The following is a 144,179-nucleotide window of genomic DNA, read 5'->3' on the forward strand; positions in this document are numbered from 1 at the left end:
CTCTCTCCCCTTCCCCCCCACCCCCCGCTCATGCCCCGTGTGTCTCTCTCCCTCCTCCCACTCCCCGCTCATGCCCCGTGTCTCCCTTGTGTTAACCCCCCACCCATGCCCTGTCTCCCCTTTTACCCCCCACCACCCGCTCATGCCCCGTGTCTCCCTTGTGTTATCCCCCCACCCACCGCTCATGCCCCGTGTCTCTCTCCCCTTCCCCCCACCCCCCGCTCATGCCTTGTGTGTCTCTCCCCTTCCCCCCACCCCCGCTCATGCCCCGTGTCTCCCTCCTTTCCCCCCACCCCGCTCATGCCCTGTGTGTCTCTCCCCTTCCCCCCCAACCCCACTCATGCACCGTGTCTCTCTCCCCTTCCCCCACCCCCCGCTCATGCCTCGTGTGTCTCTCCCCCTCCCGCCCATCCCCCGCTCATGGCCCATGTGTCTATCCCTCCCGCCGCAGGCGTCCCGGTGTAGGAAGGAAATCGTTTTGTTTCTTTTACCACCCGGCGTTCCCACTTTGAGGACATAAGATGTTAGTGGTCTTCATCTATTGAAAAGGATGTTATGGTTAAGTTGCACTAATAAAAACCTATGAAATTCAATGAAAAAACTTTGTTAAAGGGACGTTATGGTTAAGTTGCGCTACTAAAAACCTATGAAATTCAGTGAAAAAACTTTGTTAAAGGGACGTTATGGTTAAGTTGCACTAATAAAAACCTATGAAATTCAATGAAAAAACTTTGTTAAACGGACGTTATGGTTCCAAGTAAAACCGAAAAACGCCTGAAATTCGCCAGTTATGGTAAGCTAAGCAACCATAACTCGCGCCACCACTGTGCACTGCTAAGACTAACACCCAGGACATCAAAGATGACATCACAAATGTCATTGATGACATCACTAATGACAACACATATCTGGGCCACTTGTTTTTGTTTATTGACATATATAGGCCAGGTGGTTTTGTTCACTATCAGTCAGAGTAATAAAATTGAAAAGGTGCTATATATCTAAACGTTAACCTTGTTATATGTTCTTTGACTACTTTCCTTAAGGTTTGGTCTCAGCTCATGGTGCACATACATGGGGAAATGAGCAGGCCTCAAACACACAATTCATTTGTATACATAAAGATAAACTTTAAAGTCATTAACATTTTCTGATGATGCAGTTTCTTTCTTCTTTACTTTAGTTTCCCTGTATGTGCCTCTGACTAGTATGCATTGTGGTTCTTCATATGGATTGTTTGTACCAGCACAAGTGCTGTAAGTCTTGAATTGTTTGCTAGTTATTACATGTTTAACATTACTCAAAACTCTGATACGGTAGCATTCATTATCGCACTATCCAAAGTTCCAAGATTATGAATAGTGTATTTCTATGGTGCATGCTGCAGTCATTGCATATGTTTATATATGATTAGGTTTCTGTGTTAACGACAACACTCCAATACAATGATATTAGATCAGTACATTCTTTAATAGATTAAGTAGTTTGTGATAGGTATCCTGATCACTCCTGACATCTTGTTAGCAACAATATAAACACAACTCCTTGTAGAGACTTTTCATAAAAATGTATTTCACGTGTGATGTCATCAGTGCTGTCATAAATTACATTTGTAATGTCATCTTTGATGTCCTGGGTGTTAGTCTTAGCAGTGCACGGTGGTGGCGTGAGTTATAGTTGCTTAGCTTACCATAACTGGTGAATTTCAGGGGTTTTTCGGTTTTACTTGGAACCATAACATCCGTTTCACAAAGTTTTTTCTTTGAATTTCATAGGTTTTATTAGTGCAACTTTTCAGTGAATATAAGTGTCTGATGAGGGTGGGCTCATATTTCCCATCATTTCAACTACCTAACTCCAAAGGCTTATCCACAGAGAGTGGTTGGGCCTTGGGGGTGGAGAGGGCCGTAGGGCTCCAATGAAAATTCAGGGCTAATAAGGTAACACCTCCTGATTTATTTCAATTTTCAGAGGCTTGGAGGTTAAAAAGTGGCTGCACAAGCCAGAGAGGGGAAAGCTGCCTAAAAATCATCCCGGTGAATACTGAAAGAGGGTGGCAAATTGTAAACCTTGCCAGGACAGCTGCCGAAACATCATCTGGTTGCAACTAATGGACATTAAATGCAAGCCTAACATTGCCTGGGATGAAGAAATTGGGAAAGACTAAAGAGGATGGAATTTTTTGCAAGGAGAGCAAAATAGAGGGATGAATGCTGGTGGCTATCCATGACTTTAGTGCCTGACCAGATCCTTGTGCTTCCCCATGACAGGGTCCTGAAACGCTGATGTCTTTTCTTGAGCGTGGAACCCAGAAATCCAATGTAAGTAGTTTGTCCAACAGAACAAAAACTGGGGATTTATTTGATTTAATATCTTCCCCATAGTTAATGGGTGGAGGGTATGGAAGTATATCCTTAGTATATTTTGATAAATAATTCAAACGCAGGGTAATATTGTTAACATTCGAAATTACCAAACTCATTCCAAGTGCAAATTATAAATGTAATTGTCATTTCATAACATGCTTAATACCATCGAGTGGTTTCTAAGCATGGGTTTGGGAATCAAACATGTATTGCGCTGCATTGTCTTGCTTCCAAGATGAGCGTGTTGCCCCTGAGCTATCCTTCCGCCCCTAAAGGCTATAATCTTTTAATGTTATTAGCTATACCTATTTTTCTTGTCAACCCCACACTTTATTAAAGGAAAGGGGTGTCCTTGTCTACAAACAAAATTCCTAACAGTCACTTATTTCAATCGCTATAGCCCACCAAGTTTATTTCCTTCAGTGCTGTGCCCCTCTCTTTTAGCTTTTAAAAAAAACGTTGTTCTAAATTCAGATCAACTCTTTCATGTACTCTGCACCCATTCCACTTTTCCTGGTCTTTTGCAATGTTTCTGTAAAGGGCCTTCTCATCAACTTTGTACCTTAGTGCGTAGGTCTGCAAAAGTGGCCCCTATGGAACCCAATATGTTTTGGAAACCAACTCATATCAGCTTTCGCCAGTATAGTCAATTAAGAGCCACGGGGTGAAGACCACTGTCTTAGCACTTACATATGTGTTTTTTACGGTCATCCACCTTTTCTCTCAAACTGCTATCCCACTCATATTTTTGGAAAGTTACCATTAGTGAGCACTCCACTGATTTGGTTGTGATGGTCTATGTATTGTTAACCTTTCCCTGTATTTCTACAGCACATACAGGGGGTCATTATGAGTTGGGCGGTAAGGGATACCGGGCACTGGTAAGGAGACCGGTGCCGGTAATCCATTACTGCCCAATTCTGAGGTCCCTTAGCGGGAACCGTAAAGGACGTGTGGTCTGACCACACGTCCTTTACAGGTCCCGCTAAGGGACCAGGGCGCTAATAACGGGCCTGCTATTCGCAGGCCCGTTATTAGCGCCTTCCCCATTCCCATTGAGCCCTCTGGGGGCTCAAATGGGAATGGGGAATGGTTGGTTAAATGGGGACTTACTGGGTCCGCACAGGCCGGAATGTCCCGGTAAATCCCCATTCAACCAGACCGGTGCCGGACCTGGTATTGGAGGCAGCCATGGAGCAAATAGCGCCATGGCCACCTCCAATCTCGGAATGAGGGCCACAGTTACTTACTATTTGAATCGACTGTTCCTTTTTAAAACACGATCAAATGTCAGTAGATTTGTGAGATTGTGCGACATTGAATACATTTCATGTTATTCGATTTGACTCGCTTGATTGTTGTTATGTTAAGTACAATCATCTATATTACTTGCATTCAGTTTCAAATGTCCTCAACAGAAATGTTAGATGCAAAAGAAGTGGAAATGTTCCAAGACTGCACATAAATACCCATTCTGAGTTGACATGTCAGAGCAGTGATGTTTGTGCAAGTGTAGAAAAGAAAACTCAGATACTTAATGCAGACTATCGTTTCTTCTAGAATGTTCCTTTTTTGAATAGATAGCAATAATCTGCTCCTTTAAACATTCTTATAAATGTTGAACATTCATTTCAGTCACATGAGGCTGATGTTGAATTTCAAAGATAAATATTGAGACGGCAAAGTAAATCTAGCTATTTCATGGAGGTGAGTAAACAAAATACGTTCTATCTGTCGCTGAGAAAAACTCATTACATAGTATTCAATCGGGTAATGAAACAAATCATGCATATAGGACTGACAGAGTTCTTTGCTGAAGCAATAACAGCTTCTGTCGGATACAGGTAACTTTGTTTGACAGCCCCCGTTTCAATATTTTGTCTTCATTTGGAACACTATTGCTGCAGTGAGTAGACAGCATGACAATCGATTATAATAAATAGCACGTGCATCAATCGTAAGTTGAGAGCATCTATGGGAATGCTCTCAACTTCTACCTTCAAATAGACCTTTTGGTGTGACATGAGCATGTTTTCAGATTTACATTCGCCAAATTTCATTTAATAGAATGGGATACAATAAACATCTTGTGGATGCCTATATTGCTTTTGTAAGACATGACCAGTGATGTGGTTGATTGTTTGTGATGACTACATTTCTAACTGTGTTGTGGAATAAGCAGAACATGATATACTGTTTAATTAAACTGTTATTTGCAAACAATGCGTATCAGACGTGATAAGCTCTAGATACAGATTTAAATGTACTGCACTCTTTTTTTAGATGACAGATTAGTGTGTGTGTGTGCGCGTGTGTGTGTGTGTGTGCGTGCGTGTGTGTGTGTGTGTGTGTGAGGTCAGTGCCGCATTAAACATTTTGGGGCCCCCCTCGCAAATTATCTCCTAATACATTTTTAATTTTCTACACTGCTTTGGTGCCTCTTCTTTTCGGGCGCCGACATTATGGGTCTAAAAAAGAGCGACGACAAACAATATTTATGGTTTGATCAAGAAAATGAAAGTATTCTTAAGTCTCAGCCTGTTATGGTAGAATTAGACGGTGAAGTTAATCAAACTTCCTCTAAGCTTAGAAAAGCTAACTTAGTAATGCAGGCGTTTGGTCCCCTATATATACTTGCTGGTGTTATAGAAGCTTCAACTCGCAAATATTCTACTAGGGTCTGAAGTCGGTGGGAACTTGTGACACACTAACACAGAGAAAGCTTTCTTTCTGGAGGTTTCTCGTGCACATGCTCCAGTGGGATAACATTGAACTAAGAAGTGTGCACTTTGGCCACTAGATGGAGATGACCATCACTACTGTATATTACATGTACGTAGTTTGCACCCGATTTCTTTTACAAACTGACACCTGCCAGAAAATAAGCTTTTAAGAGGCAAACTCTTTATGTGAATCTGATGTCTCTGGTTTATGTACTTTTAGTTGTTAAGGGGTACATTACGGTAATACAGTATGTCCTCTATAGTTCATAGAGTCGTTAATGTAAAGTGTTCGGTTCTCTGAGTTGATTCTTTTATTTTTATCTTTTGGAAACAATTTAAGAAAGCCTGATTGTAATTTTCTTTCAAGATCAAATCAGTATTATTTTGATCCATTGCCACGGGGCCACTAAAAGGAGTGGGCCCATAGGCCGGTGTCTCCTTTGCCTATTTGGTAATCTGGCACTGTGTATGCGTGTGTGATGTCCCATCCCCTGTGCTATCCTCTGACATCACTTACTGCGTCTCTTTTATCCAGCACTGGATATTGCAGAAATGGCTGAAGTGCAACTGCTTCAAAAATGAAGTGATGTTTCTCTGTTCTGCTAACACTACCAAAACACTGATTTACAAGCTTGTCCTCAGCAACATGGATTAGTCTTCCAGAGCACTCCCCCTCTGCTTTATTGTTCCTTTAAACAAAATACAAAGCGCTTCTATGGGAACGTTATACATTCATTTGTGCTTTATTTTGGCAAATTGCCACGAAAGACAACACATACAATAGACAGTAAAAAATGGTCAATAATACAGATAAAATTAATTGCTGATCATAACAAAGCAAGTCATCAATGCGCACCACAATAAATATTCTAAAACACTACTAAAAGAATCATACATTAATCACAGTAAATCTTTACAGAGTACAAAGAGTTTGAGCCCCCAAACATCTTTTGGGCCACACCCTTGATTGGACTCAACTAATGACATTGAGAGGAAGGTCATCAAGATACTATCATGCCCATGCTCTGATCACTCATTTATCCACTTTACTATAAGAGCGGAGTTTCCATCTAAGAATAAATTTACACGCATGTTGGGTCCTCAGGTTAGAGATACCAAACGTATGACTAAGGAGAACATTTTGCCACTGTTAGCTCCAGGGTCACAGTTTTCTAAGGAGGATTCGGCTGCATCCATGTCACATGTTACGCTGCTAACCTAAGTTATATTACTAGCACATTGGCACCCCTAAAACAACGTAAAACCTTAGTTGAAAGAGCCAGTAATGCTTGGTTCACACAGAACTACAAAAGAGTAAATCGCTGATGATGAAGTCATATTATATTTGGAAAAAAAAAACTCTTGCTGAGCATCTGGCCACATACAAAGCAATGGCTAAAGCCTATAAACCAGTGATTGTTATGGCAAAAAATAATTTCATAACACTAGAATAACAAATGCCAAGTCTAATATTAAAGAACTCTTTAAAATGTTAAGAGAAAACGAAACTGGCATTAAACCCATGGTTCACTCTATAAAGACAGGCGCCTCTTGGTGCCAAGATATACAGGAATCTATGCAAAACAAATTTTCTACCATCAGGGAAATTATAGCCCAAAAAAAGGCCATATTACAGACCATCATAGAGAAGGCTTTATCTGGAAGATGTCCATCGATACCTCAATTTCACTTTAATTGTATATCAGTGCTTGATTTGGCCTGTATTATTGAACAACTTAAAACTACATGTTGTAGGGAACACCCATGTGCCACTTCAATCAGAAAAACCTGCCCTATGCCTCTCTTGGAGGCCATTTGTAACTTAATTAATGCCTCATTCTCAGAAGGCCAAGTACCTTCTAACATCAAGCAAGCTTGGGTTTCGTCAATCCTGAAAAAAACAGGCATGGCTACTGACAATCCCTTGAATTATATTCCACTAAAGAATATTCCTTTTTTACTCAAAATCATAGCTTGTGCGGCTTATAATCAAATCTCCCAACACCTTGATTCTTATCCTATTTTAAATTCTCGTCAATCTGGATTTCAAAAGGGTTTTGGTACAGAGACTGCTTTACTAGAATTAAAATCAAGACTCTTGGAAAGAATGGATAAGGGCGCAGCCTCCATGTTCATGCTCCTAGACCTGTCAGCCGCATCGACTTGGTTGATCATGCGATCTTGGCTGACAGGCTAGGGGAAGTAGCTAACTTTTCTCCTGAAGCAATTCAATGGACCATCTCATTTCAAGGTGGCCTGTCTTTCCCCTTGTATCTATAACATCTTTACTGCCCTGTATTTTAACACTTTAGAACAAGAGGGAGTGCTGTTTACCAATTACGCCGACGACACAGAGTGCGTCGTCCCTTTGGCAGGCTCTCATTCTTGCGATGAGGAGGAACTCAACAGAGTTTAGTCCCTAGTGGAAGAGTGGATGATAGAAAACAACCCCAGCCCTCTACAGGGATAACACTGAATTAATGTTGATTGGTACACAATCTATGATCAAGAAACTGGGATCCTGTTACTCTGAATTTCATCTTGGCAATGTTATTATCAAACCAGCGAAGAAAGCGACAACTCTAGGTGTAGTATTCGACCAACATCTAGAAATGCAAGCTCACGTGAGAAGTCTGGTTTCCTAGGCAATCTACTTTATTAAACTGTTCGCTCATTTGCGCCCTTTTATCACTCAAGCAAATGCCGAGACCCTAGCTAGAGCTATTATGGGATCAAAGATGGATTATTGTGGCAGCCTTCTCATTGGATCTAACAAAAATACTATTAATAGACTTCAAGTGATGCAAAACAGGGCTGTTAGAATTGTAGTCGGATTGACCCGTCACAATCACGTTTCTCAAGCAAGAAGGTCCTTGCATTCGCTCCCCGTAGCATCCCAAATCCATTTTCGGTAATTAACAATAACCATGAAATGCAAGCTTGGCTTAATGCCGAATTACCTTCAAGGCTTGATCTTGAAGAAATCGAACAGCCGTCCCCTTAGATCCAGCTTCCAGAACTTAATGAACATTCCTAGAAGCAAATCTAAAACCATGAAAAGGGAGCTTTTTCTACTGCAGCCCCTGCAGCCTGGAATGCTCTTCCTCCAGCTCTGCGGGATCATACACTGCTTACTAGTTTAAAAAAAAATTGAAGACCTGGCTCTTTGGATAGATCCCGCTCTGGCTCATATTTTCTGGCTCTACATTAGGATTCCTCTCTCTGTGTTTTATGTTGCTGTTTCTGTTATGTTTGTGCCCTAACGCCCAAGGGTCCAAGTATGCGCGGTATAAATGATGTAACGTAAAGCAAATCATTGATTACCCCATTAATGAACAGACAAAACAGCAGAGGGGCCAGCACACAGCCCTGCCTGACCCCCATTTCTATTTAACTGTGTCAGACATGGCGCCATCGACCCCCCAGCGCATCTTGGAACCGTTACCCATATGGAGCAACTTGATGGCATATAACAGCTCTTTGGGAATACCCAACTCAATAAAAAATGGCATAATTAGGCATTTTCCATAGAGAAATGTATTTGTCACATAGCAGGTGTAACCTTCAATACTAGTTCAGCGTGCTAATTCTCTTTTGAAAGCCCACCTGCAGATGGCTGAAGACTCAACCATCCCTCACCCATGCCTCAAAATGCACTTGGCAAAGACTTTTCCCCGCGGGGTCAAGAAGGGAGATTGGCCTATAACTGGTTGGTGATTTTTGATACCCCTACTTGAAGATGGGCACTATAACTGCCTGTGTCCAGGTTTCCGGCACCCTATTCAGGGACAGGGCTGCATTACAACGTATTTTTAAGTACGGTACCCAAACCAAGGGTTCATCAGCAAAAAAGTCCACCAGGATCATATCAGGAACCGGGGCCTTGCCTTTTTTCCGGCTCTCTTGGGAAAGCCTTAGTTCCCCCTCCCCTAAAATCAGAGGGGAATCGATTTGCCCTATGTTGGGCCCACTAAATTTCCTTGTATCAAATAGGTTCTCAAAGTGTTTTACTCATATAGCTTCTGGTATGGACACCTGTAAACCATTATGCTCCATTGGGCAATCCCTACCCATAATTTCCCAAAACCTTGTCATATTTCCATTATTTATTGCCTAGAACAATGAGTCCCATAGGTATGCCAGATACCCTCGTTTTTTGGCTTTGGTAATCAGATCATAGTTTTTCCTTGCATCTTGTAATGCAGCTCTCCCGTCAATAGTCACCATTTTGGCCTGCCTTATAAGAATCCCTTTTGCCCGACGGCAATTACCGTCATACCATTGGTTTCTAGACTCCCATATTTTTCACCAAATATTCATGAGCCTCCATAATGGCATATTTTTGGTCTTCATGCATTCCAAAGGAGCGCACAAGGGTTGGTAGAATAAGATTATAGATCTCTGGGAGCACAATTTTCACCCACTTCAGTGCACGTCTGGAGTGCCCACTAATAAATAGACCAAACGTGCAGCTGTTATCCTGCTCCTCCATGACCCCCAATAGAATGACCTAAACTGTTAAAGTTAGTGGGTGATGATTGCTTTCGGCTCGGGGTTGGACTTAAAAGTCAATAATAGTCAACCAGACCTCTAGATTCAGCAAAACATAGTCTATTTGCTTAGAATGGTTGACACAGTGAAAGGTTTAATGGGCTGGTGAGTCGCCCGGGAACTTGCCATATCTGGCACTCAGGCTAACAGACATCCTTAGGCTTGCCACTCCTTCAGAGTTCTTATATTGCCTCCTTGATTTGATAGTCACTAACTCCCCTATGCCCCAGAATCTATTCTCTTCTTCCAAAATGTCAGCCATAATCTCTACAGGTTCATACTGGAGATCAAAGTCGCCCATAACTAGGATCTTTGAGGAATTTCCACATTGGAGCATCCAGTCGTCGATACAATCTGCAGGTGTACAAAGAGATGTATCCCTCTGTGTGCTGCTTCACAGTTTTATATATTCATTAATGATATATTTGTGCCATCAAGGCTATTCACATGAAGTTCCAAAAAATCCCACAGATCAGTTTTGACAACCTGAATATCCCTGTAATTAGATGTAATAATCCAATAAAGCAGTCCCCCACTTGGTATATTAACTTTGGCCTGTACTGCCAGTATAGAAAAAAATGCATATTCCTACATACTAGGGGCTACCAATTTTCATGTTTCCTGGAAACCTATAATAGCAATCTTGCACACCAAGTGCCTATTGATATGATCTGATATGGCATTTATAACGTGCCTATACACACGTGTTTCAAGGCCTGCTACGTTTCACGATAATACCTGCACCTCCAATCTCGGTGTTGTCACCTCTGCAGGCATTCTCAGATCATCTGGGGTAAAAACTGTGTGTACCTCATCAGATGGTATTTTTCCAACTGAGGTGGGGTGCACACCCCATCAATCAATCTCACCTAGTTTTGAGTCATCCCCTCCCATCATGATAATACTCATTGCAACCTGCAGTGAGTACACCAAGGTAGTTACAGGGAAGGTTCTTTGCAAAACAATTGGGACAGGAAAGGACAGCAATGAGGCCAAAGTCAGACTTTGACTTTCAAAATTGAGGGTACCCTGGTCTAGGCTCAGTTGTCAGACTACATGGTCCACCCATCACAGGCCGAGCCACAAGGAACCACACAGGTTCTTTTGTATTCGCCCCTGTGTACAGATTCACATTCACTTAACTTCTCCTTGTCAGCCTCTTGGCTTTATATGCAGGTTCACACTCTTTTGGCTCCTCCTTGTTAGCCTCTTGGCTTTGCCGTAATGTGTCACACATCCTAGGGCAGTCTTTGGCCTCGGTGCACTGTATTCATTCATAAAGTTCTTTTTGTGGTGGTCTTATTTATTCCCCACCTTTCTGTTTTGCTATTTCACACTTGCGCTCTTATTTCATATGTTGCTTTTAAATGGGAACTTTCACTTTTAACTTTCATCTGCTCATAGCTTTGCCCAGAAAGTTTTCATTCAGTTCAGTATTCAGGCCTGACTGTAGTTAGAGGGGCATGTCTGACCTTCACAGTACTCTGCAGGCATTGTGCCCAGCCCAGTATTAGAGTGGTGAAATGAGATACTGGTGTTCACTACTCTTAGTTGCCTCCACCTCGTCCCAGTACTGTCATAGGTGAACGGTGGGAAAATGAGGGGAGATGTTTTAGAGTAGCCTATAAAGGCCAGGGAAGGGTTAGGTTGGTTTTCACTAAGGAAAGGGTGATACCATGTCTCTTCTGTGATACCCACTCCCAATGCCCAAGGGCCCTCCACCAAGGTGATCCTCCCTCGCTTCTCCACCCCAGGGTCAGCATCCAAAAGCTATGGCCTTTCCCTGGTAACCTGAGAAGAGGATCAAGGGTGATTATGAGTGAGGATACCCTCAGGTTTCTCACAGGGGATACTTAGCAAATTTGACCATGGCACTTGAGAATTTAATAGATTTCATAGGCTGCATCAGGGGTGACTAATCGCTTGATCTTTAATTACCTTCACAATACTTTCCAGAGAATTGCCTAAGGGCCTTGGGTTTGATGGTAAGGTTGATTGTTATTTAGTGAAAGTAAGGTTAGAATTAGTAATGCTTGGCCCAGTCATAGACCTCTGTGCCTCCTTCAATTCCCCTTCAACAAACTTTATCTTATTTAGTTCAAGATATTGGGCTTTATAGTCAGCTTGATGTTCTTTTACTAGAGAGCCTAGGAGGCTGCATCTCGGCAATCAACATCATTCAACTGTCCACATCCAGCCAACTCATGATACCCAATGGAATGATCACTATTACCCTTATTGTCAATTGCCTATGTTACCCCCTTTACTTCTCTAAGGCGATTTAAAGAGGAACTGGCCACGTCTGTTGGCGGGCTGAACCAATTTGCTGGTTGGAATATATGAGGCAGGACCCATAGAGAAAGTCAGCAAATCCGGGGGATCAAAAGCTTCAACAGAATTGCTGGCATTTATGATCTTCTTAATTATCTTCCCTCCTCCACCCTTGACAGGGGCATTTAATTCTACAGGGATATTGCATCTCTTCCCTTTACATTGTGCAGGAGGATTAGGAACTTCGTATCCCGGTAGGATCTCGGCAACCTCTGCAGGGGCAGTAAGGGAGGCCTTGGGCCTATTCATGCGTTCATGTGCCAACTTCTTCATATCCATAAGAGAGACTCGGGCCTTAACTACAAGCCCACGTAAAGCGCTAGAAATCCTTATTGCAGGAAGGTCAGGTTGAAAGCCCAAATGTGTGAGTTCACAATCATCCACTATAACACAGTTATTATTTGGCCTGGCTTCACTCTCCTTGACAGCTTTCTTCCTACTAGGTGGGGACTTGACATTAGATGGCAAGCTGGCTGGACAGGCAAGTGTAGGCTCAATATCGTATAACAAGGTGGCTATTTCATTAGTCATAACATTCACTTCCTCAATATGTGAGGAGGAAAAGCCGACCTTTTCCCAACCTGTGCCTTGGGAGGGGATTTGGTTGCCTTACACTTAGTCATACTACAGTGTGCCACAGCACAAAACAAAGGCCTTCTCCTCCAATAGATCGCTAGAATTATAATACAAAACCTAACATCCAAATCACCCTACATGTCAAATAAGACACTTGGCCCTATGCCCAGTTAACCTAAAATATAGCACTGCTGAACCAAACAGTAGACAATAAATTAAAATATTAGAACAATATCACACCAACAAGACTCCAGACCCACAATCCCAACAATCCAGGCGAGGCAGTAAGAATATGCCCCCCCCTCGCAACAGTGGACATTTAGTCTGGGAAGTCACAACTTGAGTTCAATTCTCCAGCTGGATATTGCTCTTCTCAAATGAGATAAAAGTACATGGAGAAGCCATTATAACAGTACAAGTTTCAAGAGTCTTGGAGGTCCGGTAGAAGTGAGCTGATGCACAACCCGACCAAAACACACAGCACACAAGGCTGTGCACTCTTAGTTATTAGATCTAAAAGCTACCACTTGCCGTTATGTCTCACAACCCTCGTATAGGACAGGACAGCAAAAAGCAGGGCACTCTGCCATTGCAGCCACTACAATGGAACAAAACCACACCCTAGAAATGTCGGGAAGACTTTCATAAATCCCAGGCAAATGCTACAAGATGGAGGTCGTGGAGATCTTGGAGATGTAGGAAGGTAAAACACGGCAGGTGGGATCCATATTGCGCGATATCAAATTGTCACAGACTATACCAGCAAAGGAACCGCTGTTTGAAAAATTATAAAGAAAACAGCTCACAGAAAATGTAATATATGGACCAGGCACCTTGTGGCTCCAAACAGCCTGTGGCTCTTAACAGCCATTCACCCTTTGTCATGAGGGCTGCGCGGGCAAGGGCTGACCAATTCTGGTTTAAAGTGCTGGGGACATGATCAAACACTGGCTGCTTCCTTCCTCTGCTATGCTGCTCTGTGTGTCTCAACAGTAATTTGCCTTTTGTGGTCATACAAGTTTCCCTGCTCATCCCTCCAACTCCATGCACTGCCTCCATCCACATGCCACATGGGGGAGATATATTAAATGAATGTAGCTTGTTTTACAAGTCTCCTTGTCTTGTTGAGCATATTTTCTTCATTCCGCTTGGGGCAACATCATTCCTTGAGATGTACCTGTCCAGATCACCTCAGGCGATGCGTCTCGTCATGGGCTGAATCTGCGCCATACAGCACGGAACCCAATGGAGCCTCAAAACTCGACATGATACGTACCGAATATTTGGAAATACACAAACATTCTTGCTTTTTTAAATCAGAGTGGAATGTGGAGATTAGGCAGCCATTTGCAATGACGCTAAGCCACATCCCAAGTATTAATTTCGAGCAGATTACATATGCCAATATCAACTCAGAGATATAGAAAATCATAATTCTGAAGAGCTACACGAGTAGGAAACATGAGTCGATGGAATTACATAAGTGCATAAGTGAACAGTAAAGGTTTGTGGGTTATACTAAAGACAGAAAATCATTCAAAATGGTCATACAATAATCGTGTTTGTTGACCAATTTAAGGATGTAAAGGGGCAACAAAGTGGTTACACAAACAGAGAGATCACCAATGTCACAAACTGGGTATAAAAGTGGAAACTGATGAGAATATTTTAATTAAGTACAGATAACAATTGAAATACGTCTCTTTAATTTTGTATTTTATTAAATAAAATCAAACATGTTTCTACTCAACTGAATTTTGAATTTGATTTTCTTATGGAAGTTAAGCACAACAAGCAACCAAAAACACAAAACAAATTGTGTATCAAAGAGATTTAGGCTATCAATTCTCAGTGGTGTGCATGCAGCTAATCACCTCTAAATACTGTTTTTAGTGCACAGGAGTAACTTGTATTTCTGCTTAGTGTCAAAGTGATTCATCCAGGACCTGCAATGTCATTATCTGGAACTTCAGAATATATTAAGCATTTCACTGTCACATGCCCCTTAGAAACCATGAGCTAAGGGTTAGAATATACAGATAGAAAACCGCTGACAACAAGGGTGCCTGCTGGGCTACACCCATCAAGACATAGAACATACAAGCCAGCCACATACATGGTGGTACATTCCCTTACCGCTCAGAACAGAACTTGCAAGGTCTTGTGCCCATTTTCTTGCTTTTGTAGACCTGTGCAAAGATAGAAGCAGGACTTAAACTTGAGGAGAACCATCTCCGGTTCCAGAAGAACCTCAAGACCATCCTATTTGCTTCTGTTTTCTCTCCTCCTCTCTTCTGTTGATCTGTTCTGTTCTCGGCACTGTGCACCTGGTCTCCCTCTGTCTTTAGGGCCCAGGTTCCTGTTCACACTGCCACCCATCTACACTGCCTCCAGGCAATCCCTTGCACTGAGGTCTGTATTTGTAACCCTACAGTCCCCCCTTTTTTTTCTTCTTTTCTGCACTTATTCAGACACACCCTGTCTGTTGTCTTGTTCCTAGTACTTGCCACTTGCTGGTTGCACTACCATGGTTTGTTGCATTTTGTTATTTATTTATTTGTTTTATTTTTACTTATTTTTATTTTTATTTGTTCAGCACTTTCCACCTCTCCCTGTTAAACAGGAAATCATATCGCACCTCCTTCTGATATATATTGGCCTAAGCCTAGTCGCTCTGCGAAGAAAATCGCGTTGCAAAGTTCCGATTTTGGATCGAGTTTGCCGCCATTTTAGAATCGTCCGCCATTTTGATTTCTGTTCATATGTGATTCTTTGTTCTAAAATGGTGGACTCTGTTTCTAACTTGCAACCAAGCCTTCTCGACCTTTACACCTTGTTAATGGTTAGACTGTTCGAGGGCCGCATGTTTAGACTAGGTAATAAGACCTTGGCCCGAGCATGACATGTGGTCTAAGGATTGTCTGCACTAACAAGCCTCATCCACGAGCCCACATCGACAATGTAATGCAAATGTTGAGCGTGGCCACTGGCAGAAATACATTGTGAAAGGATATGTGCTAAGGATCACTGTTAAATCCAGGAATACACTTTGCCATTGTAACTTGTTGGAAACGCAAACCTATGTAATCCATGTGCACATTATTGTATGAGCTATATGTCAACTCGGCACGAACTCTAGACCACAGATTATTAACCTGTAGAAGGGCTGGACAATATTGCAAGATATGTATGAATAATGTGACTGTTTAGATGTCCAGTACCTCTCCCTCCTCACTCTGACAGGCTGGTACTCATTGCAGGGTGTCGAGAGCCAGATAGCTATCTGTATCAGATCTGTGTTTTCTTTGTACCTGCGCAGTATTAAAGATCTTTGAATCTTTATAGCCCGTGTTTGGTGTATTTCCTTTTGTGGTACTCAGCCTCGATATTTCCTTGCTTTTACAGATGGCGCCCGAATAGGGACCCTCAAGATTGATGCCATCTTGCCATCTCGTTGAAGTGTTGACGCGGCTATCAGACCGGGACCGGACGGTGAGAAGGGGGGCCCCTTCTTGGATGAGATGCGATACCTCAACAGTACTGCACGACCCGATCCCTGAATGGTGAGCCTGCGGTCCGAGACTACATCTTGATGAGGATCCATAAATTGAGGTGGGCAGATTTACCGAAATCACCAACGACAAGGGTCCTTAGTTGTCCTTAGTAATCCGATCGGACCTCCTTTATTTCTTTGATCAGGTGAGTCATGACCCGATTCTTAAGTATCCTGATAACTTGATTTGGCGTATTATACTCGCGAGCTCAATTATTGACCAGGTAACACCAGGAATCTGATATGCCTGAGAAATTGGATGCCTGCTTTAGAGCATTATTCCGCAGAGACAGACAATCGTTGGAATTTAGCCATCCGGCGCCACAGGAGGGGTCGCTGGCTTGTACATTGTACTGTAAGCATGGCATTGGTAGTGTAGTGTTTAATGATATTTGGCACAGACAAACTAGACATGCTACCAAACTTCAGTGGCCAATCAATGGTAGCTTTGAGATTCCTCGTATAGAATATTTAGAGTCTATATTGTTGAAGAAATAAGGGAGACCTGCAGCATTTGATGCATTACAAAATTGGAAGAAAGAAGCTATGCAGCAACTCATAAGTAGAGAGAAACATGCGCGCTGACATATGTCCAACGCCGAGAAAGCGTTGTTGTATGATCAAAGTAAACAATCAGAGTCAGTTAGAAATATGGATAGGGCTTTTCAACTTGGCATTCAGAAAATATATCCGTCTAAAGATTTTCATGTGTCTGATGAATTAATTTACAAACTTCTAAATGAATGTGCCACCTCTGTATGTACCTATTCCTGTTGCTTTACCTCTTCCTGATGTCGTTCCTCCCTCCGTAGTAATTCCCGCTCCTCCTATTGCTCCTCTTCCTCCGGTTATTGTTCCTCCTCCTATTGTTGCTCCTCCATCTGCACCTTCGCCCTTGCCTAGTGTCACGGGTCTGGTAGATTTGTATTCTGCACCAGTAATAGCACCTTTGTTACAGATTTTACAAGATTTGTCTACTCTTCCTCTTCCGAGTGATTCTGTTCCACTTGTAGTTGATAAGGGAGTGGAATCAAAGATTGTAACTTGCAATACTGTGTCTAAAGAGAGAAAGCGCGATTTGACTGCATGGGCTAGACAGTGCATAGAGAAAGGTGAACAATCTGATGTTTTTGACACACTCTCTAATCTAGAAAGTTTTCCTGAGAAAAATGTTTTTATTGAAGGACTGGGAATACATTTATCTGTAATGTGGAACAGACTGGATGATGTAGATCTCCCACAAGGGTTGAGGAATTTGAATGTTTTAGCATATTCAAGAGATACTGCGGAGAAAGTATATGAGCACGTCGAGAGGGTTTTTGAGTATAGAAGGGAGTTAGAAAGGTTACGGATTGAAGAAACTGATGTTGATAGATTGAGCGCTATTTTTGTACAGAAACGGTTCCTTCCTCTTTGTAAGTCGATGACTGAGGAAACACGAATTTGCACGAAAGATGCAATTACATGGATTTCAGACATGTTGATATCTCCCGTAGAAGTATATGACACGTATAGTCAGTATACGCCAGAAATGCAGAGGAAAGTGATACAGGTTATGGTAGAATACCTGCAGGATGAATGTATAAAAAGAAAGATTTGTTGTCCCACAGAATTATTGAATATCTACAAGAGAGCTTTTTCACCTGATACTCCTTCAGCTGCTTTAGTGCTTGATTTAGCTCTGTTGCTCAGTAAGCGTTCAGAGTTTCCTATCTCTCAGTTGCCTATGAAAGAGGTTCCTCCGACATTTGTCCCAAAAGTTGAGGTTCCAGCTAACGTCACAGCAGGTACTGCTGGTTATGACATTCCTGCACATTATGTATCACAGTTTGTTCACGTCCCGTTCTCAAGACAGGAAGTGATGACCATCAGACAATCCATCCTAGATATTAGAAAGAATCCAACAGGGTTCTATAAAGAGATAGAATCTGTCTTGCAGTCGTCAGTATTCACTCTGAGCAGTATAGATTGTTATGTCCCGTGCTCCTACCCATTGATTTGTGGAAACAAATTAGGACTGTAGATGATGCAGCAGGGTTAGGGGAAACATGGGATAATATGGTTAGACAAGATAGAGATAGACCAGCTGGCGAGAGACCGCCACAGGTAATACTGACTTTGCCTGATAGAATAGTGACGAAACTAAAAGCCATAATCCCTGAGAGAAGGATTGTCTGGGACAAACTTACTGCTTGTGTCCAAGGAAAGTCTGAGGGTGCTACCAAATTCTTTAATCGGTTTGAACAAGTGTTTTCAGATTTTAGTGGACAAGATTTGAACACAGAGCCTGGAAAACGACTATTTGTAGACAAATTTGTGTCTGGATTGCAACCTAACATCCAGTCGCAAAGTATGCCCTCTGAGAGTGCTTGGCAAGCTAAGTCTCAGTCCGAAGTATTGCATATGGCTCAGTATTATGAAAACCGAGTCAATAATGAAAAAGAGAGGATCGAAAAGAGAAAGGGAGACCTCAAAACTAAAGTTCTATTGCAACAGATTGTTGGAGGTCCTAGAGGGGGTAGTACACAGTTTAGGGGACAGTATGCTCACAGGGTAATGTACCGTTGGGTCCTGTACAAGCGAACCAATGTGCTTATTGCAGACAAGAGGGTCATTGACGAGCACAATGCCCGATCCTCCAGCAGAGGTCGAATAACACATTTGGTACCATGGGTAGACGATCCAGAGGCCGCCCTGGGGCAGGGGGTCCTGGTAGAAGCCAGTTTTCCCAGAAATTACAACCCTTTCCACAAGACAATCAGTCACCGAGTGTGGATAATAGAAACATTTTTGATCATCCTTCTACTGCATATCTCTCTGAAGACCTTCCCTTTGATGATATATTGTTTCCCTAGGATTGCCCGAAGCAGGGTTTGGAACCGACGCCTGTTCCCGTTAATCAGAAAGGTCCCTACATTGAAATGATAGTGGGAAATAGGAAACATCTATTCTTGATAGATACAGGAGCGCAGAATTGGTCCATTGACCATTCACAGGTTCCAAACATTCCACTGTCAGGGCAAACCAATGTTTCCGTAGGGTTTTCTGGTGCACCAGTGGTTAGTCTGGTTTCTTCGCCGGTACCGATTACACTGGGTTCATTCACGGATCACTGTCCATTTCTATTGACAACGAACTGTGGAGAGAATTTGTTGGGGTTGAATCTGTTGAAAGAATTAAATGTGGTAATTCATTGTTCTTCGGATGGAGTACGTTTGACAATTTCACCACAGCAACTTTCTGCCTCACAGTTCCTGACTAAATCTATGCCACCGGAATTTAGTGATGTTCCCGAGTGTTTATGGGCGATTGATGACAATGATGTTGGTGATCTACAAATTGAGCCTGTTAAAATCACCTTGAAACATGGAGTAAAGTTCCCACGTATACATCAGTATAAGATTTTGGTTGATGGTGAACAAGCTTTGAAGTGTATAGTCTCCGATTTTGTACACCGTGGGGTAATTGAAGAAATTGCAGGTAGTTTGTGCAATAGTCCGATTTTGCCTGTGTATAAGAAAGGCGATAATGCAATTCCTTTTTGTTTTATCATTGATTTACACGCTATTAATAAGATTGTTACTCCACAATTTCCTATTGTGCCTGATGTAACAACGATATTAACTATGATCCCAGCTTCTGCTACTCATTTTAGTGTCATCGATCTTAAGAATGCTTTCTTTAGCATTCCTATACACAAGGATAGCAGATACCTGTTTGTGTTCACCTTAGAGGGAGACTCGTTTACATTCACCCGTGCGCCGCAAGGTTACACGGAAAGTCTGAGCATCTATAGTAGGGCTTTGAAAAAGCAGCTTGATACACTTGAGTTGCCTACCACTTGTACATTGCTTCAATATGTGGATGATCTTCTTTTAGCTGCTGACTCAGAGAGTGCCTGTAAGGAGGGCACCGTGTTGTTGCTTATTCACCTAGCAAAACATGGACATAAAGCTTCACTGAAAAAGTTTCAATATTGTCGACAGGAAGTGGCCTATTAAGGCTATCTCCTGTCAAAGGAGGGATGAAGGTTGACGCTTGAACGGATTAAAATCATTTCTAGCATCTCTGTCCCAAATACACAGAAGGAAGTCAGAGCCTTTGTAGGAATGGCTTCTTACTGTAGCAGTGGATCCCCGATTTCAATTTTTCGCTAGTGATTAAACCAATGTTGGCTTTGACAAAGAAGGGCATTTCTTCTCCATTGCCGTGGAACTTGGAACACCAGAAAGCATTTGATCTGCTCAAGAATGCACTGTGTTCCACACAAGTTTTGGGCACACCAAATTATGAAAAGGGCTTCGAGTTGTATGTGTATGAATGTGATGGATGTGCTTTGGCTGTATTAACGCAGGAACATTGAGGGAAGAATAGGCCATGCGGTTAATTTTCGTCCACCCTTGATCCGGTTGCATGCGCTTTACCAAGATGTTTGAGAGCTGTCGCTGCTGCTGCTGCGTCTGTAAAACAGAGCTAGGGTATGGTCCTAGGCCATGCTTTAACCTTGTTGGTACCTAACTCTGTAGATGTTTTATTAAATAGAACACAAACACAACACCTCACCTCCGCACGATTACCGAGATAAAATTTGATCTTGTTTGCACTGCACATTAAAATTCAGAAGTGTTGTTTATTGAATGCGGCTGACTATTACCTTTCCCGCAAGATATTGATTGCAGTGAAAAAGTGCCACATGACTGCCTTTACACCACAGAGCAAGAGACTAAAGGCAGGATTGACCTGAAAGATACACCTTTGAACAACCCTCAAGGGGAGCTGTTTTGCAATGGCTCTTGCTTCAAACTTCTGGATGGTACATCCATGGCTGCTTATGCCATCACCACACTAAGCACGATTGTGGAAACCAAAAGAATTTTGCATAACTCTGCACAGGCCACAGAGATTATTGCTTTGACTCGAGCTTGTGAACTCTCCGAAGGGCTTAGAGTAAACATATATACTGATAGTCAGTATGCTTTTGGGGTAGTTCACAACTTCAGCAGGCTTTGGGCAGAATGAGGTTTTTTGACCTCACATGGAACGAGGATTCAATATGGCTGCTTGATAGTGCGGTTACTTTCAGCGCTTGCACTTCCCACTCAGTTAGCGATCATGAAATGTGCTGGGCATCAGAAAATCATAAATGATGTAGGAAAAGGGAACGCTTTCGCTGACCAGATAGCCAAACAAACTGCCACTGATCTCTACTCAGAAATGTACACTGCAAGGGAGGCCACAAATGTTTGTACCATAGATGAAGGTATTGAATCTGTAAAGAATATCCAAGCCAATGCCACTCTTGAAGAAATTAAGCAATGGGCTGAGGGTTTGGCAAGGTTGTATGATGACAGGTGTTGGGTGGATAAGTTAGAGGGAAAATGGACGCTGCCAGACGCGTACATTACTATGATGGTTGCAATGGCTCATGGGCCCACCCACATCTGTGCAAGGAAAGTTTGCAAAATTTTTGAAAATGTCTGGCTGAACGATAAAATCTCGAAAACAGCTGAGCGTTTTGTCCAAAGTTGCATGATCTGTCTACAGCATAATATGGGAAAGGGCACATCGACACCAAGGGGTAGTTTTGGTCCACCTTCTGTCCCCTTTGAAGTGATCCACTTTGACTTTATTGAAATGGAGCGTTGTAATAATTTTAAATTCGTTTTGGTTGTTATTTGCGCCTTTAGTAAATGGGTTGAAGCCTTAGATGTGAAAGATGCCGCAGCAATGACAACGGCGAAAACCATGCTTAAGGAATATTTTCCTAGGTTTGGTTTGCCCAGGGTCATCTGGTTGGACAATGGTCTACATTTTATCGCTGCTGTAATTCTGCAGATATGCGCGGGATTGCAGATCGATAAACGGTTCCATTCAGCTAGACATGCTCATAGGGCTGGATTGGTAGAGCGACATAATGGAATTTTGAAAAACAAGCTCGCTAATACGTGTGCCGGCACCAAATTGAAATAGCCGGATGCCTTACCGATAGTGTTACTGTCTATGCTCACCACCCCACAGACTAAGACTGACTCTCCCCATACGAGGTGGTCATGGGTAGGCCAGCTAACATTTGGAACGTCCCAAAGCCTCAGGCCATGAGGGATATTGAACATGTACTTCTTTCTGATTACTGTGACTGGTTAACTAAAAATCTGTATTTGATTTACCAACAGGTGCAAGAATCCCTTCCAGTAAAATATGAGGGGCAGGTCACAGTACCCGACCTGGGCAGTGGGTGCTTGTGAAAGTGTTTGAATGAGCATCCTGTCTCGCACCCTGGTGGAGAGGCCCACACCAGGTCCTCCTGGCCACACAAATGGCGATCCGAGTGGAAGGAAAGAGGCACTGAATTCATGCGTTGCATGTCAAGAGGATTCCCTTCCCTTTGCCACACGATACAGAAGATACAGAGAAACCTACCTGCTCTGCTTGCAACGATCACATCAGCATTGAGCAATACTGAGAGTGCTTCAGAGACACTCCGTGAGCCCGTGGGGCCTGGGGAAACAGCTGCTTCATATCCACACTCTCCTACAGATCCTTTTTCATCACTGTTAGGGTCTTTTGCGAATTCACCACTTCCATCAGGAAGCAGCAACACATTATTCACAGATCAAACCATACCAGGAGTCACAAGGTGCAATCTGCGTCCACGGAGCTAGACTTACTGCACGGTTCGGCTGTTCCACCAGGAAAATCATCATAGGGCTTGTCTTTTGCCCTGTCTTTTGCATACAAAGGAAGATTGATGGCTAGGGATTGGGAAGGACTAAGAAAACGCGCGATCAGAAGATCGCAGCAAATTAACTCCGGCGTTTTTCGTTTTGAAGAAACAATGCCTGTTACCGCCTCCACTCGTAGCGAACAAATAAGTAATTGTGTGGCCACTATAGACAATGGACAATCGAATACATGGTCTTTTAAAACCTATTGCTTTCTTGTAATCATATTAACCGGTTTTACAATAATAATTGCTTTTGGATTTTGGTACATGCAAGAAGTACGTCCTCTTGAAACTCTTTTGCCCACCTAAAGTGTACCTACTGTATCTACACCTTTTGTGCATCTGCACACTCTATCTCCTAGAGACTCTCAACACAGACAGAGTTACCATAATAACACACTACTGCTTATAATGAATGCAACACATGCCATTTTGAACAGGTCTAATTGCTGGGTCTGCTCTCATTTACCGCAACATGGAGACAAGGGGTTGGGCTGGTTATTCATCCTTTGCTTCTGACCACTGCATGTTATGCTTCTGTAAGGGCACTGTTCTTTGGCCAATAGAATGATAGCATCTCAGGGAACAAATTTGAATGAGTTTGATAGATGAGTTTTAACGCCCCTGGGATGCTCGCTTTTTGAAAATAGGAGCAAGCTTAATGTTGCTTCCATAAGGCCTTCTGATAGACTGTGCCAACCTTTTAAATCTCTGATCTCTTTCAAGATGGCTCCTATAGTCAATAGGGATGCCACGCCACCTTCATATACTGTTAACCACAGCCCGACTCAGTTTCTTTCTGCATACAGAGGAATGGTACTCAGTCAATGGGTGATTTCATGGGTTGCACCAATGTTGCGAACTTGACCAGTGAGGACATACCTTTGTATGTAGGTGAACCTGTCTACTTCGTTTGCAGTAATGAAGCTTTCCCATGGTTACCTAGGGATTGGCAGGGAACCTGTTATTTAGGAATTCTGTTACCTGGGTGGGGTATTTATAGCTAGTACCACAGAAATCTCTAAAGCTCGTCCAAGGTGGGATGAGAATGGCGATACTTCGTCACAAGTTCTGGGTGACGTAGCAAAATCCTTCGTACCTTTCTGGAGGCAAATGCTAAATTCCGAGGATATTAGGAGACTAGCAAAAGTACTGGAGAGAACCATCAACCGGACCACTGACATACTCTATAACATGACTCGAACAGTAAGCGAAAAGGTTAGTGGCACTACAGAACCGGATGGCATTAGATGTCATCCTGGCTGTGCATGGTGGAGTATGCAAATTAGCGGGGTCCGCTTGTTGCGTTTTCATACCAGATTCCTCCCCAACCATCTTTAAGGCTATACAGAATTTGCACGTCCTTAGTTCAGAAGTGCACGTTCCCGAGGAAAATTGGGATCTTAGCGCTTGGTTCTGGGACTTCTTCCAATCTTGGGGATGGAAGCTACTTTCAGTCTTACTAATTATTCTGGGTATTCTGTTGTTCTGCTGTTGCTGTATACAATGTCTTCCTGCCATATGTTCAATGTTAGGGGGATGTTGTGCACAGACTATGGCAACATTAGGACAAAAGGTACGCGCACCAGAAGGAATGACCAATGCATTTGTGTTGTAGGACATTTCTGTTACAAAGCTTATGGCGATTGATATCTGTGATAATTATGATTCAGGTTGTATTGACATTGAGATGTGGAGTTACTCGTAAAGTGATTAATAGTAGTTTAGTGCTTGGCTTAGGCCAAAAGGAAGGTTTGTTAAATGGGAAATCATATTGTGCCTCCTTCTGATATGTATTGGCCTAAGCCTAGTCGCTCTGCGAAGAAAACCGCGTTGAAAAGTTCCGATTTTGATCAACTTCGCCGCCATTTTAGAATCGTCCGTCATTATGATTTCTGTTCGTATGCGATTCTTTGTTCTAAAATGGTGGACTCTGTTTCTAACTTGCAATCAAGCCTTCCCGACCTTTACACCTTGTTAATGGTTAGACTATCCGAGCGCCGAATGTTTAGACTAGGTAATGAGACCTTGGCCCGAGCATGACTTGTGGTCTAAGGATTGTCTGCACTAACAAGCCTCATCCACAAACACACATCGAGGACAATGTAATGCAAATGTTGAGCGTGGACACTGGAAGAACTACATTGTGAAAGGATATGTGCTAAGGCTCACTGTTAAATCCAGGAATACACTTTGCCATTTTATCTTGTTGGAAACGCAAACCTATGTAATCCATGTGCATATTATTGTATGAGCTATCTGTGAACTCGGCACGAACTCTAGACCACAGATTATTAACCTGTAGAAGGGCTGGACAATATTGCAAGAATGCGACTGTTTTGATATCCAGTACCTCTCCCTCCTCACTCTGACGGGCACGTACTCATTGCGGGTTGTCGAGAGCCAGATAGCTATCTGTATCAGATCTGTGTTTTCTTTGTAACTGCGCAGTATTAAAGATCTGTGAATCTTTATAGCCTGTGTTTGATGTATTTCCTTTTGTGGTACTCAGCCTTGATATTTCCATTCTTTTACATCCCCTCCTTCCTTTCACGTTCCCCTCTGCCTCTCTCATGCACTTGCATGTTCTCAATGTCACTGGGCTAGTAAGATCGTAGTTTGTTCTCCCTTGTTGCCTTCCCTTTCCTCGTCATGCTCTGAAACACCTGTGTTCGAGCGATACAAATAAAATATCAATACAATACAATACTTGACTTGCAGTCTATTCAAATACCAATGTAGAAAGCATAGTGGCATATGGGCAGTAGCGAGATGATTGCTGACTCTTGGAAGAGATGCACAGAGGCAGGTGCATTTGCTAAATGCCCATTGCAAAGACTACAACCCCTCATCTTTAAATGGCCTTCTAGAGAGGAGAGATTTGGGGTTCTGTTTTAAGACTGTAATCAATATGATAGGTTTCATTCCCAGTTCTCTGGGACTGAATGGAAAGGCTGTAACTAAGTTTCATAACTAGCATCCAGTACTGACAGCAGATTCTGGAGAAAGTGGTAATTACTCTTCCCTGCCCGGATCAGAAAGGTCTTTAAGAATGTATCGAAAGAGGAGGAGACCTAAGTAGAAACTCCTTCAAAAGCACAATTCCTTGCAGAGCTGGACATTCTCAGAAACTATTTGTACTCACTGTATTGTATTATCATTTCTGTTTCTATAGTTTTTATCAATATATATTAAAATAGAAATAAACATCCATATAAATCCATTGTTCTTGAAATTATGGAATGAAGATTACATTTGATGTAGTGCACCTAAGCCGGGCAATGAACCTAGCTAAATTATATAACATTTGATTGTAGTAAATACGAGAAAATGAGTACGGTGCCAGGGCCTCTATTCATGTTTTTGTACATGTATCATTGTTTGAATGTATTAGATGTCAAGGTCAACAGCATGCAAATGCAGATGCCATGATTTATTGTGTTCTTGTGCTCCCTTGTTTTAACATTGTACACTGAAATATGGGAAATTAATATGAATTCAGAAGGTTAAGGACTGAATATTTCTCAGAACAGGCTGACCAGTATCTAGGATCAATAGTTTCTAGTGTGTGTTGTGACTCATGTTAGATTCAAAACATAAACATATGGATATTTCTCCATTTGAATGTCCTTCTGAGAAAGTGTTGATTTTCATCTGTAGTGTAGGTGATCAGCCATTGATGCAGGGGGTAATACCTAGCCTGCATTAGGACACAATTAGAAATGTTCTAGATTTAGTGTAACGTCATATCAGTCTCATGAGCATGTAGCAAAGGAACCATTTACTTACCCTCATCATGGGATTACATATACATGACCGTATTTATGAATATTTATGACGAGTAATTGTATATATGATTTCTAAAGCCTCTAAAAGTCTGGTCCAGATGAAAGCAAAAACAATATGCCTGTACTGAAACATGCGTGGAGTATATTTATAGTATTTGTGTTGTAGCCTATAATGTAGTAAAAATACATAGCAATTGCGACCCCCGTGAAGCCTGTTTGCTGTACTGTCTTTCATGAATTATGTGAAGACATGCTGTATTCAATGCAACAGATTTGACAGAATATGTTGCCAATTGTAGAGACGTAATCTCGCGAGATCTTGGCCCATGCAAGATCTCATGAGACCACTGAATGGAGTGCGGCTTGGCGCACGACGAGATCGGAGCAACTGAGGGGCAGATCCAATGGTGGAACTGTACCAAAATAAGTAGTGGAACTGTGGTTTCGGCAGGGGAGGGGGTAGGTGGAAGCATAGTGCAACATGTGACAAGGTGTTGCAGGCAGGGCATTGCAACAGTCTAAGTAAATAGTAACTAAGGCTCCTATTAGAAATGTACACTTGCACAGGAACATGAATGGACAAATCCTCTATATAGACTGGTGAATAAGGCTGTAAAAAGTAGAGGAATGATAAACAGAAAAAATCAAAGTAATGGAACACCGCTCCAGACTGCTCCCGCTCACTTCTATCACTGGGCAGATCAGACTTTCCACGACGCTCCTCCTAAACCTGTCAAGAGCCCATAATAACATAAGAAGCCTGGCTCCCCATAGATCCCAATTTAAACACAGGGCCCATTGGCAATGAAGCTACTGCTGGACATTGTACAGGACTTACTGGGCCACAGACTGTCATTTTTCACTGTGATTTATGTCTGTAAGAATAAACTCCCAGCTTTAATCATCCATCAGCTCTGAGTCTTGTGTGAAGCCACTACATATTTGGTGATGAGGATCCAGAGCAAACCCCATCAGCTCTATCATAAAAGGTGCAATACCTCCACCAGTGTTTCTTCAAGTCCCTGGTAGGCCTGCAAATCTATGGCCAATGGGAGCTCTTTTTTAACACCTACCTGGAAGCTGTGGGCGCTGTGGGTTACACTGCAGAAAGCAAAAAGGCGATGCTGCTCAATGCTATGGGGGTCAAAGGGCAAATGATTTTCACTGGTTTGAAGGCTGAAACAACAGCAGACGATGAAGCAGCATGCAGGATAGTGAAAATGTTTTCCATTAAAGAGAACACTGTACTGAATTGTTTAAAGATGCACACGAGGAAGCAAGAAAGTGCATGTCACTTGCATATGGGAGCTGACTGTGTTTTGCAGTTTTGGCGAACATGCTTAGAATATGGTTTGTGACATGCTGGTGGTGCACTCCTGTGGGATGTATCGACCCACTCTGCTGTGCTATGCGGCATCACTCTGATAGTTATGGCGCAAGAAACTGCAACAATGGCGGCAAAACCCTTGTGCATGGAAAAAACCTACAAAAACCGCGTTCTGCAACACAACAAAAAGATGGATGCACGTCCTGCCACCCATGGTGCATGTGTGGTGAGATAGAGCACACACTACAGAAAATGTGCCAGTGGGCTCCATGTCCAGCAAACAGAGTGCAGAAAGAGGAGCAGCGCTTTGCAAATGAAACTCCAAAATGTGCCTATAAAGGACATTTGCTTTGTTGCTAAAAACTCCAAAATGCCTATACACAACACTTCTCAACATTTAAAATCTTGCTTGGTGCTAAAATTCATGTAATCTAATGAAGCATGGCGAATATATAAAATCCTAAAGCATAAAGAGTAAAACATTTCTTCAGAAAAACTGTATTGTCTGTAAACTGACAGCCCCTGTCAAAATCTGGGTGCAGTACCCTGGGCTACCTGTGAATGACAGCTGTCAGGTGAGCTCCTGATGAAACTTCAAAGTATTTAAACTAAAAATCGCCTGGATTAGCAAACATAAAAGAATTGTTGCTAAAAGGAATACAGATCTTAGTTGTGTTTTTGATCCCACATATTTAAAGCTAAGAAAGTAATGTATTTATGTGATTTGGTTTCTCCTGGTTTTATTATTAAGACTAAATTAGCCTGGCTGAGCTGCAACCCTTTGGAAGTAGAAAAACAGGTTTCTTCCAAGGGGAGGGGAAATCCTCTCAGCAGAAACTCACCGGTTGATGATAATTGTGGGTTAGCCCAGACTTTTGTCTACAGAACAAGAATGAACAATAGGAGAGCCTTCAGCCCAGGAAACTGAGGCGTGAAAGGGGTCGTAAACTGCTCCTGGAAGGAACTCCCCAAGGGAGGGGGTTGCTCCTGGACTGCAGGGAGAGACAAAGGGGCAGGACCATTTGCTGTTAAGCATGAAAAATGAACAATGTTTAAAGACTCATAACTTGTGATGATTCAAAGTGGTGAAAAATATAAAAAGAACAGATCTGTTAGTCAAATTTTTGGCTGCACGTTTTAAGAGGTGGTAGAACTGTGTAACATATTCTGGGCAGGAATTGAAATATATGTGGTTTCATGTGAAATGTGTTAATGCTAAAATTGTGAAACTTTACACACACATCCCTATGGTAAACACACACATTTGTGGAAAGTTGCAGAAGTTTGGAAATTGTGTTCATGGTGAAAAGGACAACATTCTGTAGAAATATGAAACAAGATCCCACAGCTGCATGATTTTGAGGAACAGCTACTACTTAAAATATGGAATCTTTGTGTGTGATTTGTGTAAAGGTGACCAATGTAGAAATATGTATTTAGGATAAAATCCGATTTTGAGACCAGTGGCTAAAGGGAGGTGTCTAAGGACTGTAGAGCGAACCATAAAATGTGACATCAACCGCCTTGATCCAATCGCTCAGATGCAAGGCGGAGATGAGGTTTTGATCCAATCCCAGCTCACAGGGACAAGCTTAGTTAAGCCAGCACATACACCCATTTTGTGATGTCATGTGAAAGGATAAATAGAGACAGCTGACAACACATAGGGACTCACTGATCCACTCACTTTACTGATTCCAGCGAAGCACTCGGATCCAGCATTCTACATCCAGCTTCAACATCCTTCCAGATCCAGATGCCAAGACTCTTGCCAGCAGTAGAGAACTATTGACTTTCTTCAAGGCCTACATTCTCTAAATGATTCCTGCAACCCAGTGAAGCGCTGTGGTGTCAGAAGGCTTTCTGAACTAGTATCCTGAAAATCTCTGGCTTGCCACCACAAGGCTTGCCTGAGGAACTCGCTATCCAGCTGATTTGAGATACTCACAAACAAGAAGGGCAGATTCTGTGCAAATCCTGTGACTGGCCTGGCTGATCCAGTCCTGCGCCTGATGTGCTATCCTTCCTTGATAGTCCAGACCCAATCCATGACCAGAACTGACAGTCCAATTTATTAACTTATTCTGTGAGTATTAATAGGAAGAACAGTGACCCATAATATATCTGCATTGTATGACCCCAATATCAAACCCATCCCATCTTTAATTCAGAACCATAGTACTGCTAGAACTATCTTTGCGCTGACTCTTTTCTCATTGGTGTTATTAAACCCTAACTTATTATTGATCTGATTAAAACAAGTAATTCCCAAAACAAATGGAAAATAGAGTATCACACATGAATTGTTATGAGCGGCCGTGAATGACTGATTCCTGTGTGGCATTCTCTTTTCTGTAGTCCGTGATATAGTATAAGAAAACCTATCTGTCATTTCTAAATCTGAATTTCTATTTTCCATTCTCGCACCTAGCTTGCAAAAATGCCTCTTACTAAAACCTCTATAACTCCCTCACTTTTTATGATAGAAGCAAAAGGAAAAGTTTGCCGCGAATTGAAATTCTGAAAGGTTATTACATATGTGAATTAGCTTTAAACTGCTTCCCACTTGGACTTTGAGATTTAAAATGTTTTCGTTTTACTAAATCATTGTTTGTGATTGTTTGCAACTGTTCAAAGCGGCTCTCATAGAAATTTATAATAATTTCAGTATTTTGACCACATTTGGTGTTTTTCTCAGTCAATTCCAAAGACAATTTCAAAGCCATTCTGACAGCTGAAAAGTCAATTCTGTTTTTCTCTTGTGTTTGAAGGGGGACGGTGGGAGTGATATTCTGTTTGATCTGTGCTATTCCTGAATACCTGCTCTCTCTTCACATCTCTTTCATTGCCTATTGGAGGGTTGAGGGGGGTTGTAGGGAGAACCCCTAACCATAGGGCCATCTGTTTCAAACCAAACCAAAGGTATTCTTTTCTGTGCTGCATTTGCTTTTGTGCTCATTATTTGATTCCTAGTGTATTAAAGATATTATTTGATGTTCTGTCACCCCATTGGTGATTGTTGTTTACCTATTAAAATATATTGTGATTAAGTTCTAAATATATGAATATGCATTTACCTTTGCAAACTAGCCTGATTCCTGGCTCAGTGGGACCAGGGGGGGGTCTCAGGAGAAGGGTGTGATATGAGTGGTATATCGTTCAGAATACTGAACTTATAGATAAATAAGGGTTTCATTTGCGCACTACACGCTGGGCATGACTTGGGTGTGTGCCAGATTGAAATCACTTACACTCCAACTGTAGAAAGGTGCAGGACAAGTTCATCCTTGAAAAATAACTAACCCTGGATAAAGCTGTCCAGACTGCAAGAGCAGAAGAAGAGACCTCGAGCAGGTGCAAAGAAATTGGGGGATTGTAGCTGGTCGCGGATGTGAATGTGGTGCAATGGCGAGGGTAAAGTGACAGGCCCATGAGGGATTTTGCCAAGGAAAAAGGAAGAAAGAGGAGAAAGCCCCTGAAGTGTCACAGAGGCACTAGCAGACATCACTTAGCAAATGATAAGGAATGCTCTGCGAGAAGCAAGTAAAGAGTGCTCAAATTGCTGAAAATTCAGTCACATCACCAATATTTTGCAAATGGAAGGGGAAGAAAATCACATTGAAGGTGATGGGTGCGTGAGTGACAGTGACGATGACAGACCAACAGTAAGGATGGTGAACAGCCCTAAGGTGAGACGAGAGAAACTGCACTGTGTCATAAATGTAGATGGCAAAGAGACTCGTGTGATGGCAGACCCAGACTCAGATCTCACCATACTGCCCATCCAGATGCACAAAGATATGGTGGGATCTCTGGAAGTGAATGTCAGAAGAACCAAGCATAGACCTACCGTATTTGGGTGAGCATTAGTGTACTTGTTGGGGTACATCAATGAAAGCATTGAATTCAAGGCAGACTGATGATGACCTGGATGTACTTCTCTGAGGAAGGCCCAGCAGTTTTGGGGTGGGATGACCAGCACAAACTGAACATAAGACTGGATCCCAGCACCTATGATCAAGTACTATCAATCAAGACAGGAGGAGTGTCAGAGTTGAGAGATGAATTCTGATACTGGTCTCTGAAGTGCGAGGATTTAAAAAAAAAAAAGATGTCCACAAAATCAAGCTGAAGCCCACAGCTGTCCCACTCAAGCATAAGGTGAGGCCCGTGCCTGCCACTGCAAGAGGAGCTTTGCAAACCCAACTGATGAAAATGGTCAAAGAAGATACCATTGCGACTGTAGAATCCTCTGAATGCCTGAGCTCAGTGGTACTTATAAAAAAAACAACACTCCAACAACATCAGAGTGTGCTTTGATCTGCGCAGTCTAAACAAGTAAGTGATTAAAAACAGTTTCCAACTGCCCAGTATCAACGAGTTGATCCTGATGATGAAGGAAGCCAAATATTTTTCTAAATTGGACATGTGTGATGCGTACCACCAAATAAGTCTCCATACAGATTCCCGACCAATAGCACCATTCATCATGCTGTTTGGCACCTATCAGTACATCTGCATGCTATTTGGATTGTCATCAGATGCATCGGCATTCCAGGGGATGATGGATTCCCTGTTAAAAAACATAGGCAACATGTCCTACTTCCAGGGTGACATTCATATATATACCAGTGATGCAGATACTCATGATAGAACCCTGAGGAAGGTATTAGAGAGACTTCAAGGAGCTGGAGTACGACTCAGATATGAAAAATGCCTGATCGAGGCAAAAGAGGTGGAATACCTTGGGTATAAAATCTCAAGAGACGGCGTGAGCCCCAAGAAGAACCTTCTACAAGCCATAGTTAAGGCCCCCGAACCGAGTCAAAAGATGAACTCCGTTCTTTGCTCGGGCTTGCAGAGTACTATGCAAAGTTCGTACCACAGTGTTTGGAAACTACAGCTCTGCTGAGAGATTAACTGAGAAAAGGTGATGGTTACGATTGCGGTTTAGAGAAAAAGTCAGCAGTATTAAAGCCACTGCACCAATGTTTTGTATTTTTAAAGCTGAAGAGTTAAATGCTTGCCTCAAACGTGAGCCCAGCCTTCAAATTTCTAGTTCAAAACCCGGACTTGCCAACTCCTCACTTCATTCGTCCTAACTGGATAATATAAGCACAATTGAATTGGTCTACATCACACCGCATGCAGGAGGAATCCAGCATCATGTGCTTTATCAAGCATTACACTTTATGTTTGTGTTGGTAAGATCAGTGTAACTTTCATGTTGTTTCTAAAAAGAAATAATTCAATAAAATACGGTTCGTGTAGACATTTTGGTTTTGTGCACAAATATGACAACAACAATGAAAATAAAACATACTGAGAGACAAATCGTTTTTCTTTTTTAAATCATGAAAGTCCAAGATAAATGTTCACTTAGTCCCTCACCTACGTTTCATCCCAAAGTAATATGCACTAAGAAGACATTGATAGACTAAGATAATTTATCAGGAATGTTGTCCCTTTGTTTTTTTGTTTACTCTTTTTGTTGATTAATCCACAATCCTTCCGGATTGGGTTATTGTCTGTAGTTCAATGTGTCTGTAAAGATAGTTTCAATGGCATTTTATAGGTAGAGAATCTGTTATGAGTAATGCCACATTAGAAAACATGGTGCTTGATTAGAAACATGTGACACGGTGTATTATTCTATTCCTGTGTTCACACTTCCTTTCACAGGTTCCTGACAGTCGAGTTGTCTTCGCACTTCATGCAAATGGTTGCACGTGTGTAAGTAGGACATCAGCCGAGGGCAACTAGTTTGATTCTGCTGTCATGGATTTTACACCGAATGACAAGTGTCAGCATTACTTGGACTGAAATAAACATTCATGGACACGCTTATCTGGATCATCATTTCCCTTTAAACAGTAATCATATATGTACATGTCATCAGTGCATTTTAATTGGCTTGTCATTGACCCCCCCTTGTGTGTCTGACATGATTGGGCGGCTGGATGAGAGCCACAACTGTTGAATTTGCATGGATGCACATTCACAGGTTAGCAGCAAATACTTTGTCAAGGACTAGATCTCTCAGTGCCGAGCAAGGGGTTACCACTTATTATCGTGCAGTGAGTTAAAAGAGGCTTAGCTCAAAACATTAAAAGATCATATTAATGTTAATGGTACCATGCCACCATCTATGCTATTACCACACACCACTCTGTAACCTTCAACTGCTAACATTGTAACCATCAGCGTTGTGATACCCCTGGGTCCGGGCGCTACCAATGAATACAATAAATAAATAAATGCCTTAACCACTGCTTCACAATGGAACGATCCACCAAGCTAGGAATACACCCCAATATCCCTCAGCCGAAAACCAAAGAGATTCAAGCATGCCCTTATGCTAATGTAAGTCTCTCTTTCACAAAGATAACACTATTACAATTATATGAAAGAAAACATATATTATACAATTTGGTGAGTGTGAGTACAGTGGTGGATCAACGCAACCCGCAGAGCAGAGTCACTGACCGCAAGTATTCAGTGGCCTAATAATCATTAGGCATGTGGGCTTGGGGGCACGGTTGGTGGTGGGGGTACATGTAACAGTACTATTATATAAATTCAATGTGCTGTGTACAGTGCGACTTTGCCATCATTTTCTTTGTGCGCATGCATGATTGGGAGGCGTTACAGGTGACCTTGGTGACCGTGTCTATGGAGACAGAACCGATGAACATTGCGATCACGAACAATATGTACAACATCTACAAGCAATTAATCAAATAGATAACGTAATGAGAAAGCTTCAGTGATGCCATTAAAAACCCTCAATTATTTAACCGAGTAGGTATCGAATACCACAATGCTCCTCCCTAACCCAACAATAAACCGCAAAAAACGCTCCTTTAGTGGTAGAAAATAAATGTCTCAGGCTGTGAAATGTAAACAAATTATCGGAAAGAGGTGGGTTCAACAATAATACAAAGTCCACTTGTTGGGTGGTTTTAGGGTAGGCTATGAGCTAAAGAATTTGTGCAGTATATTCTGTGTGTGTACACTGATACTAGCATTTAATTGTGTGGGATAGATTGGGCTAGATTTGTTAGGCCACAAAATGGCCAGCTCAGTGGCAGGCGCATGAACACGCAGCTTTAAAAAATTAAGCAGAATTAAAAAGCTGAACGTGGAGGAAAGATGCAGAGCGTGCGAAGTAACATCGCGATGGTCCTTGAAAAGAGTGCGCTTATTGTTCATACAAAGGCAAATGCAGGAAGGATAGAAGGAAGTAAAACATGTTGCATATTCCTCCGGGGCACAGGTTGGGATGGTGAACACAAATGGTGTCCAGAGGTCGCCAGAGTAAAGGCTGGAAAATTACAAGGGGTGGTGACAGGTGACATCACCGAGTAGGAGGGAACATGTTAAAGAATACATACAGAGGCATAAGAAGGGGGCAGTGTTGGTTGAAAAGGGTTTCAAATGTGCAGGGAGAGAACAGGAAAAACAGAAAAAAAGGATTTTGACTTTGATTGGGGCCAAGTTGGCAGGGAGTTTTGCTGGAGTGAGAGTTGAACATCTTGAAGTTTTTGAGCAGACTTGCTCTGCGGCCTCTGATCAAATCAAGTGAGAAACCTGCAGACTGGCTTGTTAATTTTTGTATATAAAGTCTTTGGTTTTCTTGCTGTTCCTGGTTGAAACTGGGAGGTTAAGAAAGGCTGGGCCCTTGGACTGCTGGTGGGTGTACTACTCAATGTGCCTCATTCTAACTATGCCAGTCCACTAACAACGGTCCTGGAAAGCCTACCGGCACTGTTGTTACCAGACCGGCACAGTACAACTCTGCGGGCGGGTGCCGTCCCGCCTGCCAGGGTCAGACCTGGCTGGCGGAACTTAACCCGCCCGCAGAGTTTCATGGAAGCACCGGGACCATTTTTAATGGTGCCGGTGCTTCCGTGTTCCCCATTCCCATTGAGTCCTATGGACTATGGACTCAATGGGAATGGGGATTAACAATTACCAGCGCCTGACTTCCTGGAACACCGGGGTTGTAATCCCCCAGTGTTTCCGACAAGCCAGGGGCTGGTAAAATTCGCAAATCTGGCGGCAACCTGTCGGGTTTACCTGCATGGTTACCGCCACACTTGTGATGAGGCCCATTATCTTTTGGAAGCTGGCAGAAAGAGCAGCAAAGGGAATTATTTGAAGGCAGTGGGAACCAGGGGACGGTGACCTAACAAGAACGAGACCGGAAGACTGCAAGTGTGACCCTGGGCACAGTTCGGGCAATCGAGGGATGTGTCATGCATAGCAGAGAATAAGGCAGGTTGTGCCCTGGGGGCGATAGCAGAGGCAGGCCGAAATAAAAGACAGCATTTGCATTGGTGAGTATAGTTTTGCAGCTGAAAGAAATAAGTAATTAAGGGCCTGATTTATAGAATGTTTTGTGCGCTGAAAAGTGACTTTGCGCACTGTCCGCACGCAAAACAGCTTTTGTTGATTCATGGAACTGACTTTGCGTGATTTTCCGGGACCTTATTTGTCTATCACGGCTTTGCATGCAGTCGAGGCCTTGGTGACACACCACACAAAGTGTGGGATGGGCCTACGCAGAGAAATAAATAGGGGGCGGGACATGCATATTCCTCATTTACCTGGCAAAATGAGGAAGAACGTGGGCGTATGGAGGGATGGGCCAGCTCAAGTGCAAACATTACAGAATTCATATATTTCACTGCAAACATCACGCCATAGAAAGCCCTGGATTTCACCACCACCTGATACTACATGCAAAGTACAACACGCATACAACGTACAAAGGAAACAAATATAAAGCACACAATGCACACCATTCCTATGTCGGTCAGCCACTATGAATGCCGAACACTGGGAGCATCGTACATGGGCACAGAAGGATGAGGAGGAGGAGTATGATGTGGAGACCCTGGATTGACGGCCAGGTCTATTTAAGGTACCGGTTCCCACCTCATATCATACTAGACTTGGTTAGGGAGTGGGAGGAAGACATTCCCCACCATCTGCTCCCATGAACTCAACCCCTTGGAAAAGGTACTGACAGCACTCCATTTCATGGCCACAGGGTCCTTTCAGCTCACCACTGCCCTAGTTGGTGGGATATCTCAGGTCACACAATACCATTGTCTCCACCAGGTGTTGGCCTGCATAACATCACGTGCGTGTGTGCGTAGGCACAGACACATGCTTCGCACACTGCAGGAAAGGCATAGATTGTGCCAGGAGTTCTATGTAGTTGCACACTTACCACATGTACTTGGAGCAATTGATTGTACCCATGTTACATTGTGCCCCCTGGATTGACAGAGCACATTTACTGCAGCTGGAAGCACTGGCATTCCATCAATGTCCAAGTCATCTGTGATGGCTATGGAGTCCTCATGGAAGTCAATGCCAATTTTCCTTGCAGCGCACATGACAGCTACATTTACCGCCAGTCACCACTTTACCGGGCCCAAATGTTCTCAGATTGGTACACCATTGCATAACCTCATCTTTACAACAGTTTACACAGCTATTGTAAATCGTTTGCAAACATAATGTCTACTTGGAGTTTACAAAACATTTGAATGAGTCACACATTGTTTGCAAACATTTTACAACAATGTAAACTATGTGCAAAACCTTGTGTTTACAATTGTTTTCTTGTTTGTACACCATACCAAACCTATGGTTTGAAAGATTTACAAATGTTTTGCAAACCAATAACAAAACATGTACAACGATTTACAACGATGTTGCAAACCTTTTGTTTTAATGGTACACAAAAATGTGTAAACCCTTCGAACCATAATTTTGGTTAAGTTTACAAAAAAGCAAACATTGTAAATGCAAGGTATTGCATGTGGTTTACATTTTTGTAAAACATTGACAAACAAGGTGTGCACTCATTTAAATATCGTATAAACCTGAGTAAACATTACGTTTGTGAAATGTTTAAAGGAGCTTTGTAGACAGGAAGGGTGATGAACCAAGTAATCACCTGTGCTGGGCCTTTGTTGAGAGAATAATATTTCACTGGCGATGCCTGCTGCATGTGACTAGATGGGGGGCCATACCCCAAAGACCCCAAAATATTAAACTGGGTTAAGGAAAAGACCTTTGAGGGAACTTCGCGCATGAGGTAATCTTGATTGGTAGTAACAGTGATGCCAGTTCATGCTGGAGTAATCAACATATTCAAACGTTCTGCACAAGTACTAGGGTAGCCTGTATGTTCAACGCCGGTTCAACCATGCCCCTGGACTCGCGCGTTGGTTGAGGGGTCTCAGTTAAGAGGCATTTCACACCCAGTGCACGTTATAATTTCTGAATGTAAAAGAGGGGAAATTATGACAAGTTTATTTCGATTTCTTTTGAGGCAAAGGCTTCTTGTTTGGACTGTTAGGAACTGTGGATCATACGAGGAGTGTGGAAACTACAGTGCTGGTAGGTTGGGTGCTTGTAGGATGAATTCAGCAATAGAGGGGAATGTGGGGTGCAAGTGTTTTGGAAATGAGTAGAACATTTATGGAACAGGAGTAAAAAAAGGTAGTCATGTGTACTCTGGTTGGGAGTTCTATGTGAATTTGGCTTAAGCAAGAGCATGTTGGCCAAGGTCAAATGAATCACTGTATACTGCAAGGACATGCATAGGGTGGCTAAGTGTAAGGACGTCTGGAAAAAAGTGAGGCAACAGGGCAAAAGTGTGAGACAGGTTTTCAGTGTAATTTCCTGTTTGTGTTCTATGTATTTACCCTACTCTCCGCCTGCCTATCTATAATTATTATTATTATTATCATTATAATTATTATTATTATTATTATTATTATTATTATTATTATTATTATTATTATTATTATTATTATTATTATTTACCGCTCCTAACACTCTTTCTGGTAACACTAACTTCCCCTTACATATCCACAACCTCAACCTAACCCTCTTCCCCCAATTGGTTGCATGGAGGTGGCCAGTATATTCAAAATAGACATCTCTTGTCAACCAAGTTGGGAGGGTTGTGTGCATGCGGCTTCTGTTGTTGGGTTGAGAGTGCCGATACGCAGGTCTGACACAACCATTCTGACCTCCAAGCCAAACGGTCTCTCCTTGGCATAAAAGATACTACCTTGCCCCTGGGCACTTTCAAGTGTCCTGGAATAACCTTTCCTCCACACCCACCCCTTTCACTGTTGGGGTTACCCAAGGGTCACTCCTAGGTCCTATTCTCTTCACTCTCTAAACCTCTGTTCTCTGTGCCCTCAACTCCTTCTACGGCTTCAAATATCAGCTTTTTGCTGATGACACCCAGATATTCTTAGCTTTTCTCTCCCTATCTGATAAACTAAGAGACCGCATCTCTCACCGCCATACAATATTGGAAGCATCTCACTCACTCATACTCAACTCCACGAAAACCAAAGTGATCTACTTAACTACCCAACACAAAATCCCCTCTCTCGCCCTCCCTTATTTTTCTCTCCTGACTACCATCCTTACTCTCCTTCTGCTCGCAACCTTGGTGTTGTATTTGACCAACTTCACAACATTTTTCTCTTTATCTTGAAATCTGCTACGGCTGCCAGACTAGACCTTGTATCAGCAAAATACACCATCTCCATTCTTTCCACACTGCCAAACACATAATAACCACCCTAATCCTCTCTAAAACTGATTACTGTGCTAGTCTTCTTTATGGCATTCCCAACTATGCTTTCTCACTATGAAACAAATCCTTAACTTTGCTGTCCACACACTTTTCAAACTTCCTTGATTTGCCTCTACCTCCTTGTCCCGCCACCAAATTAATTGGTGGAACTTAGAGCTAAATACAGACTTCTTCTCATCATTTTCAAAATTACAAATGCCAGTGCCCCTCCTTACCTAACTGCCCTCCTCACCCCTTTAAATCCCCCACGCACTTTAAGATCATCCTCGGCACACCACCTGGCCACCACTCTTTCTCCCCCCTGTGCTCTTTCTCATTTCTGATCTCCATCTCTTCTCCCTCCCCTACTCAGGAATGGACTTCCTCTGCAACTCTGCTCAATTCATTCTCTACCACTATTTAAATCCAACTTAAATGCCCTGTCAGGGGTGGAGTCGACCTAGTCTGCCTCTCTCCTGACCTATCTACGCAATGCCCACTGTACTTTTCCCTGTCCCCTACACCTCATAAAGTTGCACTTTGTCCACTCTCCCTTACTTACATTTTATGTATTGTATGGGTGCAGAAGGAAGGGACTGACGCACAAGTGGCATGGTATTGGCTAGAGTATTTTATTAATTCCAAAAATAAATAGAAAACCCTAACCGCCCCTAACTTCTAAGACAGGTTTCCCTGCCTCAACTAAACACTAAGGATGCTGTCAGGATGTCCATGAAATCCATTAGTAGCCTTCTCTGCTTGTCTTCGCTCCCTGCCTGAGCCCTTTTCCAGGTTCCCTCCTCCTCGCCCTCCTCCCATCCTGCCCTGACCTGTGATTGGTTCGCCCAGGCTCCATTGAACCTTGTGTTAATTACTTGATATGAGGAGCGGCCTGCCTTCTATGCTGCCACCATACTCGTGGTAAGGTCTGGAGGTCCTGCTCTTGCTCTTTGTGCCAGAATTTTTTATTTAAATCATTCCATTAGTAGCCTTCTAGATGTGTCTTGGCTCGGCTCCCTGACTGGGCCCTTTTCAGGTTACCTTACTCCCCGCCCTCATCCCAGCCAGCCCTGAGCCCTGATTGGTTGAGTTTCCCCTTAAAACAAGATCCTAGGGCAACCCATTGCCCTTGAAGTCCCCCTGCAGCTAAGGGCCCCGGGGAATAGGGCATCTCCCACTGTTGCCGGTGTTTGCCATGAAAGTATGCAGCGCAGTCGTCCACCAGCAGCGATTGACAAGGTAAGAAAGGGTTGGGCAGGGGAACAGTAATTAAAGCTCCCTATTTAACTGTCCTCCTCTTTTATAACTGCTATTATCTAATACTGCATTCTGCTGCACTTGGCAGTTGTATGATATCCTTCTCTGGCATCAGTGATTTGTCGTAATTAGCCTGGGGACTTTTCGCCCCTTCCAGGAAAGTCGAATCTCTGAGTTCTTGCATGCCTTGTTTGAAAATGAGGCTGTTGCCCTCTTTCCTAGGAAAGACAAATCTGTATGTTCTTGCATTTGCTGCTGTGTTTATAATTAGGCTTTTCCCTCACTTCTAGGTGTCATGCTTTCTGCTATATGTTGTAACCTAAGCCTTTTTCCCCTCTCGGACACTTGACTCTAGATTGTGTCAGTGCTGTTGGTTGCAGCTGGTGTCGTGCTCTGCAGTACCTCCCTCTCTCCCCCTTCCTTCACTCTGCACTCTCCCTCCATGGTGCTCTCAATCGAACCTATCTTCTCTAATTGCTTTTCTATTTCCTATCCTACCCCTCTGACGAAGTCTGAAAATAAAAAGTTCAAGAAGGATCTCCTGGTCTCCAATCCAGGCCTGCCCATCGCTGACACCTATGTCGATGCTTCTTCCAGGCAGACTATCGCTGACATCCTCTTTGTCGTCCCTTCGCGGGACCTTTGGATTCCTCTTATGGTCTCTGTGCTCTGCCCTTTCCATTCCTCTCCCATTATTGGTGTAGGTACTCTTGGTATCCTTCCCGTCCTCTAGGGATCTCATTAATGTTGATTTAAATGGCACTGTCATGGCCCAGTGCTCTCAGCCCAACCGCTGCCTTCTTTAAAGGTGTCTTCCCTCTCTCATCAACTCCCTCAGCTCTCCTGCAACTCCTCCATCTGCCACCCCTCGGGCCCCTCTACCACCTCCGACGGCTTGACCAAACTCCGGTACCCCTCCTCTGAAGACTTTCAAAAGTGGCAACATACTCCACTTAGATACCCTCAACTCTTGCTCTGCTGTCAAACATGCCTCTGACATCTGCCACCTCCTTGAAGACCTTGACCTAGACGTCCTCGCGCTCACTGAGACATGGTTCACTGCTAGCTCTGTCACATGTTTTGACACTCTCCTCACTGAGGGGTACAAGATCCTGTCTAAGCCCAGGCATAACTGTCCCGGGGAGGAGTTGCCCTGATCTTCCCTGAGTGGGTCTCTGCTACTATCATATCCCTGCAGGCCTACTCCTCTTTCCAATGCCTTATCTGCATGCTTGATGTCTCTCCTGGCCTCTCTCTGAATCTGGCCACCCTACAGGCCCCCTAGCCAGGTCTCCCACTTCCTCTCTGAAAGGGCTGACCTCACCTCTTCTCTCCTTGCCTCCTCCTCTAAGATGTCAATATTCACCTCAACTCCCCTGATGCTGCCTCTGGGCTCTTCTGCAACCTCTATGACTCTATTTACCTCTCCATTCTTCCCTCTGGACTGACACAATCGGCCGATCAACCTTGGATGATCTCATCTTTTCAGACATCACCAGCTCCAACCCTCTCATTACTCCTCTCTTCTGGTCTGATCATGCTCGTCTGTCCTCTCATCTGGACCTTCTGGGTCCCCTGGCTAAGCTCCCAGCTGCATTGCCAACCTCCTTCTCTGTCATTCGACCTATGAAGCGAGTGTCAGTTGCCACTTTTGCTGCCACCTTCACTCCCCATCTTACTCCTGCCACTGACTCTCACTCAGACACAGCCCTTATTAACCTTCAACTCTCCCGCTCCAACTCTCTGGACATACTTGCCCCTGTCATGAAGATCCGCATCAAACCTGCCTCCAAGTGCAAATCCTGGTATGACTTTCGACCTGGCCGCTCTTAAACGCAAGTCCAGAGTGGCTGAGTGGAAGTGGCAGGCATCGAACACATTCTCTCACAAACTGGCCTGCCTCCTGCTCCAAAGGCAATACAGACTCTCCATCTGCTCTAAGAAGAGGGCCTATATCCAAGCCTGCATCTATGTGGCCACAAACAACACGACTTAACTTTTCAAAATCTGGAAGGATCTTGCCAACCGTACTGCTGTCTCCACTTCTCCTCTGCCTTCCCTTGAACTCTACACTTCTCTGGCCTCTCACTTCATTTCTAAACCTCAGGACATCTTGTCCTCGCCCTTCTCCCTCACCTGTTCTCAGGCCTCCTTGGCCCTCCTCACCCCTCCCCTTCTACTCTCCTCTTTTTCTCCCATAACACCTGATGAGATTTCTAGACAAGTCTGCTCTATTAAAGTCTCCTCCAAGCAGGTGCTCCCCTTCTCTTCCAGAACCATCAAGGACAACATTGTCTCCCTGGCTCTGGCTTTGGCTGATTTCTGCAATCACTCCTTTGCCACTGGATCCTTCCCCTCACTCCTCAAGCACACCCTTGTGCATCCTCTCATCAAAAAGCCTTCTGCCGACCCTTCCTGTCTGGCAAACTACTGCCGTATCTCCATTACCCCCTTCCTGGGCAAACTCTTGGAGAAGCTGGCCATCTCCCAGCTTATCCTCCACACTGAATCTGTTGGTTGTCTCCACGACCACCAGTCTGGCTTCAGAGCTGCTAGAGGCAGGGTAACTGCTCTCCTGAACACCCGTGAAGACCTGTTCTCTAATTTTGATTCCAGATCTTCTGCTCTCATACTTCTTGACCTTTCCTCTGCCTTTGATAGGGTCAAGCATATCAACCTGATAAATCGGCTCCATGATACCTTTGGCATCATGCACCTCACTCTGGACTGGTAGACCTCCTTCCTCTCGGACCGACCTTCCCAGGTTCAACTGGGCCCTTTTCTCTCCACCATCTCACTCTCGACCTGCAGAGTCCTCCAAGGCTCTATCCTCTTGCCATGGCCTTTCAACAAATAACTGGCCGCTCTAGCCCATCTGATCCCCACCTTCTGTCCTAACTTCCAGTGTGATGCGGATGACACACAGCTCTCCTTCAAGCTTCCCTCCTCTGCCTCCTCCTCTTCCTCTCTCATTCCTGACTACCTTTCTGCTATTCAGGCATGGCACACTGCTGACGATCACTGTCTTAATGCCAGTAAAACAGAGATCCTTCTCATTGGAACCTCGCTCCCTCTTTCCATCCTCCCCTCACCGTCCTGTGAGGCAAAAAACCCTGGTGTCATCTTCAACTCCTCTCTTTCCTTCTCTCCTCACATCACAGAGATTGCCAAGAAGGCCCACTTTCAGCTGCACAGCCTCAGAGGCATTCTCCCTTTCCTCACCTTCCCCCGAAAGTCAATGTCTCCAGGCCTCTGGTCCTCTCCAGGCTGGATTACTGCAACAGCCTCTTGCTTTATCTGCCTAACTCCTCCCTTCACCCCCTAATCCAGAATTGGAATGTAAGACTTATCCTTGGCCTCAAGACCACAGACCGTATCGCCCAAAACCCTAGAATCGTTCCACTGGCTCCCAGTTGCTGTGAGGATCAAGTTCAAGACCATCATCCACAAGGCATTCTGGGGCTTGGGACCCCTCTACATTCAACTCTCTCTCCCTAAATAGCTCCCTGTTAGAACCCTTCAGTTGTCTAGCTCTAACTCTCCGCAGATCAGACATTTTTCCAAGCAGAGGGCAGGGTGCAGGGGGTGGCGGAGGGGAAGATCACTCTCCTCCACAGGTGTCACCCTCTGGAATGGCCTACCTGCCTCTCTCAGACTTGAGCCGGATCTCCTAAAGTCCAAACGTTCCGGAAGCTTCTCAAAACCTTCCTTTTCTCTTCTCCCTTCCCTCTCCCCCTCCCTTGCTAATGTCCATGTCTGCTTCTTGACTGGCTCCCTGGTTCCTTCAGAGTCTTACAGGACACCAGGCCCCCCCAATCCATATACCCCTGCACTTGGTTCCCCTGCCCCCCAACATGCACTTGCCCATCTGGGCACTAGCCTGGCTGGGCCTCCACAGGTGTAGCCCTTCCAGCCCCTTAGCTCGCCCTTAGCTTGTGTACCTTCTTTCATTGGCACTCTCTGCTTTCCCCTGGCTCTGTCCACCTGGCCTCCCCTGACACTCACCTTTCTCACGGGCCCTGACGCCCTGATTGGCACTCCCCCTTCGTCCCCTGCACTTCTCTTTACTGAACTTGCATGATCCGAAAATCACAAGGCCTAATTGGATCATTTTTGTTTTTGTCCCCCTGTTTCCCCCACCCTCTTATCTTGTTGCGTCTTTGTGTATAGGCGCATTATAAATACCCAATAAGTGAAATAAAATCAAGAGTCCACCATCCTGTCTCAAAAACCTATTTCCTCCCTTACGCTTATAACTAAACTAAAGAAGTGGTATCTCTCCTTGGTCCAGAAGAATAATTCCCTTCATCTAGACAGTGGGATATAGTTCCAATGGTTAGGCGGGACTGTTTCTGAGGGAATGACTCCATTACCCAGCTTGCAATCCCTTTTCAAAAGCATAAAACAAAGTTCCAGGTTGGAAGCTCCAAAATAGTAATATTCTCAACAGGTACAGTTCCAGTTCAGAACATCACCATTGTTTATAGCTCATAGGTTCTTCACTATTGGGTTATTGGAAAAACCCTCCTCTCTCCAAGTATCTCGCCTCTTGATTTATTACCACCAGGGTGAATGGTTCCCTTCGCCCTGGACTAGGTGCTCCAGGAGAATGACTCCCTTCTCCTGGTATTCAAGTAGCACCCTCTGTCCACACTAAGGGGAATGACTCCCTTCCCCTGGTCTTTTTTGGGCTCAATTTCACAATTCTCAATACCTGGTGGAATCTCTCCCTTCCCTTGACCCTTTGCAGGCTTCTCATGGCAGTTCAAAGTTGCAGGAGGAATGACTCCCTCCCCCTGGCCTTTACAAAATGTCTTAAGGCAGTTCAGAATGCCAGGGGGAATTACTCCCTTCCCCTTTCAGTATACTTAAAAATTCACAGGTCCAGAAGGAATTTCTCTCTTCCTCTGGCCATTCTTTAAATCTCAGGGCCTTTGGGTATTCTTCTTCTCCCAAATTCCACTAACTTGGTTTACTCTCCAGCCAAGTATGGTTTGTTTCTCGTGATAGCTTTTCATGAGGATGACCTCTCACCAGGTATCTTTTGTTCTCTAAGATTTGGTTTGCCCCAGAGGGGCAAGGAAGATCTCTCCACTCTTCCTCCCTCGATTGGCAAGAGTCCTCAGGATTCCCCAGCACCTTCCTGGGCACCCTCTGCATACCTTTTGGTTTGGTTTGCGGGACCTCCAGTATCTTCTTGTGTCTGTGGTTCGCCTTGGCTTCCCCTTTGCTCTTGCAATCCATTCTCGTGCTGTGGGGGCTTTGCCACACTGGTCTCTCCCCAAACGCCGGGTCTCTTGCAGACCGCTTGGTTCCCTGCTCCTCTGGTTCTCCAACCTTCTAGTAAGCTTTTCTTTCTTCCATCTATCTTGGACGCCAAGTTTCTGCTGCATGTGTCCTGGTCTGCAGCGTCTCTCGTCAGAGCTGCTCCGCTCCCCTGTTTTGAAGATCCTTCAGGGCCAGAATGACACCGGAGGTTGTCCATTCATACGTTTTAAGTTGTGGTTTGCGCTGTTTTTTTTAGCATCTGGACCGCTGCTCTAGTTGTTTCCTGTGTTGATCTTCAGGGCTCTGCACTTCTCCCTCGTCCCAACATTACCATTGTGGTTCTTCACTGGGTCATATGGATTCTTCTTCATTCCAGTCATTGAGTTTGTGTCAAATGTGTAGTCTGCATGCTCTTCCTCGTCTCAGTACTTTTCAGGAAGGAAATTCAGTTTACTATCTTATACATGCACATGGAAGTGTGAGGTACTGAAGTAACAAGAGTGTCTGAGGAGGGTGAGAGAGAGTGTGGTGCTCAGTGTCCATATCACGTTCTCCCTGGATAGGCATCCCTAGTCCCATAGGGTGGGATCCTTCCCCATGAGATCCTCCTGCTGAGTACACCACCCAGGGCGTCATGGGAAGGGGCTCCCCTCAGGGGAGAAAGGATGACATCCAAATCCTTTTCCACGCCAGGCATCAGGTGAGCATCGCTTCTCCTGCCCTCTGAGGCAACTTTGTCAATTATTTGCACCCCTGCGGCCCAGCGTTTGCTTTCCCCTACTCCCTCTTTCCCCACCGTACCTTTGTCCCGCCTCCAGGCCTGCCCCCAGACACTGATTGGTGCATTGGTCCCATTGGTTTGCAACAAGGGTCTAGCCCACTGCAAGCGAGCTCCCTGTACTTTTTCCACCCCAGGCATCAGGTGAGAGTCAGTTCACCTGCCCTCTGCGGCATCTTTGTCCATTGTCTGCGGCCCAGCGTTTGCTTTCCCTGACTCCCTCTCTCCCACAGTACCTTTGTCCTGCCTCCAGGCCTGGCCCTTGACTCTGATTGGTGTGTTTATCCCATTGGATTGCAACAAGGGTCTAGCCCTCTGCAATCAAGCTCTTTGCCTTTTCCACCCTCAACCTCCTCAACAAAGCAGGGGCTGCTTCACACTCTGGGCTGGCCTGGACCACAACCCATGTGCAATGCCCATGATGACCATGCGGAGGCAGGGGCACACTGTGCACTGCACTAGGTAAAATATGTAATTATGTTTTTTTTGTCAAACCTTAAGTCTTTCACAATGCACAGAAACAAGGGGGTGGTGCCAAATGTAGCATCCAAAAGTGGGGACTGGTGAACTTTTCAACTGGAGAGACAAAGATATTTGCCACTAATATGCAAGACCAGGTGAGCGTAGCGATGGAGCCCAAACTTACCAAAGGAGATTCAGGGTGTTCTCCCAGAGAACATTTTTGGAATAGTCGTTTAAATTGGGGGAATTATACAGCATACAACATGTAAAAAATTGGGTTAAAAAACAAGACTGTTTGCAATTGGATTGAAAAAATCAAAAGATGCAAGTCACCAAGAGCACATATACGCGTTTCCTAGCCCATTTTCATGCCTTTGCCCTCACAATATGCCATTATAACTAATATTTTAAGCTGGCTGTGCCCATACACTTCCATTCTGGCTGAACCAATAAATGTCAGTATTCCCATGAAAGAACATGCTCACGTTTGCTTCGTGCATAATACCAGTAAAGATACTATAGGAAAACATGTCCAAACAGGCTCTGTCAATATATGCCAGTACCCCCACTTAAGAATATACTCCTGTTAGTTTGGACATTAAAAATGCCATGCCACAGTAAGAATACATGTCAAAACTGGCTCCAATGTACACCAGTCTCGACATGTAATAATACTTATAATGCTTGCTTATGCAATGTAATGTAATACGGCATTTGTATAGCACCTATTACCATTGGTATGTCTCAAAGCGCTGTAGGTGAACGCCCTCAGAGGACCGAAGCCTGTGGAGTGGGAGATTAGTCAGAGGAGAATAAAATGCCTGTGTGCCTTTTAGCCAATACAAAGGTAGGTAGGGGTGACCAAGTCCCTGCTAGCGACCCACATCGAGCTGGCTTGTGGATGGGTGCTGTGAGGTTTTAGGGAGTGTGTGCTGGAAGAGGTTTGGTGCTTGGCATGTTGCAGTGAGAATGGATTGTGGTAATGTTGTGGGAAGATTGGGTGTTAGGGAGCTGGGGTGAGGGGTGGGCGATTTGGGTGGTGGGTATGCAGTAATACCTCTCAATCTACTGACTGCACAAGATGTCTGAATGTGGGATGGGTGATCCCATTAAAGGCAATGGAAGCTAATGCATTTTTACTGTTGGTAAAGAATCTCCTAGGCGGGTGGGTCTATTGAAGTTTATGGAGGGCATGTGAAGTGTTGGGAGAGTGAAAAGGTGTCCAAGGTCGATGTCACAATAAAAAACAGGGGGAGTCGTATGGGCTGGGTTTAGGTTGGGTGGTGGGGTGATTTTGAGGTGGTAGAGTAGGTGGTGGGTGTGCTATGATTCCCTCCTGGGAGGAAGGAGGCCGGAGTTATCTCCCAAACAGTTTTTCATTTTCATAATTACACTTACATGCCAACATGCTCCATTCCATTTGGAAGATTCATTTCCAGGCCTGGTTTAAATCTTGCATTCTGGGATTTGTGGTCCCAGATTGCCCAATAATAAATTTGGGACTACAAGTCACAGAATGCAATGTTAAAATCAGGACTGGACAAACATCTCCCGAATGGTATGGGGCATGTTGGAAGCTACAAGGCTTTCAGAAGAAATTACACAAAAGCCATAGTGCGTCCAATCGCACCAACAGTCACTCAACCTGCTGAGTTTATTTTCCAGATGTGGGTCGTGATCATGAGCTCATTATATATCAATATTCTTTAGTGACCTGAAAGAAAAAAAAGTCAAAACCTTTGTTTTCAAATGTTCACTTGTAATGCCATAATTGCTGAGAAAATACATGGTATAATTGCATATAATGTGCTCTAAAATACAATTCCATTTCCATAATGCATTACTGCCTAGTTACACTTTACATTTTCTCTGCATGTAGAAAGGTGATCATGAAGGTGACCCAATACATTGTTTGTTTAAACAGTTTAAACAGTTTTTCAAACGACATGCAGCTTTGAATGCATTGGAGATAGATAAAATGCTTGCAAAGTGAACATGTCCAAGTGTGCCTAATGCTTCTGAACTTTTAAGCTGACAGCACCATTTGCGCATGTCCCATCTCCTTCCTGCAGCTCCCGGCATACTCCTTGTTTTCCAGCAGTTCCGGGCGCGCTTTGTTTGTAATCTCCAAATCAGAAGATGTGTCTTTGTCGCGCTTCATGAAGCATGTCTGTTCGTTTAAAAATAGAATCAGGTGCCGGCTGGAACTGCAGAGTGCTTTTCAGAGCCTTTGCAGCAGGAAGGCTTTGAAGAAAGAGATCGGAGTTTGTGGCACTCATATGGGTAAGGCTAAGTCTTTGAATTAATTGTGAAAGCCAATGTGCCCGGGGAGCTGTTGGGATTGAGAACCCTTTTGCAAGATTGTTTGGCTGAGAGAATGGAGTGCATGGATACATCAGTGCTGGAGGTGGGGGTATTTTACTAAGTAGATAGTCTGGTGCAGGGAGAGTTGGGTGAATGCTGGTGGAGGGGTCCTTGTGTGAGTGGCAGTTGAAAAGGAAGGGTGTGGGGTAGTTGGGGAAGAATGGGGCTGTTGGGAGAGAAGGAGGGCTTTTGGGGGAGCAGGAGGCCAGCAGGGCAGTTGGAAGGAGGAGGAGGGCAGTTGGTGGGGCAGAAGGGCAGTTGAAGGAGAGGGGCAGTTGGGGGTGAAAGAGGGGTGAGGGTTGTTGGGGCAGCTGGGGCGGCTGGCAAATAAGGAAGCAGTTAGGGAAGAAGGGGCAGTTTGGAGAAGAATGAATGGGCAATTGGGTGAGAAGGGGCACTTGGCAGAGAAGGGGTCAGGGCAGCTGGGGAAGAAAGACAGCTGTTAGAGAGATTGGGCAGTTGGGGAGATCAGGCAGTTGAGAGAAGGGGTAAAGTTTTGAGATAAGGGGATGGGGCAGTTGAGGGAGTGTGGGGCGAAGGATAGATGGTGATTGTTGGGGGAGAAGTGGGGGTGGTGGCAAATGAGGAAGAGGGTAGTTAAGGGAGAATGTGCTGGATGGCATTTGGGTGAGAAGGTGGTGGGGCAATTGAAGGAGAAGGGGCAATTGGGGAGAAGGTGTGGGGCAATTGAGGGAGAAGGGGTAGTGACTGTTGTGGAGAAGGTGGTGGTGGTGGCATCTGGGGAGAAGGTGTGGGGCAGTTGGGGAGCAGGGGGTGGGGGCAGTTGGGGAGAAGGGGGGCAGTTGGGGGAGAAGGGGCAGTTTGGAGAAGAAGGGATCGGCACTTGTGTGAGAAGGGGCATTTGGAGGAAAAGCAGTAGGGGCAGCTGGGGAAGACAAGACAACTGTTGTGGAGATGGGGCATTTGGTAGTGGATGGGGCAGTTGGGGGTGGATGGGGCATTAGGGGGGAAGGGGGCAGTTAAGGGAGTGGGGTCAGTTGGGGGGTGAAGGAGGAGTTGGGGAGAAGTGGGTGGGGGCAGTTGAGGGTGTGGTGGAAATTGGGGTAGAAGGGGTTGGGGCGGTTGAGGGGGAAGGAGATGAGGAGCTGTTGTGGGAGACGGGGTAGTGTGGGGAAGAAGGGATGGGGACTGGGGTGAGAAGGGGCAGCAGGGGAGAAGGGAGGGGTTGGGGCAACTGAGGGAGAAGGGGCAGGGTACTATTTGGGGGACGAGGCAGTTGTGGCGAAGGGGTGGGGCTGCTGCAGTAGAAATGTTAGTTTGGGGAAGACAAAATTAGCAATTGGAGGAGAAGGGATGGGGCAGCTGGGGAAGAAAGGCAGCTGCTGGGGGAGATGGGGCAGTTGGGGGGGTGACAGTTGAGGGAGAAGGGGTGGAGATGCATTTGAGTGAGGAGGGTTGGGGTGGAGAGCGCTGGGGCTAGTTGGGGTTGAAGAGGGGGTTGGGGAGGCAGTTGAACGAGAAGGCAACAGTTGGAGAATAATGATAATGTGTTATTTATGTAGCGCTTTCTCTAAAGCAATTTACATACATGTTTACATACAAAATCATCTAACCGAAGTTGGTACTCATTTATCGACCTCGGAAGGATGAAAGGCTGAGTTTGCCTTGCCAGGATTCGAAACCTAAACCTGCAGATCACACATAAATTGCAGCAACGAGTGCTCAACCCACTGAGCTGTCTTACCAGTGAAGTTGGAGAAGGGGAACAGTTGTGAGATAAGGGGGTGGGGGCAGTTGGGGGAGAATGGGAGGTATTTGGGGGAGGATGGGGGCCTGTTGGTGGAGAAGTGGTTTGGGCGAGATGGGGCTGGAGACTCTTGGGGGAGAAGTGGAGTAGGTGGGCCTTTGGTGGAGAACCTGGGTGGGGAGGATGTGGAGGGAGGGGGCAGTTGGAGAGAAGGAGTTGAGGGCCTTGTCAGGGAACAGTTGGGGAGGAGTGGCAGGGTACTTGGTGTGCGTGGGGCAGCCTGGGTGCTGAGTGTGGGGTGTTGGGTAAAGTTTTTGTGCGTATTTGCGTGTGCGCTCTGCTTCGTGGGGTGGATGCAGAAGGGGGAAGTCCTTCTCTGGGCTGTTAAGGCTGTGTTTTGGGGCATCCTTTCCTGAATGTGAAGTAGCAGGCTCTGGAGGTGGTTCTCGGCTGTCTGTAGGAGGCCTTTTTGGCAGGCAGAGAGGCTTCATTTGGTTGAGCACTGAGGTCCTCATTGAGAGGAAGAACACTGGTTAGGGGGAGGCTCCAAGAGAAGGAATTAGCAGAACAGAGAGGGGTGCTTCACTTTAAAGAATGATGTTAGAAATGTTTTTACAAAACATCCCTTAAAAAACGTTTGCAGGCGATCCATCTTTGATGAACAAAATATCCCTCTCTAGCTCCACCCAGTCAAATGAATTTGCATCGGGCCAGCCTTCATTTCAAAATCAAATTATTCAAAATCTGCAGGACTCTAAAGTTTCCCATGGCCAAGCTTAAGAAGGCCATCCAGTTTTGTTTCAATCACGTTGTGTTCTGACTTTTGTTTTTTTTTAATTTCCAATTTGAAATGTAGGGAAGCTGCAAGTCCCAGAATTCAAAGTAAAAACACGACTGCATGGCCTTCTCGGAGATGGCCACAGGAAACCTGAGAGCTCTAAATACGCCATTTCGTCACCCAGGGTAAAATAATAAAAGTATGTATGTATGGGCATTGCTGCCAAGTTATAGTTCTATGTATATCTCAAGCAAGTTCTGCTTTCCCCCACTGCATCCAGCGACTTGTAGATTCATTTCACAAATTGTAAGCATGGGTCTACACATTGCAGTATGCAATGGGGAAACCCGGACGGGTTCGAGGTGTCACTCTGCATGGTACTGGGGAGCTTGGCAGCTATGTATGTGTGATATACTACAGAGTGCTTTAAAAGGGTGGGAAAAGTGCATGTAGTGATCAGTCTGAGATTTAAGTGGGCCAGGACCCAGCCATGGTGGGCTCAAAAATTGATTGGTTGCTCGATCCTTTTCTATTAATCTAACCTTGTGCATATCCCGCTCTCCATTTTTGTAGTTCTCTTCTTGTCCCACTTTTTATGTGCATGTCTGTGTTCCCTCAATTTGCCATCCTCTCCATACATCACGACTCCAGTCATGTTTTCAGCCCCTCTTTAAGTGTGTGTGTGTGTGTGTGAGAGAGACTAAAGAAAATCAAATCTATTAGCGCGCATGACAAATTGATGGTGTGCGAGGCACCAGGCATGCAGGGATTGTAGTTGGCAGCTGGCTATATGATAGGTTTGCATGTGAAAATATGGAGTAGGCAACACATGTATTGTATTCTACTTGTCATTTATATAGTGCCTTTTACCCTTATTATGGGACCAATGTGCTGTTAGCGGGTATGCCTGCAGAGTACTGAAGTCCAGAGTTTTGGAGGTCACAGAGTAAGATTAGGATATATGTGTGTATTTGTCCAAATAAGGCTTAGCAGGGCTGGCCATGCTCCGGTAGAGAGCAACCCAGGTGGTCAGGCATGTGGATGGGTGCTGAGTGAAGACAGGAGGTGGTGTGAGTGATAGAGACTCGCTATGTGTTCAGCGTGCCCAAATTTGTCATAGGTCTGTGCTGCATTCTGGTGTCAGAGGTGTTGAGGCATAGTCGGCGGAGAATTGTGTTAACAGCACGACCACATTTTATCATAGTACTTGCTGTCTTCTGATGTGCGTGGGTAGCTCTGCCTGTGGCCAGTGTCCACTGGAATGGTGTGTTATACGTAGCTAGCTGAGTTCAGTGGTGATTTGTTGTTTGTGCAGCTGCACAGATAATTGGCTTCTTCTTTTCGATTCTTGCATGGCTGTAAAGGTATCTTTAAAGTAGTTATGGAGGCTAAGGTAGGCCCAGGCATATGGCACGGGTGGTATTTATTATATTATTTGCTGGATTGCAATAAGCCCTTGTGCATCTAGGCGGTAGTTGTAGGCAGTAAGCGATTTTTCATAAATAACAGACAAGTTAGCGAGTGGTGAAGGACATTAATTGAATAAGTAGGTCTTTAAATGTTTCCGGAACAGAGTTGTAGGATGGTTCTGCCCTCTGGGTGGGAGGGAGCAAGTTCCAAAGTGCAATAGCAGAGACGGGAAATCTGGAGCCACCGGCTTTGGATCGCTTGAACCTGGGATTAGACAGGTGGTTGCAGTAGGTGGCTCGAGTTAGTCTAGTGGAAGAGGATCTGGATACCCTTTGGTCCCGGAAGGGAGGGGGCATTGTTGGAGAGGCAGCAGTGTGTAATGGTGATGATTTTGAAATTTATTGTTTCTCTGACGAGGAGCCAGTGTGCCTCTTTCCTTACCGTGGAGACCTGGTCATGTTTGTTGAGGGCGAGGGCAGCTTGGAGGGCATTGTTCTGTATGGTTTGCTGCTTGTTGAGCAGTGTTCTCAGAGGTGCCCCCTCAAGGAGCGCATTACAATAATCCAGCTTGGACCGGATAGCGCAAGCAATATTGAGGCAATTGTTGGTGGATAGGAAGGGCCTACTTGCATTGATACGTTTTGTGGCATACGCTGCTGAAGAGGCGATGGCGTTGACGTGGCTTGACCTACTCAAGGTGGAGTCTAGGTGGAAGCTGAGCATTTTGATGTTTGACAGGAGAGAAGTGGAGGGTGTGTTTGTCACTGTTAAAAGATTGGTAGGCTGGGCTTAGTTTGAGGAGGTGGGCTGGGTTGCCTACGAGGAGGAGTTCTGTTTTTTCATCATTAAGGCACAGTTGGTGGCTGTACATCCAGGTTTGAATGATTTCATAGAGAGTTCACTTTCTGAAAGTCCAGGTGGTAGTCTCCAGATAGAGAGATGAGCATCTGAGTGTCATCAGCATAGTTTGTGTACTTGATGCTGACTGAGTTCAGATGATTGAAAAGAGGCTTGGTATATACATTGTAGAGGGAGGGTGAGACACATGTAGATGTTGTCGGGTAGATAAGTGGTTGTCAGAGAAGACTCTGGAATTGCGGTTGGTAAAGAAGGAGGCAATCTAGTCAGTAGCAGCTGTCTAAGGATGCAGAGCTAGTGAGGTGGTGGCAGAGGGTGGAATGGTCAGCCAGGTTGAATGCAGCAGACAGTTCAAGGAGTATGAGGAGGACAAGGTTGCCAGAGTCTCTGGAATCATCGAGCTGGTTCTTGAGATCTAGTAGTGCTTTTTTCCGTGCCATGTCTGGGCGGAAGCCAGATTGGAGAGGGATAAGAATGTGGTTGCTCGAGGTGTTTCTGAATTTGGATGTAGACAGCCAGGTTGATGATTTTTAGCAGGAGGGGGACGCTGGTGTTGGGCTGGTAGTTGCTTGCAATAGCTGGGTCAAGTGAAGGCGGATTAAGGAGGGGTAAGATCCAGGATTCTTTTAATGACATGGGGACTGAGCCAGAGGCAAGGGAGGTGTTGATGATGGCAGTGATTAGCACAAGTAGAAGGGCAGCGCATTCTTTGAGTGGTGGAGAACAGGTATCTCCTGCAGCGGGAGGGTTTGAGGCCTTTTAGGATGTTAGTGATGTTGCTTCAGTGACTGAGTGGAAATTGAAGAGGGGAATATAGAGCTGGATTTTGTTTTGCAGTAGAGTGATTTTTGCCTAGAAGAGCATTCTGTTGGATGTTGCAACACCAGGCGTCTTCTTTGATGGCCATGGTTGGGGAGACACAGGCGATTCCAGTTTGCGTAGTATACTGAAAAGTTTGCAGGAGTTTGATCAGCATTCTTGATATGAGTGCTGTTGGCAGATTCCTTAGCATCTTGGATAGCTTTTGTGTGATTCCTAGAGTCGGCTGTAAAGCAGGATTTGTTTTTTGCTGAGGGAGTTTACACCAAATGGCCTCAATGGCACATTTCTTGGAATGCAAGTTGTGTAGATTGGGGGGAACCATGGGCTAGTGCCCTTGGAACATTTGGGCATGTGTCCTTTGAGGGGGCCAGGTGTGTTGATGGCAGAATCCTGTGCAGTACCCTTTGGGAACACTACACACAATTAAGACTACAGGTGTCGGTACAATTTCACTTTTGGTACAAGCCGGTACTACACAGTAATATGGTACCAGTGGCTGAGCAGCCAGACTTATCTCAAGAGCATAGTGAGCAGTAGCAAGAGTTACACAAATGACCAATACTTAGTGATTCAAGTAGACATTAACTCAAGGTTTCTTGGTAAAAAGAATATACATTTATTTACACATTGGTTCAGAAAATATGACACTAGCAAAAGCAGCTCTATAGCAAGTATACTACACAACACCACCAATAAATTACTGAACAAGGTCAGCTCCCCTGAAGTGGGAGAAAATTGGCACTTCAGTGATTTCCAAAAGGGGTGAAAAGACAAGGTTAGAAGAAGTCAAGGCACAAATACTCTCTCTTAGGCATGGCAAAGGTTTTCAGTTCATTACAACCAGCAATTCAATTCAATTCAATAGGCCTGGGCCAAAGTTAGAGGATAGCAGAGTTCTGGTAGTAATCGGTTAAGTCTTTGCCACGGTTTTTAGAAGAATTTGGTCAGGCGAAAAGTTAGACAAATGTTTAGGGAAGGACAAGCCTTCAAAGAGGAGGAAAGTTTCACAAACTTTCTCCGTAGCCGAAAAGATTTCCAGACCGCATTTGCACAGCACCTTTTGAATGAAGAATAAGCTGTAGCTGAGGCAGTTGTTCCTGCAGCTCTCGCAGTTCCTGTGCTTCAGTCATGGGGAGGTTCCTGCACTGCCCAGGGAAGAGGCCACAAGCTTGGCTAGGACGTCGGTTTAAGGTGCGAGTGCCTTAAAGACCACAAACTGGTATCCTTCCCGCTGGCTATCCGGTTTTTCACAGCACTCTGTACAAAATTCGACCAGGAGGGGGCGGTTTCCAGGCGGATTGCGAGTTGGTTGTTCCCACCAAACTCAAGGGAAGAAGTTAACCTTGAAGGGCTACTCTGTCGATGGAGTTTCAGGCAATTCGGACCTGCAGCAGGGCTTCACCAGTTGTACAGGAGTTGCAGCAGTCCTCTTCCTTCAGCTCATCTTCGGTTCTTTCGTTCCAGTGGTCGACTCTGCTTTCCAAGTCCCAGAGACTTGCTTTTAAACAGTTTTCCCCCATTCATTCCAGCCTTGCTGTCACTCACCCAGCAGGGTGACTGTCCTTGCCGGACAGCCAGCCGGCCAATCACGCCAGAGTGTATTTGGTCCTCCTAGCAGACTAAGCACGGGGAGTTTTCGGGCACCTCCCTCACATCCTGTCCACCCAGTAACAAAGGGGCGCCAGAGGAGGGCTTCAGCGCTGAAGCCCACCAAAGGCCAATGAACAAAGGGCCCAAACCTGGTTTGGCGCGCAGAGTTAAACACAAGAAGGACCTTTTCTAAAAGAAATGGCGAAAAATGTCAACCAGAGTCTATTTTTACAGATAGGTCTTGGGTGCCATATTGAAAAACATGGTTGACCCGATTTTTAGCTACCGTTGTTCGCGGTATGGAAACATCATGGTAGTTTGATCTAAACCACTGGCACCAGCCATTTAAAGTAGGGTAACATTTGACTGTTACATGAATGTTTTGACTAAGGGGATGGTAAGCAACACCTCCAGCACTCTATAGGAAGATGGTGTGTGCTGGGTCAGTAATTTTAAAGAGACTAGCAAAGTCAATTCAACTTTACATACTCTGGGACACAGTAGTCAGCCCCAGAGAAGGGATTTAAACCATAGGGAGTCTGGATGACACCCCTGTGCCACTGCACTAAAGGTGCTGTGTGACACACAAGAAAAAGATGATGCCTATGGAGTTGTTTAAATCTCCATAACCAAAGAACACAAAAGTAAAAGACACCAGAAAATACATGAAAGAGTGGGGAAAAAAGGCTCCCACTCTTTCCAGGTAAAAAATCAAATCCTAGAAATCTAGCAAAGCTGCTGGGGGTCTCAAAAGGTAAGGGAAATTAGAACATTCTTGAGAATGCTCACTAGCAATGGCTAATGCAAGGGAGGTGTTGTAGTGGTTAACTGGGACAACTACATCAGAGGTATTGAATGGGGAATAGTTATGCATGCATCTTGAGATGATCTTGGGGGGTCAGGTGGGAAGGGAGATAGGTTCACTTTGGGGGGGATGGTGAATGCAATTATATGGTGGTCTGACCATGCACAAGGGATGTTGGAGAGGACCACAGTGTCACAATTGTGGTCAAGTAGTCCATCAAGTGTGCGCCCATGAGTGTGTGTGGGGCTGAGTTTTGGGAGTAGCCCGAGGTGGAGCTGGTATGGGATGCAGCATCCTTGTCAAGGGGGTCAGCATAGCCGAGGTCACCCAGGGCAATGCTTTTGGAATTAGGATTGATATTGCCCAAGAGAAACTGAGTCAAATCGTCCTCAAAGGTGGTGGTGGATCCAGGTGGGCGGTATATAATATGCAGCATGTTAGTGGAAATGGGAATCGGTGATAGCTGAGCTGTGAGTGAGAGGCAGTTTGGGAGGGGGTAGAAGGTAGTCTGCAGATGGAGAGTGTGTATTTATAGATGATGATAACTCCACCCTCTTTCTGCGTGAGTCAGGTCAGAGGATTGCATGGAGCCAAGTTTCATTGATATCTAAGATGCCTAGGTTGGTGACCTCAATGAGATCGGGAATGTCTGCATGAGCAGTAAGTGAGCATGCATTGATTAAGGCACATTGGATACTAGATGAAGGAGTGGGGGTATAGTGGAGGGTGGTTAGGGGTGTTGATGAGTTGAGGGCGCATGATGGGAATGCACAGTGATTTGAGAGCTCATGCGGTTGTTACGAGTGAGGAGGGAGGTGGGGGGGAAGCATGGGTGTGAGGTGCAAGTTGAGAGCTGTCAGAGGTGATCGGCTCCATTATGGGGCTGAGCGAGTGCAGTGGGAATCATGGTGTTGGTGGCTAGGAGAGCTATTGTGGGTAGTATTTCTGATGGAGGCTGCTTGGGGTTAGGGCAGTCTGCTCGGTCTGGGGCTGCAGTGGGTGTGGGTGGTTCTGTGATGCTGGCAGGGTTTGGGCAGAAGGGAGGAGTTAAGCACGGGGCTGGAGGAGCAGATGGAGTGAAGGAAGTATGTAGGGTGAGGGGAATATAAGGGGCGCAGCTGAGGCGGAGCACTCCTCTCATACTTAAGTACACACTATCAACAATCTGCTTACCTGCTGTCTGGGACCAACCATGCTTTGACCGGCTAAAATGGGTGTAGGCCATGGGGGAAATCCTGTGGGGAGGGTCGGGTGCACCATCCAGTTTGTGGCACTATTCAGGTGATTGCTGGTAGGCAGCTTGTTGTGTAGCTGGGTAGGCATCGTACTATGCAGGCTATGTTGGGCGGCTGGGGTGGGTGGTAGGGAGGCTAATGGCCAACATCAACAGGAACGGGTGGTGTTCTATGGCATCAAAGGGTGTGGGCAAATCGGATCCATTCATCCTGGAGGCTGCTATATGCAGGCAGTAAATCCGCTTGGTTTTGGGGTGGTTTATCGGCAGGCAGCTTGGATCCATGCAGTTGGTGAAGTATTTGGAGATTTCTGGTTACTGATTACTGGTGGGGGACATTATGGCTAATGGTGTTGTGTGGCAGCAGTGACATTTAATTTATAGTAGCAGTGATAGTGTGTGACAATGGTGGTGCAGACACAGGGCCGGGGTGAGGGAAAAACTGAAGCACAGCCATATCGGAAGTGAGCACTAGTATTTTCTATTCCCTGTTGCAGTAGTGTGGCATAATAAAGATTTTGAATGATTTCCCTTTCCCAAGCCTTAGTAGTGAAGCTGAGAACAGTGGCATTCGTTCCGAATAGATAAGTTAAATGGTATCCAGCTGCAGGCCCTTTGAGGACCAAGATTGGAATGCGAACGGCAGAGCGAGGATAGGACTGCAGCTTTCCCAAAGGACAAATCAGTGGGAGTCCGGTTATAGGTCTTGAGCTGCCAACATGTTGGGTTTAGATTTAGGATGCTAGTGCCTCCCCGCACCCTGCCGAGAAAATGCCCATATAATTTGAACTACCAGGCAGCTAGGGAATAGTGTACAGAAATGCATAAGTATTAGATTGATTAATGTGGTCATTGAGAAATCGGGGGGTTTATCGCAGGTGACCAACAGATTAGGGGGGTGTGGATCAGAACATCCCACGATTTGTGATACGAAAAGCAAGTAGTGATGCCTACAAATTAGTTAATTGATGGGTGGGGCATTGCTGGGGCACCTGCTTGACTGGCATCAAGAGAAGCGTATTGCTATTACAAAGGGCCAATTTGACCTTTGAGTTGCCCACTGAGCTCATGCTAATAAGCAGGTGCACACCATGTGACTTGGCCGATGGGGTGGGTAACATCCAGGTAACTCGCCAGCCTAAACCGGGGACGGTAACTCTTAGGGTAGAAATTGAGCAAAGGTTCAGAGTCGGTATATAGGGGTAAAATGTCACCTGCCGGAGGCCTGGGCCTTTCCCGTAGAAGGCAAGGTGGACCACGCACAAAGCCTTAAATTTAATACGCTTTGCAACCGGGAGCCAATGTAGTTTTCCCCGAATCGCTGTGATGGAACAGAACCGGGAAGCACCCACTGCCGGTCGGGCTGCTGAGTTTTGCAACACTTGCAGCCGCTGAAGAAGGTTCCTGGCTGATCTAGGTAAAGAGCATTGCAGTAATTTGGAAAACCTGCAGTGAGAGAGGATACAACCAAAGAGCGAAGATGAGAAGGAAGATAGGGAAACACTTTTTCCGAAGGATACAGAGTTTAAAGTGAACTGACAGACAGACCGCGCTGACCTGTCTGCATAGATAGGGACTCAGAGAGCTTAACCCCCCAGGTTCTTCACCACCACAGAGGACCAAGTTCAGATGGCCAAAATGCCATAGACTATCGTGCAGGAGCCGAAAATGGACCTACAATTAGCGCCTCCGTCTTCTCGCCGTTAAGGCGAAGACAGTTTTTACCCATCCAAAGATGGATAGCCAACAGGCAAGAGCCGCAGCGTTCTGCCAAGGCAGGATGGCACAGGTCTAGTCTCACCAGGATCTGGGTGTCATCAGCATAAGAAAAACACCGAAACCCAAAAGAGTGAATCAGCTTGACTAGTGGCTGAATATATAAATTGAAAAGAAGAGGGGAAAGAGTAGAACCCTGAGGCACCCCACAGGTGAGGGGCTTCTCAATCTAAACAAACGGAAGAAGTGAAAGGGACTTGGAATGACCAGTTACAAACTACACACACCAATCCAGGCCTGAGACCCCCGCCGCGGACAGCCGTTCCAGCAAGTTGTCATGGATCTTCTGATACTTGTTCCTTTTTGTCCACAAAATAAACCCTGTTGTCCTTGCAAAGCGGTGCACCAAGCCTTTTTCCTTAGAGGAGTGTTTTTATTATCTGGTTGTGTGTAGGTCTCGCCTTACAGTGGTTTTTATTTAAATGTGATTTAGCCTAACATAGCTATCTATCAAAAGCACTAATCAAACACAGACTGATTTTGCCCTGTTTTGGCACCAGTAGTGTAAAGTATAATAGTTGGCAGGCTTTTGAAACTCCCCAATTTTTGAAGAAAAGGCACAGTGAAATAAAATGATGTTCATAGAATCACACACTTTGGTTAAGCATTGAAGATGGGATTGTAACCCACATTGCAATTCATGCACTTGCCCACATATCTTCTGAGCTCTTGTTGGTCGACATATTTAAGTTTTGGGTTTCAGGAATACATTCTGTTTAGTTTATTGTAGAGTACACAAATAATTTGTAAAGGAACCAGGCAAAGTATGCATCCATAAAGAAACCTGTTCAGCCAAGTATCATTCCAACTTAATTTTACACATTCTGAATGGAATCCTAAATGTTTCAGAATGCAAGGCTGAAATATCTCTTTTAAACAACTTTACTTTCAAATACAAAATGGAATAGATTTTGTGATAGTCGCTTGCCCAAAAGTAATTGTTTGACACAACGTAAAGCTTCTTATAAGCATGGTGTTAAAGACATTTGAATATCCAGATAAATTCAAACCCTTTCTGTCAAACGAAAAGCCATCATGTGTATAAACTAGGCTTTAAAGTGAAGTTTGTTTTGTTGCTGTCTGTCATTGCCCAGCAAGAAGTGCCATTTTTTCTGGTAGATAAATGGATTGGTTTGTGGTCTTTCAGGCTGTCTTCTATCACTCTTGGAAATGTTATACAACGAGGCAGGGAAGTGATGTGTGTTTTGATGTATTTCTTGCTCTACATCTGGTGGTCACTGTACATCTTTGCTGCTCTGTGCCTTCCTTTGTGATTCTGTGTGTTGCGATTCTGTGTGTTGCTATCTGGCTGCTTGTGGCTCTTTTGAGTGTTTTACTCAACATCTGATTATTTCTATTTTTTTCAGTCTCTGGTGCTGCCTCTGTTCTGCATTTGTTCATCTGTGTGGTAGCAGTTGTCATTCCTTTTTAGTTGTAGCTGTTAGTTGGTGCTGTTAAATGTTGCATATAATCCAATACAATTGTCATCGGAAAGGAAGATTAGGGAGAGAGAGAGAGAGAGATGAGATGTTAGGCGCGACACATAGTAGATGACAGAGGGACTTCAATGAAGGGAAAAGCATGAGTGTACACTGGAATACTGCAAACAGAGCTCAGGAGACGGTAGAAGGAAGGATGCAGTATAAATGAACCTGTGGGATGGCATGTCATAGAAACACATGCCAATTCTACAGGATATTGGGGAGAGGCACAGAGAAAGTGGGGAAACTGCAAGGTGGATGAGTGATGCAGAGATATGAGCAGCAAAATGGTAATTGCACAGCTGAGCCAAGTACGAATGAAACCGAATGGTGTACTTTTCCGCCAGCACAGTGCCGATTACAATATGTATGTCTGCTTTGCTGTTATCCCAGCTTGAGAGTGAGCCTCAACGTTTGGTGACATAAGCGACTTGGCAGCAGATGTTTTGGAGGTTGTCTAGAGCAGCGTGGCTGCAGAGACCACTGAATACAGTATGGGAAGTTACTGTACTGTACGCATGACTACTGGCAATGCAGGACTGTGTCCACCGTAGTTGTTCTGGTAGTCACCTCCTGCATCCTATTAGCTCCTCTTCCGTAATCCCTATGGCCTCCAAACAGTAAATGTGGACACTAACCTCTGTCCTTTGAAATGAGCCTGTATAGCCAAGCCAGTACTGGATGAAGTGCCATTGTCCTTTGAGCTTTGTTCGAAGATCGAAGTATGTTAAGTATCATGGAATACAAACTAATGTATTCATTTTTGCCTCCACAGGTTCCAAATCCCATATGTTTATTGACCATCAAAGAGATGGCATTGTTGCAAATTCAAGCTGTACCCAATCAAAGTACAATTTCTTTAACACTTTTCCTCACTTAAATTACTTAAATGTCCCATACAGCTGCAGAGCGAAAAACATGTCTTTTATTTGTGTTTCCTGTAGGTTAAATAGAAGAGCAGCCAGCAAAGGACACTCTTGTTGACCCTCACATCTTTGGTATGTTTAAAATAATGTATCTTTACCCCTATACCATTGACATTATAATTAAACTTGGATTTAGGTACTAAACTTAGCATCTCTTGTCTTCCATCCATTCAACCCCATGTAATTGTACCACTGTTCTGTGCACTGATGGACAGTCACTCATCCACACATTCACCCATGCCGGGGCAGGGGAAGTAGATTAGTGCCATGGTACTGTTTTTGTGTCTGCCTGCGCACTGTGTGGTGTGTGTACATTTATTTGTTCATGTCTGTGTCGTATGTTGGTCATGTATGTATTATCTGGTTTTTTTAGATGTCAGTCTGTGTGTGTGTACATCTCTGGTACCATTCAAATGATTATTTTCTGGCATCATTGATATGATATGGCATTTATAACATGCTTGTACACAAGTGTTTCTAGGGACCAGAAGACAACTGGGAAGAGATTGGGAGGACAATACAAACAATCGTACTAAGCTTTGTGTCGTTCGGATCGGGTAAGTGCGACGATAGAAGTGCAAGGGGAGGGAAATTGGGGAAGTGCAAGATAGTGGAAAATGGGGAAGTGTGATCAGGGCAGCATGGCTCTAGGTAAGTGCAAGGAGGGAGGGGGGCTGTAGGGGTAACAGTTACAGCCCCTAAGTGTGTGGTAGGCCAGGAGGCAGTGCACAGAAGACTGGTCGTGGAGGAGCCTGGTACCCTTTGAGGCTCTGAGGGAACCAAGCAATCAGTCGGCGCAGCAGACAGGTAAGTTAGCAAGGGAGCAGGAAAGGGAAGGCAGAAAAGATGGCCTTGAGCTGCTTCCGGAACTTCAGGTGGTCCGGCTCAAGTTTAGAGGGGCAGGGAGGCCTTTCCAGAGGGAGGCACCTGCAGAGGAGAGAGATCTAACCACCAATCTCTTCCTGGAGAAGTGTCTGACCCTCAGAGTTAGTTAACGGAGCCAAGGGTTCTAGAAGGAAGGTATTTCGGAAGATCGAGTTGGATATAGTGTGGGACCCGGCCCAGAAAGACTTGATGACAATGTAGAGGGTCTTGACCCTGATCCTTGCAGCAACTTGTAGCCAGTGGAGAGATTTCAGGGCTGGAGAGATACGGTCCCTGGGTTTAAGGCCTAGGATAAGTCTTGCAGTCCTGTTCTGGATTAGTTACAGGGGGCAAAAAGTAAAGGTAGGCAGATTGAGAAAGAGGCTATTGCAGTAGTCCAGCCTGGTGAGAACCAGGACTCTGGAGACAGTGAGCTTCTAGGGGAAGCTGGAAGTGGGCCTTTTTGGCAAGGTCCATGATGTGAGTAGAGAAGGAGAGAGTGGAGTCAAAGATGACGCCAAGTTTATTTGGCTCACAGAATGGCGATGGTAGAGAAGGCGTAAGTAAGTGAGGGAAAGTGGGAGCAGGGGTCCCAATAAGAAGGATCTACGTCTTACTGGCATTAAGGCAAAGATTGTTGAAGGCGCACCGATCCTGAATCATGGATAGACAGTCAAGAATGAGTGAGGGAGGAGAGGAGGCTGAGGGAAGCCTGAAGGAGAGCCGAGTGACATTTGCATAACACAAAGTTAGAAGAGAAGGTAGAGATCAGGTAGGCCTAGGTTCACACAGTCTGTTGATCAGGGTAGCGGGATTGATCAGGTTGAAAGGAAAGGTCAGGAGAACGAGGACAGAAGGAGAGCTTGAAATCGAGGTTAGAAAGCAGATCTTCACAGGTGTTCTGTACCCCTGGATGCTCTGAAGCCAGACTGATGGTCATGGAGGCAGCCAATAGATTCAGTGTGGAGGGTAAGCTGGGAGATAGCCAGCTTTTCCAGGAGTTTGCCCAAGAAAGGAGTGATTGAATGGGTGATAATTTGCCGTAGAGGTAGAATAGGCGGAAAGCTTGTTTAGGAGGGGGTGCACAAGGGAGTGCTTGAGGAGAGAGGGGAAAGATCAAGTGGCGAAAGAGTGATTACAGAAATCGGCCAAGGCTGGAGCGAGGGTGGCAATGTGGTCCTTGATGGTTCTGGAGGAGCTGGGGCGCACCTATTTCGATGACACTTTCATAGATCGGACTTGTCTAGAGACATTGTTGGATGTTGTCAGATCGAAGGAGGAAAAAGGAAGAGGAGAGGGAGAGACGGCCGCCCAACGGGTGCCTGAGGGCGGTGGAGGAAAGTGAGGACTGGAGTTTTAGTGGTGAGATGAGAATCCAGAGCCATACAGAAGGCATGGGAGGGAACAGGAGAGGTGGAGACTGCAGTAGGACTGGCCAGCTCCTTGCAGATTTTAATGACTTCAGCTGTGTTGTTAGATGCCGTAGAGATGCAGGCTTGGATATGGACCCTCTTCTTAGAAAGGACAGAGTTTGTATCGCCTTTGGAGCAGTCGGCTGGTCACTTTGTCAGAGGATGCACCCGAATCCCTCAACTTCCTCTCAGCCACCCTGCACTTGTGTTTCAGGGCGGCGAGGTTGGAGTCGTACCGAGAGTTGCATGTGGAGGTAGGCTTCAGACGGATTCTCATGACGGGGCAAGGATGTCCACAGTGTTGGCAATAGAAAGATTCAGGTTACAGAGGGCTGCGTCTGAGTGCGAGTCATCTGCAGGAGTGGGAGGAGCAGAGAAAGTAGAGGCAAAGGCGTCCACTGACACTTGATTGATGGGCCGAATGACAGAGAAGGAAGGTGACTGTGCTGAGGTAGGCTTTACTTCAGGGGGAAAAAGTTTCAGGTGAGAGGAGAGCAGAAAGCGGTCGGTCTAAGAGAATGGAGTAGTGAGAGGGTTAGATAGGGGGATGTCTGAGGAGATGAGAACATCCAATGTGTGTCCAGCAGAGTGTCGGACCAGAGGGTAGAACGGAAAGCGTGAGAGGATTAGATGCATTAATGTAGATGTTGAGGTCTCTGAGGAGGAGAAGTTGAGAGGTCGAGGCAAGGAGGGATGAAGAGAGGTCAGTCTATTCTGAGAGGACCTGGCTAAGTGGCCTGTAGATGGTGGCCACAGTCGGCGAGAGGCCAGGAGGGATAGAGAGCCTGCAGACTAGGCATTCAATGGAGGTGTAGGCTTCTGTAGGAATGACAGAAGCAGGGGCCTATTCCAGAAAGATCAGGGCCACTACACCTCTGTGCCATTGGTTCTGGGCTTGGAGAGGGTCTTGTAGCCCCCAGGGAGGAGAGTGTCAAAACTTGTAACAGAACTGGCTAAGAACCATGTCGCAGTGAAAGTGAGGACATCCAGGTCAAGGTTTAAAGGAGGTGGCAGTTGTCAGAGGAATGTTTACCACAAGAGCAAGAGTTGAGAGCAGCTATGTAGAGCAGGTTGACACATTTCAAAGACTTACGGCGTGGGGTACAGGGGTGAGGTACACCCAGCAGAGGTGGTAGAAGAGCCAGAGAGTGTGTAGAGGCAGTAGACGGAGGTGGCATAGGGGCCAGAGACGTGTTAGGAGAGGCAGGAGAAGGGAGGAAGTTGATAAGACGTGGGGGACGCCTATCAAGAAGGAGATTGTGGCTGAGAATCCTAGACCGTGACAGTACAATTTTAGATAGACATTGATGATGGTCTTGGAGGATTGGAAGAGGACCTCCCACTGGGCGCCACTATTAATTGGAGAGAAGGCAAGAGAACCTGAGACCATATGAGGTTTCCATAAGTCTGAAGAGGGAACGACAAAGAGGATGTCGGTTAGTCTGTCTGGAGGAAGCGCTGATGTGGGTATCAGCGATCGGGAGGACTGGGTTGGAGACCAGGATATCCCTCTTGAACTTTTTCCTTCAAGACTTAGTGAGAGGGATGGGAGAGGATAGGAGATGATGGGAGAGAGATTGAGAGCGCCATATAGCATGCAAGGAGGAAAGAAGGGAGAATAAGGGAGGAAAGGAAGCTCAGCCCACAGCCGCGCACCACAGGAAGCCCCAGGTTTCACACAGAAGGAAGGAGGCACACAGGAGGCAACACACAGGCAACACACCACAAGGGATGGAGTACAGGGGTGGGGCAACGCACTGCAAAAACATTCAGATTTGACTTTCCTAGAAAGAGGGGAAAAGACCTAGTTTCAACATAAACAGCAATGGTAATAATGGTAATTGGTAATAACGTTGCTTACTTGGTATTTGTGTCAGGCTGTGCCAATAAAGCTACAGTTTGGCGTGGCACCAGGAACAAACAGTGTGAGGACAACTGCAAAATGTGTGGCCCGAGCCTTGCACAGAGTTTACCATGGCAACTGGTGAAGATGTGTATATGCGCACGAGTCACATGTAATGTAACAAAGAGTGGGGGAGGGAATGTGCACCAGATAGTCAAGTGTTAGCAGCAGAATATGTATTTTGCATTGTGGAAAGTGCAAAGCTTTGAACCATATGAAAACTGTTGGCACCATGGACAAGATTGACTGTTTCGTTCTCTTTGGTCCTTCTCAAATATAATGCAGGAAGTGAAATTGCTGGGAACTATTTATTTCATGCTTGTAGATCCAAAAAGCCCAGTTAGCTTGCCACCAAGCAATACTAGGAGCTACATTTGCCATACAAATATACCCATGTGAAAATATCCCATTTTTGGAATGTGTATAAAGGAGCATTATGACACACATAAGACATTTAAAAGTATAATGCAGCATATTAATAATAAAACATTATGTATAGCTTAAAATAAACTTTCCACAAATCAATCACATCATAATGAAAAGAAAAAACATTATCAAGCACAAGTCCAATCACATTAACCTTACAATGAAGCATATATAATGGACAATAGTTTGGATCTCAAATGAATATTACATTTGTGGCATGCCATGTACTAGCTGCTAGGTCTCCAGATATGTTTCCTGTATACTAGGTGATGCAGATACCTTGGAGCTGCTCCTGCCCATCAGATATTTATTTTGATTGGTAGGCACATGTCCCCACTCACAATCTCACTGCAGGTAAAAGATAGTCAGATGACTTGAGTTACAAGCCAGATTGCCTTTAACCCAGTCTGTGTTCCGAGAGTTACTTCTATGCCACTCGTGCTTCACAGTAAGATAGCTCGACAACTGCTAGTGTAAGGATGGGTACTTAGAAATAGATGAAATATAGTTACCTGCCAGGGTTTTCACCTGCTGCGTTTTACAAGCATGAGTTGGGTTTCTGGAAATCTGATTATGTCAGAGAGAACAGCAGCACCACACTGACCTATGTTGGTGATGGATTTTAATGCTAACCAGGATTGGTAATAAATCCTCTTTATTTTGGGATTGCGGTTCGAATTTGGGTATGCGTTTATTTGTAGTTGATTAAAAGTACAATATACACATCTTTCACTGAAGAATGTTTAATTTCTTGAAATGAAGGGGCTAAGGCATGTTTTTAAGGGTTAGATGTTTTTAGACGTCACAGGCAAGCAAAGCAGTAATAAAGGACTATTATAATACAAGGCTGCTCGTTGTCTGACGATGCATAGGCATTTAGGCTTAGCGATGTAAAAACCACCACTCTTCCAAATTGTGAACATTTTTAGACTAGCATTTAAAGCTTGTTTTTGTTTGTGCCCTCTGTGTGCAATTCTCTCTCACCTCCAGCTTGGCATTCTCTGTCCTCCCTTCACTCCCTTGGATCCCAAGTAAATATCTGTCTCTAAGCAATCTCACACTATTCTAATGACCATGTTCCTCCTTTCTTTGAATCAGAGGCACTGTGGAGGCGCTTGCTCCAAGCGGTCTGCCACTCACTGCTTATGGTTAACCTAATTTCTTACAATCTGCCATGGAGGAGGTGCTTGCTATAAGCAGTCTGCCACTCTGTGCTAATGGTTGTCTTTCTCTCTCTCTGCCTTTTTTCTATGTCTCAATTTTTCTCTTTCTTCCTTCCTTTTCATTATAAGCAGCAAGTCACAATTAGCTAATTGTCCTCATTTTGCTTTTTTAGAATTTGAGTTATGCATGTATATGTGGTCATTCACTCCATGTTAATTTCATACCAACGTTCTCAAGGGGGATACAGGGCTTCACAAAGTGGCTAAGGGAACCATAGATCCATGATGAGGGCACAGAGAAGTAAGACCTTCACAATGGGGAGTCAAACTTTACAAAGTGGGTATAGGGAACACATTGTTGTGGACACCTGGTTCTGAAGAAGTAAGTCATATGCCTCAATAAACTGGAGAATTAGCAGACTATGTTTAAGTCCCCCACTTGACAAAACTCTAATCTTGGCCAAATCACTATCTCTAATGCCTTTTATGCCACAAATGATGCTTCTTTCCAACAGGAAATATTCTTCTGAAAAACTATTGAATACTCTCTACACTTTAAAACTCAAGATGAAATGTTTTGTTATTTTTGCTTTGTAAGTGGTTAATATTACTATTTTATTAACTCTGTCAAGTAATCAGTGACTGATGTAGAAGCTAAGATGATGATATTGTTGCTGCAGCAAGGAATTGGCAGAGCAGATGCGTCTAACTGCCCATAGGTTTGTTTCTAAATTTCTAATGACCTCATTCAACATGCCCCAATACCTGGAAGGCTTAATTTGTACAACTACTTGACCACAGTCACATACATTGTAATTGCCATTATTCTGTTTTAAATGCATGTGCTTGCGTTTTAGTCAGATTTCCCTACTCCAATCAAAGGATGTGAAATCATGTTGGATACTGTCTGGGATTAGAATTGTGATTTCGATGAAACCTCTGGTGAGAGCTGGAGCTCTGCAGGGTTGAGGTACACATCAGTATTTTAGCAGGCTAGGTGAAGCATAGGCAGGACTTGTCTAAATATAGGACCTTGTTTTTCAAAATGCTTTTGTTGTGGGTTTCCAATAAAGCATACATTAGCTTCACCTATAGTTCTCTTTGTTGTGCTGTAGGACCTCATCTGGCTTCATCAGTGTTTTCTTTATTAAATTTGCCATTGGCCACTATATGCCTAATGGTCAACATACAGCAGTTTCTTTAACTTTTAAACACACTAACCTATTGGTTCACATGGCTGTAAACATGATTTGTAGCTGTCCCTTAGATTATTTTGCCCTGTGAAAGTTTTTTTTGGTGCTCTTTCACACGGAGGGCATTTATGACATGTGAGCGACTGGTGAATTAAAGAAAGACAAGTAAAGAGCCATAACTGAAGGATTAATCAACAATTCATAAAACATATAGGTAATTTAGGTGTAATGTAAGAAGAATCTAGCGTTGTAGATAAAACATTACTGGTTACAATTGCAGGGGTCGAAATTAGGATTTCTTGACCAGGAGCAAAATTCAGATCCTGTGTATCGGGCATCACCAATTAGGCATGAGCTACACTATGGGAACCAGGAGCTAGTGCATAGAGTACAGCAAAGGTAACCTTTGCGTCAGACGCAAACTCTACTTTTTGTCCATTTATATATATTATCCAATATGCTTTAAATGTCTCTTAAGTGTGTCCATGATTCTCTTTTATCCACATACCCGAACCTACCCAGTTAGTATTACATAACCGTGTTTGTATAGCGCCACCCCTGGTAGCCCTTGGTTTCAGGTAACCAGGCTCTCCTTGGCTATAACCAGGAGCTAAATAGCTCCTAGCAATTTCAAACTCTGCTATTGTTTGGCATGTTTTTGTATCGCTCTACATCTTATGTGATGTCTGCAGTGTAATGTTGGCATGCAATCACATGGTGGAGAGGCTTTAAATATTTGTATAATCTTTCTTTCGGTGTGCTGCCAGTGATACACAATTAAACTGTTTTCTTCAAATCATATGTACCTTTTCTAAGTCACTGCAGAGAACTACTACTGCATTAGATTCCAGGTCTGTATTTATGAGGTTTCATTAGTAAACCCCTAAAACACAACCTTTAAAACATTGTGTTTTAAGGCAATACAACATTACTATTTAATGAAGAGATAGTGCACTCAAAAGACTTAACTGAACACTATTTTCAAAGGTTTACAAACCTTGTAAATTCTGTAAACCAAATGTTTACTAATAATGACGGCTTTGAAGTGTACACTAGGTTTACAAATAATAGTAAATGTTGTAAACCAAATGTTTACTAATATTGACAAATATGAGGTGTACACTAGGTTTGCAAAGGTTTACAAATAGGTTTTCTTTGTAAATGAAATGTTCAATAGTGCATCAAACATTAAGTATACGTTAGGTTTACAAAGTATTCATGATTGGTAAACCATTGCAAACTTAGGGTTTACAAATCTCTGGAACAATAAGTCCAAATGGACTTGCATAATTACAGGGTTTACTTATGTGTAAACGCAATGGAAACCAAAGGTTTACAAAAAGGTTTAAAACACTTGTAAACCTTTGTGAATGTATAGTTTGCATAGGTTTGCATGCAGTCTACCAAATTCGTAAACCATGATTTTCATGCAGTGCTGGCATCAGGAGAATATGGGAACATCTGGCTCATAGGTGAGTATAAACTTTTGCACATATGTCTGCATTCATGTGACACACTGCACAACAGACCACTCCCTTAACCATTCTGGTCGGGTATTGCTATTTTCCACACCAGTAGTATGCAAAATCATTGTGGCAGCATGTGTCCTTTGTTACGTCCACGGTACGGAGCATGTAAAATCTGAGGTTCGGACCCTCTGCAGCAAAGCCATCACAGGACAAGGCCGTGGTGTTGAACGATGCAGGTTCGCAGGAGACTCTGCCTGATTTCCATGTAACATGTTTATTACATCCACGCTACCGAGCCTATAAAATCTGAGGTTCGGACCCTCTACGGAAAAGCCCCCACAGTACAAGGCAGTAGTGTTGCATGTCGCAGGTTCGCAGGAGACGCTGCCTGATTTCCTTGTAACAGCTTTGTGAGGTCCATGCTACTGAGCCTATAAAATCTGAGCTTCAGACCCTCTGCGGCAAAGCCCTCACCGGACAATGCCGCCATGTTCAATGATGCATTTGTTTGGTGACAAAGGGGTCTGCGGTGCAAATGAATGAATCACCCTTCTGTCTGCAGCTGCAAGGTAAGAAGTTGGGGAGTTTTCTTACCTATCCTGCACTTCTTAGCCTTTCCGACTGCACCTCGTCCCTAATTGTGTCCCTTCCTTCCACTGAGCCTACGCCTCTGCCCCCCTGCTTGGTGCAAGGCTTCCCCTGTGAATCTTATCTTGCTGTCCCCTCCCACGGCTCCTGAGCTCCCCTCTCACCCTTCCTTCCTGTCCCCGCAAAGCCCCTCCCTGCGCTGCCCCTCGCATTCCTTGTTCATGTACCCATTTGTGCCCCTCTATCCCTTTTTGTTATGCTTGCGCCCTTGCCACCTCCATCCTTGCATCACTCGTGCTTTGCCGTCCTTCCCTTCGTGGACCCTCGCAATCTTCCATTGCGCTGCCTCCATGCATGCTGCATGCCCCCTGACTGCGTGATCCCTCGCAATCCTCGATCCTGCGCACCTCCGTGCCCTATCCTTCCCTGCCTGTCCATGCACCACCTGACTTGTAGGTCCCTCGCAATCCTGCGATCGCGTGTGCTCTAGCTCCCCCCTCCATCCTTGACCATGCTCGGTCAGTGCATACCTCTAAACTTCTGTGATCATCGTGCATCTCTGTGCCGTTCCATCCTTATGTGGTTCCTCACAATCCCTGATTGCATGGTTCCTCGCACATCCACCCTGGTTTCGCCTGCAGCAGCGCATCCCAGATCACATGCTTCCTTGCCACTCCCTGATCGCGTGTTCTTCGCAAACTTCCTATCGTATGCTCCGCGCACTTCCATCCTTGGTTCATCGCATCGCGGGTCCCAGACTGCTGGTCCTTCGTAATTCCTGGCAGCGTTTACCTCATGCCCCCTTTCTTCCTCCTGCACCCCTTTCTGCTCTTCTTCACTGACTGCCTTATTCATTGTATTGTTCCATTGTTCTGTGTTCTGCAGTTTTCATCCCTCCTCTAGGTTATCATGTGTCGACTGCTCTGCTGTCAAGATCAGGATCCCACAGCGACTCCCCAGTGTCGGGCAACACAAGGTGTCTCCTATCATGGAGAGACTTTCCTCCACAGAGCATGACCTGCAGAGTGATAATACAACTGTCAGGCCAGGGGCTCAGGTGAAAAAGCCTGGCACAGCAGAGCTAGAGGGAGCAAAACATATCAGCAGATCAGACTCCTTCAGATGCACAACAGCCCCCCCCATGCAATTCCCAACTCCTACCTGTAGATGGTGAAGTGCAAGCCTTGGACCTACTTGCAGTGTGCCAGCCAAAGAAGATTATTGCAGAACAGTAGTATTCCAGTACTGAGGTCCACCAAGGATGCCTTGAATGATGGAAGGAAGCAACAGCCAGGAGACAATAACCCGGGCGGAACAGGGGTGCAACTAATTCACCCCCAAGTGGAGGCTGCTGAAAGTTCTTCAATGTCCACAATCCAGAAAGAAAACCCAAAATGTCAAAATCCAATGAGCGCTGTGAAGAGAGTCCAGAAGGTTCCAGGTAAGTGTACCAGGTGAGTTGATGAAGTCCCAAAAGTTCTTGTGTTGAAAGAGGTCTTTGCAAAAACAGTCAGTTGAAAGGTGAGTACCAAAAGTAGTGCTACAGTTCCAAATCTGAGTACCAAAAGTGGTCTTGGCAAGAGTCCACAGGCTGAGCTGAACCGCAAACAGCAGCAGTCACAGCGTGAGAGACAGAGATGCAGCGGCTGCCCTCCGAAACTGCCGGGGCACTGCAGAAAGAAAACAGGATGCAGCAACTTGCCGAGGTGGATGGAAGCGCTGGGGAAGGGGAAAAAGGGACCCTACAGCAGACGTAGGAAAACAGTTGGAGGAGGCGAGGTTGCAGTAACAGAGCTCCAGAGTCGAGGGAACGGGTTGGCAGTCCGAGGGGAGCAAGCGTCAGGAAACAGACAGGGGATGGGAAACAGCAAATCTGGGGGACGAAATACAAAGGGTCATGCAAAACAAAATGTTCAGATTTACGAGACACAAGGACCGGAGCAACCTTGCTGTGCGAATGCAATGGTTAAGGAGCGTCGCCCAGCAGTTGGACCATTGCTATATGCCGTTGCTAACGGGCCTTCCTAGCTGCGCGATGATGTAGCGAGCACCTGTGAATCTGGCGCAGTGGGAGCCGGGTGATGTAGTCTTTCGCAACCGGAGCGGCCTCTGTGCCAGGCACCAGGGTAGCAGCCAGCGGTCCTTGACATGGAGACATCCAGGCATTCTGTGCCACATGGGTGGAGGGTTCTTGACATCTGCTCTGTGTTCATTGCTTTGTGTTTTTCCTCACTGACTGCCCTGTTTTGCATTGTACAGCCTTTTGTTCTGTTGTATTCTTCCATCCTTCAGGTCATCATTTGTCGACTGCTCTGCTCTTTGTATTGTTTTTTGTGTTTTTCCTCACTGACTGCCCTGTTTCACATTGTATTGCTGTATGTTCCGCTGCATTCTTCCTTCCTCCAGGTTTACATTTGTCGACTACTTTGTCCTTTTGTATATTGTTTTGGGTTCTGTTGTGCTCCACCCTTCTCTAGGTTACTCTTTTTAGCTGCAACTCTGTTCTTGATGCCCTGGTAACCTGATTTGTTGCCGGACTGCCTTGTTTCTGCCGCTCTTCCATTTGAGTTCTTGTTTTTTATACGTTGTCTACTATTGTCTGGTCCCTCTCTCTCTTCTGCTTGCACCCTGCCATGTGTCCTCCCCTATTATATCCCCCTTCCTTCCCCTCCACCACCTCTCTTCACCTCTCCTCCCACCTACTCTATGGTGCTCCCCGTTTCTCCTATCTTTTCTAACTGCTTCTCTATTGACTATCCTGCTCTCCTTACTAATAGGAAGACGTTCAACGGGGACATCCTGGTCTCCAACCCAGGCCTCCTTATCACTGAAACCTATACCAGTGCTTCTTCCAGACATACCTTCACTGACATCCTCTTTGTTGTTCCCTCGCCAGACCTATGGACTCTTCATATGGTCTCTGTGCTCTCTCCTTTCTCTTCTTCTCCCATTAATGGTGGAATCCGGTGGGAGGCTCTCCTGGTCCCTTTCCACGCCTCTAAGGCCATCATTAATGTTTATCTGAATGGCACAGTCTTGGTCCAAGGCCCTCATGCCAACCTTCTCCTCTTTGGTAGACGCTTCCCACGCCTCATCAATTTCTATCTTCTCCTGCTGTCCCTTCCCTCCCTTCCTCGGCTTGCCTGCCTCCCCCCTCTGCCTCCTTCTTGGCTACCTTGCCCTCTCCTCCTTCCTCTTCTGCTGCCTCTCGGGCTTCTTATACACCTCCACAGGCATACCTCTGATTTGTACACCTCCCCGGAAGTCTTTCAAGGATGGCAACCAACACTCGCTCAGCTGTCAAACACTCCTCTGACATCTGCCGCTTCGTGGACGAACTTGACCTCAATGTCCTCAGTCTCACCGAGACATGTTTCACAGCCAGCTCTGTCATGAGCTTTGACACTCTCCTCCCTGATGGCTACAAGATCCTCTCTGTGCCTAGATCCAACCATTCCGGTGGGGGTGTAGCCTTGATCTTCCCGGAGTGGATTACTGCCTCTGTCATTCCTATGCAGGCCTACTCATCTTTGGAATGCCTTGTCTGCAGGCTTTCTCTCTCTGATAGACCCTCTCTTACCGTGGCTACTATCTATCGGCCACCTGGACAGATCACCTCCTTCCTCACTGAGTGGGCGGACCTCTCCTCCTCCCTCCTGGCCTCCACCACTCAACTCCTCTTCTTGGAGACTATCACCATCTACCTTAATGCTTCCTGTCCATCATATGGACTCTTTAGCAACCTCTGCGACTCTCTCTTTCTATTCTCCCCTCTGGCCGGACTCACTCTGCAGGGCACACTCTGGGTGTTCTGAACTCCTCAGACCTCCCCCTCTCTATCCCTCTCATCACTCCTCTCTCCTGGAGTGATCACTTTCTCCTTTCCTCCCATCTCTCCCTCTCTTCCCCTCTGGCCAAGCCAAATCCAGCATTGTCGCCTACCTTCTTGGTCATCCGACGCATGAAGCGTGTGTCAGTTGAGGCTTTTGCTGCCACTTTCTCTCGCCCTCCTCCTTCTCTGGTTGACTCACATCCTGACACAGCTCTTCCATGCTCCACTCTTCTATCTGTGATACTCTTGATGTTCTTGTCCCTGTCATGAGGATCCGCTTGAAGCCCAAAGCCAAGTGCAACTCCTGGTATGATTCTGACCTCTCCACCCTTAAATGCAAGTGCAGGGTAGCTGAGAGGAAATGGCTTCCTTCTTGTGCATTCTCTGACAAACTGGCCTGCCTCCTGCTCCAAAGGCAATACTGGCTCTCTCTCCGGACGAAGAAGAGAGCCCCCAGCCAAGCCTGCATCTCTGCGGCATCTAACAACTTGGCCGAACTCTCTAAAATCTGCAAAGACCTGGCCAATCGAGCTGCAGTCTCTATCTCTCCTGTCCCCTCCTAGGCCCTCTGCACAGCACTGGCTTTACATTTTATCTCTAAAACTCAGGACACCGTGTCCACTCTCTCATCATCTCCTCCTCCTGCCTCCAATCTCTTCTCTATCTTGGGCCACCCTGTGGCCAACTCTCCTCCCTCCTTATCTGCCTTTCCTCTGTTTTCCCCTGACAAGGTTTCTAGACAAGTCTGATCTATGAAAGTCTTGTCAAAACAGGATCTTCCTTGTTCTTCCAAAACCATCAAGAAGCACGTTTACACCCTAGCTCCTGCCCTGGCTGACTTCTGCAACCACATCTTCACCACTGGAGCCTTCCCTTCCCCTCCGAAACACTCTCTTGTGCAATCTCTTCTTAAGAAACCCAAAGCTGACCCCTCCTGCCCGGCTAATTATCGCCGATCTCCATCACTCTCTTCCTGGGCAAACTCCTGGAAATGCTGGCCATCTCCCAGCTTTATCTTCACATTGAATCTGTTGGTTGTCTCCACGACCATCAGTCTGGCTTTCAAGCAGCTAGAAGCATGGGAACTGCTCTCCTGAACATTCGTGAAGACCTGCTCTCTAACCTTGATTTTATTCTCCCCTCTATTCTCATTGTACTCAATCTCTCTTCTGCCTTTGACACGGTCAACCATGCCATCTTGCTCAATAGTCTCTGTGGCTGACCTCTTCCCTCTCTGAGCGACTCTCCCAGGTCCAACTTGTGTCCTTCCTTTCCTCTATCTCACTCTCTATCTCACTCTCTACCTGTGGTGTTCCCCAGGGGTCTAATCTTTCTCCCTGACTCTTCAACTAATACCTGGGACCCCTTGCCCACCGCATTTTCGCTTCCTGCTCCAACTTTCTGTGCTATGCGGATGACAATCCGCTTGTTTTCAGGCTCCCCTGTGCCCACCTCTTCTCCTTCTCTCATCTCGGACTGTCTGTCTGCTATCCATGAGTGGAGTCCCACCAATGATCTCTGCCTTAAGGCCAGTAAGACAGAGATTCTCCTCATCGGTACACCTGCACACTCCTTTCCTGTCACTCTCTGGCTGGCCTCCTTGGCCCTCTTCCTACTCCCATCTGTGAGGCTAAGAACCTCAGGGGTCATCTTTGACTACACACTCTCCTTTTCTCCTCACATCTCTGACATCTCTAAGAAGCTAAACGACCAACTGCCCCTCCTCAGAGGTATTCTTCCTTTCCTCTTCTTCCCCCAGAAGCTCACTGTCTCCAGAGCTCTGGTTCTCTCTAGGCTGCACTACTGCAAAAGCATCTTTCTAAATCTGCCTGCTTCTACTCTCCGTCCTCTGCAACTAATCCAGAACAGGACTGCGAGACTTGTCCTTGGCCTCAAGCCCAGGAGTCGTATCTCTCCAGCACTGAAATCTCTGCATTGGCTCCCAGTGGCTGCAAGGATTAAGTTTAAGACCATCTGCATTGGCCACAAGGCCTTCTGGGGCCTGGGGCCTGTAGGGTATTTTCTATAAACTTGGGGCTTGGAGGTATTTTCTTACCGCCAAAAACAATGGTAATTTGATAGTGAATATTCCTTGCATTCAGATTGGGTTTGGCTTAATAGCGGAATACATTTTGTTGGTGGTATTTTGGTGAGCATAATTTCTTAGTTTTATTTGTGGCCCCAACATACAAAACCCCTTTCTTTTGTTTAGACTATTATTGTGATCTCTAGAGGCCTCAGACTTCTACATTATTCAGAAACACCACATGTTCATGTGGAGTGCCACCTATGGCTGTGATTTATCTACACCAGTTAGCTATGCTTCCATAAATTATTCACAATAACATGTGGTATTATCATTAATTTATTTACATTAGTGAGCCTATGTTTCCATAGAGAATTCACAATAACATGTGGTATTATCACCAATTTATTTACATTAGTGAGACTATGTTTCCATAGGCCTCTCTGCTGATTCATATACGCTCAGCAGACTATTGTATTATATTCCACTCAGACGCCACACACACATACCCTGAGTGGAATCACACGCACAACTATTTATAATGGCTCATGGCATTGCTTCATCTGTATAAGAAACTTGGCACATTAAACATCATTCCCTCCCCTACAGAGTATTTTTCTTTTTTTTTACATAGGTACCAAATGAAGAGAAACAAGAATACTCTTAGGCAGACCGTGTGTTATCACAATTTAATTTCAAAATGATACATTACCATTCTGGTGAGACAATCCTTTCTGAAATAAACATAAGAGAAACAAATGCAATAATCCCACAAATTTCATTTTACATTTTCAACAAGCAAAAGGGAGATTATATCATGTGTCTTGCAACATTATAACGTGGCAGTTAAACACAGGAGAATTCCCTATCGTTACACTGCCTGTCTAATAGTAGATCATTCGTCCGGCAGTCACAGCAATCTCACTCCATTTGTATATTTATCAGCTATTTATAGCTTTTCAACACGCAAAATCTCCTGGCTTGTTGTCTTTGAGCAGTGACACAGGGCTCTCTTTTTTTTTTCTTTCTTTAAAGCACCCAGCAAGAACATGCAGTTCAATCTGCAGTTCTCAAGCCGGTGCCAAGTGACTAGGAAACCTCAGTCTCTGAAGGTCAGTGGTCCAGCTCCTCACAGCAGCAGAATGAAGGCGACCTCACCCGCAAAATGTCTTCTCTTGTAATTCTGTCAGAGACACTCCAAAAAACCTCTGTTACCTCCTCTAAGTCTACGTAGATTATTGCCTCCTCCTTCCTCAACAATAGCTCACTTATACAGAAAGCAACTGTATCTAACTGATTTCCTGGCATTCGAATTTTGCTTTCTGCAAAGACAGTGAACAGGGCAAAGAAAAATTGCCCGTTTAAAAATGAATCTCAGCCTGCCTCATTTTGCACATGGAGAACACATTATAATGTTAAGTAGTTAGAATCGTGTTAGTATTTGTTAGTTAAGTTAATTAATCAAGTATCTAATGTGTCTCCTGTAAGTGAGGCATTTCAAGTGAAGAAAAATAAAATGGTGTGCTTTTAAAAATAGATAGCCTGTCTTCATATAGTGCTTTTAAAATAGATAGCCTGTCTTCATATTCATGTCCATATGTTACCCTGGCAACACAGGGCTTGCTGTACCACAGCACAGAAATAATGTGTTCTCATGCAGTGGCGCTGCACTCCAAAACACTCTAAATTATACTACAAATCCCCCCCTTTTTCTGAGAATGTGGCCATGGTCCAAGCCACAATTGGAAGAAACCCAACTTGCTCTCTTTCTTCTTTTAAAATGTATGCGTATCCAACAACATTAATATTCATATGTGAAAAATGAAAATTGAAAAATCACTGTTCAATCATCATAATATCAAAATTCATCTGAGTCCATCAGTTCTTATAAAATATTTTGCATATATCTTCCCAATGGAAGTGTCCATAGTCCGGTGTCTTACTTTTATACTTGAAGTCAATCACAAAACAATAAAATAAAACAAATAGTTAAAATAAAGAATTAATATAACAGATTAAAATAATAAATATGTGGAACTCTATACTCCAGGACACTTGTCTGCCTCTGATATGTCCCAACCAGCGAAGTCACATCATTTGGTTCATTCGGGTTCTCTTTCATCCTGGCACTCTTGGATCCTTTTTCCATGGGAGTCATCTCTTTTTGGCATTCCGGTTACTTTGTCTTCACCTCCACCCGGATGCAGGCATCATTTGATCTTCATCCAGTGGACTCCAGGACTCCATCGTCTCCCGCATCCCACGGTCCCGTGACCGCCGACCCAAAATACGTTAGTATTCTGAATCAAAATAGAAAAGGAACAAATTAAGTACATAGCACAACACTAACTTCACCCTTTTACCAAAAATAAAATTATATATATCCAAGCACTCCATAAATCACTTTGTTCTCTTCCTCTCGCTTTCTGAAATTAAACACATGTTAAAGAGAAAACAAACATACATAAAATAGCATTCAACATTTAATACATTTTCATTTTGCAAACCAACTCCACTAATTTCAGCTTCCATTTTTTTTCTTTTTTTTTTTTTACCTATATACATATGTTATAATCAATCACCTCTATTTTATTCCTGTGCTGTTGCCCTCTGACTAAACCCATTTACCTTACCTTCTTTCATGTATTCAAGGGACTTTATCTATTTCGACACGCTCAAGCCTTTTAATTTCGTGTCTGGGGTGCCAGGGTTTAATTTCGTTTACATGAACAAACAGTTCTGTTGCTGTTTCACCTTCAGTTTTCAAAATTTTATAAACCACAGGAGAGACCTTATCTATAATTCGAAATGGCCCCTGCCAGGCTGCTAGAAATGTGGAATTTTTCTGTTTACCTTTTCCAAAATGAAATTTATACACCTGATCGCCCACAAAATACTCTTTCACTGATGTCTTTTTATCATAATATGACTTTGCACTGTCAGCAGCTCTTTCTAGATTTCGCTGTACAAAAGCAAATGCACGTTGTAAATGCTTAATCAGTTCATCAATGTATTCAGTAACTGTTGATGCGCTCACAAGTGTCTGCTCATGTGTTCTGTATAGCAGGTGTTGTGGTAATACCATTTTCCTACCTGTCAAAACCTCATGTGGGCTAACACCTGTTGCTTTGGAAGGAGTTGATCTGATTGCCATTAGAACCAAAGGTAAACGTAAATCCCAGCTGGAACCTGCTTCTGCTACAAATTTCTTTAATATGTCCACAACAGACCTATTACAGCGTTTGACTCCCCCAGAAGAAGCAGCTCGATATGCAATATGTAATTTTCTTTTCACACCCAGTATTTGCCATACCTTACTCGTTAGAGCACTTGTGAAATGACTCACTCTGCCTGATTCTATTCTTTGTGGTAATCCAAACCTTGAAAACACATGATTCACCAGTAATGTAGCTCTGTTTGCACACTACAATCTGGTGCAGGATTACACTCAATCCATTTCGACATCAAACACACCACACTCAAAATATAACGGTTCTCCCTGCTCGATCTCTTTACAGACCCTACATAGTCTATTTGCAAATCTGACCATGGAAGAGTTAAGCCTCTTTTCATTAATGGTTCTCTATGCATTGGTGAAGCAGGTTTAAATTGGGCACATACTAGACATCCTCTAGTATATAATTCCACATCTTGGGACATATGTGGCCAGTAAGCATAATCTTTTAGTTTTTCCAATGTTTTTTGTGAATCTCTGTGGCCTGCAGTTATTGCATCATGTGCATGGTGTAGCATTAACCCTCTGAATGAAAGGGGTACCACCCACTGTATCTGTCCTGTTATAGACTCTCTAATCATGAGTCCATCCTGTAGTCTAATTCGTTTTTTATTCTTTAATAGCACCCTCAACTCTTCTTTTCCCATACAATCATTTTCTGTTAAAGGGTTTTGTTCAGGATCTATCAAATGATTATAATAGATTCCTAGAATTCAATCATCCTTTTGTGCCTCAATTAGATCTTGATCTGCTGTATCATAACTCCATTGTACCACTGGCTGATCTATCTCCTTTGGTGCTTTAGAACGTGTTACTGAATCAATTTGTATTTCATCAAGTAGATGTTCAATAGGTAGCAATTCTCCCATCACAGCCCCAATTTTAGCCAGCTGATCTGCCTTCTCATTTCCCTCCTTATCCTCTTCTGGAGTTTTTAAATGCCCACAAATTTTCCTCCAGTATATTGTTAAATCATTCTCTGACACCAATTTGGCTAAGGGTTGTATCATTTATTCCATGTTTAAGAGGCTTTTTGATGTATGTAATCATGCCTCTCGTTTTCCACCCAGGTAAATATTCCACAAAGCTATTTCGTGCATATTCAGAATCAGTCACCAGGACAATTTCACCAAATTTATTATCAACTGCAGTAGCGATTGCTTTATAAATGGCTGCCAATTATGCTACTTGACTGCTCTTAGCTCCAATTCTCATCCCTATATTGGGGACTTCATAACATTTCAACCAGACATTTCCTATTCCTGACACTAATTGTTTATTACTGTCATTTTCAATATGAAAAGCACAACCATCAACATAGACAGTTGGCAAATCCTTGCATGTCGTTTGATCAAAAGCCTTGTGTGGTGATTGTCCTAAATCCTGTAAACTAGATTCCACTTCTACTTCGTTTGATACATGTTCAGCTGCACAGTCATGTAGATCTGCTAAACCTTGAGCAACTGGGCTTTTTTTTTTTTGGCCATACCTCACTTCTACAGGAAAACCTTGTAATGCTAGCGTCCATGAAGTGATTCTGGACTTTGCTAAGCTACTTGACCTGATTCTTTTACTCTCTAAAAACTGCAATGGTTCATGATTGGTCTCAATAATTACCTTTTCTCCCTGAACAATGGGGCGGAAATGCTGTAGCACCCACACAGTGGTCAAAAGGGCCTTTTCACATTCACTGAATTTAATTTCAACTTGGGAAAACGCCTTACTTGCATAGGCAATGGTTTTGTGATTCAAATCATGTTTTTGAGATAGCACTGCTGACATACACTGTTCAGAGAAACCTATTTCTATAAAGAAAGCCCTATCCTTCATGGGGTATGCCAAACATGGTGCCTTTACAAGACATTCCTTTAATTTAGCCACTGCCTCAGACTGCTCTTTTTCCCATTTCCATGGTGTATTCAGCTTTAACAGCTTAGTTAATGGTTGAGTAATTTCAGCATCATTTTCAATGAACTTCCTGTTATAGCCCGTCATTCCTAATAAACATTTTACCCGTTTCACATTTTTAGAGTCTTTTCATTTTTGTATAGCCTCAACTTTCTTCTTTTGCGGGTTTAATCCATGTTCAATCACTTCATTGCCTAGAAAATTCACCTTTTTCTTGCACCATTGTGCCTTTTGTAAAGATACTTTGGCGCCTGCTTTCTGCAATTGGCCAAGAACATGTCTTATTTCATCAAAATGGTTTTTTAAGCTTTCATTTTTTATCATTACATCATCCACATAAACTATGGTACCTCTTTCCGCTGCATCAGGCATGGCCTTTCTCAAAAATATTCCAAATTCACTCCCATTATTGACATACCCAAATATAACTCTAACCCACGCGTATTGCGTCTTATCAAATGAAAATGAAAATACATTCTGAATCTCCTCTGCCAATGGCACGCACCAATATCCAGAGGTGAGATCTAACGTGGTAAACACTTTTGAACCATGTACCTGAGCTAGGCCCTGATCCATGAATGGCAGTGGCCATCTGGATACTGGCACTCTTTTATTTAATTCCCTCAAATCTGCACATAGCCGTCATTGACCATTTGGCTTTAACAACCTAAAATAGGTGTGTTGGATGTGCTATGAATGGGCCTGATGATTCCCCGCGACTCCACATTTTTAATAATCTCTGCCAATGACTCTAAACATGCCAATGGTAATCTATACTGGTGCAGAAATACTGGGCTTCTGCTACATCCTTCCGGTAGCGTGGCCACATGTAAATCAGTTAGCCCGCAATCATAAGCATCTTTTGCAAATACATCTTTAAACTCCATAAATATCTTCCTCAGTTCATTTCTATCCTCTTTGCTGTCACATGCATCCGCTGATAAAATCTGCTCCTCTACCATTTTGGAGAATTCTTGAAAATGTTCTGGAAGGTGAATCCCGGCGCTTTCCTCTAACTGTGTGGCTGTGTCTCTCTGTAAAGCTGCCACTTTTAAATGTTTTGACATATCAGCTTCCACTACAATGGGCTGATTTTCTATTTCATTTTCATTTAATTTAAATGTTATGCAATCCTCTTGATGACAGCACACTGTCTCATCTGAAACATAAGGGTACACAGAATGAATTTTAAATATTCCTTTGGGCTGAGAATTCAGGTGTTCTGGCAACTCACCCTTGGCATCTACATACTTTACAGGTATATTTCCAATCACCATGTTATTCAGATCTGCTGTATAATGTGATTTTTGTATGGCCATCCCTAATGCAGAGTTTTCCTCTAAATGAATATCTTGACAACCTTTATTATTCACCATGATTTTTACAGACCCTTCACCAATATCTACCAATGGAATGAATTCATAATCCAGGCCTTGCTGTTTTATGGATTCATTCAGGCACACAAATGCATCAGAATCTTTCATCTGCTGTCCATTCTTGCATTTCAGTGTTATTGCAACCTGGTTGGTGAATGCAGGGATAATAGTATCCTTCCTCAGCTGTAATTCAATTGCATATGGGACCAGTTGTGCGCAATGATAAGCCCTTCTTTTGTCTTCAAATTCAGGTGCAGGCCCACCTAGGCGTGACCATATTTTTTGATTAAGGAAATCTAACACCATACACATTCTGTGCATGATATCATTGCCCATGTAAAAGTCATTTTGTGTTCCACTCACTATCCAAACATTACGGTAAATTGTTTTCTGCCCAATACTAATTTTTAGCATGCATCTTCCTGCAATTCGGTTTTCAAAGTCTGTACTGTCCAAACCAGAGACATATTGGTTTTTAAGTTTAAATTTCGGGATCTCCTCCCTCTCCATTATTTTTTTTAAGTCTCTCATTAATAAAACTCCTTTCCTGTTCAAGCGCTAAAGTGGCTTTTATTGTTTTAGAATAGTTATTTATACCAATGTGAACCCATGGTTGCTCATCTTCTATGTGTATTTCAGCAAGAGTGGTAATGTGTTTTTCTGCATCTGTTTTAGGAACAGTATTCTGTTTGCACGTTTTCTCTTTTAAATAACAGCGTAATGTGTGTTTATCTATGGCAGTTTGCCATCTTTTCCTTGGGTCCAAGTATATCTGTACAGATTGTTTCTCATCTTCACTCTGCATTTTATCCTGACACAATAATATAACAGTGACGCTAGGGATGCAGCTATTCTGGAGATATACCTCCACTGCATCATTTGTTTTAGCAATGGTGTGACATTCAATTATGTTGCTGTTTTGTGATTTTAATTTCTTAGGTCTCAATGGTTTTTTGGTTAAGGACCACAGTACTCCATTCACCCCATCTATGAGAGGAGACAATATTTTCAGGCAATCTGTTCCCTTCAGAAATGGAATTTCACAAATGGATGTGACCAATACCTCCTGTTTCATTCTGTGTTTACCTATCTTTATGTCGACCTCAGTGATGCCTATAATAGGCACCTCCTCCCCGTTAAAGTTATGCACTGGACCTTGATTTTCCCTCACTGTGATCTGATTCTGTGGGGATCTCCCTTCATTGATACTCTTTACCAATTCTTTAGACTTAATTGTTGCCTGTGCGCCAGTGTCAATCATTGCAAATGTATTGCATTTTTCTTCTCTTCAACTTCCTCTAACACACATAAAAAGTGCAAATTCTTACTGATTTCAGGGCTCACCTTTCTCAGGCCTTTTTCACTTTTGGATAAGCACATTGGTAAATGGAAAGACATTTTTCCCTCCTTTTTGCCCATTTGTGTGTGAGAGACTTTATTAATTTCCCCACGTTCAGAGGTTTTTTGGAGTGTGGCCACCGTTCGCCCATCCATCCAGGTATCATCAGAGACCACATTACAACCCTCCAACTGAACATGTGTAACAACATCACTTGCCAATTTGTCATTGTCTAATTCTGTGCATTTGTGATCATTTAGTGTGGTACCAGCCCTTTTGACCTCTGTGGCTCAAAGAATTCTTCAGGTGATTGACATAACCCTCCTTTGAGCATTTCTTTTTACTGCCTGTGTTTGGTTATTGTTCTGATTGCCAGGTGTCATATCATCGCCACTTGCTCCCTGTTTACTAGTATTCCCCATGCATGAGTCATTTTTCTTAAATCTGTCTCTTTGTTCTTTTGGAATTTCAGGTGTTTCTTTTTCATTTGTATAAATCTCCAATGTTTGATTTAGCTCTAGGTTAAACGGTACCTCTCATTTAGAAATATTTACACTTTCTGTTACATGTTCATTTAATGGTACTTTCACTTTTAAATAATTAGGCATCTCAGAGTCATTATGCAAAATAACATCAGAGCAATCTGTCTTTTTGGCACTTCCGGTATCATAATCACTTAGTCACTTTTCAGAAACCCCCTGGTCATTGCTAGGGCCTTCTGCCCCCTCCTTTGTGCTATACAGAGCTTTCCTATTTGCTCAGCTAACATTTTCACCTGGGCCTCGAGGCACTGGAACCTTTCCATCTCTCTAGAATCCTCTCTCTGTGGCCTAGATCGAAATTGGTTGTTTTCCCCCTGATTGGATCTATTCTGATACCTCTCAGGTGAGTGATTTCTATTGGGATGGTTCCTGAACTCAATTCATTTGTTGAGGGGAGCGGGGTGCACCCATCCTTTGGTTGTAGTCCCCTGGTGGGAAATCATTGTACTGACGTGGAGTGTTGTTCATGTTCTGTCTCATGTCCTGTCTCTCAGGTTGTGGGTACTGGCCCCTATGTTGATTCCCATTATCAGCAAATCGATCCACATATCGGAGTCTATCCTGATTACCATATATCATGGTATTGGGATCAAATCTACTCTGTATCCTCAATTTCTGATAGGGACCATCATTTCTTTGATCCTGATTTTGTCTCTGGTTATTGTTCATACCTGACTAGCCTGCCCGGGGCCTATCTCCTAAGTACCTGGGGCTGATGTAGCTCTCCCTATCACTAGGATCATGTGATTGGAACATTGGTGCAGGGTGTGATGACCTTTGTTGATTACCCCTTTGTTCAGTTGCCAAGTTATTTTTACTTGGACTTTGAGCAGACTCAAGGGACATTTTGGCTGACCTGATTTCCATCACTGTTGTTGAGGGTTCTTTAGATTTTGGTCTAGTGTCTTTCATTTTATCACTTTCTCTACCCTGACAATAGAGTACCTCATACAGTTTTGTGCTTTGGTGCACAATCCATTCAAGGGACTTGGCACAATCAAATTCACGGACCAATTGTGATATAATGTCTTTCTGTAACCCATAGAAGCATGCAGTTTTAAACTCATTAGAATTGGGGTCAAAAGATACATCAAAGTGAGAAAATGTGCTTTTTAAGTCTTGTAAAAACTGGCGAGGGGATGTATTAGGCCCAGCAGTTATTGTGTAAGCGACTTTCTTTGCCTCCTGCAATGACTGGAAAGGAGAAAAATGACGCCTAATCTCTTTTTCAAACTCTGCCCATGTCATATTCTGCTGTTCATTCAATCCTCTTATGATACTGGCCGTCGGAGCATCTAAAGTTAAATGAAAATACTGCCTGTACTGTTTCTTAGGTATCTGGAGGGCTTTAAAAATTTCATGAACCGCTTCTGTGATCCTCTATGCAGCATTCCCCTCCCTTTTTAAATGGGTTGATCAGGGCTTTGATAGATTTCATGATCTTTATGGGGCTACTTGTTGCAATGCATGGAATTGCACTACTTGGTGACTCAACCCTGGTTCCAGGTGTATGGGATTGGTGGCAGCCCCCAATGGGAGTATCAAATCCCCCAAGGGCGCTGCAACCAAGTTCAGTCACCGGCCCAGTCACTGGGGCACTAGCTCTTTGGGTAGAAATAGAATTCACCTCAACTCCATTGAATGTGGTGCCCTGCCGCCTCTCCCGGGACCTGGGAATGCACATTTGCTGTTCCAAGTCCTTACACTTTTTAAGGAGCCTGTCTGCTTCGTTTTGTAAATAGTTGTTTTCATCACTCATTTTATTAATTACCTCCTGCATGTCACACATTTGCATTTGGCATTCATTAAATTCTTTGTTTCTCTTGTCTCTTTCTTGACACATTTTAACCATTTCCTGTTCTGCATTTTGGAGATCACTTTCTTTTTCATAATGTTCTTTTTGTAAATCTGCATTTCTGAAACCATCTCATCTTTATCTTCTCCAATGTGGTCCACCAATGTACCAATTCTTGTTCACTGTCCTCAAACTGTTTCTTGCCTTTGGACAATTGAATATCAAAATCTCTGCATTTTAACTGCATGTCTTTCTGACATCCTTCTAATTCTGCTCTTAACATTTCCTCCTTTTTACTTGCCCCATCTAAGTCAGCCTTTAACCTGTTAATCAATTTGGTATCATTTTCTTGCATTTGCAGGGACCTATTCAAAATAAAAAAGATCTTGGCACATTGCCGTATCAGACAATCTTTCTCTGCATGTTTATCGGCTGCATTTAATAACATTAGAAGGCAGACCTGAATTATGCTGCCTTCTGCAACAATATTGTCTAGTTTTTCTTTCTGCACCTCACCATGAATGCGGTCATGCCATTCTGAGGCACTGTTTGATGACCACGTCCCATGTGCATATATCTTTGCCTCTAAATATTACACTAGCTCTGGTAATGTGGCTTCCATTTGAGACATTCTGAAATTCGTTTTTAGTGACACAATGTTATTATGAAATGGGTTCCCTTTAATGTACAGATGGCAGTGTGAGACACACTTGCAACGCCCAGTAGGTGCTCTATGATCACTTTCCCGTCCTGCAACGCACCATAAATATGTAGGGTATTTTGTATAAACCTGGGGCTTGGCGGTATTTTCTTGCCACCAAAAACAATGGTAATTTGACAGTGACTATTCCTTGCATTCAGATTGGGTTTGGCTTTATAGTGGAATACATTTTGTTGGTGGTATTTTGGTAAGCATAATTTCTTTGTTTTATTTGTGGCCCCAGCATACAAAACCCCTTTCTTTTGTTTAGACTATTCTTGTGATCTCTAGAGGCCTCAGACTTCTACATTATTCAGAAACACCACATTTTCATGTGGAGTGCCACCTATGGCTGTTATCACTGATTTATCTACACCAGTGAGCTATGCTTCCATACATTATTCATAATAACATGTGGTATTAAACTAATTTATTTACATTAGTGAGACTGTTTCCATAGGCCTCTCTCTGCTGATTCACATACGCTCAGCAGACTACTGCATTATATTCCACTCAGACGCCACACACATACCCTGAGTGGAATCACGTGCACAACTATTTATAATGGCTCATGACATTGCTTCATCTGTATAAGAAACTTGGCACATTAAACATCATTTCCTCCCCTACAGAGTATTTTCTTTTTTTTTATAAAGGTACCAAATGAAGAACAGAAGCAAGAATAATCTTAGGCAGACCCTGTGTTATCACAATGTAATTTCAAAATGATACATTACCATTCTGGTGAGACAATCCTTTCTGAAATAAACATAAGAGAAACAAATGCAATAATACCACAAATTAATTTCATTTTACATTTTCAACAAGCAAAAGAGAGATTATATCATGTGTCTTGCAACATTATAACGTGGCAGTTAAACACAGGAGAATTCCCTATCGCTACACTACCTGTCTAATAGTAGATCATTCGTCCGGCAGTCACAGCAATCTCACTCCATTTGTATATTTACCAGCTATTTGTAGCTTTTCAGCACGCAAAATCTCCTGGCTTGTCGTCTTTGAGCAGTGACCCAAGGCTCTCCTTTTTTTTTTTTTTTTCTTTCTTTAAAGCACCCATCGAGAACATGCAGTTCAATCTGCAATCTGCCGTTCTCAAGCCGGTGCCAAGTGACCAGGAAACCCCGTCTCTGAAGGTCAGTGGTCCAGCTCCTCACAGCAGCAGAATGAAGGCGACCGCACTGCAACTCCGCAAAATGTCTTCTCTTGTAATTCTGTCAGACACTCCAAAAAACTTCTTTTACCTCCTCTAAGTCTACGTAGATTATTACCTCCTCCTTCCTCAACAATAGCTCACTTTTACAGAAAGCTATTGTATCTAACTGATTTCCTGGCATTCGAATTTTGCTTCCTGCAAAGACAGTGAACAGGGCAAAGAAAAATTGCCTGTTTAAAAATGAATCTCAGCCTGCCTCATTTTGCACATGGAGAACATTATAATGTTAAATAGTTAGAATTGTGTTAGTATTTGTTAGTTAAGTTAATTAATCAAGTATCTAATGTGTCTCCTGTAAGTGAGGCATTTCAAGTGAAGAAAAAAAAATGAGATAAAAATGGTGTGCTTTTAAAAATAGATAGCCTGTCTTCATATAGTGCTTTTAAAATAGATAGCCTGTCTTCATATACATGTCCATATGTTACCCTGGCAACGCATGGCTTGCTGTACCACAGCACAGTAATAATGTGATCTCATGCAGTGGCGCTGCACTCCAAAACACGCTAAATTATACTACAGGCCTAAATACCTCCAACTCTCTCTTCGTAAACACTTTCCTTCACAAGCTTTTCGCTCCTCCACCTCCAACTCTCTCAGGGTCAGTCGCTTCTCCAAGCAACAAACCGGTGGTAGATCTCTTTCTTTGGCTAGGGCCTCCCTCTGGTACAGCCCCCCTTCCTTTCTGAAACTTGAGGAGAACCATCTCTGGCTCCGGAAGCACCTCAAGCATTCCTCTTTGCTTTTGCCTTCTCTGTCTCTCCCCTGCTGATTTCCTGCCTGACTGCACTGGTCACCTGGCTATGCTCTGATCTCGGCCCAGGACCTGCCTGCCCAGTTGTGCACCCACACTGCCTCACGGCAGCCCTTGCAATTGGGTCTGTATATGTAACCCTACTGTCCCCCTACCTGCACTTTTTGGTACCTGCTGTCTGCACTTACCCTTGCACCTGCCACCCGTTGGCTGCACTTATTATTGATTGATCCCATATACAGTACTCCCCCCCCCCCCCCTTTCCTCTCACACTTTCCCCTCTCCCCTGCACTTGCATGATCTCAATGTCACTTGGCCTAGTAAGATTGTCTGTCCTTCCTCTGTCCCCCTCCCTTGCCTTGTCGCACCTTGAAACACTTGTTTATAGGCGCATTATAAATGACATATCATTTCATATCATATCACACTGTGTGGCATACTAGTTGATATGCAGGAGGGCCATCCCCTCAGCCGCAGGCACCCCCCTTACCCTTGGTTGGCCAAAGAGAACAGGGAGAGGCTGCTCGCCATCAGTTTGTGCAGACATACTTCAAATGTAAATGTGCCCCTGTGGAGCACAAACAGTGAAGCCACATCCCTGTTGCTATGGGCAAGTAGGATTGGTCTCAAGTCATCAATGAATGACAACAACCTGAGAATGTGTGTCTGTGAGAGACAAACTGTGCGTGGCCACAGACATAAAATCAAGTGCAACAAACACAGACATAGTCATAGCAACTGTAAACAACAGTGTCCACTTAGCACACACCAAAGTATACAACACAAGCACCAAAATCTATGTCCACTGTCACATGTCAACCATCAACAACTGTGCATGCAGACCCACAACACCACATAGGAGGACACAAGTGCGGAGATACAGCAAAAAATGAAAACCACAACTAACATGTGTGTCGATTGCCCTGGTCACCCTATGCAACAATATACATCTTGAGTGGCCGCCCCATCAAAAAGAAAATGGCCACAATACACATCTACTTAAAAACGTATACAGAATGAGAAAATTACTGGTTCAATACAAGATAGATGCACATCTAACCTCACACCTTTCCCCTTGTGAGCCTGCTGCAGCTTCACAATGTAATGGATCCATCTGCCCTTCCGTAGGCTCACAAATCAGCCTACTTTGCTGACGTGTTGCATTCAGGCATCTGACAGCACTGCACTTCACACTATCGGCGTAGAATGTCTCAGTATACAAAAACATAACCAGGTCAGGTCAGGGAACACATCCATGCACCCAATTACACTGCAACATGCCCCCCCCCTGAGTGCCATGCAACAAATGCAAGCAAGAGTCTCCAGCCACCCATCACCATGTGCCTCTGCATCTATGCAGCAAGACCCGCCCACCTCAGGACAATGCAATTAAAACAGCCCACACAGTGACATCTTCCACACCCACAACACACACACTGCCTGCCCCACTGAGTGACATGCACTGAAGGACCAGGTCACACTTACCCAATGCACTGGTGAGGGGTCATTGTGAATACTCTCATCTAGCTGTAGTCAGAATGACACTGAGAGTGCTTGCAAAGAGATCACTGAGAGGTTGGAAACCAGGATCCCCTTGGAAGCACTCCCAAAGCCATCCCCTGTTTAACATGGCATCCGCACAGTGCAGTAAACACTGGCAGGGGAGCCGATGATGGAATGTCCAAGACGACGGAATGCAAATATCACATCAATTGCAATGAAGACATCATCCAGCAGAAGGTAGCTGGGCAAAGAGGCGCCAGTCATGAAGGAAGGCAGGGCACAAAGGCAACTGGCAGAAAAGAGACAAGCAGACCACAGAAATTAATGACAAATGCAAGTCAAGGACAATGGCACACAAAAGGGAGCAGGGAAAACGCAAGAGGAAGGGAAGGCAGATGTCACAGGGACTGGACTGAGTGGGGACCAATGAGTAGTTTCTGCCTACAGCTGATTTCCCTGTGGGGAGCCCAAGAGCCCCAAATGGGAAATGCTAAATGCTGCGTTGTCTGCCTAAATCTGCTTTCCCATTTGGGGCTCTCGGACTCCCCATTTCACAAAATGGATGCGCCCATGTGCTTGCTTTTGCGAACTTTGAGCTTGAATAGCTCAAAATTTTACATAGGAAGTTTTAAAAAAGAGAATGCTAGTATTTTTTTTTTATGTTGCCTATCTATTTTTTAAATACATTTTTTTACTAGACCATGCCTTTAATCATGTCTGATATGGAAAGCCACAGTCGGGAGACCCTCCTGAATTACAATGCTGATTATTTAAGAAACATGTGTAAAGAAAGGAAACTCTCTGCCAAAGGCACAAAGATTGAATTAGTTGAAAAGTTGTTAAAGAACCAAAGTCTGGGGAGTGGGTCTGAAATACTCGACTCTCTAGCAAATGAGGAAAGTATTGAGGATGATGCTAAGGCCCTCATCACGAGTTTAGCGGTAACCCTTAAAATCGGCGGTAACGCTATCAGTGGCGATTTTAAGGGTCGTCGGATCACAAGTCCAAATACTGCTGGCGCCATTACAGCTGGCGCAAGTACAGCCGGCTGTACAAGCGTCGGCTGTAAAAGCACCAGTAACCATTTGCGCTAAAACATTAGTAATCATGAGTCCGGCATAAGCGAAATTAGCTGAAAAAAAGCTGGAGGTAACAGAACACAGGCCACAGCAATAAGGGCTTAGGTGAAACCAATGTAATTCAGAGGCCTACAAAGGACCCACCCATGCACAACACACCCTCCCCAACACCATTACACCTGCAGGAGCAGGGAGGAGACAGCAATAAGGGCCCAGGTGAAACCAATGCAAATCAGAGGCCTACAAAGGACCCACCCATGCACACCACACCCTCCCCAACACCATTACACCAGCAGGAGCAGGGAGGAGACAGCAATAAGGACCCAGGTGAAACCAATGCAAATCAGAGGCCTACAAAGGACCCACCCCTGCACAACACACCCTCACCAACACCATGCTGCCATTTGAAGCCGGGAGCCTTGATGTTGACTTCTACCTGCTGCGCCTGGAGCTACAGAGGCCAGCCAACCAGGCCAGGGCCCTGGGAGTGCAGGGGGTGGTGGGGATGAGGAGAAGGAGGAGGAGAGCAGCACCAGCATGGCGGCCAGCCATCCCCAGGATCAGGCCAACACCCTGGGCCCTGACTGATGGGCAGTTGGTGACGGAATATCGGCTGGACAGGGCAACCATCACCCAGTTGCTGGACACAATCCAGGGCGACATCGGCAGCCGCATAGCCACCAGCACAACAGTACCTCCGCTAGTGAAGCTCGTGTATGTGCTTCAATTCCTTGGGACTGGCAGCTACCAACATACCGTTGCCATGATGCATGGAATGGCCCAGTCCACATTCAGTGCCATGTTGGGACAAGTGCTCGATGCACTGTTGAATCATGTGAATGAGCACATCGCATTTCCAGCCACGCAGGCACAGGTGCACTAGCTGAAGGGTCAATTCTATGCCATTGCCCAAGTCCCGAATGTAATAGCAGCCCTGGACTGCACACATGTGGCACTCGTACCCCCCCAGGCACATGAGGTAGCCTACAGAAACCGGAAACCGTACCATTCCCTCAATGTGCAGATGACATGTGGTCCTGACCTCACCTTCAGCCACTGCTGTGCCCACTACCCAGGATCCACCCACGACTCCATGGTCCTGCACAACAGTACCCTGCCAGTGTACATGGAAAGGCACCAAGGGCAAAACACATGGCTGCTAGGTGAGTAGAAATGTATACCATAGTGCATGTTAACCCACAGCTGATGGGGCTGGTCACACACAATAAATCCATGATTCCCAATAGGCAGCACCATTACTGCAGCATTCACATTCATGCAGCTTGCACGACAAACCTTGGACATGTCCAACACAGCAGAACACACCCATTCAGGATGTAAAAGACATGTGGCAGTACAGTGACATAAGGAAGGCCCACCACCATAAAGCCTCCTGTGTGAGTAGCACTATGGCTCCAAATACTGACACAGTACAGAAATCCCACCCTGCCCACCCGACAGTAATGAAAATCTAACCCATAAATTGCCACATCCACAAATGCACCACACATGAGCAGACTGAGTAATGGCAATGTACATCCCACAAACACTGTCCCCAGAATGGCCAAGCAAATGCATGGAGAACAGTACAGAATAGTGACAACCAGCAAATGCAACTGCAGCCAAATGGAATGGCAATGACACATGAGGCAGCCACTTCTGTCATGCAAAAGTAGATGGAAGGGCCCCCTTACTCAGTGACAAGTGAATGAGTACTGTTACATTCTGAAACATAGGCGTACCAAGTTGAGAGTACCTCATTGATTCAATTGTGCCCGTAGAACAGCACACTCCACAATGTTGTAGACCTAATGACAAGTATGGCAAAATGACACTGATGACAGAGCTCTGTACACCCACTGGATTTACCTTGTCACCATACCGGCTTTCTCTCCCCTGCAGGTGATTCTGGATATCCCCAGTACACGTGGCTCATGACCCCTGTGCGTAATCCACACACGGCAGCGGAGCGGGCATACAACCTTGCCCATGCTCGTACACGGATCTGCGTGGAGAGGGCATTTGGACTGCTGAAGGCACGCTTCCGGTGCCTCGACCGCACGGGAGGGGCAATGATGTATGCACCAGAAAAATTTGGCAAAATTGTACTGACATGTGCCATGCTGCACAACATCTGCTGTCGCAGAAATGTGCCACCGCCCCGTGATGCTCATGTGCAGCCACCTGAGGGTGATGACGTGCCAGAAGGTGTTGCACATGCACAAAGGTTTGGGCCGAGGGAGGGGGAGGTTGGCCAGAGAGGGATTGATTGATGCATTTTTCTAACACGGGTGATGGGTAAATTGAACAGATGTCCCTTCAACATTAAATTGGATTTGTCAACCATCATTACTGTCCATGCTTTGTGATTTTTCAAACGTGATTTATTTTCAGTCCAACAAACCCCTCTCTCCCCCAGTGAACACCCAGCACACAATCCCCCCTCCCCCCAGTGAACACCCAGCACACAATCCCCCCCTTCCCCCAGTGAACTACCCACAACTGTGCAGATAGGTGCATGTGTCTTATCAGGGCACCAATAACGATGCCATACACAACTAGGATGGTCGTGGGCGTTTTCCTTTTCCGGGCCTCTCTGGTGTGCGTGACCTCAGGTGGCACATAGACCGGCGCCTAGGAGATGGCTCAAGGGACCCCTCCGTGGGTGTGGTTGATGTTGAAGGGACTGACCCGGTGGCCTGCATGTGCTGTCACATGAGGTTGTTTCCCTCCCTTGTTTGCTCAGCAAGTGCTGACACTGCCTCGCTCAACTCCCTCACTCGTTGTCCAAACCCTGTCAGGGCAGCTGTACATTTTTGTTTCGACTCTGCATGTGCGCAAATTGTCACGCGCTATGTATTTGCATCCACGGCATATAGATGCACTGACAGCCTTGATGTGCCGGCTCTGCACCTTGGCCATTGATTCTACCCTGGCCTGTTTGGCCTCAATCACGTCGAGTCGCCCCATCACTACTGCCCCTGTGATGAAGGGCACCCCTGGTGTGTCATGTGCACTGTCGGGGGGGAGGAGGGGCTGCATGGGGACATGTTGCCGGCTTGGATTGGGCTGCCAGGCTCTGAGTGCCGGTCTTCAGGGCTGCCATATGATGGCGTGTCCTCGTCCGGCTGTGGTGTGCGGACATGACGCACATGCAGATGTGGGGTATGTTTGTGCTTGCTGTGTGCCAGGCCTTGGGATTCCCTTTGGTGTGACCATCCCTTCTGCCTCACTGCTTCCGGGTGAATGCTGTCCTCCTGCATGATGAGCACGTGGAGGTGTAACTCCCACGTCGGGTTCTGATCCACAGGTCAGTCCCTCTGCATCGGGGCTGCGTCTGGTGGCTTGGGGCGAGCTGGCGGTTGCCTCCCTGCGGGCATGTGGGTGCTGCTGCCGTCTGGTAGGGCTGCGTTGGGGTGAAGCGGGGGGTGGCCTGGGTCATCTCCCTTCCGTGCGGCCTCTTTGTGGGGTGGTGGTGCTGGTGGAGGCTTGCTGCCGTGGGCGCTGTGTTGGTGTGGCCTCCTCATCATCTTCGTCCTGTTGGGTTTGACGTGTGCCTGTGGGGTACATAGGGTGTGGTCTGAGTTCAATGCTAACTACATTTGTGTAATGCAGTTCATGCTAACAAGTGGGATTGAAGACAGTATCAATCACGCATTCAACTTGCATTGTGTTCAGTCGCCATGTGGTGCTTGGTGTGAGTGAGTATGGAGGTACACTGCATGGGAATGTTTGAGTGACAAGATTGCATGCGTGGTTGGGGTGCACTGCGCTCAGGGTTTTGGGGGTGTATTCATGCACACTCAAAATCTACGTAGCTGTCCCATGGCTATGGATGTCTATCCCCTGCCCCTGACATTGATGCACTGCACGTGCAGGGTCGTCTAAGCAGCACTACGGTTCAATGGATGTAGGACTCACTTATGGGTGTCTGCAGTTCCTCACACACATTTCTTCACATTCATTCACTCAGGGTCTGCATGTGTGGTACTTTCAGTTGCATGCTTTCGGGGTGGGACTCACCTGCAGTTGGATCGATGCCAGTGCCTGCCTCCGCTCCAATTCCCTCGATGGTGCCAACATCTATCAGGGGAGTCATTTTCTCCTCCCAAGGTGTGAGTTCGGGTGGGGGTGGTGGTGGCCCTCCTCCAGTGCCCCTGCTTGCACTCCTGTGCTGTGACAGGATGCCGCGGACTCGCACACGCAGGTCGTTGAGGCGCTTGCGGCAATCCTCCCCATCCCGGGGACATGCGCCCCACAGCAGTGACCCTTTGACTGATGGTGCGCCAAATTTGTGCTCTGCGCTGGCCACTGGTTTTGTGCTGCTGCAGCTCCTCATGATGTGTCTCCGCCTCCTCCACCAGTACAGCTAGCTCCTGGTCACTAAATTTGGGCTTTCTCACCCTGGCCAGGGCAGTCTTGCCCCTAGTGCGCTCCTGTGACATGTTTTGGTGTTAGATGGCGTGGATGGCTTCCAGGGACTGTGATATCTGACGGATTGTGATTTTCAAGATGGCCACCGCTTTTTCCCGTTCCGGCGGTGACGCGTTTCCTGCTCATGGCGCATGCTATTAGCGCGATATGGCGGTAGCACACGGTGCGCCAGATTTAAGGGTTTGTGCTATTTGCGATAACGCCATGGACCGGGGCGCGTGCATGATTACTGGTGATTTGGCTGGATTATCCGCCGGGGGCCTTGGCGTTAGTGCTATTTACGTCCGAAGGGAAAACCGCCGCATTACCGCCGAACTCGTGATGAGGCCCTATGTCTGTTAATGATGAGTTGGAAGAGGTAGATGTGTCTCAGGCCTCTCTGCTCCCTTGCCTGCTCAGCAACCTCAACCCTTGTCCACTGGGACCCCCACAGGTCCTACACTCAGTCCTGAATTCATTGCTCTAGAGAAAATGAGGCTTGAACTGGAATTCAAACGTTTAAATGCTCAAGTTGAACAAAAACAACAAGAACTTAAGCTCAGAGAAATGGAGTTGAATCATGAACTAGAAATTACAATATTGTCTATTGAAAATGCTTTTCTCCCAGAGTCTTCTAGGTCTTCCAGTCGAAAGAGACCCTGTATGCCTAAAGAAATTGTGGGTATGTATGATACTAAGCTTGATATTCTGGATTGGTTGGCAATGTTTAAACATAACCATGGTATTCAAGGTCTTACAGGGAATCAATTGCTTCCCTGGCTCTTCTCTAGACTACCCACTGTTGCATCTGATGTTGTGATAGAGTTGGGGGAGGTGGATAGGATGGATTATGAGTGTGTGAAGTTAGCTTTAATTGCTAGATTTGGGCAGACCCCTTCCCAGTACCCTAAGAAGTTTAGGACCCTCAAAAAGCATGATGATACCCCTTGGGCTACCTGGGTATGTGAGTGTTTAAAAAACGTAGATGGTTGGATTAAGGGTTACAGAGTAAACACTTATGAAGGAATGAGAAATCTTGTTATGTTGGAGTCTATTTTTGATATCTGCTCTCCTGAGCTCAGACAGCACTTGGCAGATTCTAAGGAGATAGATCCAAAGAAGCTAGCTAAGGCTGCTGACTTGTGGGTTGCCAACAGGGCTAGTCACAAGGATTCTGGGGCTACTCAGAAAAAGGATGAGGGGAAACAGCCAAAGAAAGATAACAACGAGGGTTCTAATACCTCAAATCCAAAAGAGGGCCACAAACAACAGCATAAGGGTAAACCACAAGGGAAACCAAATCAGGCTAGTGTACCATCTGGACCGAAAGCTGATGGAGGTCTGAACAAACCCTGATTGATCAAAACATTTGGGAAATGTTATGTCTGTGGGTCAACTGACCAAGTGAAAGGGGATCCCAGATGCAAGGGTAAACCTTCAGGGGTCCACACTGTCTCCTTAGCCTTCTCCCCAGAGGAATAAGTACTTATGGCAAGTGGAAACTTTCACCTACTGGCTGATGAACCCATGAGAGTCTCAGCTAGTTTTTCTTTAGTGTCCCTGGACTTGTGGGAACAACAGAATTTAGATTTCTATAATTCCATACCAGACAATACTAAAGAGTATTATAAAGATAGTGTTCTTGTGAATGGTCAGGAAACCCCTGCCATCCGAGACACTGGAGCCAGAATAACTGGTGGATTAATCATTCTTCAAGGTGGAGGATGTTGCTAAGACACCCAAACACCTCACCAAGTTAGCTGGAGGCCCTGTGCAAATGCTTCCCCAGTTACCAGCTCTCATCCAGTGTGATGATATGACTGTCAAAATACCTCTTGGTGTGCAGAGTGAAGTGCCTGGGAGAGTCCTGTTGGGTAATGACCTGAAAACTTTTGGAGTTGTGTCAAGCACCCCCAGGCCTCCCAGTAAAAGGAAACGGGAGCTCACTAGGTCTGCAAGGGAGAGAACCATGAGAGGAGTTGCTAGAAGAAACTATCACTCCCACTCCACAGGAGTTAATCACTGCTGTTTCTACGAAAACAGAGGCAAAGAGGAAACCCAATACCTCCAGGAAAAAGTCAGACAGCACCCCTGTGCTACCAACAAGGACATCACCAATATTGAGCAAAGTCACACCTGTGACTCCAACACCTGCTGAGGCAGAGTGTGAGGTGCAGCTTTGTGTGGTTGAGCCAGTATCTGAAGAATCAGATCTGGAAGAAGACACTGTCTTAGTCGGAGATCTTGACCCTTTCGACCATCCTGAGCTGCAGTCTTTACTGGCAGAAGGTGAACCCAACAGGGCAGACTTTAGCAAAGCACAGAGAGAGTGTCCTACCCTTGAAGGTCTTCGACAATAGGCTGCTAACCAACTTGATGGGGGAAAAAGGTTGGCAAGCACAGGTTGAGCTGGAAAGATGGCCTCTTCTTCAGTGAACCAACTGAGTCTATCCCTGGGGACTGCAAAAGAATTGTAGTACCCCCTTGCGAACAGACTCCAGTTCCTACATTTAGCCCATGAGATACCTTTGGCTGGTCACTTGAGTTTCAAGAAGACCAAAGAATGTCTCTCTCTACTTCTACTGGCCTAAGAAGGGTTCAGAAGTTGACAAATCCTGTAGGAGCTGTCACACTTGCCAAACCTCTAGCAAGAGTGGAGCCAAGAATGTCACATCCTTGGTGCCTCTCCCAGTGGTGGGAGTTCTTTTTGAGAGGGTGGGCTTTGACATTGTCGGTCCCCTTGACCCTCCCATATCTTCAGGGAACAGGTTTATCCTGGTTGTAGTAGACAATGCTACAAGATACCCAGAAGCCATACCTATGAAAACTGTTATGGCTCAGGCTGTGGCTAAGGCTCTACTTGGTATTTTTACCAGAGTAGGTTTTCCTAAGGAAGTGATATCCGACAGGGGATCCAATTTCATGTCCCACTACATGCAAGCCATGTGAAAAAACTGTGGTGTCACTTACAAGTTCTCTACAGCCTACCATCCATAGCCTAATGATCTGGTAGAAAGGTTTAATCATACAATGAAGAGCATGATAGGTGCTTTAGAAGAACCCCTTAATAGAAGTCGGACCTTCTACTGCCATGCCTTCTCTTTGCATTTAGAGAAGTCACTCCGGAGGGAGTGGGTTACAGTCCCTTTTGAACTTCTCTATGGCCATCCAGTCAGAGGTCCATTGGCCCTGATCAAGGAGGGGTTGGAGAGTGCTCCTTCCCCAAGCCAGTCAGAGTGACTCACTACGTGATAGGTCTCCAGAGGAGATAGTCACACATGATTGCAGAAGCAAGTGATAACTTAAAAGCAGGACAGGTTCTGGTCAAACATTGGAATGACCAGAAGGCTGGCATGTTTGAGTTTACTCAAGACCAGTTGTATTAGTTATGGTGCCAACAAGGCAGAGGGCCTTGCAGGACAAATGGATAGGACCCTTCAAGGTTGTGGGAAAACTTGGAGAGGTGAACTATTTGGTGGACTTAGGCAGACCTAAGGAGGCTCCCAGAGTCTTTCACACCAGCCGTTTAAAGGCTTATGCCTCGAGACCAGAAGTAGGAGCTTTGCTTCTAGCTTCAGCTCAAGAGGAAGAGGGGAAAGAACCTCTACCTGACCTCCTCAGAGGCCAACCTTTAGATGAACAGATAGAAGGAGTTAATATCTCTTCTCAGCTGACTTCTGAACAACAGGAGGAGTGCAAGGTTCTGTTGAATCAGTTTGCCTCCCTGTTTTCACTATCACCAGGCTTGACCCCTTGGGGCCAGCATATTCCCATTGGTGACTATTTACCTGTGAAAAGCAGAGGTTACAGAATGTCAGAGCATGTGAGATCCCACATCAAAGGAGAGGTCAACAAGATGCTTGATCTCGGGGTTATAGAGCCATCTACAAGTCCATGGTCTAATCCAGTTGTGCTAGTACCAAAGGTAGGATCCAAGGAGTTGAGATTCTGTGTGGACTATAGAGCTCTAAATGCAGTCACTAAGACTGATGCCCATCCTTTGCCAAGGACAGATAAACTGGTGGATAGACTTGGTTCAGCCAAGTACCTCAGTACAGTTAATCTAACCTCAGGCTATTGGCAAACAGCACTGACAGACCATGCCAAGGAGAAAACTGCATTCTTCACCCCAGCAGGCCTCTACCAGTTTAAGGTAATGCCTTTTGGACTAAAGAATGCACCTACTACATTTCAAAGGATGGTTAATCAAGTTCTGAATGGGATGGAGGACTTCTGCTTGGCATACTTGGATGATATTGAAGTGTTCAGCCCTACATTGAAAGAACATATTGATCACCTGGGGTATGTTTTGCAGGCTCTTGAGCAGGCCCATCTGACCATAAAGGCAAGCAAATGTCAAATTGGTCAGAGCAAAGTGGTCTACTTTGGTCATGAGGTACGAGTAGGTGAAATAAGGCCATTGCCCAGCAAAGTACAAGCTGTGCAAACTGGGCCACCCCTACTACTCAAACCCACGTGTGAGCTTCCCTAGGCCTCACTGGGTACTACAGGAATTTCATAGAGAACTATGGGTCCGTAGCTTTTCCCTTGAATGTGATCTCCTCTCCAAAATTCCCTAAAAAGGTTAGATGGAATGAGGAGTGCTCTCAAGCCTTTGAAAACCATAAGAAAGCCCTTTGTCAAGCTCCAGTCCTGAGAGCTCTTGATTATCACCAACCCTTCATTGTGCGGACAGATGCCTCCAATATAGGTATAGGTGCAGTCCTTAGTCAACTGGATGAGAAAGGTAGGGAGCACCCCATTTGCTTCATCAGTAGGAAACTGAAGGAACCAGAAACAAGGTGGGCAACCATAGAGCGTGAATGTTTTGTTATTGTGTGGCCCCTGAAGAGGTTTAGACCATACTTGTATGGATCTACCTTTGTGATTCAGACAGACCACCAACCCTTGAGATGGTTAATGCAAATGAAAGGAGAGAACCCAAAACTTCTAAGATGGTCAATCTGCCTGCAAGGATTTGATTTCACCATTGATCCCAGAGCAGGATGTCACCACCAAAATGCTGATGGTCTCTCTAGGATGTTTTTAACCGGTTAGAGGTAGAGATTCATCCAGGAGTGGATTAAATCCTCCTGTCCCTTAGTCTGGGAAGGGGGTGTGGGGCGAGTGTTAGGGAGAATTCACATAAATGGCCGATTTCCCTTACCTAATGAGTCCCTCAGCAGATTTGCTGGATTTCTAGGATTTACTCTTTTCACCTGATAAGTGTGAGCCTTTTTTCCCCATTCTTACCAGTGTTTTGCTGTGTGTGTTTTCACTTTTTGTGTGATCTTGAGCACTGGAGCCTCACCTACTCCATGGCCTCATGTTGTTCATGTGTGTTACACAGCACCTTCAGTGGAGTGATACAGGGTTGTCTTTTAGACTTCCCATTGACTCCATTTTCTTGGGCTGACTACTGTCCCCCCAAAAAAAGGTAAAGTTGCCATTAACTTTATTTGAGTCACTTTAAACCACAGACCCAGTGCACCCCATCTTACATGGGGTATTGGAAAGGGTTAATTCTTATCCCTTTTTGTCTGTGTCTCTTGGAGCATTGTTTCGCTCCCTTTACATCAAGACTTGGCTGGTGGCAGTGGTAACTATCCTAACTTTTCTACTGTGGTTATCTTATATAAACGTGGTATTGTTTTAGGCTATTATATTAGCCTCCAACATAAACCCGCTTGACCAAATACATTTTATTTTGGCTCCGGCTGGGTTTATTCACCATTTCTTTTAGTTAGTCTTTAGTGTTTTTCTCTGCGCACCAAACCGGGGAGGATTCCTTTGTTCGCCGTCTTTTCCCGGGATTCTGCACAGAAGCCCTCCTTAAGGCGCCTGAAAGTCTGGGTACGCAGGATGTGAGGGAGGGACCTTTGGACTGTAAGGATATTTGGCGTGTTACAGTACACAGTACAGCAATACTGCACAAGTAGCACAATTTTTTTTGCAGCACCACCACCACAAGGGTGCGGTGCATTGCTATATGGGTTAGCAGATTAACAAGGAAAGACAGACTATTCAGTAAAAAACGATTTTAACATATAAGATGCAAATCTATTTTTACAGTTAAAAGCACACGTGTTCATTTAAAAATGCACACTATTTTTCACCTGAAATGCCTATATTGCTAGAGACACATTTGAAAATTAACAGCTAACCTATTAACCATTAACCTGACTAATAAAACCTTATTTTAATATAACCCACTAATAAAATGTGTTCTCTACTGCAGAATTAGGCATACTCTGAAAACCATTTAAATAAGTGTGCAGATTTTTCCCTTCTCTTCTCTGCCTGATTCTCCGTGTTGTTGTGCACAGTAACTGCAGGAAGGAGGAAGTCAGATTTGCAACAATTGCAAATGTATAAGCGAAGCTATTGTTGAAGAGTAGGAGGATGAGAGATGATGGATTTCATTGGGACACGTCATAAAGAGGGCTGAGAGGAAAGTTTTAGTGGGCAGTATCAGGGAAAAAGACAGGCAGACATCTTTCTGCACTACTGGGGAGAAGACCTGGCTGTGGGGTCCTGACTGAATGCAGATTCCTGTGTCCTGCTGCAGTCGACATTGGGGAGAGCTGAAAGAAAAACCTTTCCACTGGCTGAGGCAGTCCTATCTGAAAAAGCTGAGAATTCCAGGCAATGACCCCGGCTTGAGAAGGCAAGCGTTCCTTTTTGCTGGAGTTAATCCAAGAGAGCCACATTCACAAAGAGAAGCCTCTGAACAGATAAGGTAATTACATAACTGGGGGAGCTGTGTGTGTGCACGAAAATATGCAGTCAGTGTAGAAAAAATGAAAGTCCTGTGCGTGTCTTAATCAAGTGCTAATGTTGCAATTTGAGTTCTGTTCTCCGCCACTCTATTTGCAGTGTGTCATAGAAAATGCTTTGATTGTGCCATTTTATTGCTGTAAAGAATGAGATCGTGTTAAATACAACTTTTATAAAACAGAAAAATATTTGAAAACAGACGGATGGTGTACTTACTGTTTATCATTACAGTGCTGTTGATGTGGGGAGATTTTTAAACAGTGCAATGGTCATTTTAAGACAGATGTGTGCATGTCAGAATCAGTATGAATAATTGTGAGTGACTGTAGTATAACTTGTTGGAGGTACATGAGCCAACGGGAAGAGAGACTCTCTGAACATAGCTCCCTACCGTATATAAGGTAGTGGAAATTACCACAAGACTACCACATATAGCTCTCTGTCGTAAATAAGTCAGTGAGTTTGCCCATGGTGGCGCACCAACACTATCACTGGAAAATGTGGTATCCCTAGAATGCAGGTCTGAGGTCTCTCTAGTGATCACACGAAAAATCTAAGCGAAGATAAGGGATTCTGGACATTGGGGCCACAAATAAAACAAGGGAATTATGCTCACCAAAATACCACCAACCACGTATACCAAATATGCAGGTCTGGGTGCTGAAATAATGCATATGTCCATTGTATTATTGTTGCACATGGCCAAATCTGAATACAAAGAGTGATTATTGCTAAGTTATTTTTCGGCGGTAATAAAATACCGTCAGGCCCCAAATCTCCACAAAATACCCAACATATTTATGGTGCGTTGGCCGGGAAAGTGATCACAGAGTACCTACTGGGCGTGGCAAGCGTGTCTCACACTGCCATTTGCACATTAAAGGGAACCCATTTTATAATAGCAGTGTGCCACTAAAAACGAATTTCAGAATGTCACAAAGGGAAACCACATTCTCAGATCTAGTGCAATATTTAGAGGCAAAGTTATTTGCACATGGGAATTGGTCTTCGAATACCACGTTAGAATGGAGTAACCGCATTCAAGGTGAGGTGCAGAAAGAAAAACTAGACAATATTTTTGCAGAAGGCAGCATAATTCAGGTCTGCCTTACAAGATTATTGAATGCAGCCGATAAAAGTGCAGAGAAAGACTGTTTAATACGGCTATGCGGCAAAATATGGTTTATTTTAAACAAGTCCCTGCGAATGCAAGAGAATGATACTCAGCTAATTAACAGGTTAAAGACTGAATTAGATGGGACAAGTAAAAATCAGGAAATGTTGAGAGCAGAATTGGATGTATGCCAAAAAGACATGCAATTAAAATGCAGAGACTTTGATACTCAGTTATCCAAAAGCAAGAAACAATTTGAAGATAGTGAGCAAGAATTGACACACTTAAAAGCCTTAGTGGATCACATTAGGCAGGATAAAGATGAGGTTGTTTCAGAAATGCAGATTTTACAAAAAGAACATTGCGAAAAAGAAGGTGATCTCCAGAGTGTAGAACAAGAAATGATTAAAATGATTCAAGAAAGAGACAAAAGAAATAAAGAGTTCAATGAATGCCAAATGCAAATGTGCGACATGCAGGAGGCGATTAATAAAATGAGCGATGAAAATAATTATTTGCAGAATGAAGCAACTAGACTCCTTAAAAAGTGTAAGGACTTAGAACAGCAAATGTGCATTCCCAGGTCCCAAGAGAGGCGGCAGGGTACCACATTCAATGGAGTGGAGGTGAATTCTAGCTCTGCCCAAAGAGCTAGTGCCCCAGTGACTGGGCCGGTGACTGAACTTGGTTGCAGCGCCCTTGGGGGATTTGATACTCCCATTGGGGGCAGCCACCAATCTCATACACCTGAAAACAGGATTGAATCACAAAATAGTGCAATTCCATGCATTGCAACAAGTAGCCCCATAAAAATAATGAAATCCATTAAAGCCCTGATCAAACCATTTAAAAAGGGAGGTGAATGCTGCATTGAGGATCACTTAGAAGCGGTGCATGACATTTTTAAAGCGCTCCAGATACCTAAGGAACAGTACAGACAATATTTTCATTTAACTTTAGATGCCCCGACGGCCAGCATCATAAGGGGATTAAATGAACAGCAGAATATGACATGGCTGGAGTTTGAAAAAGAAATTAGGCGTCATTTTTCTCCTTTTCAGTCAGTGCAGGAGGCAAAGAAAGTCGCGTACACTATTACTGCTGGACCTAATACATCACCTCGCCAATTTTTACAAGACTTAAAAAGAGCATTCTCTCGCTTTGATGTATCTTTTGACTCAAATTCCAATGAGTTTAAAACCGCATACTTCTATGGGCTACAGAAAGACATCATATCCCAATTGGTCCGTGAATTTGACCGTGACAAGTCCCTTGAATGGATTGTACATCAAAGCACCAAGCTATATGAGGTACTCTATTGTCAGGGTAGAGAAAGTGATAAAATGAAAGATACTAGGCCTAAATCTAAAGAACCCTCAGCCACAGTAATGGAAATCAGGTCAGCCAAAATGTCCCTTAAGTCTGCTCAAAGCCAAGGTAAAAATAATGTGACACCTGAACAAAGGGGTAATCAACAAAGATCGCCATTTCCTATACCAATGTTCCAATCACATGATCCTAGTAATAGAGAGAGCTACATCAGCCCTAGATATTTAGGGGATAGACCCCGGGTAAGATACCGGTCTGATATGGCAGGTATGAACAATAACCAGAGACAAAATCAAGATCAAAGAGATGATGGTCCCTACCAGTCATTGGGGACACAGAGTAGGTTTGATCCCAACACCATGATATATGGTAATCAGGATAGGCCCCGATATGTGGATCGATTTACTGATAATGGAAATCAACATAGGGGCCAGTACCCACAATCTGAGAGACAGGACATGAGGCAAAACGTGAACTACAGTCCACGCCAGTACAATGATTCCCCACCAGGGGACTATAATCAAAGGATGGGTGCAACCCGCTCCCCTCCACAAATGAATCAAGAGTTCAGAAACCATCCCAACCGGTATCAATCACCTGAGAGGTATCAGAATAGATCCAATCAGGGGGAAAACAACCAATATCGACCTAGGCCACAGAAAGAGGATCCTAGAGAGATGGAAAGGTTCCAGTGCCTTGAGGCCCAAGTGAAAATGTTAGCTGAGCAAATAGGAAAGCTCTATACAGCGCAAAAACAACCTTCCAAAGAGGGGGCTGATGGCCATAGCAATGACCGGGGGGCTTCCGAAAAGTGACTAAGTACTCATGATAACTGCAGTGCCAAAATGACAGATTGCTCTGATATAACTTTGCATAACGACTCTAAGATGACTAATGGATTAAAAATGAAAGTACCAGTAAATGAAATTGTGATAGAAAGTGTAAATACTTCTAAAAAAGAGGTACGGTTTAACTTAGAGCTAAATAAAACAGTAAAGATTTGCACAAATGAAAAAGAAACATTAGGAATTCCAAAAGAACAAAGGGACAGATTTAAGAAAAATGACTCATGCATGGGGAATACCAGTGAACAGGGAGTAAGTGGGGATGCCATAGCTCCTTCCCTGGGCAAGCAAAACAATGACCAAACACAGACAGAAAAAGGAAATACTCACAAGGAGGGTACAAGTCAATCACCTGAAAAATTCTTTGAGCCACATATTTTTGAAGAGGCTGAAAGGGCTGGTATTACACTAAATGATCACAAATGCACAGAATTAAAAAATGACAAATTGCTGAATGATGTTGTTACACATATTCAGTTGGGAGGTTGTAATGTGGTCTCTGATGTTACCCAGATGGATGGGCGAACGGTGGCCACACTCCAAAAAACCTCTGAACATGGAGAAATGAATAAAATATCTCGCACAGAAATGGGTAAAAAGGAGGGAAAAATGTCTTTTCATTTACCAATGTGCTTAGCCAAAAGTGAAAAAGACGTGAGAAAGGTGAGCCCTGAAATCAGTAAGAATTCACATTTCTTATGTGTATTAGAGGAAGTTGAGGACAGATATTATGCACCCATCACTGTAGAAGAAAAATGCCACACCTTTGCTATGATTGACACTGGCGCACAGGCCACAATTATGTCCAAGGAGCTGGTAAAGAGTATCAATGAAGGGAGGCCTCCACAGAGTCAGATCACAGTGAAGGCAAATCAAGGCCCAGTGCATAACTTTAATGGGGAGGAGGTGCCCATCATAGGTGTAACTGAGGTTGACATAAAAATAGGAAAGCACAGAATGAAACAAGAGGTATTGATCACATCTATTTGTGAAATTCCATTTCTGATGGGGACAGATTGCCTGAAAAGATTGTCTCCTCTCATAGATGGGGTGAATGGAGTGCTGTGGTCCTTAACCAAAAAACCATTGAGGCCTAAGAAACTAAAATCACAAAACAGCAATATAAAAGAATGTCACACCGTTGCCAAAACAAATGATGCTGTGGAGGTATATCTCCAGAATAGCTGCATACCTAGTGTCACTGTTATATTAATGTGTCAAGACAAAGATCAGAGCGACAATGAAAAACTACCGGTACAAATATACTTGGACCCAAGGAAAGATTGGCAGACTGCTATAGATGAGCACACATTACGTTTTTACTTAAAAGAGAATACATGCAAACAGAATATTGTTCCTAAAACAGATTCAGAAAAACACATTACCACTCTGGCAGAGATACACATGGAAGATGAGCAACCATGGGTTCACGTTGGTATAAATGATTATCTTAAAACAATAAAAGCCACTTTAGCGCTTGAACATGAAAGGAGTTTCATTAATGAGAAATTGTTGCAAAAAATTATGGAGAGGGAAGAAATCCCGAAATTTAGGATTAAAAATCAATATGTTTCTGGGTTGGACAGTCCAGACTTTGAAAACCGAATTACAGGCAGATGCATGCTTAAAATTAGCATTGGGCAGAAAACAATTTACCATAATGTATGGATAGTGAGTGGAGCACAAAATGAATTTTACATGGGCAATGACATCATGCACAGAATGTGTATGGTGTTAGATTTCCTTAATCAAAAAATATGGTCACGCCTAGGTGGGCCGGCGCCTGAATTTGAAGACAAAAGAAGGGCTTATCATTGTGCACAACTAGTTCCTTATGCAGTCGAATTACAGATGAGGAAAAATACTATTGTTCCTGCATTTACAAAACAGTTTGCAATAACACTGAAATGCAAAAATGGACAGCAGATGAAAGGCTCTGATGCATTTGTATGCCTGAATGAATCCATAAAACAGCAAGGCCTGGATTATGAATACATTCCATTGGTAGATATTGGTGAAGGATCTGTAAAAATCATGGTAAATAATAAAGGTTGTCAGGACATTCATTTAGAGGAAAACTCCCCATTAGGAATGGCCATACAAAAATCACATTATACGGCAGATTTAAATAACATGGTGATTGGGAATATTCCTGAAAAATATGTAGATGCCAAGGGCGAGTTGCCAGAACACCTGGACTCTCAGCCCAAAGGAATATTTAAAATTCATTCTGTGTATCCTTATGATTCAAATGAGACAGTGTGCTGCCATCAAGAGGATTGCATAATATTTAATTTAAATGAAAATGAAACAGGAAATCAGCCCATTGAAGTGGAAGCTGATCTGCCAAAATATTTGAAAGTGGCAGCTCTACAAAAAGACACAGCCACACAGTTAGAGGAAAGCGCTGAGATTCCTTTACCAGAAGAGTTTCCAGAATTTTCCAGAATGGTAGAAGAGCAGATCTCCTTAGCGGATGCATGTGACAGCGATGAGGATCGACGCAATCTGAGGGAAATATTTATGGAGTTTAAGGATGTATTTGCAAAAGATGCTTATGATTGTGGTTTAACTGATTTACATGTGGCCACACTACCAGAAGGTTGTAGCAGAAATCCAGTGTTTGTACGCCAGTATAGACTACCGCTGGCATGTTTAGAATCATTGGCAGAGATTATTAAAAATTTGGAATCACGGGGAATAATTAGGCCCATTCATAGCACATCCAATACGCCTATTTTAGGTGTGTTAAAGCCAAATGGTCAATGGCGGCTGTGTGCAGACTTAAGAGAGTTAAATAAAAGAGTACCAGTATCTAGATGGCCACTACCATTCATTGATCAGGGCCTAGCTCAGATACATGGTTCAAATGTATTTACCACGTTAGATCTCACATCTGGATATTGGTGTGTGCCATTGGCAGAGGAGATACAACACCTATTTTCCTTTACATTTGACAGGACTCAATATGCCTGGCTTAGAGCTCCGTTCGGGTACATCAATAGTGGGAGTGAATTTGGCATATTTTTGAGAAAGGCCATGCCAGATGCAGCGGAAAGAGGAACAATAGTTTATGTGGATGATGTCTTGATAAGAAATGAAAACCTTAAAAGCCATTTTGATGAAATAAGACATGTGCTTGGCCAATTGCAGAAAGCAGGCGCCAAAGTATCTTTGCAAAAAGCACAATGGTGCAAGAAAAAAGTGAACTTTCTAGGGCATGAAGTGACTGAACATGGGCTAAATCCACAAAGGAAGAAAATAGAGGCCATACAAAGATTAAAAGATCCTAAAAATGTGAAAGGAGTAAAAAGTTTATTAGGGATGACAGGCTATAACAGAAAGTTCATTGAGAATTATGCAGAAATCACTCAACCATTGACTAAACTGCTTAAACTAAATACTCCCTGGAGATGGGAAAGAGAGCAGTCTGATGCAGTGGCTAGATTGAAGGAATGTCTTCTAAAGGCACCATGTTTAGCATACCCCATAAAGGACAGGGATTTCTTTATAGAAATAGGCTTTTCTGAACATTGTATGTCAGCAGTGTTATCACAAAAACACGATTTGAATCACAAAACCATTGCATATGCAAGTAAGGCATTTTCCCAAGTTGAAATGAAATTTAATGAATGCGAAAAGGCCCTATTAACCACTGTGTGGGCGCTACAACATTTCCGCCCCATTGTTCAGGGAGAAAAGGTGATTATTGAAACAAATCATCAACCTTTGCAATTTTTAGAGAGTAAAAGAATTAGATCAGGCAATCTAGCGCAATCCAGAATCACTTCATGGACGCTGGCATTACAAGGTTTTCCCGTAGAAGTAAGATATGGACAAAATAAAAAGAGCCCAATTGCTCAAGGGTTAGCTGACTTACATGACTGTGCAGCTGAACAAATAACAAATGAAATGGATGTGGAAGATAGTTTACAGGGATTTGAACAATCACAACACAAAGCTTTTGATGAAAAAACATGCAAGGATTTGCCAACTGTATATGTGGATGGTTGTGCTTTTCACATTGAAAATGACAGTAATAAACAATTAGTGGCAGGAATAGGAAATGTCTGGTTGAAATGTGAAGGCGTTCCTAGTATAGGGATGAGGATTGGAGATAGGAGCAGTCAGGTGGCGGAATTGGCAGCCATCTATAAAGCAATTGCTACTGCAGTTGATAAAAAGTTCAGTGAAATTGTCCTGGTGACTGATTCTGACTATGCACGGAATAGCTTTGTGGAGTATTTGCCTGGTTGGAAAGCAAGAGGCATGGTTACATACAACAAAAAGCCACTTAAACATGGAAAAATGATACAAGCCATAGACAAATTGGTGTCAGAAAATAATTTAACAATATACTGGAGAAAAATTCGTGGGCATTTAAAAACACCAGGAGAGGATAAGGAGGGAAATGATAAGGCAGACCATCTGGCTAAGATTGGGGCTGTGATGGGAGAATTGCTACCTATTGATTATTTAATGGGTGAAATACAAATTGATGCAGTCACACGTTCTAAAGCACCAAAGGAGGTAGATCAACCGGTGGTGCAGTGGAGTCATGACACGCCAGACCAAGATTTGATTGAGGCACAAAAGAATGATCAAATTTTGGGAATCTATTATAATCATTTGATAGATCCTGAACAAAATCCTTTAACAGAAAATGATTGCATGGGAAAAGAAGAGTTGAGGGTGTTATTAAAGAACAAAACACGAATTAGATTCCAGGATGGACTCATGATTAGAGAGTCCATAACAGGGCAAATACAGTGGGTAGTACCCCTTTCATTCAGAGGACTAATGCTACACCATGCACACGATGCCATAACTGCAGGCCATAGAGGTTCACAAAAGACATTAGAAATACTAAAAGATTATGCTTACTGGCCACATATGTCCCAAGATGTGGAATTATATACTAGAGGATGTCTAGTATGCGCCCAATTTAAACCTGCTTCACCAATGCATAGAGCACCATTGATGAAAAGAGGCCTAACTCTCCCATGGTCAGATTTGCAAATAGACTATGTAGGTCCTTTAAAAAGGTCGAGCAGGGGACACCGCTATATTTTGAGTGTGGTATGTTTGATGTCAAAGTGGATTGAGTGCATTCCCGCACCAGATTGTAGTGCGCAAACAGCAGCCACATTGCTGGTGAACCATGTGTTCTCAAGGTTTGGGTTGCCACAAAGAATTGAGTCAGACAGAGGAAGTCATTTCACAAGTACTCTAATGAGTAAGGTATGGCAAATACTAGGTGTGAAAAGGAAACTACATATCGCATATCGGGCGGCGTCTTCAGGTACAGTTGAAAGAAGCAATAGGTCTGTTGTGGATATTTTAAAGAAATTTGTGGCAGAAGCAGGTTCCAGCTGGGATTTGCGTTTACCATTGGTTTTGATGGCAATCAGGTCGACTCCTGCCAAAGCAACAGGTGTTAGCCCCCATGAGGTCTTAACAGGTAGGAAAATGGTGTTACCACAACACCTACTATACAGAACACATGAGCAAACTCTAGTGAGTGCATCCACAGTTCATGAATATATTGATGAACTGAGGAGGCATTTGCAACATGCATTTGCTTTTGTGCAGAGAAATCTGGAAAGAGCTGCTGACAGTGCTAAGTCATATTATGACAAAAAGACATCAGTAAAGGAATACAATGTAGGGGATCAGGTGTACAAGTTTCATTTTGGAAAAAGTAAACAGAAAAATTCTAAATTTCTGGCAGCCTGGCAGGGGCCATTTCGAATTATAGATAAAGTCTCTCCTGTAGTGTATAAAATTTTGAAAAATGAAGGTGAAACAGCAATAGAGCAGTTTGTCCATGTAAATCAAATCAAACCATGCCATCCCAGACATGAGATCAGGCAGCTTGAGCATGTGGAAACGGATAGAGTCCCTTGAGAAAATAAATGGGTGTAATCAGGAGGCAGTGACAAAGAAGTTAAAAAAAGTTGATTGTTATGATGGCACATAAACACTGTAATATATGTAGAATATAATATAAATAAATAAATAAATAAATAAATAAATAAATAAATAAATGCACATATAACGGAAGCTTGTGGTTGGTGTGCAGAGAGAAAGTGTATTAAATATTGAATGCTGTTTTATATGTGTTTGTTTTCTTTTAACTTGTGTTTAATTTCAGAAAAAAAAAGAAAAAAAAAAACAAAGTATTTTTACCAAGCATGTTTTATTTTTGGCAAAAGGATGAAGTTAGTATTGTGCTATGTACTTAATCTGTTTATTTTCTATTTTGATTTAGACAATTAACATTATTTGGTCGGAGGTTCCGGGATCAGAGGCCACGGGAGACGATGGAGTCCTGGAGCCCGCGAGGACGGATTCCGGGAAAGCCCCAAAGAGGGGTGAAGACCAAGGCTACAAAGCGATCAGCATTGAAGATGATACCGATGACATGTTTAATGATGATGATATTTGGAGGGATCTTCAAGAATTCAGAAGCACAGGTTGTCATTGAACCTGGACCAGCATCTGGTATCGCGGTGGAAGAGGCACCAGGATTCATCATGAGTGATAGAAGGATGATTTTCCAAAATATATACATTCCATTAAATCCTGAGATTTTGATTGAAAAACACTTGAACAATACCGGAATTAAGATTGAACAGACTAAAGAGTGGCTGGAAATAAGAAAAGAGGACACTAAGCAGTCAATAAGAGATATATTAATGCAATTGGAAAAAACATTCGTGAATTCAGCAGACATTAAGAAGAAGAGAGGAAAGAGAGGTGCGGTGATGCTCGCGATATCAATGGTAATGTCTATAATTGGAGCAATAATAGGTACTACAATATCAACAGCCAATTCTATTTCGGTAGGAACACTGAGTACTAAAGCACAACAACTGAGTATTGACCTAGAAATAATACAAAAGACATTAGATGGAATTAGAGGGGGACTGGATGAACAAGTAAGATTCATAAATGAAACTGCAATCATTCTAAATGAACAAGCGGATGTGATGCAACGGGCGACTAAAATAATACTTAAGCATGACAGAACTTTAAATGAAATATTGAACATAATGAGTCCTGTTGATAGACTATTAACGAATTATATGAGAGAAGTTCAAACTGCAGTTTCACAATTGATTCAAGGACATATTCCCTTGTATTTTGTTTCGCAGGATATCATTCGTCAAATGATAGAAAGATTGACCAGGAGGGAAATTGACCTTATACAGATAAAAATTGCATTCGAAATGGGGAATGCAATGCCGTTATATGTGGACTTGGAAAGACTAGAGATCGGATTTTTGCTATGCATCCCATTTGTAGCCCCTGAACTTATTTATCAAACGAAGTGGGTACACAACGTGGGATTTTGGCAAGAGGACAAATTCATTAAGATTAAGACTCCAGAACTGGTGGCATTTCAGTCATGGGAACCTGAAGTTTATTTAATACCAAACCTGGAAACATGTGTAACATTTAAAGAACAAAATTATATGTGTCCAGGTAAACCGTTTGTTCCTGATGCCACAGATGCTATTTGTGGATTGAAATCTGACCCAAGTATATCAGAGGGATGTGAAGTGATTATTAGTAATATGGGGAGTGAAGAAATGGCACAGGCTAAGATGGTCAGAGGTAAATGGTTGGTCAGCACCTGTTTAAAGAACATGACGGTAGTACATTTAAACCATGGAACATACGTGGTTAAACAGGTAAAATATAATGTTTTTTATTTACAGGTTCCAAAGGATGCAATTGTGTCAATTGGGGGATTAACATTGTTCCATGTAACAAATGATGTTTGGGAAAGCAAGTGGAAAATATCGATTTTTTTCAAAGGGATACTTTTCCAATAGATCCAGATGTGGAATATTTATTGAATCATAAAGAAAGACATGTTATGAAAATGAATTTGCGAAAAAACAATATTACAATTAGTAATCTGGGCATAATCGAAGTGGAAAGATTTAATTGGGGAACCTGGGGGGAACGCTCAATAGTGGGTTTGGCTATCCTGGTGCTAATCATGGGTGGATGGTTGATTGTGCTATCAGTAAAAATGAAAATGTTACTGATTTTACTGACTACGTCAGGAAGAGAAAGATATCCCAATACACATGCATTTTAAGAGAAAAAGAAAGAACAAGTTGTTTTTAGGAATTGGCTTGGATTATAGCCAAGTTCTAAAAAAAAAAGGAGGGTATATGTAAGGATATTTGGCGTGTTACAGTACACAGTACAGCAATACTGCACAAGTAGCACAATTTTTTTTGCAGCACCACCACCACAAGGGTGCGGTGCATTGCTATATGGGTTAGCAGATTAACAAGGAAAGACAGACTATTCAGTAAAAAACGATTTTAACATATAAGATGCAAATCTATTTTTACAGTTAAAAGCACACGTGTTCATTTAAAAATGCACACTATTTTTCACCTGAAATGCCTATATTGCTAGAGACACATTTGAAAATTAACAGCTAACCTATTAACCATTAACCTGACTAATAAAACCTTATTTTAATATAACCCACTAATAAAATGTGTTCTCTACTGCAGAATTAGGCATACTCTGAAAACCATTTAAATAAGTGTGCAGATTTTTCCCTTCTCTTCTCTGCCTGATTCTCCGTGTTGTTGTGCACAGTAACTGCAGGAAGGAGGAAGTCAGATTTGCAACAATTGCAAATGTATAAGCGAAGCTATTGTTGAAGAGTAGGAGGATGAGAGATGATGGATTTCATTGGGACACGTCATAAAGAGGGCTGAGAGGAAAGTTTTAGTGGGCAGTATCAGGGAAAAAGACAGGCAGACATCTTTCTGCACTACTGGGGAGAAGACCTGGCTGTGGGGTCCTGACTGAATGCAGATTCCTGTGTCCTGCTGCAGTCGACATTGGGGAGAGCTGAAAGAAAAACCTTTCCACTGGCTGAGGCAGTCCTATCTGAAAAAGCTGAGAATTCCAGGCAATGACCCCGGCTTGAGAAGGCAAGCGTTCCTTTTTGCTGGAGTTAATCCAAGAGAGCCACATTCACAAAGAGAAGCCTCTGAACAGATAAGGTAATTACATAACTGGGGGAGCTGTGTGTGTGCACGAAAATATGCAGTCAGTGTAGAAAAAATGAAAGTCCCGTGCGTGTCTTAATCAAGTGCTAATGTTGCAATTTGAGTTCTGTTCTCCGCCACTCTATTTGCAGTGTGTCATAGAAAATGCTTTGATTGTGCCATTTTATTGCTGTAAAGAATGAGATCGTGTTAAATACAACTTTTATAAAACAGAAAAATATTTGAAAACAGACGGATGGTGTACTTACTGTTTATCATTACAGTGCTGTTGATGTGGGGAGATTTTTAAACAGTGCAATGGTCATTTTAAGACAGATGTGTGCATGTCAGAATCAGTATGAATAATTGTGAGTGACTGTAGTATAACTTGTTGGAGGTACATGAGCCAACGGGAAGAGAGACTCTCTGAACATAGCTCCCTACCGTATATAAGGTAGTGGAAATTACCACAAGACTACCACATATAGCTCTCTGTCGTAAATAAGTCAGTGAGTTTGCCCATGGTGGCGCACCAACACTATCACTGGAAAATGTGGTATCCCTAGAATGCAGGTCTGAGGTCTCTCTAGTGATCACACGAAAAATCTAAGCGAAGATAAGGGATTCTGGACATTGGGGCCACAAATAAAACAAGGGAATTATGCTCACCAAAATACCACCAACCACGTATACCAAATATGCAGGTCTGGGTGCTGAAATAATGCATGTCCATTGTATTATTGTTGCACATGGCCAAATCTGAATACAAAGAGTGATTATTGCTAAGTTATTTTTCGGCGGTAATAAAATACCGTCAGGCCCCAAATCTCCACAAAATACCCAACAGGACCCCTGCCATGGGTCCCTTGGTAACCCAATTCGCACACCTGTTTGATTGGCTACGGTGACTGACTGTGATTGACAGCCAGGCTGTATGAATGGGGGAAAACTGCATAAAAAGCAGGTCTCTGGGACTGGAAGGCAGAGTCACCACTGGAACGAAAGAACCAATGAGGAGCTGACGGGAGAGGACCCCTACAATGACTGAACCGCCTGGTGAAGCCCTGCTGCAGGTCCGAATCTTCAGACTCCGACGACAGAGAAGATCCTCCAGGAAAACTTCTTCCCTTGAGCTGGTGGGACCAACCAGTTAACCCAAACTGCAAGCCAGGACCCCTCCTCTGGTCGAATTCGCTCTACAGAGCTACAGTGGGCTGGATAGCCAGGAATGTCGGACCCTGCTTGGGTTTTAAGGAGCACACCTTTTATTCGTTGGTTTGCTCTGCTGCTGGTTTCTTCCCTGCGTAGTCCAGGACCCTCCAGTCTTCCTACTTCGTGTCAGTTCGACAGTCACTTCAGGAACCGTGAGCCTGCAGGAACTACCAGGAATGTCCGCCTCAGCTACTGCTTCCTCTCTGTTTCAAGGTATTGTGCAAATCCGTTCCTAGTTTCGATCAACCGCGGTGAAAGTGTTTGAAATCTTTCTCCAATCCGAGGGCTTGTCCTTCTCTTCTCTTTGAACTAACGTTTCCAGCAACCAGCCATGTCCGGAAACAATACCACGAACTTTACCGCAAACTACCCGTAACTGTGTGATCTTGAGCAAAAGGCTTTTGACCCATTGAATTTGGCCTTAATCCTTTTCTACCTGATTCTATCACTGTAGTTCCTCTTGTTCAATTGCCCTGAGATTTACTTTCTAATAACTTTGTCTTTCCCTCCCTTTTAAATTGCTGGAGTGCCTCTTTGCTCCCACTTTACTTTGTGGGCTTTACTTGTCTGGAATTTAAGGGAAGTGGTGTGGTGTATTAAGAGTGATTTTTGAACTGCTTATAATAGTGTAATGTTATACAACTTACACTATTATACTTGAAAACCTTGAGTCAGTGTTTGCCTGAATCATAGTAATTGCTGTCCTTTGTGTAACTATCTGATACTGCTCACTTACTCTTGAGATAAGTCTGGCTGCTCCGCTACTTCTACCACTTTAACTGTGTATCATGTGTCCTTGCACCCATTCAGCTGGCCCTTTGCACCTCCATATAACTCAACAATAAACATCCCACAGTGACAGACTCCCTTACAATAATTACCCCACAACCACCACCCTCCTGATTTCCATGGAAAAATAGCAAGCACAAACCGGCCACCCTACCATCACCATGTGTCCCCGCACCCATGAAGTGTTACCCGTTCACCTCAGTCCAAGGCAAGAAAGAATCACTCCACACAGTGCCAGATTCCCTGCCACCAACCACACCACACCACAACATGTGCCCCCTGAGTGGCTTGAACTTACCTGCACAAAAACCCCACCTGTCTTGCATCCACAACATTCCACCTGAAACAACATTGTAAGCTTGCAAAGACATGCATTGCTTTAAAGTCAAGAAACTGGTCATCCATGACAACTCCTGTATGGAACAATTTAACTGCCATGGACCGAGTGTCAATGTCCAAAAGGAAAAAAAAACAGAACGTGAGCAAGCATACAACTTCACACCAGCAAAACTCACCAACAGAGAAATCACTGGCAGAGAAGCAAACAGATATTAAGTACAGCAAGACATGCACTCTGGAAACAGGTGTCAGTCAGCCCTTGGATGCTGGCACCACTGGGGCCATTGATTGCAGGCATACACACAGGTCTTGCACACCCACTGTCTGATGTCACATGTGCCTTGGGTTCACACATGGATTCAGTGTAGAAAAAGGATAACAAGTGAGAATGTGAAGGTCTGGGGAGTGGAAGTACAAGTGTGGTCGCTGATGTGAACGATGGCAGATAGCAAGACGGGGGGGGGAAACAGGACACAGAGTGATGAGAGTGATGAGAGTGAGACAGACAGACAGACAGACAGACAGACAGACAGACAGACGCCCCGTTACAGTGGGTGAAAAGGTGGGCAAGAGGGAAAGGACTGCAAACAAATTCAGCATGGTCTGAGAGCCTGGAATGCACATAGATGGTAAAATAGCACATGTTGGGAGCCAGGAAGGACAAAAGTGGGTGAGAGAGAAGGGAAGAGTGGGAAAGAAAGACCACCTGTGAATGGTAAATCCACAGCTTCACATCACAAAAAAAAACATTCTCAACCCACCATGGCATACAAACCAGAAAGAGACCCATGTCTGCAACATCCACACAAATAAGTCCCTTCAAGCCCTGCACCGTCCACCAACCCTCCCCCCCGGACACCAGAGTAAATGGACATGACAACACTACCCAGTAGTTCACTCACCCTCCAACAGACCACACACCCAGGACGAGACAGTCCCAGTAAGTGTATGGGTACCATATGGTGCACTGACAACACCAACAGGGACAACAGATTGACAGAAGCAGGGTGGAATGGACAATTTACCACATGCATTTTCCCACAATGTACACACACACACTGTGCAGACTCTTGCAGTGGTGGATTAGAACAACAAGTATGGAGAAAAAAAGTCAAGCAATACATCCAGGTGGAGAGAACATACCAAAAGCAACTTTGAAGAACAAGAACCTTCTTTGGAGAACACAGGTAAAGTCGGTCAGGGATATACATGCGAAAACCAGTACAGCCCATGATGCACCACCTGTGCGAAACCTGTCCTGTGGAGTCAATGGAGACAAACAGCTAGAACTGTGTTACCAGAGGCAAGGCCATGAAGAGGAGCAGCCGAATTTGCATAGACCTGACAATGGACCTGTTTATAAGATGTGGAATTGTAGCAGGGCAGGTCATGTGAACAGATAAGGGTGTAGAGTGGGTTCTGGCACAGGTCAAAAAGTAGTGTGGACAGGGAGTACACCTGCAGGGCCCCAAAAGACACATGGGGCAGGGGTATGAGGGTCCAGATGCACAGAGAATGCAGGACATGGCTAAGCATGTAGATTCAGAATATGGTAAATACTGCCAATGGCTCAGGTGTGATAAGTGCTGCACATTGCCATTATTTATCAGCCAATTGTGGAAGTGCAATCTGCAAAACAATGCACATGCATGGATGTGCAAGGGTACATACACACAAATGCATGTGGACATACACACATCTGCACTGACATTCACTGTGACTCAATGATCACGCCCGCATAAAGCAAATGTGTGCGAGTGCATGCAAAGATCATGGTGAGCATTAAGACAGATATCACACGATAGACAGTGTGCATCCTTATCTGCTGACAGAGCTGCCCTGATGTGATTACCTCATCACCTCCTCCAGAAACTGTACCTCCACATTTTGTAATGGAAGGCCAGTGTCTGGCAGAGGGCATGGAGACTGGGGGGGGGTGAAAGGGTGCAGGGTAGACCTCCTATGGAGTGCAGTCACTGGATGAATCAGGATCACTGCAACATAATGGGAAATTGTATGTCACCAGCCACAGTGGCAAATCATGCATAGTGCACATATGTGCAAAAAGGTCAGCAACACAATGGGCCTCATTACAATCCTGGCGTTGGACCATGGTGCTATTAGCACCATGGTCCATGCCGGATTCCGCCATGGTGGATGGCGGATTTACCGCCCCATTTCAAGGTTGGCGGGGCGGTAAATCCCCATTCACAATGGCCCCTTCCCCATTCCCATTTTTGGCCCATAGGGCTCAATGGGAATGGGGAAGGCGCTAATTACGGCACAGTAAATTACGGTGCCGTAATCAGCACCAAGGTCCCTTAGCGGGTTGGACTTTAACGCCTGCAAAAAGCAGGCGTTAAAGTGTGAATTGGGCGTTAAGGGTTTAACGGCGCCGCAGCCTTTTACAGCGCCGTTAACCCCTTCATGCCAGGGTTGTAATGAGGCCCAATGTTACCTGCACATGTCATCCTGAAGTTCTCAAGTCAACCATGGCAGTTCACAACTGTGCATGGCTGTGGGCTCATTACGACCCAGGCGGTAAGTTACCGCCTGGGTCTTACCCTTCCATCCACCATGGTGTAAACTATGTTTACACCATGGTGGATGGCGGATTTACCGCCCCATTCCAAGGTGAGTGGGGCGGTAAATCCCCATTTCACCCTTCCCCATTCCCATTTTTGCCCCATAGGGCATAATGGGAGTGGGGAAGGCGCTAATTACGCCACCGTAAATTACGGTGGCGTAATTAGCACCATGGTCCCTTAGCGCCATGGATTTTAACGGCTGCAAAAAGCAGGCGTTAAAATCACCATGGCGCTAACGGACCTTGTAATCAGGCGTTAAGGGTCGGTGCCGTTTACGGCGCCGTTAACCCCTTAACGCCTGACTCGTAATGAGGCCCTGTATCTCCAGTACTGCACTCATTATTCCCTTGAGAGGGCGACAACACATCTCTCAATGACAGAAAAAAAACAGCCCATCTCGGACGGGGGAAAAACAACACATGCCTCCCTGCTGGACAGGGGCATGACAAAATATGAATGTGTCCAATGTGATCAAGGGGTCAAACAATTAAAAAATCGGACCACATCAGTCAGGTTCCCAAAAAGAACATTTCCCTCCTGGACTCGTGGTAAAAAGAAAATCCATCCTGGGGGTGCGTATCCATACCCCAAAAAATAATAGTATATATATATTTTTTTTTAAATGATCTCTCCATGAGCTCATGGGTCACAGCAGAGGTGGTTGGGGAGGCGTGGGTGGGCTGGATCCGCCATCCTGCTGTGGATCTGCAGATGGTTGTGGTGGTGGCAGTGAATCCAGTCCATGCAGTGGCAAGGCCTGGTCTTCATTGGCCAGGGGCAGCTGTGACACGGATGTATGCACCAGCACCCCAAAGGTGGTGAGATCATGATGTGCTTAATCCCAAATGGCCACAGAATCTTATGTGCGTTCACTTGTGATGCATCAAGTTGCTGGGCCAGTGTCTGCCTCAAGGCATCAATCTTTTTGTGGAGCTGTGTCTTTGTGGCTGAGACTTCATCATGCAGTGAAGCCCTCAAGCTCTGCATCTCATGGCGATTGGATCTACAAGATGCCATCATCTCACATTTCAGGGCCTCTCTATGTGCCCTAGAATCTACATGCAGAGACTCCTGCAGACACTTCAGATTAGCCTGTCGGCCCTTAATGTTGGCATCCACACCGAGTCTGTGGGAGCGGCTTATGGGCTGCATGTCTTGAAGCCGTTGTACATCCGGGCCGCTGGTATGGACATGTTTTCGCAAGGGGATTCTTGCCCTCTGTGACACGACTCAACATATTGCCATTCCGGATGGTGGTATGCAACATTTGCTGCACCCACACTATCTCTCCAGCATGCTCACATCCACCACGTGGGCAAGGCCCACGGTGGTGTGATGCAAGGTACCAGGACCATTGTTGTTCGGCCCCTGTCATTAGCTTCAAGTCTTCAACCCTGCGTTGGACAACAGACTGAGATCCTGACACCAACTCATGGGAGTGCGTCTTGTAGCCCGAACCACTGTTGAAGTTGGGCTCACCACTCACCGGCAACGAGAAGCCTGCTGTACTGCCGCAGACTCAACAGCCCCATCTGATCTGCCCATTGGTATGGTACGGTATGGTAATGTTTATTTGTAAAGCGCCTACACACAATCCAAGTGTTTCAAGGAGGGAGGGAACAAGGGGAAAAAACAACAGTCATTCAGAGCCCTTGAATTTATGAACGATACAAGTCTGCATGGGCAGAGTAAGTACATAAAATATGATTAACAGCAAATAGGTCTGATGACAATTCTTCAGTTTTTCCAAGTGCATTTGAGGCACCACCATGCAAAGAGGGGAGACAGGGAAGATTGATAGATGATCTTCAAGGAATGGTAGGTTCAGATCTTGCAAGTGCACAGACATACAGGAGGGGGGACAAGTGCAGGGTGTCCAAGTACACCCAGTCAGTCAGAAAACTGGGGTAGGTGCTGAGAGATGCCACTCTCATGGGTCATTCACCAAGTGCAGTAGCGGTGAGGCAAGTGCGGGCCCGGAGGCAGTGCGAGAGGACTGGCGGGGGTGCCAGGGACCTGTGAGACTCTGAGGTACACCCAGTGGCCAGTCAGAAAGCTGTGTGTAAAAGGAGGGAGAGATGGATAGAGTGGAGAGAGAGTTTAGCAGGGAAGAGGGAGAGAGAAAGAGGAGAAGAGGAATGTTCTAAGGAGTTTCCTGAACTTCAGGAGAAAAGGCTCAAGACGGAAGGCGGCAGGGAGGCTATTTCAGACGGAGGCCACTGCTGATGATAAAGATCTCCCTCCAAATCTCTGCTTGGAGAACCATCTCACATGCAGAAGGTTGGAGGTAGATGAGCAGAGGGCTCGGACAGGACAGTATTTAGGGAGGCATTGTTGCAGATAAGAAGGTCCCAGTCACCAGAAAACCTTGTGGACAATGCAGAGGGTCTTGAATTTGATCCTTTCAGCCACAGGGATCCAGTGGAGGGATTTCAGCACCAGACAGATGTGGTACCTGGGCTAGAGGCCAAGGATAACTCTTGCGGTTCTGTTCTGGATGAGTTGCAGAGGGCGCAAAGCAGAGGCAGGGAGGTTGAGAAATTGGTTGTTGCAATCGTACAACCTTGAGAGAACCAGGGCTCTGGAGACAGTGAGCTGCTGGGGTAAGCTGAGAAAATGAAGAGTACCTCTGAGGAGGTGCAGCTGGTAGTTGGACTTTTTAGAGATATCCGAAATGTGAGTATAGAAGGAGAGAGTGGAGTTGAAGATGACTCTACATTTTTTTGCCTCGCAGGTCGGTGCGGGTGCAGGGCCAAGGGAGGACGGCCAAAGAGAGAGTGGGAAAGCTGAAGCAGGAGTCCCAATGCGCATGATCTCAGTCTAACTGGCATTGAGGCAGAGGTTGTTTGCAGCACACCATGACTGAATTGCAGACAGACAGTCAGATATGAGTCAGATAGAGGAGGCGGCTAAGGGTTGCCTGAAGGAGAGTTGCATGTCATCCTCATAGCACTGGAAGTTAGAGATGAAACTGGCAATCACACATGCCAGGGCAGCCATTTAGACATTGGGATAGTTAAGAGTCCTGGGGAATGCCACAGGTGGAAAGATTAAACGTATTTGAATGTTTAGACCTTGTCACTCATCCAGTACTCTCAACAATTTATTTCATGCCTAAAATCCATCCTAAAATCCAAAACCCATTCACGGCTTTACCACAATGCAGACCTATTATTAACAGTATCGGATCAGTCACTGAAAGAATTTCTGAATACATTGATCATTATTTACAGCCCTTAGCCTCCAGCCTGAGTTCTTTTATCAAAGATACCACCCATGCACTAAACCAACTGGAGAATATATTCTGGGAAGATGAACTACTGGTTCGTCACTTTCGATGTGACAGCGCCATATACCAGCATTATTCATGAAAAGGGAATCACAACAACGGAACATTTTTTGAAAACCAGATCTGTTTCTCTTTTAGATCAAAATATGATGATTTTGGAAATGATTCATTTTACTTTAAACAATAACATCTTTTGCTTTAGAGACAAAATCTTTAGATAAATACAAAGGCAAGGCGATGTGGACAAAATTTGCCCCAGCCTATGCCAACCTCTACATGGGACATTTCGAAACACAATTTGCTTGGCAACATCCGGACTTCACGATCAACAATAGAATTGCTTTTTGGGGAAGATATATCGACGATATCATCATCATTTGGATTGGATCAGAACAACAACTATTAGATTATCATGCCTTTTTGAACAATAACGATTACAACTTGAAATTTACTATCAATTACAACCAACAGGCAATTAATTTTCTGGATCTTCATCTGTATATACAAAACCGGACAATCCATAGTAGACTGTACACCAAAGAAACAGCCGTCAACAGTATCTTACACGCTTCAAGCAACCATCCTCGTCATATCATTCAGAACATTCCATTTGGAGAATTTCTTCGCTTTAAATGTAACTGTACATCAGAATTAGAATATAACAAACACCAATCAGCAACTATCAAAAAATTCAAAAAACGTGGTTACAGCTCTAAACATTTGAAAACAATGCTTCAAAAAACCAAAGAGAGATCCAGAACAACTTTACTACAACCAAAAGAAAAAAAACAAAATATCACTAGTTTCAGATACACCTAGATGCATTACGACTTACAGTACCAGTAATCATTGCATCAAGAAAATTCTACAAAAAAATTGAACATTTTGACAACAGATATGGATCTTAACAAGCTTTTGGATAAAAAAACCAAATGTTGTCTTTCGCAATTGCATCAACCTCAAGAAAATAATAAGTCTATCATATTTTGACAACAAAAAATACGAGAAGTACAAAAGAGATTCTTCAATACAAAGGCAGTCCTGGCTAACAGCTCCCACTCAAGGGAATTACAAATGTAACAACTGCCAGATCTGCCCACACATGCTCAACGCTAAAAAAGAATTTGAACAACCAAATGGCAAAAAAAGAAAAATCAAAGAACACATGAATTGTAATAGCAACTTTGTCATTTACACCATCATTTGCGTATGCAACTAACCTTACATTGGGAGTACAATGAGAAAACTCAAAATCACAGTTGGTGCACATTTGAGAGCAATAAAAAACAAGGACATGACATCCTCTCTAGCATTTCACTTTCACCAATATCACCAGGAGTCAGACCTAGCAAACATCCAATGCTATGGGATCGAAAAACGTTCACCTCCAAAAAGAGGAGGCGATTTGGAAATATGTCTTCGAAAAAGAGAAGCCTACTGGATCTGGTCCATTTACTCAATTTTCAGTGGGCTCAATTAGACCATGAATTACACCATTTTTTGCAATGAGAACACTATGTTTTGCTTAATTAATAAATTAATCCTTTCAGAGTTCGAGAATGAGCTAACAATATGCTTGTAAATCAGTCAATGTATTTATTTATGTATCGTTTGTGCTCTTTCCTGTTATACCTTTGAATTAACATCTATTTTTCTGGCAGTAATTTTACCAAGTTAAGTTTTCACCACCCCTTTGTGTGGAACACCAGGGTGAAGTGTGTTTGAGCATGATTAGTCACATACCTGACCAGTCCATGCCTACCTCCTTTTGCATGAATTCAAACTTGTAAATAATAATCTAGTGCTATTTAGCCTCGTATATATCATATAATTGAAATACAAATTGGGTGTCTGTTTAGGTCTTACTAGTCTCCATCTACCAAGAGATACACCTATCAAGTAGAGCCCTTTTCTCTACATGAGTTAAATCCATAAGGTTTATCTCATCATATTTGGTCTATGGAAACCCATTCAATCATGGCGTGCACATTAACACACTTTCTCAATTGCACACCTGCAGTCACGCTCATGTGACCGCAACATCACGGCTTTCATTCTCCTTTCTTTCACTTCCGGATCATCCCCGGCAGTGTCCACAGTACGAACACTCGGCAATTGAACCGGAGATCAAATTCGAACTGCTACCATTGGAAACTCTCATGCTTTGTACCTAGGTAAGAAGCCTCACCCCATAGTTTTTGCTTAAGCGGCAATAACTGTATCATGTACCTCACAGTGCTCGCATTTCAGAGCCTAATTATGTCTGCTATACACGTGATTACTACTGACACCGCATTCGCAAATTGTTTCCATTTAGGGTCATTCTTACAAACAGTTACTCTTAACTTCAAAATGTGATAACCAGATATACCTACACTAGTCAATCGAAACGGGCTACTCAAGTAAGTACTTTTTTGTATATATCTAGAGATCGGTCTTTTTAAAAAAAAATAATAACCCCTACACAGCCACTCATTTGTTTAAATATTTTTTAATAAAAGTGTTACAAACAGGATATGTGTAAAATTGGGAATCCATTTTTTCTTTATAATAAGAGTCATTTTTCTTTTCTTTTTTCTTTGATCCTCACTAGGCACCCTTGTAGAACGAAAACAAATACGATCAGTTCAACTGATTTTCTTTCTTTGAACCACTTTCAATTCAATTTTTAAAAAAAACCCTGAAGATCCGCCATACACCAGACGGTGAAACACGTGTTGGGTATTTGAATTTGCATTTTTTGAGACCAACTGAATTCTGTGAAGCAACAGTGTCTAACTACTATATTGAACTTCGATGCAACTAATGGATGGAACTAAAACCAAACCTGTGAAGCAACAGCACTTATATAGTAAACGAATTAGCCTTTTTTTTTTGCATAGTTAAATCCTGTGATTCAACAGTGTTTGCTTTGTTTGTAATTTACAATTCAAACCATTTTCTGTTTGGAATAAAATCAAGGCTAAGAATATAGAACTAACATCTGCCTTATCTTTATTTCTGCAAAAGATTTTGAAACTACCATTTGAAATACATACATTTTTTCTTGTTAACTGGAAACATAGACTTTTTTCTCTGCAGAGCGCGAAAACCCCTTTAAGGTCTAAACATTCAAATACGTTTATTCACTTCCCCTTACAGTCTAGGGGTAATAGACTTTAGTTTCGCTGACCTGCATCTATTTCATATGGACATATTGAGGAGTGCCGGAATCAGCCAAAGACTGTCTTTATTAGGTGGAAAGATTAATAGTAGAAAGAAAGGGTCCAAGTTCCACCTGGGATGGGCAGTCAGAAAGTAAGGATGTTAACAATGCCAGAGCCTGGCCTGTAATTCCCAGGGTGTCACAGAGACGTGGGATCAGGATGTTGTGGTTTACCATGTCAAAGGCAGAGGAGAGGTCAAGAAGAATGAGGACAGAGTGAGTTTTAGTGTCAAGATTTGAGAGCAGGTCTTTACAGGTGTTCAGAAGAGCAGTTTCCGTGCCTCTTGATGCTCTAAAGCAAGACTGATGGTCGTGGAGGCAACTAGCAGATTCAGTGTGGAGGGTGAGCTGAGAGATAGCCAGCTTCTCCAGGAGTTTGCCCAGGAAAGGGCTGATAGAGATGGGGTGGTAGTTTGACCGAAAGAAGGGGTCGGCAGAGGATTTCTTAAGCAGAGGGTGTACAAGGGAGTAGTTAAGAGAAGTTGGGAAAACTCCAGGGGCAAAAGAGAGTTTGTCGAGATCATCCAAGGCTGGTTTTGGAGGGCAAAGGTCCACCTGTTTGGATGAGGCTTTCATAGACCAGTCTTGTCTGGTGACCGCATCAGGTATGATGGGAGTGAGAGAAGAGTGGAGAACTGGTGGAGGGTCTAGGGGAGGCTCCAAAGGTGTTGGTGTATGATGTGGTGTAGAAGTGAGAGAGGAAAGGGTGTATTGGGTTTTTGCGGTGAAGTCTGCTTCCAGGGCAGAGCAAAGGTCGAGGGTGGGTGTGACAGAAGAGGAGGCTGCTGCAGGATCGGACAGTTACTTACAGACTTTGAAAAGTTTGGCCTTGCTGTTTGATGACACAGAGATGCATGCTTGAATAAAGACTATTTTTCTTGGTGTGGATGCAGAGCCAATATTGCCTTTGAAGGAGGCCACAAGCCTGTTTGTCAGAGGGTCCGCCTGATGAATTCCATTTCTGCTCAGCTACCCTACACTTGCCTTTAAGGGCAGCCATATCAGAGTCGTAAGAAGAGTTGCACTTCTTGGAAGGCTTCAGTCGGTCCCTCATGACAGGGGCAAGAGTATCAAGGGTGTTAGAGATGGAGAGATTGAAGTTAGCGAGGTCTGTGTCAGGGTGAGAGTTGGAGACGGAGAGTAGGTGGAGGCAAAGGCAGTCGCTGTCACTCTTTTCATGGGTCTGGTGACTTTCAATCTGAGTGGCCGCACTGGGTGTGCTGATGCAGGAGGAGAGGGGGGCTTCAAGTGTGAAGAGAGAAGAGAGTGGTCCACCCAAGAGAGAGAGGTAGTGAGAGGGATAGATAGAGGGATGTCAGAAAAGATGAGAGCTTCCACAGTGTGGCCCGCTGTGTGTGTGGAGCCTGAGGATGAGATGGAGAGGGCGAGACAATTGCAAAGGTTGCAGAAAGGTCCTTAGGCCTCAGGAGAGTCCAGCTGGATGTTGAGGTCACCCAGCAGGAGTAGTTGAGCGGAGGAGGAGGGCAGAGAGGAGGCCAGGTCAGCCCATTCTGAGAGGAAGAGAGTGGACTGTCCTTGTGGCCAATAGAAGGTGGCCGTAAGGAGAGAAGATTTAGGAGAGAGTGAGAGCCTGTAGACTAGCCAATCAAAGGAGGAGAAGTCCTGAGTGGGGATGATGGACACAGGTATCCATTCTGGGATGATCAACGCAACCCCCCTTCTGGCCCCTTGGGCCTGGGAATGGAGAGGATCTTGTATCCTTCAGGGAGGAGTGTGTCAATGCTTGTGACAGAGCTGTCCTTCAAACATGTCTCCTTGATGGTGACCACATCTAGATCCATGTGTTCAAGGAAATTACAGATGTCAGACGAGTTGAGGCACTCACCTTCTCCCTTTGCGGGTTATCCACTTCTAGTTCTGCATCCAAATGAGTCAGAGGAGTCTGAAGAGGCGGGGGCATGCCTGATAATCACCTGTAGCACCTGTGGATTCCCATGGCGGAGGTCACCACACTCTCCAATGGTGGACTGAGGTACCAGCTCCTCTTCTTCCTCCTCCTCCTCCTCTGTATCCACTGCATCATCACCTGCACATGGACAGAGAATGACAGTTTGAGTAATGTGTTTCCTAACAAACATGCACATGCTCATGCACAACGAGGTGCAGACAGACACAAAATGGCTGGACACCCGTACATCTGACATTATGACTTGGCACACTGAGCTGTAAGCCATGGATGTAAACCAGTGGCATTTCCTGACATGCGGCACCCCCAACCCCCAATCCTGTGACTGTTGTTAGTGGTCACATAGACATACAAAAGTGGCATACACAATAATAAATGATGGGACATGCAACAAGCATTTTTCATCACACAACCCAGAGTCAAGTACTGGACATGGGGAATTGTAATGCTAAAGGCAAGCACATGGCCTCAGTTAGCAGCCCGATTCCACAGATACTATCAAGATCGAAATATGAAGTACAATAAATGATTACCATGTCATGACAAAATCACACATGTAGACTGCTCATCCATTTCTCACAATTGTTACATATACTACATGCCTGAGATGCCAAACAGTGATGTTCTTGCCAAAGTGTGCCCGTGGATGCATTGGGACATGGCCTACATGTATTCACTCACCATCAGCATCCTCTACATCCACCCAACATGCCAACCACTGCCACATTACAGCTAAATGTGACTCTGCAACCTGATCAGGACAGCACAGTTCATTGCGTCATTGTGGAGAGTGCAGTCCATGTACAATCAATGACGTGATATGTGCGCAGCAATGATGTTTGCTCTGGCCAATTCACAACCCTCTTAGTGGAGGCCACCCTGTTCTTTGCCAAAATGTGACTACACATTTGACTGTTAACGCATGGTGTATCACATGAATGACGACACCAGGTGTACCAGCACCCTGTGTGTGGATTCATGTGACCGTGAGACCGTTGCTGTATTCCTACCACAATGCATGGATATGCATCACAAATCACATTGTGTGTTGTGACAATGCCATTCACATGACATTGTCATATGAAGTGTCAGGTGATGACTGGCCATGAGTGAGTGACTGGCAGTCATTGGGCCTCATTCCGAGTAGGGCGGTAAGGGTTAACGGTCACCGGTAACGAGACCGGTGCGGTTAAAACCTTACCGCCCCACTACGAGTTCCCTTTGCGGGTCCTTCCTTACCACCTGCTTCTAGCAGGTGTTAAGGACGGGACCTGCAAAGGGACACCGGGGTCAATAACGGTACCGTAATTTACTGTACCGTTATTGCCGCCTTCCCCCTTCCCATTGAGCCCTATGGGGGCTCAAATGGGAATGGGGAATGTCCCTGGTGAATGGGGAATTACCAGTCCCTCCAACCTCGGAATGGACCGGTAATTACTCTATTCACCAGGCCGGAGTTTGGACGAGTTCAGAGGCAGCCATGCCACAAATAGTGTCGTGGTTACCTCTGAACACGGGATGAGGCCCATTGACTGTCTCTTTGTATGACACTGTCATGTAATGGTCACTGTGATCTCACCCAATGTGAATTGACACTGCACATTCTGTGTGTTTGCTGTGCACTATATTCACCCTTGCCCTGTGTGACTGCACAAATTGGTAGTCCCTTGCACCAGCTCTATGTCACTTGTACATTCAATAGTGCAGTGGGAGCATTGACATATGCATCTACTATGAGTGTGATATACTGAATACACATTCAATTACATGGATCAATCGCAGTACTCTGCTCAAATATTATACACTACTGTACAAACCCCTCTTGCCACCCTGCCGCAACATGGTATTCACTGGCTGTAGGCCAGCACTGAGTCGAGGCACTAATGCCAGCATTGACAGTCAAAGCATGGCCCTGCTCTTTTGTGCAAGATTCAACCATGAGACATGCTTGATGATGAGGAGGCTTTGTGTGAATGTGGGCCCTATACGACATATCATGATCCACCTTTGTCATTAATACTGCTTAAAGTCATTTGTGTACTGGGAGTAGTACGTAGTTTCAAAAATACATCCATAGATTCATGCATGCTGTATCGGTGAGTTTGTTGGAGCATCAATACCTATCTATGAGCATCATCCTACAATGATGTCAGTATTCTTGCTTGTTTGCATGCTTGCTCTGAGAACCAGCACCTCCTCATCTACAGATCCCATGACACAAGGAGCAACAGAGCCCTCATGCCACATCTGAGTGGGCGATGTAGCTGCCATGTCATTACATTTGAAACAGATTACACATGTCTGGACAACTATGTACATCTCAAGTACACAGACAGGAACATTTTCATGTGATTGTCATTCACAATGATGTGTGGAAGAAGGCATGGGTCTGTCATGCATCGACTGATGAACACATACAGGCCTTTCATGTCAGACTGGTGATTCTAATATGAACTTGATTTACATATTTGAAAATCGACCAGGTACATAAAGGAAATACAATGCATACAGGCACACTCCTTGTCAATTTACATGCCCTTATCCTTTTGCATGGACTGTCTACAGACAATTCAATTGGAGAGTACTAGGCTGGCCACTTTGTCATGATGCCCCACCATCACCGCTTTTACACTATGCTACATCTAGAGTTGTCCCTTCCAGTATGCAAGTAGGTTACATCTACAGAATGCCTGCTACACAGGGCAGTGGTCTGTGGGCACTGATGCCCTGGCAGCCTGGTCAAAACACAGTGTGTCATGACAGGCAGCTTGGATATGCATTCTGGCAAGGCATCCCGTAAGAGCAGGTAACAATACAAACATGCAACTCAGCAGCAAATGATGTTTGTGATCGAAATAAATTGCATGCGCTTAATGTACAATGCAAAGAGATAGGCCCCAAGAATGTGGTGAAGAACGATACATGTGGATGTGGCATTTTTTGGCATGACACAGAGGTGTGCCCTGGGTGTGATGTGTGCCTGTCAGGGGTGCACGTCATGGGATCTTAGAATTTGCACATATTTCAGACAATGAAAGCCTGCATACAAGTACGGGCATGTGGGTGTAGGCCAGCAGAGAGTGATGTGTAATGTCACACTAGCACGTCCCACAAATTTCGATCACACACGAAACTCCCAGAAAGCAGGCAATGTGACAGAAATCTACATGGTAGCAAACATGCATTGCCTAAGGATGGCTGACAACTTCAGCCACCTGTACTGCTTCACATATATGGGCAGGTCAACCATGATTGTTCACACATACAATGCACACAAATGACACTCACCAGATGTGTCCTAATAGGTTTACATGCCTCCCACGCCTTGCACCTGCTCAATGGTGATGACTTGACTTGTTGCCTCTTCAATTGCAGTCAGCTGCTCCTCCTCTGCTGGCCCTCCTCCAGTGGCCAGTGCGGATGCCAGGTTGACACTGAGCTAGTGGCCCTAAGTGATGCTGTTTCACCTGCCTGCCCCCGACCACGTCCAGGTCCCTGGTCACCTGTGAGCTGAGGCACACCACGTCCCCCTGGGGCTGGGTAAGATGTGTCCTCGACACGTGCCATCTACTCCCTTTCCCTTTCCCTTTTTGGGCCTTTCCACTCATGTTGAAGATGTAATGGATGTATATAATGCACACCAATATATTGTTCTGAGCCTCCCATCTTGCCTACTGCTGCTGCCTACTCAGAGTGAGTGTCTGCTGTACACCTGCACTGCTTGGGAGTGCCTGTTGACCCACCATTGCCTGTGATCCTGTGTCTGGCCCTGGGACCACCTAATCTGCTGTGTCAGACTCTCCCTTCTCCCTTCCACCACCACTGCTCCAGAGCTCATTTCCAGGACCAGTTTTCCCACCCACATATGCCTCCGGGGTTGCCATGTCTGGTTGATCTTCATCTTCCCCAAGTGGAACCCCCATGGGAGCGAGCAGAGGGCTGCCAACTTCACCTCCAGAGAAGTTGTCATCTCAGTGGATTTGGTCCTGGAGAACTATGATTCCCTCTTTAACACAGCAATCCAGCGGGGGACTAAAGGACGCAAGCAGATTTGGGTGGACTCACGGCTGACATCAACATGAAGTGGGTGGCAGTCTATTACCCCAAGAGCGATCAGGAGCGATGGGAGGACCTCAAGTCCAGGGCCCACACCAAGGTATTGCAATCCCTGGAAGCTGATGCCATCGTTGAGGGGAGGGGCACTGTGAAGGTTTTCCAACAACAATATGTGGGTCCCGGCAAGATTCAACTCAGAGCTATATATCTGGATTTGCGAGGTGAGATGGCGTCTGGATGCTGCTGGTGAGTAGTCATGTGGTGTACTACTCTACAGTGCATGTGTGTTGTGCATGGGCCTGCAGGATTGCAGTTACTCCATTATGTATGGGGAATGTGTATTTCAGTGATCTACAGTGGCATGCAGCCCCCAGGCGATGCTTGCCATGTGTGATGTCAGAAATCTTTTAATTGAACATGCGCTGGTATGTGCAGTATTTTTAGTTGGACAGTTGCGCCAACCATGCACATGCAATGTTACTTAATGGTTTGCTGTGCTTAGACAGTAAGGATGCCAGATTATGATGTTGTGCCCATGTGAGAGGCCTCCATGATGGACATATTGTTTTTGTGGAACATTACAAAGTGTAGACATCCACACTCAATGTCTGGAGGTGACACATGTGTATGGATGTTGGTGATTGTCATGTTGGAGCATTGATATTTCAGGGACATTGATGTGATTTGTAATGCTGCTGCATGTGAAGTCTGAGTTGACATGTGATCATGCAATGTGTATGTGCTTAGGGCTACAGCATACTTTTGTGCACCTCTGTAATTTGTGTATGTATGTGTTGTATGGTTACAGGTCAGACTCTCAGAGAGGCATGTTGGTTGATGTAATTGAGTGGACAGATGTTCAAGCAGGGTTTTGCATGGCCATGCTGTGTGTACTACAATCATGAGTGTGTACTGAGATCCACCATTCCACTGGATGTCTTGCCACCAATGTGGTTCCAGCAGTACCCCTGTCCATCTGTGCTTTCTTGCATTCCGTGGTTGGCCAACCTACCAGTTGACTCCCTGCCCACCACTGAGCCCTTGTGCCAGCTCTGCTGTGGGACCGGAGCTTGTTTCAGTTGGACCACCTTGGCATTGCCATTGTGCCATGTCATGTTTCTTGGTAGGTGTCGGTGGACCGTCTTCTATGTGTTGTGTTTACATGTGAATTTGTCGTGACTGTGCTCATCATTGATCCTGGAGTGGTGTGTCTGTTTTTATGGGAATTGCATGGGCGTGGCTGTTGTTGTTTCACCCATGGCAAAATCATGTTACTGTGAATGTTGTGTATACCACACATGCTTTGACACAGTACAATGCTCTATGTCTACTTTCCCACAGTTGATGCACCTGGAGAAGAGGGTGGAAACAGTGCTGTGGAGAGGGGAACGCAGGGACCGAGCCACTAGACAAAGGCACAGACCTCATCCACTCACCTGTGACAGCTCCTCTTTGGGAGCAATGTGGCTTAGGGAGCACATTGACCATCGGGTGTGGCTGCTCTGGGTAGGTCCCAGGAGGTAAAGGAGGCAGGGGATTCCTCAGCAGGGGTGGGACATGGTGATGCCACACAGAGGGCAACCACGCGGAAGACACAGTGGAGTCATCCAGTTTGACGGAGATGGAGGTGGTGGCCATTGCAGCCCAGCCCATGGGATCAGGTGGGGGCATCAAGGAGGGTGTGCATGCTGCAACCCTGTCCCAGGGGCAAGAGGCTGTGCAGGCCACCCTGGAGGCCACTGCCTGTCCCTGGTTTATAGCATGCAGAAGCGCCTACCTTCCAGGATGACTCCACCCAGACCAGCATCCCATGCCAGTCGATGTATCCATCCAAGATCATGTGCTGGCCCTGCTGTGTGGTCTCACAAGGCACATGGCAACCATCCGTGATGATGTACAGGATACTCGTTGTATACTTGTGAATCATCACAATGAGCTGTGCCAGTCTCATGACCTTGCTGGCAACAGCGATGTTCTCAGGTGGGCTCCATGGGCTGTTCACTGTCATGACCCCCTCCTCTGCTTCCTCCCCTGTGCACCAGTTGTCCTCCAGGGTGCCTTCCAGGCCACATTCCAGCATGCCCCCTGTAAACCAGTCCCACCATCACACCCTGTTTGGTGGAGCTAGCATCACTGCCTGAGGTGGGAGTACCTTCAACAACTGATGAGGTGGTCACCATGCCTACCCAGGCACCAACATATCTGCAGGCAGTGGAGGGTCAGCAGGCACCTCAGAGCAATGCAGGTTCCGTATGCACCTGACAGCAGTCATCAGGTCGGAGGGCGTACATACACAGCTTGCACTCTGCACTGCGGCAGCAGACAGCAACTATAAGGAGACAGACCTTGACAGGGCATACCACCCTGAGGGGGCAGGTGGCACCTATGAGGCAGGAGGAACATGTAGGCTTTGTCTTCTGTTTTCCGGCAATACCAGAGGCATCTGGTAGCAGAAAGGCATGGGGCACGGAAGTCGCAAGTGATGGTGGCCAGGGCTGAGGTTGTGTTGTGGCAGGCACTGCGGCAGGCTGCCATCCTGGAGGCAACTTGGTCAGCAAAGGAGGCAGAACAACACATGGTGGCCACCCTGCAAGCCCCCCAGGCAACAATACAGGACCGCGTGAGGGAGGAGAATGTTACCTGCGACTCGAAAGGTTGTTAGGAATTGGAGAGGTCTAGCCCGCTGCCTTTGTAAAAAGTAATTTAGGATTAGGTTTAATTTGTGACTTTTTCTTTTTCTTTTATTCCCTGGACTTGAAAGACATTCCTTCCCCTTTTTTCATGTATATAGTTCAATTGCTATACAGGTTTTCCATCACTTAATTTATTTAGAATTATGATTCATTTGTGACTTTCTTTTCTTTTTTTTTTCTTCCCTGGACTTTAAAGATATTCCTTCCCTGTTTTTCATGTATATAGTTATATTGCAATACTTCATTACACATTTTGTGCAGTCTATTTGTCTGTCTATGCATTTTATTTTGTTATGTTCTCCCAGTGTATCTGTGCATTGTCACCTTGCTGTGTGCTTCATGTTGAAGCAGTGATGTTTGCTGGTGGAGGGGTACACATGTGCCTGACATGTGGGATGTAGCCATCAGACAGCTTAAGTGTGCACTGGATGATTTTCATATACCATTCCATGAGCAGTGGCACTCAGTGTTGTGCATCAGTGTGTCTGTGTGGTTGGCTTGGAGGCTTCTGTTGTGTGTGTGATGGTGTACATACGGGTATGGTTGTGGTGATGTGTGGATGTCTTGTGATGGTTTTTGTTGACTCATGTTGTGTATGGATTGCCGCCTGTTCATGTGTACTTCCACACGTTCAACAGGTTTGCGTTGTGTGTAGTAACCGGTGTCATCTGTATTGCCTCTGCACAATTGATACTGGTGGTGGTGTTTTCTTTTGCATTGTTTTCCTTTCAGGTCCACTGTCGTTCAGGTGTCCCTTGATGCATGTTTGGGTTTGTGTATGTGCCCACACTCTATTCACTGTAGTGTGTATTTGGCATTGTGGGTGGTGGGTTGTGAAATGGGCTCACGGTTGATGGGTGGCCTGGACACATCACTTGTGCATTTGACGGTTCATTGCAGTGTCTCTCTCAAGTCATGCCAAACCACCCACCACATCTTCAGTCACGCCCTGCCTGCTCTCATGGCATGTACCACCTCTGCCACTGGAAGTCAGATGTGTTCCACGATTGGTGTCTCTGTGTGGTGGAACGCATTTCCTGTATCACTGAGTCAAACACTCTCTGACTGGCTTCACATCACCCATGAACAGACCGATCATGTTTCCGTCCCTGTCAAGGACTTTGCCACCCCTACCACCTGATATACTTTTGCACAGGCTGCAATGCACCCAGTCATTCTCCATGATATTCCCAATTTATGTTTCTGGGTACTTCTGTCCTCCACTGGCATTCACTTGCTGTTCTTTGAGGACTTCGCAATGACACATGCGCAATATGTATATGCCACTTTGCAATGCATTCACATGTCACATGTACATGGGGTGGCCACAGTGTAGGTGATGCAACAGTGTGCTATTCAGTTGAGGTGCTGCAGATTCAGGTCTGCCAGGGAGGGACAGGAGATACTCTGGTCCTGGATTTAACAACAGTGCTACCAGTTGATCGTGTTGATGGTGCATATGTGGCAGGTCTGTTTCCTGGAGGACGCAGACCACAGAGGTTGAGGTAAGTTGTGGCTCCACATTGGACTGGCGAGTTGGCAGTCTGTCAGGGTGCTGCCTGGGGATAGTGTCAGAGATAAGGGGGGTTGGTGGGTGGTGTCAAGACCTGGGGGCTGCCTGGGGTAGAGGCAGAAGTGAGGGGGACTGGTGGGTGGGGTGAGGGCTGCCTGGGGTAGTGTTGAATGCAAGGAGAGCTGGTGGGTGGTGTAAGGACTTGCGGGGGCTGCCTGCGGTAGTGTTGGAGGTGAGGGGGTGCAGGTGGGTGGTGTCAGGAATTGAGTAGGCTGCCTGGGGGTTGTGTCAGAGGTGAGTGGGGCTGGTGGGTGGTGCCATGTGTGGGGTACATTTACCAGCCCAACAGAAATCCCTGCCTCACAAAACTGCATTTAAGCAGTTACAGAAATAATGGCTGTGCTGTGGCGGCTGAGCACATATTCCTTTGCATCAAAACTGCTTTTTTCGCAGTTACAGAAATCATGGCTGTGCTGTGTCTGCTGTTCACATATGGGGCGAGATGGAGCACAGACACCCCAAGAATGGCTGCACTTATTTTCTTCATGGGAATCCAAAAAGAGGAATTCAAAGGCAGCCTGGCTCAGCAATGAAGTGCTGGGATTTGCATAAACTTCAAACTGCCACAGAAAGTGTTCCATGTAAAATGACTTTGCACTGGTGCTATCTTCATTTTTGAACATCACCCAGCTGGGGTTTTAGTAAAACGCAGCCATGTTCATCCATATTCAGGTTGTACACCAGCAAATGGGGGCATTCCTCACAGAATGGCATGTTGTGTCAAGCAAAATCTGTGAAGAGCAGAAAATTGCATTTCAGGCCGTACGACCTGCGTTCACTCTTGCAACAAAGTAACCCATGCAGAAGACTTCAAAAAGAAAGCTTTTTCTCCTAGGCCGTGCATCAATTACAAAGAACAATATTTCCAGGATCTATCCATGCCCTGAAACTGATCTGATCTGTCAAGGCTTTTCTGAAAATGTGTGTTAAAGAAACCGCATCTTGTGAAATCCCCATGTAAAATAAGCATGTGTAAATTAGTTTTGCAAAGGCAGTGAAATAATACTTTTTAAAGCTGAAAATGTGAAATCATCACAGATACTCACACAGAAACAGGATGTTATGGGTGGAACTGGGTTGGTTTAAGTGTATATTATACTTATTCACTAAAGACTTGGTTTCTGTGAAAGAAAGTAAGAAAGAAAAAAAATGTGTGTTTGAAAACAGCAGAAAAAAGGGGCCTGAACAGGAAATTCAAAGGCACTAAACCTCCCAGGGACAGGAATCTCCCCCACAAACTATGAAAGGGCCAAGGTGTGAGAATGTGTGACCTCGTCAGACTGACTGTCTTTTCTCCAGCCTGGAAAAATGGATCAAGGGGAACTGGCCTTGTCATAGGCAAGTGTGAATTTCTTGTGACACCTCCCTTCAGCTACATCTGCCAGAATGAAAGGGTGCTATGGTAACCCTGCTGCCCAGAAATGACACAGAGGGGGCAGGCTGGCTGTGGACATTTTAAGGACCGCCCTCCAGTGACAGATGTAATCCATTTGGTTTTAAAGTATTTTTGATATTAAAGCATTTATTTCAGTGACCTGAAGAAGCAGCAATGTGAAATTATGACCATTGTAATGTAAATTGTGTTTCATTAAAACAAGGATATGTGGGCTATCCTAGCATGTGGGGATGTGAACAGAATTAAAGGGGCATTTCTGGGAAAAGCATACATGGCACAGTTATGAAAGTTAAATGAAAATATGCTCGACATTAATAGGCTTAGGTGTATCCATTTTTAGAATTTTAGGGGATATTTTCCATAGAAATTGTGAGAAAAGTGCCAGAAAGACAAAACAGCATTGTACAAACCTGGGAGTTGGAATAGCATATTCCTTGTAAAATAGTAAAATATGGGGTCTGCCTATTTGATTTTCAAGAGAATAACAATTGTAAATATAAGGGCTTTTGTTTCATAACTGATTTTGGCAAAGTTAACTTTGGTTAAACCAAGCACCTCATAAAAATACCCACACCAAAACTGATGTCACTTCCCGGGGTCCAATCTGCTTAAAGAGAGGCGCGACATCCTCGTCCTGACCTACCCGAACTTGGAGGTATGTCCAGCTTAGTTCTGCCCACATAGTAAAAATTCTCTGATGTCATCCGGTTTATAAAAGAGGAAACTTAGGGAGAGTCAGGATTTCAAGAATAAGAACTTCAAGAATCATTCATTCACAAATCAACATCCAGAGATCCAGACATTCCACATTCACCCTGCAAGATTCCAGACTCCAGTGCCAAGCCAGGGGTAGCTGATCCAGATCCATGCAGTACCTCCTATCCAGGCAGAACCACCTCCAGAACTAAACCCTAAAAAAATCCCAATATTTTAGGGCAAAAGGAGGAAAGGCTGCGGACCCCTTTGGGAGAACCTCGTGATCAGACCTGACCTTGCCCAGCTGATGCACCCACTGTCCAAGAGTTCAGACCCCGGTTGCCTCACTGTGTCTCTAGAGGAGAGCCGCTGCTGTGCAGTGACCATTGTCCCGCTGTCCAGAGATCCTGTTATCTGTCCAAACTACCCAATTCAAGTGCTTCTTGTAAGAATCACCCCTCCCCCAATATAAAAAAGCTGCATCCTTTGCTCTGTTACCCTGCCATTTGTCAAACCCTAAAAAGAAATCCTATAAGTATCCTAGTAACTTCTTAAATTGTCAGAATCCTTTGTCTATCCTGTCCTTAGAAAAATCTGAGTTAGTCTTCATGTGTTAGCGCAATTTTTTTCCAATCATTTCAGTCCTTGTGTAAGTCCTTATTACTATTTTGAATAAATGAATACATTTTCCCTAGAGATGAACACGGTGTGGATAGGTTAACCTTGCAAGTAACCTCCTTGCGTAACATGTCTTTCTTTAAATACCTAGCCAATAAAATATAGTAGCAGTAGAAAAAATCCATTTTAACAAAACCTAGTTACCTGTGAAAGTGTTTCCCATGTGAAAAACTGATTTTTCCCTTCCATTAAGAATCCCATACTGTCACCAATCCAGAGTCACCCTTTTACTTAGTATCATACCTGTTATGTGCCTTTGTCCTTCATCAGCAAAACCGATTTTCGATTCTGTTTGTTTAGCTCATTTTCTAAGCCGTTTTGCTTTTTTAAACCCGTGAAAACTAAGCTGTTGTAATTTTACCAAGTGTGATTCCTGCTGTACTGTTTTTCCTCCCAAAGTCGATTTTCTAAACTGTATGCCCTTTGTTTAGTACCTTGCCTTTTAGCTTGTGAGTTTTCTTGCTTCTTTGATACAGCCACACACATTCTTGCCTTATCCGTTCAACCGCAAATGTATGATCACCATTCAGTAATTCCGGGTGCCATTTTGCTCATTTTTCAAGGCAGCTCAACCCGATTTTGGCCTCCCATTCAGGAATGGTAGGTCAGATTTTCATTCTGATTTTTGCCTAATATAGCTGACTCCTTGCTACTCCTCCCCACCCACACAAAACCTGGTTAACAGGGGTTTGATGGAGTGTTGCAGGACTGTTGCAGGGGGAATGCCTAACTGCGGTGCTATTTGAAAATACTACCAGAAAAGTAATATTGCTTTCATTCATTTGTGCCTTGTGTATCTGATGTTAAAAGGTCAAACTAAGTGTATTCTATTATTTTACTGTGTGATTATCCCGACACTGGTGATTGCTGCCCTACATTGAATGTGTTTGATTTATTCAAAATTAAAAATAAATATTTCATTGATTACACACCGGCCTGGTTCATGGTCCCTTGCGACACGGGATGTGCGTTCAAGGGGGGGTGAGACGGTTTGGCTGCCTTCTCAAAAATTAAATCTGAATGTAATACACTTACAAGCGTTTTTATTGTGTGCCACATCCCTGGCCAGTAGAAAGAGTCCTGGTCTAGAGTGTGCCACATCTTTAGAATCCTTAACACAGGACTTGAGGGGGCTGCCTGGGGGTAGCGTCAGGTCTTGAGGGTGCTGCTTGGGATAGTGTCAGAGGTGAGGGGGCTTGTGGGTGGTGGCAGGACTTGCGTGGACTGCCTGGGGTAGTGTCGGAGTTGAGGGGGGATTGTGGGTGGTATTAGGACTTCAGGGGTCTGTCTGGAGTAGTGGCGGTGGTGAGGGGGCTGGTGGGTGGTGTCAGGACTTGACACCAGGACTTGACACCACCCCTTCAGTAGGGGTATATGCCAGCATTGTAGGTGCAGCCATTACAAACAGGGTACCCTGCATAGTTTTGCAGGGGTTTAGCCATGACTTACGGGGACCTTGTGCAATTTTGTAGGGGTGCAGCTTTGAATTATGGGGGACTGTGTGCAGTTTTGCAGGGGTGCAGTCATTACTTACTGGCGACCTTGCACAGTTTTGCAGAGGTACATCTGTTACTTACGGGGTACCTCTTGCAGTTTCTCTGGCGTGCAGCCTTGACTAGTGGGGGTCCGCATGCAGTTTTGCAGAGCTGCTGGATTGTGGTTCAGAGGTGGACGCAAAGGTTTGCCTAAAGGTTGGTCTTCGGCAATGGTTTTCGTTTGCGTAGGGGTGTGTTGTGGGCATTCCTCACCCATTTTTATTTTTTTGCGGGTCAGATTACTTTTAACTTTGGATTCTATAAATAAGCAGTACGCGTGAAGGGACTTTCACACGCAGTTTTGCAAAAAGTTAATTTACGCCCACAGTACTTTGCAGGGTCTATGTGCTTATTCTATAAATTGGGCCCTAAGGCTCTTCATGTAGGCTTTTTGGCTGTGTGTCGAATTGGGCAAAATAGCATTATTTCCTTAATCCCGTACAAAAACATTAACGAAATACGCTGCGTAAAAATCTGGAATGAGAGTTTGTTCCATTAGTGCAATAAGAATCATTATTCAATAAACCATGCATTGAGGAGTGGGAAGGGAGAAATATAACATTTATGCAGAAAATAACTGAATCCATAATGCTTTTATAGGGCTTGCATAAAAGCTGAATATTTGGGGTTCTTCTGAACTAAGAAAGAGATATGCTTATTTTAAAGTTGTCATAATAATGAAGGTGTGTTTTGCGCATGTACCCACAATAAAGGTATGCTTTCCTTGTGATTATGCTTATGCATGCAGATGATATAATGACAGTGCTTGTTTCTTGCTGAGGAAATTGAATATATAAAGTGCAATACTTTAGAAGCATGTGGTGGTTTTCCTTGTATCTAAACTAGATTCTAGAGCTTGTCCTTTTTCTTGCACAAAGAGGTGATTGGGCAATAGGAATTAAAATGGCATATTATGCAGCCTGAAGAAGCCTAGCTAATGTCTGGATGTATGAAAAAAAAGAAAGAGGCAGGCTAGTTCGTCCTACAGGGTGCGCTAGGGATTGCAAACAAAAGAACAATGTCCATTTAGGGTTTAAAAAAGACATTTGAAAGGGGATGCAAGAAAACAGCACCTCAGTCATGGGGAGGTTTACATTCCCATTCCTGCCCCTTTTTCCCTTGGTAGACTGGCCTGGACTAGCTTGGCGGGATGGCAGGAGGTTTCCCGATAGGCCTCTGTGCCGTGGGGCCTCTTGTTATGTGTTAAGGGATTCAAGAGACCTGCACATCATGGTGTTCAGCCTTTGCCATTAGTATACAAATAATTGTGATTGAATGAATTTTC

The 144,179-nt window shown here is 44.5% G+C and overlaps 1 long non-coding RNA gene across 1 annotated transcript; it reads left to right on the top strand.

Annotated features, from left to right (window-relative positions):
* The first annotated feature begins 49,402 nt into the window (after positions 1 to 49,402).
* Positions 49,403 to 89,988, top strand: LOC138493209 (uncharacterized). The gene is made up of 4 exons (XR_011276311.1): positions 49,403 to 49,604; positions 63,092 to 63,145; positions 89,501 to 89,588; positions 89,916 to 89,988. It is a non-coding gene; the product is annotated as an uncharacterized lncRNA (long non-coding RNA).
* Positions 89,989 to 144,179: the final 54,191 nt, after the last annotated feature.

This window comes from Ambystoma mexicanum, chromosome 10, assembly GCF_040938575.1.
Source record: "Ambystoma mexicanum isolate Mex_15411 chromosome 10, UKY_AmexF1_1, whole genome shotgun sequence".
In the NCBI taxonomy this organism is placed as follows: Eukaryota; Metazoa; Chordata; class Amphibia; order Caudata; family Ambystomatidae; genus Ambystoma; species Ambystoma mexicanum.